This window comes from Ciconia boyciana, chromosome 6 (assembly GCF_034638445.1).
Source record: "Ciconia boyciana chromosome 6, ASM3463844v1, whole genome shotgun sequence".
In the NCBI taxonomy this organism is placed as follows: domain Eukaryota; kingdom Metazoa; phylum Chordata; class Aves; order Ciconiiformes; family Ciconiidae; genus Ciconia; species Ciconia boyciana.
Window position 1 is genome coordinate 65,878,930 of NC_132939.1, and position 141,180 is coordinate 66,020,109.

At 50.9% G+C, this 141,180-nt stretch overlaps 3 protein-coding genes and 12 pseudogenes across 3 annotated transcripts; 9 read left to right on the forward strand and 6 right to left on the reverse strand.

Moving 5' to 3' along the window:
• Positions 1 to 2,018: 2,018 nt before the first annotated feature.
• On the reverse strand, positions 2,019 to 3,773 carry LOC140653373 (inositol 1,4,5-trisphosphate receptor-interacting protein-like 1). Its single transcript, XM_072865414.1, has one exon. It carries the CDS (start codon positions 3,567 to 3,569, stop codon positions 2,019 to 2,021), a length of 1,551 nt encoding a protein of 516 aa, XP_072721515.1. The 5' UTR covers positions 3,570 to 3,773.
• Positions 3,774 to 7,447: 3,674 nt separating this feature from the next.
• On the reverse strand, positions 7,448 to 13,660 carry LOC140653419 (inositol 1,4,5-trisphosphate receptor-interacting protein-like 1; annotated as a pseudogene).
• Positions 13,661 to 13,712: 52 nt separating this feature from the next.
• LOC140653369 (inositol 1,4,5-trisphosphate receptor-interacting protein-like 1) lies at positions 13,713 to 15,166 on the reverse strand (annotated as a pseudogene).
• Positions 15,167 to 19,150: 3,984 nt separating this feature from the next.
• On the reverse strand, positions 19,151 to 20,648 carry LOC140653420 (inositol 1,4,5-trisphosphate receptor-interacting protein-like 1; annotated as a pseudogene).
• Positions 20,649 to 25,415: 4,767 nt separating this feature from the next.
• Positions 25,416 to 27,171, reverse strand: LOC140653374 (inositol 1,4,5-trisphosphate receptor-interacting protein-like 1). The gene has a single exon (XM_072865415.1). It carries the CDS (start codon positions 26,964 to 26,966, stop codon positions 25,416 to 25,418), a length of 1,551 nt encoding a protein of 516 aa, XP_072721516.1. The 5' UTR covers positions 26,967 to 27,171.
• Positions 27,172 to 30,848: 3,677 nt separating this feature from the next.
• LOC140653421 (inositol 1,4,5-trisphosphate receptor-interacting protein-like 1) lies at positions 30,849 to 32,346 on the reverse strand (annotated as a pseudogene).
• A 2,098-nt stretch (positions 32,347 to 34,444) lies between these two features.
• Positions 34,445 to 35,854, forward strand: LOC140653422 (uncharacterized; annotated as a pseudogene).
• Positions 35,855 to 38,187: 2,333 nt separating this feature from the next.
• LOC140653423 (inositol 1,4,5-trisphosphate receptor-interacting protein-like 1) lies at positions 38,188 to 40,755 on the forward strand (annotated as a pseudogene).
• A 2,334-nt stretch (positions 40,756 to 43,089) lies between these two features.
• Positions 43,090 to 45,658, forward strand: LOC140653424 (inositol 1,4,5-trisphosphate receptor-interacting protein-like 1; annotated as a pseudogene).
• A 2,335-nt stretch (positions 45,659 to 47,993) lies between these two features.
• On the forward strand, positions 47,994 to 50,560 carry LOC140653425 (inositol 1,4,5-trisphosphate receptor-interacting protein-like 1; annotated as a pseudogene).
• A 2,332-nt stretch (positions 50,561 to 52,892) lies between these two features.
• Positions 52,893 to 55,459, forward strand: LOC140653426 (inositol 1,4,5-trisphosphate receptor-interacting protein-like 1; annotated as a pseudogene).
• Positions 55,460 to 57,788: 2,329 nt separating this feature from the next.
• LOC140653427 (inositol 1,4,5-trisphosphate receptor-interacting protein-like 1) lies at positions 57,789 to 60,356 on the forward strand (annotated as a pseudogene).
• Positions 60,357 to 62,686: 2,330 nt separating this feature from the next.
• On the forward strand, positions 62,687 to 65,254 carry LOC140653428 (inositol 1,4,5-trisphosphate receptor-interacting protein-like 1; annotated as a pseudogene).
• Positions 65,255 to 67,589: 2,335 nt separating this feature from the next.
• LOC140653429 (inositol 1,4,5-trisphosphate receptor-interacting protein-like 1) lies at positions 67,590 to 70,157 on the forward strand (annotated as a pseudogene).
• An 8,092-nt stretch (positions 70,158 to 78,249) lies between these two features.
• On the forward strand, positions 78,250 to 88,696 carry LOC140653626 (potassium channel, subfamily K, member 16-like). The gene is made up of 5 exons (XM_072865910.1): positions 78,250 to 78,600; positions 80,609 to 80,729; positions 82,804 to 82,970; positions 84,586 to 84,754; positions 88,338 to 88,696. Exons 1-5 carry the CDS (start codon positions 78,250 to 78,252, stop codon positions 88,694 to 88,696), a joined length of 1,167 nt encoding a protein of 388 aa, XP_072722011.1.
• Positions 88,697 to 141,180: the final 52,484 nt, after the last annotated feature.

Genomic DNA, 141,180 nt, shown 5'->3' on the forward strand with positions numbered 1-141,180 from the left:
AGGTGGCTACTTCTCTAGGAGGCACATTGGCAGTGTAACAGGGGCAGCGATGGCTTCGGCAGACACTCAGTGACTCACTGCATCTCTTGCCACACCCTCTAGCAGTGCTACTGATAGGCGTTGGCATTTTGCTCTCGCATTGGGGTTGGAGGAGGGGTTATCGGCAGCTCAGAGCCCAGTGCCAGGAGAGACAGGCAGCATGAGCTGGCCCCAACTAGGCCTGCTGCAAAAAGGCAAGAGTAGGTGTTGTAACAGCACGGCCCTCGAAGAGCCTGGAAAAGCCATGTCCCTTGGGCTGATGGGCACCGGCCACCCATTGGGCTTCTTTAGTGCTCGGACACAGACAATTCTTATGATGTGACAATTATCAAAGATCTTGCAAATCTTCGCCTATATTCCGTCATTGGATTTCCACTGGAGGCGTCCCAAATACGGGTATGAGTGCACCTCTTCTGCCACACAGCTGCCGTCAGGCCACTGCGTGTCTCATAAATGTGGCATGGACTGCACAAGGGCATGCTTTGAATTGGAGACATCGCAAAAGCTTTCTTTAACCTTGCTGCATGTGTTAAGTCCTGTGGATGCTGTGGTGGGTTGACATTGCGTCATTGCCGTTTATTGGCATCTTTGCACAGGGTAAAGCTCCCGGAGAGAATGGACTCTCTCAAAGAGGGAGGGCAGTCACCGTCCAGGCGGTCACGGGAGTCTCTGTCACAAGCCGCCTTGCAACCAGCCTCTTCAGCTGCATTGGGGCAGACTCCCCAGAGTGTGCTTTTGCTGAGGAGGAAACGTGTGGCAGCAATCCCAGTGTTCCCCAGTGGACAGGCGGAATCTTTATATCCACTGTGGTCATCACCAGCTCTTTTGCATGGGGAGACCATCAGGACGAGGACGCTGACACTCTTGGCAGAGTGCTGCTGTGCAAGGTTTTCCCTTTCTTCCTCCTCCTTATTCTCCGTGCTTCCTCACTGCTGCGGTCTGGCTGATTGCTCCTTGTCCTGAGCCACCAGCAGAGCACAAAGAGCAGGACAGAGGAGAATACTACCTGCGCTCCTGATCCCTTTAACAACCTCCCCGAGGCCCTGAAGTCTCTTTTGGCCACCCTTGGGCTTGTCATCACAGCTTAGTTGGTACCCACATGAAAAAGCAAGAAGGCTAATAATCTGAGGGCCGTACAAGGCTAGGAAGTTTCCCGGTAACGCCTTCAACCCGAGCCCCAGGGAGGCGGAATGCTTCCCAAAAAGGCAGGTCTGCTCAGCAGACCAGGGAGTAGCGAATGAATTCTTTATTTTGCTTTGCCTGGGCATGTAGCTTTTGCTTTACCTACTAAACTGTCCTCTCCCAGCCCACCAGTCTTCCCGCTTTTACCCTTCAGACTCTCTGCCCCCATTCCACTGGGGGGAAAGTGATTGAGCAGCTGTGTGATGCCAAGCTGCCTACTGGGATTGGTTCACAACCCCTGGGAAGCCAAAGCCCAGTGAAGCATGATACCAGAGCCCACTGCACCAGCTCTTCTGCAAAATGCTCCCTGACTCTGTGGCAGCTGAGCAGTCAGCACCCCATGCCCCCATTCCCCGACAAAGTGATGCACGGACACTCACAGACGCAGCGTTTGTGTGTTAAACAAGAGATTTGTTGACATCTTTGCACACGGTAAAGCTCCCAGAGGGAACGGACTCTCCCGAAGAGGGAGGGCGGTCACTGTCCAGGTGGTACCGGGAGTCGCTGGTGCGAGGCTCCTTGCAATGGCTCCTTCAGCTGCATTGGGTCCCACTCCCCAGAGTGGGCTTTTGCTGTGGAGGAAAGGTGTGGCAGCACTGCCCACTGCATATAGAGCAGCATGTTCTCCGTGTCCAGCGTGCTCAGTTCAGTGGCACCAGCTCCCGCGGAGTGTCTAGGATGGGCAGATTCCGTGTGAAATGTTCCGCAGTCTCCCCTCTTTTTCCCTACGGTATGAGGTCATCATCTGCCGTCAGCTGTGAGACCCACAAACATAGCTCTGCGCATGAAGACCTCTTTCAGCGGCCGTAGATCAGCAGTCTTGTGAGCCGATCTCGCAACTCCACGAACTCACACAGTGCCTTGGCATGGGTGGCCGGGTGCTGCGCCAGGCGCTGGAAGAGGTTGAGCAGTTCGACTGTTCGGAAGTCTGGGGGCAAGCTGATCTCTTCAGGCACCCTCTCGTTGCCAAAGAAGAAGTGGTCAAGGCGTTTCTCCTCCAGGCAGCAGCGCAGGTATCGCATGATATCCTGCAGCCGCAGCAGGAAATCCCTCCCGCGCCAGCCTGACAGGGGTATGGTGGTCAGGAGGTGCATCACAACTGTCTTCAAGGTATAGGTGGAAAAGCCTGTGCCCACCAGGATGCGGGCGCAGACCTGCAGGCATTTGAGGTGGAAGCTGTCGTGCGGGGCCTGCCTGGCCATGTGCCTGAAGAACTTCACCTCTGCCACAGCACAGCTCTCGGTCCAAATCGTGCTTGGGGTGAAGATGGCCTCTGTACTCTGGCTGCTCAGGAAGATGTCCGAGTCACCTTGCTGCACCCCAAACATCATCTCAATGCAGAGGCTTTTGTTGTTGCCTTTTGTCACCCAGAATTTGCAGGAGCGGCTAGAAGGCAGCAACATTAGACGGCACTTGGCCGACTCAGGCAAAACCACCCAGGCAGCTTTCACCAATTGATGGAACCAGCGGGCAGTTTTCTGCACATCAAGGTAGGAGCCGGTGCAGAGGGTGCGTAGGAGGCTGGGGTCCTGATTCCTCCTCAGCTCCTCCTCGGGGTGGTGGAGGAAGCACAGCATCTCTCCTGCCGGCTGCTCCCTCGTGCAGGTGCACTGCAGCTCCACGCGGATACAGAAGTTCCTCGCCAGCATCTCCTTTGCAGTGCCCAGCTCCAGGTGGAAGGCGTGCCCACGGGGGGGCTGCAGGGGCACGAGCAGGCGGTAGATGATGTCTTCCTCACGGGGACTCCAACCTTCGAAGGCACTGCCCACCCCAATGGCTGGTTGCAGCACTGGGAAGAAACTATTCAACAAGAGCACTTGGCAGACACGGATGAGGTCGGCCACCAATTCCTTCACCAACTGGCACTCTGTGGCCAGGTCCTGAACTGGCCACTGTATGTGCTCCTCAAAAAACCTTCCCAGGTCATCTGCATCATCACTGTCGTCTTCCACCTCCTCCTCCTCCACCTGCTCCCTGTCGCTGCTGGAGCTCTCCTCGTCACTGCTGCTGTCTGGCTCAGGGCTCCTTTTCCTGAGCCACCAACAGAGCCCAAAGAGCAGGACCAGGACCAGGACTGCAGCAATGGCCCAGAACTGCCACTGCTGCAAGGCAGTGATGATCAGGGCTCCCCAGGCAAAGCCGCTCTGCTCCTGGCCCCTCTGCTCCTGGCTCCTCTGCTCCTGGCTCCTCTCCTCCAGCTCCTGCAGCAGCCGAGTCATCTCCTGCCTCAGGTACTCCGCACGCTGCTCCATGCGCTCACGCGTGGCCTCATCCAGCTCATCACCGACCATCTGCGGGTACTGGATGATGCTTAGCACAACCAGGGAGAGGAATTTTGCAGCAGCCATGGCCTGCAGGAGGAGGGAGAGAAGGGGTTCAGTAGGGCTGGGAGGGAGGGAGCTGGCAGGGGGGGGAGCGGGGAGGGGAGCTGCAGGCAGCTGGGGGCGGGTAGGAGAGGGAGTGAGGCAGCTGGGAGGCAGCAAGGCCTGTGTCCAGCCCTGGCAGAGGCGGCACCGTGCCCTTCCCAAGGCGCTCCCACGAGCGGCTGGGCCCTCGATGCAGGGTGAGAACCCACCCCGCCAGGGGCCCGCGTTTCTGCCCCGGCCCTCGTCCGGCCCAGCCTCCCCACGCGTGCGCACTCACCGCTGGCCCAGGCCGTACTGAGGCAGCGCTGCCTGCTGGCGCCCCTGATCACCGCCCCGTTGTGACTCGTCCCTTGTGCTGTCACAGGCGCCAGAGCGCATCACAGGCACGCCCGCCAGCCAGCCCCGGTCTCTGGCCCCACCCCGGCTCAGCGACTCGCAGCTGCCCTGGTGTACTGGTTAAGGCTGGGCTAGAGTTCACTTTCTTCACAGCAGCTTGCGTGGTGCCTTATTTTGGATTTATTATCATCTGCCTGCCCATGCCAATCTGACAATCACAGAATATTCTGAGTTGGAACGGACCCAGGAGGATCGTTGAGTCCAACCCCTGAGTCCAGACCGGGCAACCTTAAAGATAAATCATAGAATCACAGAATCATTCCGGTTGGAAAAGACCCTTAAGATCATCGAGTCCAACCACGAACCTAACACTGCCAACTCCACCACTAAACCACGTCCCTAAGCACCACATCTACGCATCTTTTAAAGACCTCCAGCCATGGTGCCGCAACCGCTTCCCTGGGCAGCCTGTTCCAATGCTTGATAAGCCTTTCAGTGAAGAAAGTTTTCCTAATATGCAATCTAAACCTCCCCTGGCGCAACTTGAGGCCATTTCCTCTTGTCCCATCACTTGTTCCCTGGCAAAAGAGACCGACCCCCACCTCGCTACAACCTCCTTTCAGGTAGTTGTAGAGAGCGATAAGGTCTGCCCTCAGCCTCCTTTTCTCCAGACTAAACAACCCCAGCTCCCTTAGCCGCTCCTCATAAGGCTTGTGCTCCAGACCCTTTGCCAGCTTCACTGCTCTTATTTGGATGTGCTCCAGCACCTCAATGTCTTTCTTGTAGTGAGGGGCCCAAAAGTGAAGACACTATCCGAGGTGTGGCCTCACCAGTGCCGAGTACAGGGGACAATCACTTCCCTAGTGCTGCTGGCCACGCTGTTTCTGAAACAAGCAAGGATGCTATTGGCCTTCTTGGCCACCTGGGTACACTGCCAGCCGTTGACCAACACCTCCAGGTCCCTTTTGGCCAGGCAGCTTTCCAGCCACTCTTCCCCAAGCCTTTGATGTTACATGGGGTTGTTGTGACACAAATGCAGGACCCGGCACTTAGCCTTGTTGAATCTCACATGCTTGGCCTCAGCCCATCAACCCAGCCTGTCCAGATCCCTCCGTAGAGCCTTCCTACCCTCCAGCAGATCAACACTCACTCCCAACGTCGTGTCGTCCGCAGACTTACTGAGGGTGCACTCCATCCCCTCGTCCAGATCATTGATAAAGCTATTAAACAGAACTGCCCAATACTGAGCCCTGGGGAGCACCGCTTGTGACCGGCCACCAACTGGATTTAACTCCATTCACCGCAACTCTATCTTATTCCTCTAAAAGCATTGTCCAATTGCTTCTCGAATACCAACAGGCGTGGGGCCATGACCGTTTCCTGGGGGGAGCTTGTTCCACTGCTTCACCAGCCTCTCACTGAAGAGCTTTTTCCTAATATCCAATCTGAACTTCGCTTGACGCAGCTTTAAGACATTCCTTCACGTCCTATCACTGCACCCCAGAAAGAAGAGATCAGCACCTCCCTCTCTGCTCCCCATCCTGAGGAAGTTGTAGACAGCAATGAGGTCACCCCTCAGTCTCCTCTCCTCTAAGCTGAACAAACCCAGTGTCCTCAGCCGCGCCTCACAAGGACATGCCCGCTAGTCCTTTCACCATCTTTCTTGCCCTCCTTTGGACACATTCTAATATTGTTGTATCCTTCCTACATTGTGGAGCCCAAAACTGCACACGGTACTCGAGGCGAGGCCGCACCAGTTCTGAGTGTAGTGGGTCAATGCCTTCTTTCGACCGGCTAGCTATACTGTGCCTAACGCACCCCAGGAGATGGCTGGCCCTTTTGGCCGCCAGGGCACGTTGTTGACGCCTCTTGAGCTTCCCATCAACCAAAACCCCCCGATCCCTTTGCAAAGCCCATACACTTCCGTTTGCTGCCTAAGTTCCCAAAGGAGATTCCTGCTCAGCCAAGCCAGCCTTCTGCCCCTCTTGCTTGACTTGCGACACATTGGTATTGTCTGCTCCTGTGCTCTTAAGAAATGGCTCTTAAAAAGCGACCGACATTTATGGGCACCAATACCCTCGAAATCAGATTCCCAGGGGACTTTACTAACTAGTTCCTTGAGCAGCCTCAGGTCTGCTCTCCCAGAATCCACGGTGCTAGCGCTGCGGACAGTTTTTCCCATATCACCAAGGACTTTAAACTCAACCATTTCTTGATCACTATGGCCACGACTGCCACCAATCATCACTGCACCCATGAGACCATCTCTATGTACAAACAAGAGGTCTCGGAGGGCACCTTTCCTACTCGGCTCCCTTAGTACCCATATCAAAAGTTATCTTCTAGGGGGGCTTCAGGAATTTCCTGGGCCTGTTCACGTCTGCTCTTTGATAGTCCCAGTTAGCAGCTGGGAAGTTCAAGTCGCCTGTAAGGATGGCATAGGGCGACCGCTGTAGAGATTTCCCTTGATTCCGTACAGAATCATGCATCAGTGTCATCATCCTGGCTGGGTGATCCATAGCAGACTCCTGCAAGAACATCCGCTTTCTTAGCTTTTCCCCTAATCTTTAAGCAGAGGCTCTCAACCATGTTGTCCTCAGCAGCAAGCGCTGTACAGTCCAAGCCCTCCTTTACACGCAGCACTACCCCACAGCGTCGCCTGCCCCGCCTCTCTCTCCTGGAGAGCCTAGCACCGTCCATCACAGCACTCCACTCACAGGGCTTTTCCCAACAGGTCTCACTTCTGCCAACGATGTCGTAGCTCTGGGACTGAGCCAAGGCCTCTAGTTCCTCCTGTCTGCTCCTCACACTGTCTACGTTGGTGTACAAACATTTCAAATGTGCTCCAGTGTACTCAGTACATCGTGGAGCAGAGTGAAAGCTGTCCCTAGCACACCGTTCCTCAAACACTGTCATGCCGTCCCATAGCTTATCACTAGTAAGCCTGGTTTTATCTCTTCCCCCGTTCAGAGCAGGTTTAAAGCTCTTTCAGTCAGCCCCGCTAATTTGTGAGCAAAAATACTTTTCCCCCGTTGCCCCACCAGCTCTTCTGCAAAATGCTCCCTGACTCTGTGGCAGCGGAGCTGTCAGCACCCTGTGCCCGCGTTCCCCGACAAAGTGAGGCACAGGCGCTCACGGACGCAGCGTTTGTGTGTTAAACAAGTGATTTATTGACATCTTTGCACACGGTAAAGCTCCCAGAGGGAATGGACTGTCCCGAAGAGGGAGGGCGGTCGCTGTCCAGGTGGTAGCGGCAGTCTCTGGTGCGAGGCTCCTTGCAATGGCCCCTCCCTTCAGCTGCATCGGGTCCCACTCCCCAGAGTGGGCTTTTGCTGTGGAGGAGAGGTGCGGCAGCACTGCCCACTGCCGACTGAGCAGCGTGCTCTCCATGTCCAGTGTGTGCGGTTCTGCAGCAGCAGCTCCCGGGAAACGTCTTCAGGCCTGGCCCTGTGCCTGAAGAGCTGCACCTCTGCCGTAGCACAGCTCTCTGACCACGTGCTGCTGCTGGTAACGCTGGCCTCTGCCTACTCAATGCTCAGGAAGGTGTCCGGGTCATCTTGCTGCACCCCTAATATCATCTCAATCAGGAGGGTACTGTCGGAAGCGTTCATCAGCCGGAGCTTGCAGGAGTGCCTGGAGGGCAGCACTGTTAGACGGCAGTGTCTCGACCAAGGCAAAAACATCCAGGCTGCTTTTACCAATATCTGGAACCAGCGGGTGGTTTTCTCCATGTCGAGGTAGGGGCCGGTGCAGAGGGTGCCTAGGAGGCTGGCACCCTGATTTTTCCCCAGCTCCTCCTCGGAGTGGTGGAGGAAGCACAGCATGTCCCCCACCAGCCGCTCCCTCAGGCAGGTGCACTCCAGCTCGACACGGAGGCTGCAGTTCCTTGCCGGCATCTCCTCTGCGGTGCCCAGCTCCAGGTGGAAGGCGTGCCCACGGGGGGGCTGCAGGGGCACGAGCAGGCGGTAGACAGCATCACCCTCATGGGGACTCCAACCTTTGAAGGCGCCGCCCGCCCCAATGGCTGGCCTCAGTCGCGGCATGAAAGTATTCCTGGAAAGTTTTCGGCAGATACGAAGAAGTTCATCTACCATGTCCTCCACCATCAGGAACGGTTCTAGCTGGTCCAGGAGGGGCTTGGCCAAAATTCCGCCCATATCCAGTGCAATACTGGGTTTTTCTTCTTGCTGCTCCTTATCCGCCTTGTTTCTGAAACTGCCCTCATTGCTGCTGCTGGCTGGCTCACGGCTCCTGTTCCTGAACCACCACCAGAGCCCAAAGAGCAGGACCAGGGCTCCAGCAACGGCCCAGAACTGCCACTGCTGCAAGGTAGCGAAGATCAGGGCTCCCCAGTCCATGCCACTCTGCTCCTGGCTCCTCTCCTCCAGCTCCTGCAGCAGCCGAGTCATCTCCTGCCTCAGGTACTCCGCACGCTGCTCCATGCGCTCACGCGTGGCCTCATCCAGCTCATCACCGACCATCTGCGGGTACTGGATGATGCTTTGCACAAACAGGGCGAGGAATTTTGCAGCAGCCATGGCCTGCAGGAGGAGGGAGAGAAGGGGTTCAGTAGGGCTGGGAGGGAGGGAGCTGGCAGTGGCGGGGAACGAGGATGGGAGCTGCAGGGAGCTGGGGGCGGGTAGGAGAGGGAGTGAGGCAGCTGGGAGGCAGCAAGGCTGCGCTCAGCCCCGGCGGCTGTGGCACCGTGCCCTGCCCGAGGCGCTCCCACGAGCGGCTGGGCCCTCGATGCAGGGTGAGAACCCACCCCGCCAGGGGCCTGCGTTTCTGCCCCGGCCCTCGTCCGGCTCAGCCTCCCCACGCGTGCGCACTCACCGCTGGCCCAGGCCGTACTGGGGCAGCGCTGCCTGCTGGCGCCCCTGATCACCGCCCCCGTTGTGACTTGTCCCTTGTGCTGTCACAGGCGCCAGAGCGCATCACAGGCACGCCCGCCAGCCAGCCCCGGTCTCTGGCCCCACCCCGGCTCAGCGACTCACAGCTGTCCCGGGCAGTATTGCACTGCATATGGGCGAAATTTTGGCCAAGCCCCCCTTGGATCAGCTAGAACCGTTCCTGATGGTGGAGGAGATGGTGGATGAACTTCTTTGTATCTGCCGAATCTGCCTGGCACCCACAAAATAGACACCCACTCGTCAGGACAGGGCTCCCAATGGCTGCCTTTAACAAGGAGACAGAAGCCCCCCAGACCCTTACCAAACATAAAATCAGGTGACGTGACCCATGGATGCTGTGCTTCTTGAGATCCCATCCCGTGAGATGGGATTGGCTCCCTTGGTGCTGACCTCTGTGCTTGTGGACATGGCTGTGCTCTTGGTGCCTTTGTGACACCGGGGTGGGTGTGGTGTATATCCTGGTGGTGGGATAGGGCCTCTCCATGGCAGGATCTCTATTCCTGGTGTGCCACTGCGAGATGACGTTGATTCCAAAGAGACATGATGAGGGGGTGCAGGTAGAGATTGCCCATTGGGCAAGTCCCACTGCCAATAGACCACTGTCTTGTCCATGTCCAGCATGTTCTGTTCTGCGGTACCAGCTCCCTGGGGAGTGTCTGGGACTTGCAGATTCTCCACCCGCACCCCAGTGAATACACGGAGGCACATCAGTGGTGCCTCTCGCTTGGTCCCTGCCCAGCCAGAGCTGCCAGGGAGTTTCTCGGCCCATGTGAAATCGCCACCATGGCCACGGCAGTGCTGTCCTGGTTTCGGCTGGGACAGAGTTAATTTTCTTCCTAGTAGCTGGTATAGTGCTGTGTTTTGGATTTTAGTATGAGAATAATAGTGATAACACGCTGATGTTTTGGCTGTTGCTAAGCAGTGTTTACACTGGTCAAGGACTTTTTCAGCTCCCCATGCTCTGCCAGGTGCCCAAGAAATGGGAGGGGGCACAGCCAGGATAGTTGATCCAAGCTGACCAAAGGGCTATTCCATACCATATGATGTCATGCCCAGGATATAAGCTGGGGGAGTTGGCCGGGGGGTAGCGATTGCTGCTCGGGGACTGGCTGGGCATCGGTCGGTGGGTGTTGAGCGGTTGTATCATATGTTTTAATTATTTTTTTTTTCCCCTTTTTCCCTCCCTTGGGTTTTGTTCCTCTCTCTCTCTTGTGGTTTTCCTTCTCATTACAATTCATTATTATTATTACTATTATTTTGTTCCAATTATTAAGCTGTTCTTATCTCAACCCACGAGTTTTCTTACTTTTGCTCTTCCGATTCTCTCCCCCATCCCACCGGGGGGGAGCGAGTGAGCGGCTGCGTGGTGCTTAGCTGCCGGCTGGGGCTAAACCACGACAAGTGCAAAGGGAAAGCAGGGCAAAAATCATCTTTGTAGCCACTGTGGTTTTCACCGGCTGCAGCGCTGGGGAGACCACTGAGAGGAGGACGCTGCTGCTCTTGGCAGAGGGCTGCTGCCCAGGGATTTCCCTTCCCTTTCTGTGTCCCGCGTTCTCCCATCTTTTTCCCTGTGGTATGAGGTCAGGTGAATGCCATTGGCTCCCAACAGACCCGGCTTCTCAAAGGTAGATCCGTGATCACAGAAGCCAAAACCTTGAGTACCAGCTACGCAGCCAGGCATTCACCTGTTCAATTTGTCTCCTCCTTCCTGAACCCCTTCCTCTGGGAGGATAGAGGAGAACGCCACCTGTGCTCCTGATCCTTTTAGCGTTGCTCCGAGGGAAATACAGTCTTTTGGATGGTTCTAAGTTGCCTCGTCACAGTATTGTTAGACCCTACTTTGCATAGGAGGAGTGCACGATATCCTGTATGGTTCAGCAGGCTTGGCAGCCTCTCAGTGACGTCACAAACGTGAAGTCCTGGTGGGCAGCAGACTTCTCTAGAGAAATTGTCTGGGTGGCAAAGAGGTGCTTCGGTGCCTCTCAGTAAGGAACCTCCAATTGCTGATACCTTACGTGCTTTCCTGGTGGCACTGGTTCTAATGCAGGTGGGCGGGTGGCTCCGCTTTGCCTGCTTGACTTTTCCTGGATCCTGTCCATTAGTCACGTGCTCTGAATTCTCCAGACTATCGTGTCTGCATCCTAGCCCCTCTAACACCTCTGTGAAACCCTCCCATTATCTGGCATCATAGGTAAGTAACTGTAGCAAGACCAACGCCAGGGTCGTTTAGCTCAAGAAAGAAGCAGATGGATGGTGACGCCACAGAATTATGGCTGCTTTGCAGAATAGTAGTACGTGTGTGTTAAGTAGTGATTGGTGAAATCATGTTGTACCTGAACGCTAGAGAAAGGTATAAGAACCTGGCGTAAAAACACGTCCGGGGTGCCCCGATTTGAATGGGGCACCTCATGCGCACGAATAAAGAACTACTCTTGTCATGCTATACTTTGCATCCTAGCCTCTCTCCTGGGTCGGCACGGGTCGGTTGCGAAAGTTTCCTAACACCTCCCATGGTTGGAAGTGGCCGCGGGGACCGCCGGCACCGCCCCACTCTCCCAAGACCTGCCGCCTGCTGGCCAGTCCCTCCCACACACAGCCCAAGGGTGTCAGGGGCACAGAAACCCCCTCAGACAGCCCCCGGCTATCTGGCAAGCCTGATACCTCCTGGTGGTGGAGGGAACCACGTGCACTGCTCAGAGACGTTTGCAAAGCAGTCTCTCAAATGCTGTGGCAGGATTTCAGTGGCCAAACCCCATCTGCAGGATGAGTTGCACCCAACGTGACTGAGTTCCAGCATGAAGCTTCACAGCGACAGTCAGACTGCTAGTTTGGGCGGCTCGTTGATCCAAGCCAGTTGTGAAGGTGGCTACTTCTCTAGGAGGCACATTGGCAGTGTAACAGGGGCAGCGATGGCTTCGGCAGACACTCAGTGACTCACTGCATCTCTTGCCACACCCTCTAGCAGTGCTACTGATAGGCGTTGGCATTTGCTCTCGCATTGGGGTTGGAGGAGGGGTTATCGGCAGCTCAGAGCCCAGTGCCAGGAGAGACAGGCAGCATGAGCTGGCCCCAACTAGGCCTGCTGCAAAAAAAGGCAAGAGTAGGTGTTGTAACAGCACGGCCCTCGAAGAGCCTGGAAAAGCCATGTCCCTTGGGCTGATGGGCACCGGCCACCCATTGGGCTTCTTTAGTGCTCGGACACAGACAATTCTTATGATGTGACAATTATCAAAGATCTTGCAAATCTTCGCCTATATTCCGTCATTGGATTTCCACTGGAGGCGTCCCAAATACGGGTATGAGTGCACCTCTTCTGCCACACAGCTGCCGTCAGGCCACTGCGTGTCTCATAAATGTGGCATGGACTGCACAAGGGCATGCTTTGAATTGGAGACATCGCAAAAGCTTTCTTTAACCTTGCTGCATGTGTTAAGTCCTGTGGATGCTGTGGTGGGTTGACATTGCGTCATTGCCGTTTATTGGCATCTTTGCACAGGGTAAAGCTCCCGGAGAGAATGGACTCTCTCAAAGAGGGAGGGCAGTCACCGTCCAGGCGGTCACGGGAGTCTCTGTCACAAGCCGCCTTGCAACCAGCCTCTTCAGCTGCATTGGGGCAGACTCCCCAGAGTGTGCTTTTGCTGAGGAGGAAACGTGTGGCAGCAATCCCAGTGTTCCCCAGTGGACAGGCGGAATCTTTATATCCACTGTGGTCATCACCAGCTCTTTTGCATGGGGAGACCATCAGGACGAGGACGCTGACACTCTTGGCAGAGTGCTGCTGTGCAAGGTTTTCCCTTTCTTCCTCCTCCTTATTCTCCGTGCTTCCTCACTGCTGCGGTCTGGCTGATTGCTCCTTGTCCTGAGCCACCAGCAGAGCACAAAGAGCAGGACAGAGGAGAATACTACCTGCGCTCCTGATCCCTTTAACAACCTCCCCGAGGCCCTGAAGTCTCTTTTGGCCACCCTTGGGCTTGTCATCACAGCTTAGTTGGTACCCACATGAAAAAGCAAGAAGGCTAATAATCTGAGGGCCGTACAAGGCTAGGAAGTTTCCCGGTAACGCCTTCAACCCGAGCCCCAGGGAGGCGGAATGCTTCCCAAAAAGGCAGGTCTGCTCAGCAGACCAGGGGAGTAGCGAATGAATTCTTTATTTTGCTTTGCCTGGGCATGTAGCTTTTGCTTTACCTACTAAACTGTCCTCTCCCAGCCCACCAGTCTTCCCGCTTTTACCCTTCAGACTCTCTGCCCCCATTCCACTGGGGGGAAAGTGATTGAGCAGCTGTGTGATGCCAAGCTGCCTACTGGGATTGGTTCACAACCCCTGGGAAGCCAAAGCCCAGTGAAGCATGATACCAGAGCCCACTGCACCAGCTCTTCTGCAAAATGCTCCCTGACTCTGTGGCAGCTGAGCAGTCAGCACCCCATGCCCCCATTCCCCGACAAAGTGATGCACGGACACTCACAGACGCAGCGTTTGTGTGTTAAACAAGAGATTTGTTGACATCTTTGCACACGGTAAAGCTCCCAGAGGGAACGGACTCTCCCGAAGAGGGAGGGCGGTCACTGTCCAGGTGGTACCGGGAGTCGCTGGTGCGAGGCTCCTTGCAATGGCTCCTTCAGCTGCATTGGGTCCCACTCCCCAGAGTGGGCTTTTGCTGTGGAGGAAAGGTGTGGCAGCACTGCCCACTGCATATAGAGCAGCATGTTCTCCGTGTCCAGCGTGCTCAGTTCAGTGGCACCAGCTCCCGCGGAGTGTCTAGGATGGGCAGATTCCGTGTGAAATGTTCCGCAGTCTCCCCTCTTTTCCCTACGGTATGAGGTCATCATCTGCCGTCAGCTGTGAGACCCACAAACATAGCTCTGCGCATGAAGACCTCTTTCAGCGGCCGTAGATCAGCAGTCTTGTGAGCCGATCTCGCAACTCCACGAACTCACACAGTGCCTTGGCATGGGTGGCCGGGTGCTGCGCCAGGCGCTGGAAGAGGTTGAGCAGTTCGACTGTTCGGAAGTCTGGGGGCAAGCTGATCTCTTCAGGCACCCTCTCGTTGCCAAAGAAGAAGTGGTCAAGGCGTTTCTCCTCCAGGCAGCAGCGCAGGTATCGCATGATATCCTGCAGCCGCAGCAGGAAATCCCTCCCGCGCCAGCCTGACAGGGGTATGGTGGTCAGGAGGTGCATCACAACTGTCTTCAAGGTATAGGTGGAAAAGCCTGTGCCCACCAGGATGCGGGCGCAGACCTGCAGGCATTTGAGGTGGAAGCTGTCGTGCGGGGCCTGCCTGGCCATGTGCCTGAAGAACTTCACCTCTGCCACAGCACAGCTCTCGGTCCAAATCGTGCTTGGGGTGAAGATGGCCTCTGTACTCTGGCTGCTCAGGAAGATGTCCGAGTCACCTTGCTGCACCCCAAACATCATCTCAATGCAGAGGCTTTTGTTGTTGCCTTTTGTCACCCAGAATTTGCAGGAGCGGCTAGAAGGCAGCAACATTAGACGGCACTTGGCCGACTCAGGCAAAACCACCCAGGCAGCTTTCACCAATTGATGGAACCAGCGGGCAGTTTTCTGCACATCAAGGTAGGAGCCGGTGCAGAGGGTGCGTAGGAGGCTGGGGTCCTGATTCCTCCTCAGCTCCTCCTCGGGGTGGTGGAGGAAGCACAGCATCTCTCCTGCCGGCTGCTCCCTCGTGCAGGTGCACTGCAGCTCCACGCGGATACAGAAGTTCCTCGCCAGCATCTCCTTTGCAGTGCCCAGCTCCAGGTGGAAGGCGTGCCCACGGGGGGGCTGCAGGGGCACGAGCAGGCGGTAGATGATGTCTTCCTCACGGGGACTCCAACCTTCGAAGGCACTGCCCACCCCAATGGCTGGTTGCAGCACTGGGAAGAAACTATTCAACAAGAGCACTTGGCAGACACGGATGAGGTCGGCCACCAATTCCTTCACCAACTGGCACTCTGTGGCCAGGTCCTGAACTGGCCACTGTATGTGCTCCTCAAAAACCTTCCCAGGTCATCTGCATCATCACTGTCGTCTTCCACCTCCTCCTCCTCCACCTGCTCCCTGTCGCTGCTGGAGCTCTCCTCGTCACTGCTGCTGTCTGGCTCAGGGCTCCTTTTCCTGAGCCACCAACAGAGCCCAAAGAGCAGGACCAGGACCAGGACTGCAGCAATGGCCCAGAACTGCCACTGCTGCAAGGCAGTGATGATCAGGGCTCCCCAGGCAAAGCCGCTCTGCTCCTGGCCCCTCTGCTCCTGGCTCCTCTGCTCCTGGCTCCTCTCCTCCAGCTCCTGCAGCAGCCGAGTCATCTCCTGCCTCAGGTACTCCGCACGCTGCTCCATGCGCTCACGCGTGGCCTCATCCAGCTCATCACCGACCATCTGCGGGTACTGGATGATGCTTAGCACAACCAGGGAGAGGAATTTTGCAGCAGCCATGGCCTGCAGGAGGAGGGAGAGAAGGGGTTCAGTAGGGCTGGGAGGGAGGGAGCTGGCAGTGGGGGGGAACGGGGATGGGAGCTGCAGGCAGCTGGGGGCGGGTAGGAGAGGGAGTGAGGCAGCTGGGAGGCAGCAAGGCCTGTGTCCAGCCCTGGCAGAGGCGGCACCGTGCCCTTCCCAAGGCGCTCCCACGAGCGGCTGGGCCCTCGATGCAGGGTGAGAACCCACCCCGCCAGGGGCCCGCGTTTCTGCCCCGGCCCTCGTCCGGCCCAGCCTCCCCACGCGTGCGCACTCACCGCTGGCCCAGGCCGTACTGAGGCAGCGCTGCCTGCTGGCGCCCCTGATCACCGCCCCCGTTGTGACTCGTCCCTTGTGCTGTCACAGGCGCCAGAGCGCATCACAGGCACGCCCGCCAGCCAGCCCCGGTCTCTGGCCCCACCCCGGCTCAGCGACTCACAGCTGCCCTGGTGTACTGGTTAAGGCTGGGCTAGAGTTCACTTTCTTCACAGCAGCTTGCGTGGTGCCTTATTTTGGATTTATTATCATCTGCCTGCCCATGCCAATCTGACAATCACAGAATATTCTGAGTTGGAACGGACCCAGGAGGATCGTTGAGTCCAACCCCTGAGTCCAGACCGGGCAACCTTAAAGATAAATCATAGAATCACAGAATCATTCCGGTTGGAAAAGACCCTTAAGATCATCGAGTCCAACCACGAACCTAACACTGCCAACTCCACCACTAAACCACGTCCCTAAGCACCACATCTACGCATCTTTTAAAGACCTCCAGCCATGGTGCCGCAACCGCTTCCCTGGGCAGCCTGTTCCAATGCTTGATAAGCCTTTCAGTGAAGAAAGTTTTCCTAATATGCAATCTAAACCTCCCCTGGCGCAACTTGAGGCCATTTCCTCTTGTCCCATCACTTGTTCCCTGGCAAAAGAGACCGACCCCCACCTCGCTACAACCTCCTTTCAGGTAGTTGTAGAGAGCGATAAGGTCTGCCCTCAGCCTCCTTTTCTCCAGACTAAACAACCCCAGCTCCCTTAGCCGCTCCTCATAAGGCTTGTGCTCCAGACCCTTTGCCAGCTTCACTGCTCTTATTTGGATGTGCTCCAGCACCTCAATGTCTTTCTTGTAGTGAGGGGCCCAAAAGTGAAGACACTATCCGAGGTGTGGCCTCACCAGTGCCGAGTACAGGGGGACAATCACTTCCCTAGTGCTGCTGGCCACGCTGTTTCTGAAACAAGCAAGGATGCTATTGGCCTTCTTGGCCACCTGGGTACACTGCCAGCCGTTGACCAACACCTCCAGGTCCCTTTTGGCCAGGCAGCTTTCCAGCCACTCTTCCCCAAGCCTTTGATGTTACATGGGGTTGTTGTGACACAAATGCAGGACCCGGCACTTAGCCTTGTTGAATCTCACATGCTTGGCCTCAGCCCATCAACCCAGCCTGTCCAGATCCCTCCGTAGAGCCTTCCTACCCTCCAGCAGATCAACACTCACTCCCAACGTCGTGTCGTCCGCAGACTTACTGAGGGTGCACTCCATCCCCTCGTCCAGATCATTGATAAAGCTATTAAACAGAACTGCCCAATACTGAGCCCTGGGGAGCACCGCTTGTGACCGGCCACCAACTGGATTTAACTCCATTCACCGCAACTCTATCTTATTCCTCTAAAAGCATTGTCCAATTGCTTCTCGAATACCAACAGGCGTGGGGCCATGACCGTTTCCTGGGGGGAGCTTGTTCCACTGCTTCACCAGCCTCTCACTGAAGAGCTTTTTCCTAATATCCAATCTGAACTTCGCTTGACGCAGCTTTAAGACATTCCTTCACGTCCTATCACTGCACCCCAGAAAGAAGAGATCAGCACCTCCCTCTCTGCTCCCCATCCTGAGGAAGTTGTAGACAGCAATGAGGTCACCCCTCAGTCTCCTCTCCTCTAAGCTGAACAAACCCAGTGTCCTCAGCCGCGCCTCACAAGGACATGCCCGCTAGTCCTTTCACCATCTTTCTTGCCCTCCTTTGGACACATTCTAATATTGTTGTATCCTTCCTACATTGTGGAGCCCAAAACTGCACACGGTACTCGAGTACCAGTGTACCGCACCAGTTCTGAGTGTAGTGGGTCAATGCCTTCTTTCGACCGGCTAGCTATACTGTGCCTAACGCACCCCAGGAGATGGCTGGCCCTTTTGGCCGCCAGGGCACGTTGTTGACGCCTCTTGAGCTTCCCATCAACCAAAACCCCCCGATCCCTTTGCAAAGCCCATACACTTCCGTTTGCTGCCTAAGTTCCCAAAGGAGATTCCTGCTCAGCCAAGCCAGCCTTCTGCCCCTCTTGCTTGACTTGCGACACATTGGTATTGTCTGCTCCTGTGCTCTTAAGAAATGGCTCTTAAAAAGCGACCGACATTTATGGGCACCAATACCCTCGAAATCAGATTCCCAGGGGACTTTACTAACTAGTTCCTTGAGCAGCCTCAGGTCTGCTCTCCCAGAATCCACGGTGCTAGCGCTGCGGACAGTTTTTCCCATATCACCAAGGACTTTAAACTCAACCATTTCTTGATCACTATGGCCACGACTGCCACCAATCATCACTGCACCCATGAGACCATCTCTATGTACAAACAAGAGGTCTCGGAGGGCACCTTTCCTACTCGGCTCCCTTAGTACCCATATCAAAAAGTTATCTTCTAGGGGGGCTTCAGGAATTTCCTGGGCCTGTTCACGTCTGCTCTTTGATAGTCCCAGTTAGCAGCTGGGAAGTTCAAGTCGCCTGTAAGGATGGCATAGGGCGACCGCTGTAGAGATTTCCCTTGATTCCGTACAGAATCATGCATCAGTGTCATCATCCTGGCTGGGTGATCCATAGCAGACTCCTGCAAGAACATCCGCTTTCTTAGCTTTTCCCCTAATCTTTAAGCAGAGGCTCTCAACCATGTTGTCCTCAGCAGCAAGCGCTGTACAGTCCAAGCCCTCCTTTACACGCAGCACTACCCCACAGCGTCGCCTGCCCCGCCTCTCTCTCCTGGAGAGCCTAGCACCGTCCATCACAGCACTCCACTCACAGGGCTTTTCCCAACAGGTCTCACTTCTGCCAACGATGTCGTAGCTCTGGGACTGAGCCAAGGCCTCTAGTTCCTCCTGTCTGCTCCTCACACTGTCTACGTTGGTGTACAAACATTTCAAATGTGCTCCAGTGTACTCAGTACATCGTGGAGCAGAGTGAAAGCTGTCCCTAGCACACCGTTCCTCAAACACTGTCATGCCGTCCCATAGCTTATCACTAGTAAGCCTGGTTTTATCTCTTCCCCCGTTCAGAGCAGGTTTAAAGCTCTTTCCAGTCAGCCCCGCTAATTTGTGAGCAAAAATACTTTTCCCCCGTTGCCCCACCAGCTCTTCTGCAAAATGCTCCCTGACTCTGTGGCAGCGGAGCTGTCAGCACCCTGTGCCCGCGTTCCCCGACAAAGTGAGGCACAGGCGCTCACGGACGCAGCGTTTGTGTGTTAAACAAGTGATTTATTGACATCTTTGCACACGGTAAAGCTCCCAGAGGGAATGGACTGTCCCGAAGAGGGAGGGCGGTCGCTGTCCAGGTGGTAGCGGCAGTCTCTGGTGCGAGGCTCCTTGCAATGGCCCCTCCCTTCAGCTGCATCGGGTCCCACTCCCCAGAGTGGGCTTTTGCTGTGGAGGAGAGGTGCGGCAGCACTGCCCACTGCCGACTGAGCAGCGTGCTCTCCATGTCCAGTGTGCGCGGTTCTGCAGCAGCAGCTCCCCGGGAAACGTCTTCAGGCCTGGCCCTGTGCCTGAAGAGCTGCACCTCTGCCGTAGCACAGCTCTCTGACCACGTGCTGCTGCTGGTAACGCTGGCCTCTGCCTACTCAATGCTCAGGAAGGTGTCCGGGTCATCTTGCTGCACCCCTAATATCATCTCAATCAGGAGGGTACTGTCGGAAGCGTTCATCAGCCGGAGCTTGCAGGAGTGCCTGGAGGGCAGCACTGTTAGACGGCAGTGTCTCGACCAAGGCAAAAACATCCAGGCTGCTTTTACCAATATCTGGAACCAGCGGGTGGTTTTCTCCATGTCGAGGTAGGGGCCGGTGCAGAGGGTGCCTAGGAGGCTGGCACCCTGATTTTTCCCCAGCTCCTCCTCGGAGTGGTGGAGGAAGCACAGCATGTCCCCCACCAGCCGCTCCCTCAGGCAGGTGCACTCCAGCTCGACACGGAGGCTGCAGTTCCTTGCCGGCATCTCCTCTGCGGTGCCCAGCTCCAGGTGGAAGGCGTGCCCACGGGGGGGCTGCAGGGGCACGAGCAGGCGGTAGACAGCATCACCCTCATGGGGACTCCAACCTTTGAAGGCGCCGCCCGCCCCAATGGCTGGCCTCAGTCGCGGCATGAAAGTATTCCTGGAAAGTTTTCGGCAGATACGAAGAAGTTCATCTACCATGTCCTCCACCATCAGGAACGGTTCTAGCTGGTCCAGGAGGGGCTTGGCCAAAATTCCGCCCATATCCAGTGCAATACTGGGTTTTTCTTCTTGCTGCTCCTTATCCGCCTTGTTTCTGAAACTGCCCTCATTGCTGCTGCTGGCTGGCTCACGGCTCCTGTTCCTGAACCACCACCAGAGCCCAAAGAGCAGGACCAGGGCTCCAGCAACGGCCCAGAACTGCCACTGCTGCAAGGTAGCGAAGATCAGGGCTCCCCAGTCCATGCCACTCTGCTCCTGGCTCCTCTGCTCCAGCTCCTGCAGCAGCCGAGTCATCTCCTGCCTCAGGTACTCCGCACGCTGCTCCATGCGCTCACGCGTGGCCTCATCCAGCTCATCACCGACCATCTGCGGGTACTGGATGATGCTTTGCACAAACAGGGCGAGGAATTTTGCAGCAGCCATGGCCTGCAGGAGGAGGGAGAGAAGGGGTTCAGTAGGGCTGGGAGGGAGGGAGCTGGCAGTGGCGGGGAACGAGGATGGGAGCTGCAGGGAGCTGGGGGCGGGTAGGAGAGGGAGTGAGGCAGCTGGGAGGCAGCAAGGCTGCGCTCAGCCCCGGCGGCTGTGGCACCGTGCCCTGCCCGAGGCGCTCCCACGAGCGGCTGGGCCCTCGATGCAGGGTGAGAACCCACCCCGCCAGGGGCCCGCGTTTCTGCCCCGGCCCTCGTCCGGCTCAGCCTCCCCACGCGTGCGCACTCACCGCTGGCCCAGGCCGTACTGGGGCAGCGCTGCCTGCTGGCGCCCCTGATCACCGCCCCCGTTGTGACTTGTCCCTTGTGCTGTCACAGGCGCCAGAGCGCATCACAGGCACGCCCGCCAGCCAGCCCCGGTCTCTGGCCCCACCCCGGCTCAGCGACTCACAGCTGTCCCGGGCAGTATTGCACTGCATATGGGCGAAATTTTGGCCAAGCCCCCCTTGGATCAGCTAGAACCGTTCCTGATGGTGGAGGAGATGGTGGATGAACTTCTTTGTATCTGCCGAATCTGCCTGGCACCCACAAAATAGACACCCACTCGTCAGGACAGGGCTCCCAATGGCTGCCTTTAACAAGGAGACAGAAGCCCCCCAGACCCTTACCAAACATAAAATCAGGTGACGTGACCCATGGATGCTGTGCTTCTTGAGATCCCATCCCGTGAGATGGGATTGGCTCCCTTGGTGCTGACCTCTGTGCTTGTGGACATGGCTGTGCTCTTGGTGCCTTTGTGACACCGGGGTGGGTGTGGTGTATATCCTGGTGGTGGGATAGGGCCTCTCCATGGCAGGATCTCTATTCCTGGTGTGCCACTGCGAGATGACGTTGATTCCAAAGAGACATGATGAGGGGGTGCAGGTAGAGATTGCCCATTGGGCAAGTCCCACTGCCAATAGACCACTGTCTTGTCCATGTCCAGCATGTTCTGTTCTGCGGTACCAGCTCCCTGGGGAGTGTCTGGGACTTGCAGATTCTCCACCCGCACCCCAGTGAATACACGGAGGCACATCAGTGGTGCCTCTCGCTTGGTCCCTGCCCAGCCAGAGCTGCCAGGGAGTTTCTCGGCCCATGTGAAATCGCCACCATGGCCACGGCAGTGCTGTCCTGGTTTCGGCTGGGACAGAGTTAATTTTCTTCCTAGTAGCTGGTATAGTGCTGTGTTTTGGATTTTAGTATGAGAATAATAGTGATAACACGCTGATGTTTTGGCTGTTGCTAAGCAGTGTTTACACTGGTCAAGGACTTTTTCAGCTCCCCATGCTCTGCCAGGTGCCCAAGAAATGGGAGGGGGCACAGCCAGGATAGTTGATCCAAGCTGACCAAAGGGCTATTCCATACCATATGATGTCATGCCCAGGATATAAGCTGGGGGAGTTGGCCGGGGGGTAGCGATTGCTGCTCGGGGACTGGCTGGGCATCGGTCGGTGGGTGTTGAGCGGTTGTATCATATGTTTTAATTATTTTTTTTTCCCCTTTTTCCCTCCCTTGGGTTTTGTTCCTCTCTCTCTCTTGTGGTTTTCCTTCTCATTACAATTCATTATTATTATTACTATTATTTTGTTCCAATTATTAAGCTGTTCTTATCTCAACCCACGAGTTTTCTTACTTTTGCTCTTCCGATTCTCTCCCCCATCCCACCGGGGGGGAGCGAGTGAGCGGCTGCGTGGTGCTTAGCTGCCGGCTGGGGCTAAACCACGACAAGTGCAAAGGGAAAGCAGGGCAAAAATCATCTTTGTAGCCACTGTGGTTTTCACCGGCTGCAGCGCTGGGGAGACCACTGAGAGGAGGACGCTGCTGCTCTTGGCAGAGGGCTGCTGCCCAGGGATTTCCCTTCCCTTTCTGTGTCCCGCGTTCTCCCATCTTTTTCCCTGTGGTATGAGGTCAGGTGAATGCCATTGGCTCCCAACAGACCCGGCTTCTCAAAGGTAGATCCGTGATCACAGAAGCCAAAACCTTGAGTACCAGCTACGCAGCCAGGCATTCACCTGTTCAATTTGTCTCCTCCTTCCTGAACCCCTTCCTCTGGGAGGATAGAGGAGAACGCCACCTGTGCTCCTGATCCTTTTAGCGTTGCTCCGAGGGAAATACAGTCTTTTGGATGGTTCTAAGTTGCCTCGTCACAGTATTGTTAGACCCTACTTTGCATAGGAGGAGTGCACGATATCCTGTATGGTTCAGCAGGCTTGGCAGCCTCTCAGTGACGTCACAAACGTGAAGTCCTGGTGGGCAGCAGACTTCTCTAGAGAAATTGTCTGGGTGGCAAAGAGGTGCTTCGGTGCCTCTCAGTAAGGAACCTCCAATTGCTGATACCTTACGTGCTTTCCTGGTGGCACTGGTTCTAATGCAGGTGGGCGGGTGGCTCCGCTTTGCCTGCTTGACTTTTCCTGGATCCTGTCCATTAGTCACGTGCTCTGAATTCTCCAGACTATCGTGTCTGCATCCTAGCCCCTCTAACACCTCTGTGAAACCCTCCCATTATCTGGCATCATAGGTAAGTAACTGTAGCAAGACCAACGCCAGGGTCGTTTAGCTCAAGAAAGAAGCAGATGGATGGTGACGCCACAGAATTATGGCTGCTTTGCAGAATAGTAGTACGTGTGTGTTAAGTAGTGATTGGTGAAATCATGTTGTACCTGAACGCTAGAGAAAGGTATAAGAACCTGGCGTAAAAACACGTCCGGGGTGCCCCGATTTGAATGGGGCACCTCATGCGCACGAATAAAGAACTACTCTTGTCATGCTATACTTTGCATCCTAGCCTCTCTCCTGGGTCGGCACGGGTCGGTTGCGAAAGTTTCCTAACACCTCCCATGGTTGGAAGTGGCCGCGGGGACCGCCGGCACCGCCCCACTCTCCCAAGACCTGCCGCCTGCTGGCCAGTCCCTCCCACACACAGCCCAAGGGTGTCAGGGGCACAGAAACCCCCTCAGACAGCCCCCGGCTATCTGGCAAGCCTGATACCTCCTGGTGGTGGAGGGAACCACGTGCACTGCTCAGAGACGTTTGCAAAGCAGTCTCTCAAATGCTGTGGCAGGATTTCAGTGGCCAAACCCCATCTGCAGGATGAGTTGCACCCAGCGTGACTGAGTTCCAGCATGAAGCTTCACAGCGACAGTCAGACTGCTAGTTTGGGCGGCTCGTTGATCCAAGCCAGTTGTGAAGGTGGCTACTTCTCTAGGAGGCACATTGGCAGTGTAACAGGGGCAGCGATGGCTTCGGCAGACACTCAGTGACTCACTGCATCTCTTGCCACACCCTCTAGCAGTGCTACTGATAGGCGTTGGCATTTTGCTCTCGCATTGGGGTTGGAGGAGGGGTTATCGGCAGCTCAGAGCCCAGTGCCAGGAGAGACAGGCAGCATGAGCTGGCCCCAACTAGGCCTGCTGCAAAAAAAGGCAAGAGTAGGTGTTGTAACAGCACGGCCCTCGAAGAGCCTGGAAAAGCCATGTCCCTTGGGCTGATGGGCACCGGCCACCCATTGGGCTTCTTTAGTGCTCGGACACAGACAATTCTTATGATGTGACAATTATCAAAGATCTTGCAAATCTTCGCCTATATTCCGTCATTGGATTTCCACTGGAGGCGTCCCAAATACGGGTATGAGTGCACCTCTTCTGCCACACAGCTGCCGTCAGGCCACTGCGTGTCTCATAAATGTGGCATGGACTGCACAAGGGCATGCTTTGAATTGGAGACATCGCAAAAGCTTTCTTTAACCTTGCTGCATGTGTTAAGTCCTGTGGATGCTGTGGTGGGTTGACATTGCGTCATTGCCGTTTATTGGCATCTTTGCACAGGGTAAAGCTCCCGGAGAGAATGGACTCTCTCAAAGAGGGAGGGCAGTCACCGTCCAGGCGGTCACGGGAGTCTCTGTCACAAGCCGCCTTGCAACCAGCCTCTTCAGCTGCATTGGGGCAGACTCCCCAGAGTGTGCTTTTGCTGAGGAGGAAACGTGTGGCAGCAATCCCAGTGTTCCCCAGTGGACAGGCGGAATCTTTATATCCACTGTGGTCATCACCAGCTCTTTTGCATGGGGAGACCATCAGGACGAGGACGCTGACACTCTTGGCAGAGTGCTGCTGTGCAAGGTTTTCCCTTTCTTCCTCCTCCTTATTCTCCGTGCTTCCTCACTGCTGCGGTCTGGCTGATTGCTCCTTGTCCTGAGCCACCAGCAGAGCACAAAGAGCAGGACAGAGGAGAATACTACCTGCGCTCCTGATCCCTTTAACAACCTCCCCGAGGCCCTGAAGTCTCTTTTGGCCACCCTTGGGCTTGTCATCACAGCTTAGTTGGTACCCACATGAAAAAGCAAGAAGGCTAATAATCTGAGGGCCGTACAAGGCTAGGAAGTTTCCCGGTAACGCCTTCAACCCGAGCCCCAGGGAGGCGGAATGCTTCCCAAAAAGGCAGGTCTGCTCAGCAGACCAGGGAGTAGCGAATGAATTCTTTATTTTGCTTTGCCTGGGCATGTAGCTTTTGCTTTACCTACTAAACTGTCCTCTCCCAGCCCACCAGTCTTCCCGCTTTTACCCTTCAGACTCTCTGCCCCCATTCCACTGGGGGGAAAGTGATTGAGCAGCTGTGTGATGCCAAGCTGCCTACTGGGATTGGTTCACAACCCCTGGGAAGCCAAAGCCCAGTGAAGCATGATACCAGAGCCCACTGCACCAGCTCTTCTGCAAAATGCTCCCTGACTCTGTGGCAGCTGAGCAGTCAGCACCCCATGCCCCCATTCCCCGACAAAGTGATGCACGGACACTCACAGACGCAGCGTTTGTGTGTTAAACAAGAGATTTGTTGACATCTTTGCACACGGTAAAGCTCCCAGAGGGAACGGACTCTCCCGAAGAGGGAGGGCGGTCACTGTCCAGGTGGTACCGGGAGTCGCTGGTGCGAGGCTCCTTGCAATGGCTCCTTCAGCTGCATTGGGTCCCACTCCCCAGAGTGGGCTTTTGCTGTGGAGGAAAGGTGTGGCAGCACTGCCCACTGCATATAGAGCAGCATGTTCTCCGTGTCCAGCGTGCTCAGTTCAGTGGCACCAGCTCCCGCGGAGTGTCTAGGATGGGCAGATTCCGTGTGAAATGTTCCGCAGTCTCCCCTCTTTTTCCCTACGGTATGAGGTCATCATCTGCCGTCAGCTGTGAGACCCACAAACATAGCTCTGCGCATGAAGACCTCTTTCAGCGGCCGTAGATCAGCAGTCTTGTGAGCCGATCTCGCAACTCCACGAACTCACACAGTGCCTTGGCATGGGTGGCCGGGTGCTGCGCCAGGCGCTGGAAGAGGTTGAGCAGTTCGACTGTTCGGAAGTCTGGGGGCAAGCTGATCTCTTCAGGCACCCTCTCGTTGCCAAAGAAGAAGTGGTCAAGGCGTTTCTCCTCCAGGCAGCAGCGCAGGTATCGCATGATATCCTGCAGCCGCAGCAGGAAATCCCTCCCGCGCCAGCCTGACAGGGGTATGGTGGTCAGGAGGTGCATCACAACTGTCTTCAAGGTATAGGTGGAAAAGCCTGTGCCCACCAGGATGCGGGCGCAGACCTGCAGGCATTTGAGGTGGAAGCTGTCGTGCGGGGCCTGCCTGGCCATGTGCCTGAAGAACTTCACCTCTGCCACAGCACAGCTCTCGGTCCAAATCGTGCTTGGGGTGAAGATGGCCTCTGTACTCTGGCTGCTCAGGAAGATGTCCGAGTCACCTTGCTGCACCCCAAACATCATCTCAATGCAGAGGCTTTTGTTGTTGCCTTTTGTCACCCAGAATTTGCAGGAGCGGCTAGAAGGCAGCAACATTAGACGGCACTTGGCCGACTCAGGCAAAACCACCCAGGCAGCTTTCACCAATTGATGGAACCAGCGGGCAGTTTTCTGCACATCAAGGTAGGAGCCGGTGCAGAGGGTGCGTAGGAGGCTGGGGTCCTGATTCCTCCTCAGCTCCTCCTCGGGGTGGTGGAGGAAGCACAGCATCTCTCCTGCCGGCTGCTCCCTCGTGCAGGTGCACTGCAGCTCCACGCGGATACAGAAGTTCCTTGCCAGCATCTCCTTTGCAGTGCCCAGCTCCAGGTGGAAGGCGTGCCCACGGGGGGGCTGCAGGGGCACGAGCAGGCGGTAGATGATGTCTTCCTCACGGGGACTCCAACCTTCGAAGGCACTGCCCACCCCAATGGCTGGTTGCAGCACTGGGAAGAAACTATTCAACAAGAGCACTTGGCAGACACGGATGAGGTCGGCCACCAATTCCTTCACCAACTGGCACTCTGTGGCCAGGTCCTGAACTGGCCACTGTATGTGCTCCTCAAAAAACCTTCCCAGGTCATCTGCATCATCACTGTCGTCTTCCACCTCCTCCTCCTCCACCTGCTCCCTGTCGCTGCTGGAGCTCTCCTCGTCACTGCTGCTGTCTGGCTCAGGGCTCCTTTTCCTGAGCCACCAACAGAGCCCAAAGAGCAGGACCAGGACCAGGACTGCAGCAATGGCCCAGAACTGCCACTGCTGCAAGGCAGTGATGATCAGGGCTCCCCAGGCAAAGCCGCTCTGCTCCTGGCCCCTCTGCTCCTGGCTCCTCTGCTCCTGGCTCCTCTCCTCCAGCTCCTGCAGCAGCCGAGTCATCTCCTGCCTCAGGTACTCTGCACGCTGCTCCATGCGCTCACGCGTGGCCTCATCCAGCTCATCACCGACCATCTGCGGGTACTGGATGATGCTTAGCACAACCAGGGAGAGGAATTTTGCAGCAGCCATGGCCTGCAGGAGGAGGGAGAGAAGGGGTTCAGTAGGGCTGGGAGGGAGGGAGCTGGCAGTGGGGGGGAACGGGGATGGGAGCTGCAGGCAGCTGGGGGCGGGTAGGAGAGGGAGTGAGGCAGCTGGGAGGCAGCAAGGCCTGTGTCCAGCCCTGGCAGAGGCGGCACCGTGCCCTTCCCAAGGCGCTCCCACGAGCGGCTGGGCCCTCGATGCAGGGTGAGAACCCACCCCGCCAGGGGCCCGCGTTTCTGCCCCGGCCCTCGTCCGGCCCAGCCTCCCCACGCGTGCGCACTCACCGCTGGCCCAGGCCGTACTGAGGCAGCGCTGCCTGCTGGCGCCCCTGATCACCGCCCCCGTTGTGACTCGTCCCTTGTGCTGTCACAGGCGCCAGAGCGCATCACAGGCACGCCCGCCAGCCAGCCCCGGTCTCTGGCCCCACCCCGGCTCAGCGACTCACAGCTGCCCTGGTGTACTGGTTAAGGCTGGGCTAGAGTTCACTTTCTTCACAGCAGCTTGCGTGGTGCCTTATTTTGGATTTATTATCATCTGCCTGCCCATGCCAATCTGACAATCACAGAATATTCTGAGTTGGAACGGACCCAGGAGGATCGTTGAGTCCAACCCCTGAGTCCAGACCGGGCAACCTTAAAGATAAATCATAGAATCACAGAATCATTCCGGTTGGAAAAGACCCTTAAGATCATCGAGTCCAACCACGAACCTAACACTGCCAACTCCACCACTAAACCACGTCCCTAAGCACCACATCTACGCATCTTTTAAAGACCTCCAGCCATGGTGCCGCAACCGCTTCCCTGGGCAGCCTGTTCCAATGCTTGATAAGCCTTTCAGTGAAGAAAGTTTTCCTAATATGCAATCTAAACCTCCCCTGGCGCAACTTGAGGCCATTTCCTCTTGTCCCATCACTTGTTCCCTGGCAAAAGAGACCGACCCCCACCTCGCTACAACCTCCTTTCAGGTAGTTGTAGAGAGCGATAAGGTCTGCCCTCAGCCTCCTTTTCTCCAGACTAAACAACCCCAGCTCCCTTAGCCGCTCCTCATAAGGCTTGTGCTCCAGACCCTTTGCCAGCTTCACTGCTCTTATTTGGATGTGCTCCAGCACCTCAATGTCTTTCTTGTAGTGAGGGGCCCAAAAGTGAAGACACTATCCGAGGTGTGGCCTCACCAGTGCCGAGTACAGGGGGACAATCACTTCCCTAGTGCTGCTGGCCACGCTGTTTCTGAAACAAGCAAGGATGCTATTGGCCTTCTTGGCCACCTGGGTACACTGCCAGCCGTTGACCAACACCTCCAGGTCCCTTTTGGCCAGGCAGCTTTCCAGCCACTCTTCCCCAAGCCTTTGATGTTACATGGGGTTGTTGTGACACAAATGCAGGACCCGGCACTTAGCCTTGTTGAATCTCACACGCTTGGCCTCAGCCCATCAACCCAGCCTGTCCAGATCCCTCCGTAGAGCCTTCCTACCCTCCAGCAGATCAACACTCACTCCCAACGTCGTGTCGTCCGCAGACTTACTGAGGGTGCACTCCATCCCCTCGTCCAGATCATTGATAAAGCTATTAAACAGAACTGCCCAATACTGAGCCCTGGGGAGCACCGCTTGTGACCGGCCACCAACTGGATTTAACTCCATTCACCGCAACTCTATCTTATTCCTCTAAAAGCATTGTCCAATTGCTTCTCGAATACCAACAGGCGTGGGGCCATGACCGTTTCCTGGGGGGAGCTTGTTCCACTGCTTCACCAGCCTCTCACTGAAGAGCTTTTTCCTAATATCCAATCTGAACTTCGCTTGACGCAGCTTTAAGACATTCCTTCACGTCCTATCACTGCACCCCAGAAAGAAGAGATCAGCACCTCCCTCTCTGCTCCCCATCCTGAGGAAGTTGTAGACAGCAATGAGGTCACCCCTCAGTCTCCTCTCCTCTAAGCTGAACAAACCCAGTGTCCTCAGCCGCGCCTCACAAGGACATGCCCGCTAGTCCTTTCACCATCTTTCTTGCCCTCCTTTGGACACATTCTAATATTGTTGTATCCTTCCTACATTGTGGAGCCCAAAACTGCACACGGTACTCGAGGCGAGGCCGCACCAGTTCTGAGTGTAGTGGGTCAATGCCTTCTTTCGACCGGCTAGCTATACTGTGCCTAACGCACCCCAGGAGATGGCTGGCCCTTTTGGCCGCCAGGGCACGTTGTTGACGCCTCTTGAGCTTCCCATCAACCAAAACCCCCCGATCCCTTTGCAAAGCCCATACACTTCCGTTTGCTGCCTAAGTTCCCAAAGGAGATTCCTGCTCAGCCAAGCCAGCCTTCTGCCCCTCTTGCTTGACTTGCGACACATTGGTATTGTCTGCTCCTGTGCTCTTAAGAAATGGCTCTTAAAAGCGACCGACATTTATGGGCACCAATACCCTCGAAATCAGATTCCCAGGGGACTTTACTAACTAGTTCCTTGAGCAGCCTCAGGTCTGCTCTCCCAGAATCCACGGTGCTAGCGCTGCGGACAGTTTTTCCCATATCACCAAGGACTTTAAACTCAACCATTTCTTGATCACTATGGCCACGACTGCCACCAATCATCACTGCACCCATGAGACCATCTCTATGTACAAACAAGAGGTCTCGGAGGGCACCTTTCCTACTCGGCTCCCTTAGTACCCATATCAAAAAGTTATCTTCTAGGGGGGCTTCAGGAATTTCCTGGGCCTGTTCACGTCTGCTCTTTGATAGTCCCAGTTAGCAGCTGGGAAGTTCAAGTCGCCTGTAAGGATGGCATAGGGCGACCGCTGTAGAGATTTCCCTTGATTCCGTACAGAATCATGCATCAGTGTCATCATCCTGGCTGGGTGATCCATAGCAGACTCCTGCAAGAACATCCGCTTTCTTAGCTTTTCCCCTAATCTTTAAGCAGAGGCTCTCAACCATGTTGTCCTCAGCAGCAAGCGCTGTACAGTCCAAGCCCTCCTTTACACGCAGCACTACCCCACAGCGTCGCCTGCCCCGCCTCTCTCTCCTGGAGAGCCTAGCACCGTCCATCACAGCACTCCACTCACAGGGCTTTTCCCAACAGGTCTCACTTCTGCCAACGATGTCGTAGCTCTGGGACTGAGCCAAGGCCTCTAGTTCCTCCTGTCTGCTCCTCACACTGTCTACGTTGGTGTACAAACATTTCAAATGTGCTCCAGTGTACTCAGTACATCGTGGAGCAGAGTGAAAGCTGTCCCTAGCACACCGTTCCTCAAACACTGTCATGCCGTCCCATAGCTTATCACTAGTAAGCCTGGTTTTATCTCTTCCCCCGTTCAGAGCAGGTTTAAAGCTCTTTCAGTCAGCCCCGCTAATTTGTGAGCAAAAATACTTTTCCCCCGTTGCCCCACCAGCTCTTCTGCAAAATGCTCCCTGACTCTGTGGCAGCGGAGCTGTCAGCACCCTGTGCCCGCGTTCCCCGACAAAGTGAGGCACAGGCGCTCACGGACGCAGCGTTTGTGTGTTAAACAAGTGATTTATTGACATCTTTGCACACGGTAAAGCTCCCAGAGGGAATGGACTGTCCCGAAGAGGGAGGGCGGTCGCTGTCCAGGTGGTAGCGGCAGTCTCTGGTGCGAGGCTCCTTGCAATGGCCCCTCCCTTCAGCTGCATCGGGTCCCACTCCCCAGAGTGGGCTTTTGCTGTGGAGGAGAGGTGCGGCAGCACTGCCCACTGCCGACTGAGCAGCGTGCTCTCCATGTCCAGTGTGCGCGGTTCTGCAGCAGCAGCTCCCCGGGAAACGTCTTCAGGCCTGGCCCTGTGCCTGAAGAGCTGCACCTCTGCCGTAGCACAGCTCTCTGACCACGTGCTGCTGCTGGTAACGCTGGCCTCTGCCTACTCAATGCTCAGGAAGGTGTCCGGGTCATCTTGCTGCACCCCTAATATCATCTCAATCAGGAGGGTACTGTCGGAAGCGTTCATCAGCCGGAGCTTGCAGGAGTGCCTGGAGGGCAGCACTGTTAGACGGCAGTGTCTCGACCAAGGCAAAAACATCCAGGCTGCTTTTACCAATATCTGGAACCAGCGGGTGGTTTTCTCCATGTCGAGGTAGGGGCCGGTGCAGAGGGTGCCTAGGAGGCTGGCACCCTGATTTTTCCCCAGCTCCTCCTCGGAGTGGTGGAGGAAGCACAGCATGTCCCCCACCAGCCGCTCCCTCAGGCAGGTGCACTCCAGCTCGACACGGAGGCTGCAGTTCCTTGCCGGCATCTCCTCTGCGGTGCCCAGCTCCAGGTGGAAGGCGTGCCCACGGGGGGGCTGCAGGGGCACGAGCAGGCGGTAGACAGCATCACCCTCATGGGGACTCCAACCTTTGAAGGCGCCGCCCGCCCCAATGGCTGGCCTCAGTCGCGGCATGAAAGTATTCCTGGAAAGTTTTCGGCAGATACGAAGAAGTTCATCTACCATGTCCTCCACCATCAGGAACGGTTCTAGCTGGTCCAGGAGGGGCTTGGCCAAAATTCCGCCCATATCCAGTGCAATACTGGGTTTTTCTTCTTGCTGCTCCTTATCCGCCTTGTTTCTGAAACTGCCCTCATTGCTGCTGCTGGCTGGCTCACGGCTCCTGTTCCTGAACCACCACCAGAGCCCAAAGAGCAGGACCAGGGCTCCAGCAACGGCCCAGAACTGCCACTGCTGCAAGGTAGCGAAGATCAGGGCTCCCCAGTCCATGCCACTCTGCTCCTGGCTCCTCTCCTCCAGCTCCTGCAGCAGCCGAGTCATCTCCTGCCTCAGGTACTCCGCACGCTGCTCCATGCGCTCACGCGTGGCCTCATCCAGCTCATCACCGACCATCTGCGGGTACTGGATGATGCTTTGCACAAACAGGGCGAGGAATTTTGCAGCAGCCATGGCCTGCAGGAGGAGGGAGAGAAGGGGTTCAGTAGGGCTGGGAGGGAGGGAGCTGGCAGTGGCGGGGAACGAGGATGGGAGCTGCAGGGAGCTGGGGGCGGGTAGGAGAGGGAGTGAGGCAGCTGGGAGGCAGCAAGGCTGCGCTCAGCCCCGGCGGCTGTGGCACCGTGCCCTGCCCGAGGCGCTCCCACGAGCGGCTGGGCCCTCGATGCAGGGTGAGAACCCACCCCGCCAGGGGCCCGCGTTTCTGCCCCGGCCCTCGTCCGGCTCAGCCTCCCCACGCGTGCGCACTCACCGCTGGCCCAGGCCGTACTGGGGCAGCGCTGCCTGCTGGCGCCCCTGATCACCGCCCCCGTTGTGACTTGTCCCTTGTGCTGTCACAGGCGCCAGAGCGCATCACAGGCACGCCCGCCAGCCAGCCCCGGTCTCTGGCCCCACCCCGGCTCAGCGACTCACAGCTGTCCCGGGCAGTATTGCACTGCATATGGGCGAAATTTTGGCCAAGCCCCCCTTGGATCAGCTAGAACCGTTCCTGATGGTGGAGGAGATGGTGGATGAACTTCTTTGTATCTGCCGAATCTGCCTGGCACCCACAAAATAGACACCCACTCGTCAGGACAGGGCTCCCAATGGCTGCCTTTAACAAGGAGACAGAAGCCCCCCAGACCCTTACCAAACATAAAATCAGGTGACGTGACCCATGGATGCTGTGCTTCTTGAGATCCCATCCCGTGAGATGGGATTGGCTCCCTTGGTGCTGACCTCTGTGCTTGTGGACATGGCTGTGCTCTTGGTGCCTTTGTGACACCGGGGTGGGTGTGGTGTATATCCTGGTGGTGGGATAGGGCCTCTCCATGGCAGGATCTCTATTCCTGGTGTGCCACTGCGAGATGACGTTGATTCCAAAGAGACATGATGAGGGGGTGCAGGAGCAGAGGTGACTGGTGCCTGCAGGACGCTCATTTGTCTTGCACCAGCCGGTAGCTGCTCCTCCACTTCTTGGAGCCACTGCTCTGTATTGGCTCAGGCCAAGTCTTGGGAGAGGATCTGCACCTGCTTTTGTTCTCAGTTCTCTATATATCCACACTGGCCCTTCAAGGGTACTGCTCCTTGGTTAATATAGCCTAGGTAGACAAGCCTGTGGGGATTCGTGACGAGACCCTGAGGCACCTGCGTTGTAACTTGTGACTATGGCTATAAGCCCAACGAAGAGGTTTGCATTGTTGTGACCACTTCTATGTACTCCGTCTTAAGGAGGACACCTGCCTACACATCCAGCCCTCCTCATTTCACCCTTCACAGTGGAGTGCCAGGGTCTTCACTTCTAGCAGCTTCACAGAGAAACACCCCTGAATCACCTGACAGTGAGCCAGAAGCAGCAAGGAATGCAATTCGAGAAACAAGGTAGATAAGGAGGAGCAAGAAGAAAAATCCCAGCGTTGCACTGGATGTGAGCAGAATTTAGGCCAAGCACCTCATGGACCAGCTAGAATTATTCCCGATGGTAGGGGAGATGGTGGATGAAGTTCTGCCAGAGTGCTAGGCACTCCAGGACAGAGAGGCGGGGCAGGCGACGCTGTGGTCCTGCATTAGTGTCACAACAACCCCATGTAATGTCAAAGGCTTGGGGAAAAGTGGCTGGAAAGGTGCCTGGCCAAAAAGGACCTGGAGGTGTTGGTCGACGGCCAGCAGTGTGCCCAGGTGGCCAAGAAGGCCAATAGCATCCTTGCTTGTGTCAGAAACAGCGTGGCCAGCAGCACTAGGGAAGTGATTGTCCCCCTGTACTCGGCACTGATGAGCCCACACCTCGGATAGTGTCTTCACTTTTGGGCCCCTCACTACAAGAAAGACATTGAGGTGCTGGAGCACATCCAAATAAGAGCAGTGAAGCTGGCAAAGGGTCTGGAGCACAAGCCTTATGAGGAGCAGCTGAGGGAGCTGGGGTTGTTTAGTCTGGAGAAAAGGAGGCTGAGGGCAGACCTTATCGCTCTCTACAACTACCTGAAAGGAGGTTGTAGCGAGGTGGGTGTCGGTCTCTTTTGCCAGGGAACAAGTGATGGGACAAGAGGAAATGGCCTCAAGTTGCGCCAGGGGAGGTTTAGATTGCATATTAGGAAAAATTTCTTCACTGAAGGGCTTATCAAGCATTGGAACAGGCTGCCCAGGGAAGCGGTTGCGGCACCATGGCTGGAGGTCTTTAAAAGATGCGTAGATGTGGTGCTTAGGGACATGGTTTAGTGGTGGAGTTGGCAGTGTTAGGTTCGCGGTTGGACTCGATGATCTTAAGGGTCTTTTCCAACCGGAATGATTCTGTGATTCTATGATTTATCTTTAAGGTTGCCCGGTCTGGACTCAGGGGTTGGACTCAACGATCCTCCTGGGTCCGTTCCAACTCAGAATATTCTGTGATTGTCAGATTGGCATGGGCAGGCAGATGATAAGAAATTCAAAATAAAGCACCATGCAAGCTGCTGTGAAGAAAGTGAACTCTAGCCCAGCCTTAACCAGTACACCAGGGCAGCTGTGAGTCGCTGAGCCGGGGTGGGGCCGAAGGCCGGGGCTGGCTGGCGGCCGTGCCTGTGATGCGCTCTGGCGCCTGTGACAGCACAAGGGACAAGTCACAACGGGGGCGGGGATCAGGGGCGCCAGCAGGCAGCGCTGCCCCAGTACGGCCTGGGCCAGCGGTGAGTGCGCACGCGTGGGGAGGCTGGGCCGGACGAGGGCCGGGGCAGAAACGCGGGCCCCCGGCAGGGTGGGTTCTCACCCTGCATCGAGGCCCAGCCGCTCGTGGGAGCGCCTCGGGCAGGGCACGGTGCCACAGCCGCCGGGGCTGAGCGCAGCCTTGCTGCCTCCCAGCTGCCTCACCCCCTCTCCTACCCGCCCCCAGCTGCCTGCGGCTCCCATCCCCGTTCCCCCCCACTGCCAGCTCCCTCCCTCCCAGCCCTACTGAACCCCTTCTCTCCCTCCTCCTGCAGGCCATGGCTGCCGCAGAATTCATCATCCGGGCTGTGCTAAGCATCATCCAGTACCCACAGATGGTTGGTGATGAGCTGGATGGGGCCACGCATGAGCGCATGGAGCAGCGTGCGGAGTACCTGAGGCAGGCAATGACTCGGCTGCTGCAGGAGTTGGAGCCAAAGAGCCAGGAGCAGAGTGGCATGGACTGGGGAGCCCTGATCGTCACTGTCTTGCAGCAGTGGCCGTTCTGGGTCGTTGCTGGAGTCCTGGTCATGCTCTTCGGGTTCTGGTGGTGGCTTAGGAAAAGGAGCTGTGAGCCAGACAGCTGCAGCGATGAGGGCAGTTCCAGCAACGAGGCGGATAAGGAGGAGCAAGAAGAAAAACCTAGTGTTGCACTGGATACGAGCAGCATTTCGGCTAAGCACCTCATGGACGGGCCAGAATCATTCCTGATGGTGGAGGAGGTGGTGAATGAAGGTCACCGTATCTGCCAGGAACTTTCCAGGAATACTTTCATGCCGCCATGGAGGCCAGCCATTGGGGCGGGCGGCATTTTCAAAGGTTGGAGTCCCCATGCGGGTGATGCTGTCTACCACCTGCTCGTGCCCCTGCAGCCCCCCCGTGGGCATGTCTTCCACCTGGAGCTGGGCACCGCGGAGGTGATGGCGGCAAGGAACTGCAGCCTCCGCGTGTAGCTGGAGTGCACCTGCCTGAGGGAGCAGCTGGTGGGGGACATGCTGTGCTTCCTCCACCACCCCGAGGAGGAGCTGGGGAAAAATCAGGGTCCCAGCCTCCTAGGCACCCTCTGCACCGGCCCCTACCTCAACATGGAGAAAACCACCCGCTGGTTCCAGATATTGGTAAAATCAGCCTGGGTATATTTGCCTTGGTCAAGACACTGCCGTCTAACAGTGCTGCCCTCCAGGCACTCCTGCAAGCTCCGGCTGACGAATGCTTCCCATAGTACCCTCCTGATGGAGATCATCTTTGGGGTGGAGCAAGATGACTCGAACGTCTTCCTGAACATCGAGTAGGCAGAGGCCAGCCTTACCAGCAGCAGGACGTGGTCAGAGAGCTGTGCTACGGCAGAGGTGCAGCTCTTCAGGCACAGGGCCAGGCCTGAAGACGTTTCCCGGGGAGCTGCTGCTGCAGAACCGCGCACACTGGACATGGAGAGCACGCTGCTCAGTCGGCAGTGGGCAGTGCTGCCGCACCTCTCCTCCACAGCAAAAGCCCACTCTGGGGAGTGGGACCCGATGCAGCTGAAGGGAGGGGCCATTGCAAGGAGCCTCGCACCAGAGACTGCCGCTACCACCTGGACAGCGACCGCCCTCCCTCTTCGGGACAGTCCATTCCCTCTGGGAGCTTTACCGTGTGCAAAGATGTCAATAAATCACTTGTTTAACACACAAACGCTGCGTCCGTGAGCGCCTGTGCCTCACTTTGTCGGGGAACGCGGGCACAGGGTGCTGACAGCTCCGCTGCCACAGAGTCAGGGAGCATTTTGCAGAAGAGCTGGTGGGGCAACGGGGGAAAAGTATTTTTGCTCACAAATTAGCGGGGCTGACTGAAAGAGCTTTAAACCTGCTCTGAACGGGGAAGAGATAAAACCAGGCTTACTAGTGATAAGCTATGGGACGGCATGACAGTGTTTGAGGAACGGTGTGCTAGGGACAGCTTTCACTCTGCTCCACGATGTACTGAGTACACTGGAGCACATTTGAAATGTTTGTACACCAACGTAGACAGTGTGAGGAGCAGACAGGAGGAACTAGAGGCCTTGGCTCAGTCCCAGAGCTACGACATCGTTGGCAGAAGTGAGACCTGTTGGGAAAAGCCCTGTGAGTGGAGTGCTGTGATGGACGGTGCTAGGCTCTCCAGGAGAGAGAGGCGGGGCAGGCGACGCTGTGGGGTAGTGCTGCGTGTAAAGGAGGGCTTGGACTGTACAGCGCTTGCTGCTGAGGACAACATGGTTGAGAGCCTCTGCTTAAAGATTAGGGGAAAAGCTAAGAAAGCGGATGTTCTTGCAGGAGTCTGCTATGGATCACCCAGCCAGGATGATGACACTGATGCATGATTCTGTACGGAATCAAGGGAAATCTCTACAGCGGTCGCCCTATGCCATCCTTACAGGCGACTTGAACTTCCCAGCTGCTAACTGGGACTATCAAAGAGCAGACGTGAACAGGCCCAGGAAATTCCTGAAGCCCCCCTAGAAGATAACTTTTGATATGGGTACTAAGGGAGCCGAGTAGGAAAGGTGCCCTCCGAGACCTCTTGTTTGTACATAGAGATGGTCTCATGGGTGCAGTGATGATTGGTGGCAGTCGTGGCCATAGTGATCAAGAAATGGTTGAGTTTAAAGTCCTTGGTGATATGGGAAAAACTGTCCGCAGCGCTAGCACCGTGGATTCTGGGAGAGCAGACCTGAGGCTGCTCAAGGAACTAGTTAGTAAAGTCCCCTGGGAATCTGATTTCGAGGGTATTGGTGCCCATAAATGTTGGTCGCTTTTTAAGAGCCATTTCTTAAGAGCACAGGAGCAGACAATACCAATGTGTCGCAAGTCAAGCAAGAGGGGCAGAAGGCTGGCTTGGCTGAGCAGGAATCTCCTTTGGGAACTTAGGCAGCAAACGGAAGTGTATGGGCTTTGCAAAGGGATCGACGGGTTTTGGTTGATGGGAAGCTCAAGAGGCGTCAACAACGTGCCCTGGCGGCCAAAAGGGCCAGCCATCTCCTGGGGTGCGTTAGGCACAGTATAGCTAGCCGGTCGAAAGAAGGCATTGACCCACTACACTCAGAACTGGTGCGGTACACTGGTACTCGAGTACCGTGTGCAGTTTTGGGCTCCACAATGTAGGAAGGATACAACAATATTAGAATGTGTCCAAAGGAGGGCAAGAAAGATGGTGAAAGGACTAGCGGGCATGTCCTTGTGAGGCGCGGCTGAGGACACTGGGTTTGTTCAGCTTAGAGGAGAGGAGACTGAGGGGTGACCTCATTGCTGTCTACAACTTCCTCAGGATGGGGAGCAGAGAGGGAGGTGCTGGTCTCTTCTTTCTGGGGTGCAGTGATAGGACGTGAAGGAATGTCTTAAAGCTGCGTCAAGCGAAGTTCAGATTGGATATTAGGAAAAAGCTCTTCAGTGAGAGGCTGGTGAAGCAGTGGAACAAGCTCCCCCCAGGAAACGGTCATGGCCCCACGCCTGTTGGTATTCGAGAAGCAATTGGACAATGCTTTTAGAGGAATAAGATAGAGTTGCGGTGAATGGAGTTAAATCCAGTTGGTGGCCGGTCACAAGCGGTGCTCCCCAGGGCTCAGTATTGGGCAGTTCTGTTTAATAGCTTTATCAATGATCTGGACGAGGGGATGGAGTGCACCCTCAGTAAGTTTGCGGACGACACGACGTTGGGAATGAGTGTTGATCTGCTGGAGGGTAGGAGGGCTCTACGGAGGGATCTGGACAGGCTGGGTTGATGGGCTGAGGCCAAGCGTGTGAGATTCAACCCAAGTGTGACCTAAGTGCCGGGTCCCGCACTTGTGTCACAACAACCCCATGTAACGTCAAAGGCTTGGGGAAGAGTGGCTGGAACGCTGCCTGGCCAAAAGGGACCTGGGGGTGTTGGTCGACGGCCGGCAGTGTGCTCAGGTGGCTAAGGCGGCCAATAGCATCCTGGCTCTTATCAGAAATAGTGTGGCCAGCAGGACTAGGGAAGTGATTGTCCCCCTGTACTCGGCACTGATGAGCCCACACCTCGGATAGTGTCTTCACTTTTGGGCCCCTCACTACAAGAAAGACATTGAGGTGCTGGAGCACATCCAAATAAGAGCAGTGAAGCTGGCAAAGGGTCTGGAGCACAAGTCTTACGAGGAGCAGCTGAGGGAGCTGGGGTTGTTTAGTCTGGAGAAAAGGAGGCTGAGGGCAGACCTTATCGCTCTCTACAACTACCTGAAAGGAGGTTGTAGCGAGGTGGGGGTCGGTCTCTTTTGCCAGGGAACAAGTGATGGGACAAGAGGAAATGGCCTCAAGTTGCGCCAGGGGAGGTTTAGATTGCATATTAGGAAAACTTTCTTCACTGAAAGGCTTATCAAGCATTGGAACAGGCTGCCCAGGGAAGCGGTTGCGGCACCATGGCTGGAGGTCTTTAAAGATGCGTAGATGTGGTGCTTAGGGACGTGGTTTAGTGGTGGAGTTGGCAGTGTTAGGTTCGCGGTTGGACTCGATGATCTTAAGGGTCTTTTCCAACCGGAATGATTCTGTGATTCTATGATTTATCTTTAAGGTTGCCCGGTCTGGACTCAGGGGTTGGACTCAACGATCCTCCTGGGTCCGTTCCAACTCAGAATATTCTGTGATTGTCAGATTGGCATGGGCAGGCAGATGATAAGAAACTCAAAATAAAGCACCACACAAGCTGCTGTGAAGAAAGTGAACTCGAGCCCAGCCTTAACCAGTACACCAGGGCAGCTGCGAGTCGCTGAGCCGGGGTGGGGCCGAAGGCCGGGGCTGGCTGGCGGGCGTGCCTGTGATGCGCTCTGGCGCCTGTGACAGCACAAGGGACGAGTCACAACGGGGGCGGTGATCAGGGGCGCCAGCAGGCAGCGCTGCCCCAGTACGGCCTGGGCCAGCGGTGAGTGCGCACGCGTGGGGAGGCTGGGCCGGACGAGGGCCGGGGCAGAAACGCGGGCCCCCGGCAGGGTGGGTTCTCACCCTGCATCGAGGCCCAGCCGCTCGTGGGAGCGCCTCGGGCAGGGCACGGTGCCACAGCCGCCGGGGCTGAGCGCAGCCTTGCTGCCTCCCAGCTGCCTCACCCCTCTCCTACCCGCCCCAGCTGCCTGCGGCTCCCATCCCCGTTCCCCCCCACTGCCAGCTCCCTCCCTCCCAGCCCTACTGAACCCCTTCTCTCCCTCCTCCTGCAGGCCATGGCTGCCGCAGAATTCATCATCTGGGCTGTGCTAAGCATCATCCAGTACCCACAGATGGTCGGTGATGAGCTGGATGGGGCCACGCATGAGCGCATGGAGCAGCGTGCGGAGTACCTGAGGCAGGCAATGACTCGGCTGCTGCAGGAGTTGGAGCCAAAGAGCCAGGAGCAGAGTGGCATGGACTGGGGAGCCCTGATCTTCGCTACCTTGCAGCAGTGGCAGTTCTGGGCCGTTGCTGGAGCCCTGGTCCTGCTCTTCAGGCTCTGGTGGTGGCTCATGAAAAGGAGCTGTGAGCCAGCCAGCAGCAGCAAGGAGGGCAGTTTCAGAAACAAGGCGGATAAGGAGGAGCAAGAAGAAAAACCCAGTGTTGCACTGGATGTGGGCAGAATTTCAGCCAAGCACCTCATGGACGGGCCAGAATTATTCCCAATGGTGGAGGAGCTGGTGGATGAACTTCTCTATATCTGCCGAAGTCTTTCCAGGAATAGTTTCATGCCGCGACTGAAGCCAGCTATTGGGCTGGGCAGCACCATTGAAAGTTGGAGTCCCCGTGAGGATGATGCTGTCAACTGCCTGCTCGTGCCCCTGCAGCCCCCCCGTGGGCACATCTTCCACCTGGAGCTGGGCACCGCAGAGGAGATGTCGGCAAGGAACTGCAGCCTCCGTGTCGAGCTGGAGTGCACCTGCCTGAGGGAGCGGCTGGTGGGGGACATGCTGTGCTTCCTCCACCACTCCGAGGAGGAGCTGAGGAAAAATCAGGGTCCCAGCCTCCTAGGCACCCTCTGCACTGGCCCCTACCTCAACATGGAGAAAACCACCCGCTGGTTCCAGATATTGGTAAAAACAGCCTGGGTATATTTGCCTTGCTCCAGACACTGCCATCTAACAGTGCTGCCCTCCAGGCACTCCTGCAAGCTCCGGCTGACGAATGCTTCCCATAGTACCCTCCTGATGGAGATCATCTTTGGGGTGGAGCAAGATGACTCGAACGTCTTCCTGAACATCGAGTAGGCAGAGGCCAGCGTTACCAGCAGCAGGACGTGGTCAGAGAGCTGTGCTACGGCAGAGGTGCAGCTCTTCAGGCACAGGGCCAGGCCTGAAGACGTTTCCCGGGGAGCTGCTGCTGCAGAACCGCGCACACTGGACATGGAGAGCACGCTGCTCAGTCGGCAGTGGGCAGTGCTGCCGCACCTCTCCTCCACAGCAAAAGCCCACTCTGGGGAGTGGGACCCGATGCAGCTGAAGGGAGGGGCCATTGCAAGGAGCCTCGCACCAGAGACTGCCGCTACCACCTGGACAGCGACCGCCCTCCCTCTTCGGGACAGTCCATTCCCTCTGGGAGCTTTACCGTGTGCAAAGATGTCAATAAATCACTTGTTTAACACACAAACGCTGCGTCCGTGAGCGCCTGTGCCTCACTTTGTCGGGGAACGCGGGCACAGGGTGCTGACAGCTCCGCTGCCACAGAGTCAGGGAGCATTTTGCAGAAGAGCTGGTGGGGCAACGGGGGAAAAGTATTTTTGCTCACAAATTAGCGGGGCTGACTGAAAGAGCTTTAAACCTGCTCTGAACGGGGAAGAGATAAAACCAGGCTTACTAGTGATAAGCTATGGGACGGCATGACAGTGTTTGAGGAACGGTGTGCTAGGGACAGCTTTCACTCTGCTCCACGATGTACTGAGTACACTGGAGCACATTTGAAATGTTTGTACACCAACGTAGACAGTGTGAGGAACAGACAGGAGGAACTAGAGGCCTTGGCTCAGTCCCAGAGCTACGACATCGTTGGCAGAAGTGAGACCTGTTGGGAAAAGCCCTGTGAGTGGAGTGCTGTGATGGACGGTGCTAGGCTCTCCAGGAGAGAGAGGCGGGGCAGGCGACGCTGTGGGGTAGTGCTGCGTGTAAAGGAGGGCTTGGACTGTACAGCGCTTGCTGCTGAGGACAACATGGTTGAGAGCCTCTGCTTAAAGATTAGGGGAAAAGCTAAGAAAGCGGATGTTCTTGCAGGAGTCTGCTATGGATCACCCAGCCAGGATGATGACACTGATGCATGATTCTGTACGGAATCAAGGGAAATCTCTACAGCGGTCGCCCTATGCCATCCTTACAGGCGACTTGAACTTCCCAGCTGCTAACTGGGACTATCAAAGAGCAGACGTGAACAGGCCCAGGAAATTCCTGAAGCCCCCCTAGAAGATAACTTTTTGATATGGGTACTAAGGGAGCCGAGTAGGAAAGGTGCCCTCCGAGACCTCTTGTTTGTACATAGAGATGGTCTCATGGGTGCAGTGATGATTGGTGGCAGTCGTGGCCATAGTGATCAAGAAATGGTTGAGTTTAAAGTCCTTGGTGATATGGGAAAAACTGTCCGCAGCGCTAGCACCGTGGATTCTGGGAGAGCAGACCTGAGGCTGCTCAAGGAACTAGTTAGTAAAGTCCCCTGGGAATCTGATTTCGAGGGTATTGGTGCCCATAAATGTTGGTCGCTTTTTAAGAGCCATTTCTTAAGAGCACAGGAGCAGACAATACCAATGTGTCGCAAGTCAAGCAAGAGGGGCAGAAGGCTGGCTTGGCTGAGCAGGAATCTCCTTTGGGAACTTAGGCAGCAAACGGAAGTGTATGGGCTTTGCAAAGGGATCGGGGGGTTTTGGTTGATGGGAAGCTCAAGAGGCGTCAACAACGTGCCCTGGCGGCCAAAAGGGCCAGCCATCTCCTGGGGTGCGTTAGGCACAGTATAGCTAGCCGGTCGAAAGAAGGCATTGACCCACTACACTCAGAACTGGTGCGGTACACTGGTACTCGAGTACCGTGTGCAGTTTTGGGCTCCACAATGTAGGAAGGATACAACAATATTAGAATGTGTCCAAAGGAGGGCAAGAAAGATGGTGAAAGGACTAGCGGGCATGTCCTTGTGAGGCGCGGCTGAGGACACTGGGTTTGTTCAGCTTAGAGGAGAGGAGACTGAGGGGTGACCTCATTGCTGTCTACAACTTCCTCAGGATGGGGAGCAGAGAGGGAGGTGCTGGTCTCTTCTTTCTGGGGTGCAGTGATAGGACGTGAAGGAATGTCTTAAAGCTGCGTCAAGCGAAGTTCAGATTGATTATTAGGAAAAAGCTCTTCAGTGAGAGGCTGGTGAAGCAGTGGAACAAGCTCCCCCCAGGAAACGGTCATGGCCCCACGCCTGTTGGTATTCGAGAAGCAATTGGACAATGCTTTTAGAGGAATAAGATAGAGTTGCGGTGAATGGAGTTAAATCCAGTTGGTGGCCGGTCACAAGCGGTGCTCCCCAGGGCTCAGTATTGGGCAGTTCTGTTTAATAGCTTTATCAATGATCTGGACGAGGGGATGGAGTGCACCCTCAGTAAGTTTGCGGACGACACGACGTTGGGAATGAGTGTTGATCTGCTGGAGGGTAGGAGGGCTCTACGGAGGGATCTGGACAGGCTGGGTTGATGGGCTGAGGCCAAGCGTGTGAGATTCAACCCAAGTGTGACCTAAGTGCCGGGTCCCGCACTTGTGTCACAACAACCCCATGTAACGTCAAAGGCTTGGGGAAGAGTGGCTGGAACGCTGCCTGGCCAAAAGGGACCTGGAGGTGTTGGTCGACGGCCGGCAGTGTGCTCAGGTGGCTAAGGCGGCCAATAGCATCCTGGCTCTTATCAGAAATAGTGTGGCCAGCAGGACTAGGGAAGTGATTGTCCCCCTGTACTCGGCACTGATGAGCCCACACCTCGGATAGTGTCTTCACTTTTGGGCCCCTCACTACAAGAAAGACATTGAGGTGCTGGAGCACATCCAAATAAGAGCAGTGAAGCTGGCAAAGGGTCTGGAGCACAAGTCTTACGAGGAGCAGCTGAGGGAGCTGGGGTTGTTTAGTCTGGAGAAAAGGAGGCTGAGGGCAGACCTTATCGCTCTCTACAACTACCTGAAAGGAGGTTGTAGCGAGGTGGGGGTCGGTCTCTTTTGCCAGGGAACAAGTGATGGGACAAGAGGAAATGGCCTCAAGTTGCGCCAGGAGGTTTAGATTGCATATTAGGAAAACTTTCTTCACTGAAAGGCTTATCAAGCATTGGAACAGGCTGCCCAGGGAAGCGGTTGCGGCACCATGGCTGGAGGTCTTTAAAAGATGCGTAGATGTGGTGCTTAGGGACGTGGTTTAGTGGTGGAGTTGGCAGTGTTAGGTTCGCGGTTGGACTCGATGATCTTAAGGGTCTTTTCCAACCGGAATGATTCTGTGATTCTATGATTTATCTTTAAGGTTGCCCGGTCTGGACTCAGGGGTTGGACTCAACGATCCTCCTGGGTCCGTTCCAACTCAGAATATTCTGTGATTGTCAGATTGGCATGGGCAGGCAGATGATAAGAAACTCAAAATAAAGCACCACACAAGCTGCTGTGAAGAAAGTGAACTCGAGCCCAGCCTTAACCAGTACACCAGGGCAGCTGCGAGTCGCTGAGCCGGGGTGGGGCCGAAGGCCGGGGCTGGCTGGCGGGCGTGCCTGTGATGCGCTCTGGCGCCTGTGACAGCACAAGGGACGAGTCACAACGGGGGCGGTGATCAGGGGCGCCAGCAGGCAGCGCTGCCCCAGTACGGCCTGGGCCAGCGGTGAGTGCGCACGCGTGGGGAGGCTGGGCCGGACGAGGGCCGGGGCAGAAACGCGGGCCCCCGGCAGGGTGGGTTCTCACCCTGCATCGAGGCCCAGCCGCTCGTGGGAGCGCCTCGGGCAGGGCACGGTGCCACAGCCGCCGGGGCTGAGCGCAGCCTTGCTGCCTCCCAGCTGCCTCACCCCCTCTCCTACCCGCCCCCAGCTGCCTGCGGCTCCCATCCCCGTTCCCCCCCACTGCCAGCTCCCTCCCTCCCAGCCCTACTGAACCCCTTCTCTCCCTCCTCCTGCAGGCCATGGCTGCCGCAGAATTCATCATCTGGGCTGTGCTAAGCATCATCCAGTACCCACAGATGGTCGGTGATGAGCTGGATGGGGCCACGCATGAGCGCATGGAGCAGCGTGCGGAGTACCTGAGGCAGGCAATGACTCGGCTGCTGCAGGAGTTGGAGCCAAAGAGCCAGGAGCAGAGTGGCATGGACTGGGGAGCCCTGATCTTCGCTACCTTGCAGCAGTGGCAGTTCTGGGCCGTTGCTGGAGCCCTGGTCCTGCTCTTCAGGCTCTGGTGGTGGCTCATGAAAAGGAGCTGTGAGCCAGCCAGCAGCAGCAAGGAGGGCAGTTTCAGAAACAAGGCGGATAAGGAGGAGCAAGAAGAAAAACCCAGTGTTGCACTGGATGTGGGCAGAATTTCAGCCAAGCACCTCATGGACGGGCCAGAATTATTCCCAATGGTGGAGGAGCTGGTGGATGAACTTCTCTATATCTGCCGAAGTCTTTCCAGGAATAGTTTCATGCCGCGACTGAAGCCAGCTATTGGGCTGGGCAGCACCATTGAAAGTTGGAGTCCCCGTGAGGATGATGCTGTCAACTGCCTGCTCGTGCCCCTGCAGCCCCCCCGTGGGCACATCTTCCACCTGGAGCTGGGCACCGCAGAGGAGATGTCGGCAAGGAACTGCAGCCTCCGTGTCGAGCTGGAGTGCACCTGCCTGAGGGAGCGGCTGGTGGGGGACATGCTGTGCTTCCTCCACCACTCCGAGGAGGAGCTGAGGAAAAATCAGGGTCCCAGCCTCCTAGGCACCCTCTGCACCGGCCCCTACCTCGACATGGAGAAAACCACCCGCTGGTTCCAGATATTGGTAAAAACAGCCTGGGTATATTTGCCTTGCTCCAGACACTGCCATCTAACAGTGCTGCCCTCCAGGCACTCCTGCAAGCTCCGGCTGACGAATGCTTCCCATAGTACCCTCCTGATGGAGATCATCTTTGGGGTGGAGCAAGATGACTCGAACGTCTTCCTGAACATCGAGTAGGCAGAGGCCAGCGTTACCAGCAGCAGGACGTGGTCAGAGAGCTGTGCTACGGCAGAGGTGCAGCTCTTCAGGCACAGGGCCAGGCCTGAAGACGTTTCCCGGGGAGCTGCTGCTGCAGAACCGCGCACACTGGACATGGAGAGCACGCTGCTCAGTCGGCAGTGGGCAGTGCTGCCGCACCTCTCCTCCACAGCAAAAGCCCACTCTGGGGAGTGGGACCCGATGCAGCTGAAGGGAGGGGCCATTGCAAGGAGCCTCGCACCAGAGACTGCCGCTACCACCTGGACAGCGACCGCCCTCCCTCTTCGGGACAGTCCATTCCCTCTGGGAGCTTTACCGTGTGCAAAGATGTCAATAAATCACTTGTTTAACACACAAACGCTGCGTCCGTGAGCGCCTGTGCCTCACTTTGTCGGGGAACGCGGGCACAGGGTGCTGACAGCTCCGCTGCCACAGAGTCAGGGAGCATTTTGCAGAAGAGCTGGTGGGGCAACGGGGGAAAAGTATTTTTGCTCACAAATTAGCGGGGCTGACTGAAAGAGCTTTAAACCTGCTCTGAACGGGGGAAGAGATAAAACCAGGCTTACTAGTGATAAGCTATGGGACGGCATGACAGTGTTTGAGGAACGGTGTGCTAGGGACAGCTTTCACTCTGCTCCACGATGTACTGAGTACACTGGAGCACATTTGAAATGTTTGTACACCAACGTAGACAGTGTGAGGAGCAGACAGGAGGAACTAGAGGCCTTGGCTCAGTCCCAGAGCTATGACATCGTTGGCAGAAGTGAGACCTGTTGGGAAAAGCCCTGTGAGTGGAGTGCTGTGATGGACGGTGCTAGGCTCTCCAGGAGAGAGAGGCGGGGCAGGCGACGCTGTGGGGTAGTGCTGCGTGTAAAGGAGGGCTTGGACTGTACAGCGCTTGCTGCTGAGGACAACATGGTTGAGAGCCTCTGCTTAAAGATTAGGGGAAAAGCTAAGAAAGCGGATGTTCTTGCAGGAGTCTGCTATGGATCACCCAGCCAGGATGATGACACTGATGCATGATTCTGTACGGAATCAAGGGAAATCTCTACAGCGGTCGCCCTATGCCATCCTTACAGGCGACTTGAACTTCCCAGCTGCTAACTGGGACTATCAAAGAGCAGACGTGAACAGGCCCAGGAAATTCCTGAAGCCCCCCTAGAAGATAACTTTTTGATATGGGTACTAAGGGAGCCGAGTAGGAAAGGTGCCCTCCGAGACCTCTTGTTTGTACATAGAGATGGTCTCATGGGTGCAGTGATGATTGGTGGCAGTCGTGGCCATAGTGATCAAGAAATGGTTGAGTTTAAAGTCCTTGGTGATATGGGAAAAACTGTCCGCAGCGCTAGCACCGTGGATTCTGGGAGAGCAGACCTGAGGCTGCTCAAGGAACTAGTTAGTAAAGTCCCCTGGGAATCTGATTTCGAGGGTATTGGTGCCCATAAATGTTGGTCGCTTTTTAAGAGCCATTTCTTAAGAGCACAGGAGCAGACAATACCAATGTGTCGCAAGTCAAGCAAGAGGGGCAGAAGGCTGGCTTGGCTGAGCAGGAATCTCCTTTGGGAACTTAGGCAGCAAACGGAAGTGTATGGGCTTTGCAAAGGGATCGGGGGGTTTTGGTTGATGGGAAGCTCAAGAGGCGTCAACAACGTGCCCTGGCGGCCAAAAGGGCCAGCCATCTCCTGGGGTGCGTTAGGCACAGTATAGCTAGCCGGTCGAAAGAAGGCATTGACCCACTACACTCAGAACTGGTGCGGTACACTGGTACTCGAGTACCGTGTGCAGTTTTGGGCTCCACAATGTAGGAAGGATACAACAATATTAGAATGTGTCCAAAGGAGGGCAAGAAAGATGGTGAAAGGACTAGCGGGCATGTCCTTGTGAGGCGCGGCTGAGGACACTGGGTTTGTTCAGCTTAGAGGAGAGGAGACTGAGGGGTGACCTCATTGCTGTCTACAACTTCCTCAGGATGGGGAGCAGAGAGGGAGGTGCTGGTCTCTTCTTTCTGGGGTGCAGTGATAGGACGTGAAGGAATGTCTTAAAGCTGCGTCAAGCGAAGTTCAGATTGGATATTAGGAAAAAGCTCTTCAGTGAGAGGCTGGTGAAGCAGTGGAACAAGCTCCCCCCAGGAAACGGTCATGGCCCCACGCCTGTTGGTATTCGAGAAGCAATTGGACAATGCTTTTAGAGGAATAAGATAGAGTTGCGGTGAATGGAGTTAAATCCAGTTGGTGGCCGGTCACAAGCGGTGCTCCCCAGGGCTCAGTATTGGGCAGTTCTGTTTAATAGCTTTATCAATGATCTGGACGAGGGGATGGAGTGCACCCTCAGTAAGTTTGCGGACGACACGACGTTGGGAATGAGTGTTGATCTGCTGGAGGGTAGGAGGGCTCTACGGAGGGATCTGGACAGGCTGGGTTGATGGGCTGAGGCCAAGCGTGTGAGATTCAACCCAAGTGTGACCTAAGTGCCGGGTCCCGCACTTGTGTCACAACAACCCCATGTAACGTCAAAGGCTTGGGGAAGAGTGGCTGGAACGCTGCCTGGCCAAAAGGGACCTGGGGGTGTTGGTCGACGGCTGGCAGTGTGCTCAGGTGGCTAAGGCGGCCAATAGCATCCTGGCTCTTATCAGAAATAGTGTGGCCAGCAGGACTAGGGAAGTGATTGTCCCCCTGTACTCGGCACTGATGAGCCCACACCTCGGATAGTGTCTTCACTTTTGGGCCCCTCACTACAAGAAAGACATTGAGGTGCTGGAGCACATCCAAATAAGAGCAGTGAAGCTGGCAAAGGGTCTGGAGCACAAGTCTTACGAGGAGCAGCTGAGGGAGCTGGGGTTGTTTAGTCTGGAGAAAAGGAGGCTGAGGGCAGACCTTATCGCTCTCTACAACTACCTGAAAGGAGGTTGTAGCGAGGTGGGGGTCGGTCTCTTTTGCCAGGGAACAAGTGATGGGACAAGAGGAAATGGCCTCAAGTTGCGCCAGGGGAGGTTTAGATTGCATATTAGGAAAACTTTCTTCACTGAAAGGCTTATCAAGCATTGGAACAGGCTGCCCAGGGAAGCGGTTGCGGCACCATGGCTGGAGGTCTTTAAAAGATGCGTAGATGTGGTGCTTAGGGACGTGGTTTAGTGGTGGAGTTGGCAGTGTTAGGTTCGCGGTTGGACTCGATGATCTTAAGGGTCTTTTCCAACCGGAATGATTCTGTGATTCTATGATTTATCTTTAAGGTTGCCCGGTCTGGACTCAGGGGTTGGACTCAACGATCCTCCTGGGTCCGTTCCAACTCAGAATATTCTGTGATTGTCAGATTGGCATGGGCAGGCAGATGATAAGAAACTCAAAATAAGGCACCACGCAAGCTGCTGTGAAGAAAGTGAACTCTAGCCCAGCCTTAACCAGTACACCAGGGCAGCTGTGAGTCGCTGAGCCGGGGTGGGGCCGAAGGCCGGGGCTGGCTGGCGGGCGTGCCTGTGATGCGCTCTGGCGCCTGTGACAGCACAAGGGACGAGTCACAACGGGGCGGTGATCAGGGCGCCACCAGGCAGCGCTGCCCCAGTACGGCCTGGGCCAGCGGTGAGTGCGCACGCGTGGGGAGGCTGGGCCGGACGAGGGCCGGGGCAGAAACGCGGGCCCCCGGCAGGGTGGGTTCTCACCCTGCATCGAGGCCCAGCCGCTCGTGGGAGCGCCTCGGGCAGGGCACGGTGCCACAGCCGCCGGGGCTGAGCGCAGCCTTGCTGCCTCCCAGCTGCCTCACCCCCTCTCCTACCCGCCCCCAGCTGCCTGCGGCTCCCATCCCCGTTCCCCCACTGCCAGCTCCCTCCCTCCCAGCCCTACTGAACCCCTTCTCTCCCTCCTCCTGCAGGCCATGGCTGCCGCAGAATTCATCATCTGGGCTGTGCTAAGCATCATCCAGTACCCACAGATGGTCGGTGATGAGCTGGATGGGGCCACGCATGAGCGCATGGAGCAGCGTGCGGAGTACCTGAGGCAGGCAATGACTCGGCTGCTGCAGGAGTTGGAGCCAAAGAGCCAGGAGCAGAGTGGCATGGACTGGGGAGCCCTGATCTTCGCTACCTTGCAGCAGTGGCAGTTCTGGGCCGTTGCTGGAGCCCTGGTCCTGCTCTTCAGGCTCTGGTGGTGGCTCATGAAAAGGAGCTGTGAGCCAGCCAGCAGCAGCAAGGAGGGCAGTTTCAGAAACAAGGCGGATAAGGAGGAGCAAGAAGAAAAACCCAGTGTTGCACTGGATGTGGGCAGAATTTCAGCCAAGCACCTCATGGACGGGCCAGAATTATTCCCAATGGTGGAGGAGCTGGTGGATGAACTTCTCTATATCTGCCGAAGTCTTTCCAGGAATAGTTTCATGCCGCGACTGAAGCCAGCTATTGGGCTGGGCAGCACCATTGAAAGTTGGAGTCCCCGTGAGGATGATGCTGTCAACTGCCTGCTCGTGCCCCTGCAGCCCCCCCGTGGGCACATCTTCCACCTGGAGCTGGGCACCGCAGAGGAGATGTCGGCAAGGAACTGCAGCCTCCGTGTCGAGCTGGAGTGCACCTGCCTGAGGGAGCGGCTGGTGGGGGACATGCTGTGCTTCCTCCACCACTCCGAGGAGGAGCTGAGGAAAAATCAGGGTGCCAGCCTCCTAGGCACCCTCTGCACCGGCCCCTACCTCGACATGGAGAAAACCACCCGCTGGTTCCAGATATTGGTAAAAACAGCCTGGGTATATTTGCCTTGCTCCAGACACTGCCATCTAACAGTGCTGCCCTCCAGGCACTCCTGCAAGCTCCGGCTGACGAATGCTTCCCATAGTACCCTCCTGATGGAGATCATCTTTGGGGTGGAGCAAGATGACTCGAACGTCTTCCTGAACATCGAGTAGGCAGAGGCCAGCGTTACCAGCAGCAGGACGTGGTCAGAGAGCTGTGCTACGGCAGAGGTGCAGCTCTTCAGGCACAGGGCCAGGCCTGAAGACGTTTCCCGGGGAGCTGCTGCTGCAGAACCGCACACACTGGACATGGAGAGCACGCTGCTCAGTCGGCAGTGGGCAGTGCTGCCGCACCTCTCCTCCACAGCAAAAGCCCACTCTGGGGAGTGGGACCCGATGCAGCTGAAGGGAGGGGCCATTGCAAGGAGCCTCGCACCAGAGACTGCCGCTACCACCTGGACAGCGACCGCCCTCCCTCTTCGGGACAGTCCATTCCCTCTGGGAGCTTTACCGTGTGCAAAGATGTCAATAAATCACTTGTTTAACACACAAACGCTGCGTCCGTGAGCGCCTGTGCCTCACTTTGTCGGGGAACGCGGGCACAGGGTGCTGACAGCTCCGCTGCCACAGAGTCAGGGAGCATTTTGCAGAAGAGCTGGTGGGGCAACGGGGGAAAAGTATTTTTGCTCACAAATTAGCGGGGCTGACTGAAAGAGCTTTAAACCTGCTCTGAACGGGGAAGAGATAAAACCAGGCTTACTAGTGATAAGCTATGGGACGGCATGACAGTGTTTGAGGAACGGTGTGCTAGGGACAGCTTTCACTCTGCTCCACGATGTACTGAGTACACTGGAGCACATTTGAAATGTTTGTACACCAACGTAGACAGTGTGAGGAACAGACAGGAGGAACTAGAGGCCTTGGCTCAGTCCCAGAGCTACGACATCGTTGGCAGAAGTGAGACCTGTTGGGAAAAGCCCTGTGAGTGGAGTGCTGTGATGGACGGTGCTAGGCTCTCCAGGAGAGAGAGGCGGGGCAGGCGACGCTGTGGGGTAGTGCTGCGTGTAAAGGAGGGCTTGGACTGTACAGCGCTTGCTGCTGAGGACAACATGGTTGAGAGCCTCTGCTTAAAGATTAGGGAAAAGCTAAGAAAGCGGATGTTCTTGCAGGAGTCTGCTATGGATCACCCAGCCAGGATGATGACACTGATGCATGATTCTGTACGGAATCAAGGGAAATCTCTACAGCGGTCGCCCTATGCCATCCTTACAGGCGACTTGAACTTCCCAGCTGCTAACTGGGACTATCAAAGAGCAGACGTGAACAGGCCCAGGAAATTCCTGAAGCCCCCCTAGAAGATAACTTTTTGATATGGGTACTAAGGGAGCCGAGTAGGAAAGGTGCCCTCCGAGACCTCTTGTTTGTACATAGAGATGGTCTCATGGGTGCAGTGATGATTGGTGGCAGTCGTGGCCATAGTGATCAAGAAATGGTTGAGTTTAAAGTCCTTGGTGATATGGGAAAAACTGTCCGCAGCGCTAGCACCGTGGATTCTGGGAGAGCAGACCTGAGGCTGCTCAAGGAACTAGTTAGTAAAGTCCCCTGGGAATCTGATTTCGAGGGTATTGGTGCCCATAAATGTTGGTCGCTTTTTAAGAGCCATTTCTTAAGAGCACAGGAGCAGACAATACCAATGTGTCGCAAGTCAAGCAAGAGGGGCAGAAGGCTGGCTTGGCTGAGCAGGAATCTCCTTTGGGAACTTAGGCAGCAAACGGAAGTGTATGGGCTTTGCAAAGGGATCGGGGGGTTTTGGTTGATGGGAAGCTCAAGAGGCGTCAACAACGTGCCCTGGCGGCCAAAAGGGCCAGCCATCTCCTGGGGTGCATTAGGCACAGTATAGCTCGCCGGTCGAAAGAAGGCATTGACCCACTACACTCAGAACTGGTGCGGTACCTGGTACTCGAGTACCGTGTGCAGTTTTGGGCTCCACAATGTAGGAAGGATACAACAATATTAGAATGTGTCCAAAGGAGGGCAAGAAAGATGGTGAAAGGACTAGCGGGCATGTCCTTGTGAGGCGCGGCTGAGGACACTGGGTTTGTTCAGCTTAGAGGAGAGGAGACTGAGGGGTGACCTCATTGCTGTCTACAACTTCCTCAGGATGGGGAGCAGAGAGGGAGGTGCTGGTCTCTTCTTTCTGGGGTGCAGTGATAGGACGTGAAGGAATGTCTTAAAGCTGCGTCAAGCGAAGTTCAGATTGGATATTAGGAAAAAGCTCTTCAGTGAGAGGCTGGTGAAGCAGTGGAACAAGCTCCCCCCAGGAAACGGTCATGGCCCCACGCCTGTTGGTATTCGAGAAGCAATTGGACAATGCTTTTAGAGGAATAAGATAGAGTTGCGGTGAATGGAGTTAAATCCAGTTGGTGGCCGGTCACAAGCGGTGCTCCCCAGGGCTCAGTATTGGGCAGTTCTGTTTAATAGCTTTATCAATGATCTGGACGAGGGGATGGAGTGCACCCTCAGTAAGTTTGCGGACGACACGACGTTGGGAATGAGTGTTGATCTGCTGGAGGGTAGGAGGGCTCTACGGAGGGATCTGGACAGGCTGGGTTGATGGGCTGAGGCCAAGCGTGTGAGATTCAACCCAAGTGTGACCTAAGTGCCGGGTCCCGCACTTGTGTCACAACAACCCCATGTAACGTCAAAGGCTTGGGGAAGAGTGGCTGGAACGCTGCCTGGCCAAAAGGGACCTGGGGGTGTTGGTCGACGGCCGGCAGTGTGCTCAGGTGGCTAAGGCGGCCAATAGCATCCTGGCTCTTATCAGAAATAGTGTGGCCAGCAGGACTAGGGAAGTGATTGTCCCCCTGTACTCGGCACTGATGAGCCCACACCTCGGATAGTGTCTTCACTTTTGGGCCCCTCACTACAAGAAAGACATTGAGGTGCTGGAGCACATCCAAATAAGAGCAGTGAAGCTGGCAAAGGGTCTGGAGCACAAGTCTTACGAGGAGCAGCTGAGGGAGCTGGGGTTGTTTAGTCTGGAGAAAAGGAGGCTGAGGGCAGACCTTATCGCTCTCTACAACTACCTGAAAGGAGGTTGTAGCGAGGTGGGGTCGGTCTCTTTTGCCAGGGAACAAGTGATGGGACAAGAGGAAATGGCCTCAAGTTGCGCCAGGAGGTTTAGATTGCATATTAGGAAAACTTTCTTCACTGAAAGGCTTATCAAGCATTGGAACAGGCTGCCCAGGGAAGCGGTTGCGGCACCATGGCTGGAGGTCTTTAAAAGATGCGTAGATGTGGTGCTTAGGGACGTGGTTTAGTGGTGGAGTTGGCAGTGTTAGGTTCGCGGTTGGACTCGATGATCTTAAGGGTCTTTTCCAACCGGAATGATTCTGTGATTCTATGATTTATCTTTAAGGTTGCCCGGTCTGGACTCAGGGGTTGGACTCAACGATCCTCCTGGGTCCGTTCCAACTCAGAATATTCTGTGATTGTCAGATTGGCATGGGCAGGCAGATGATAAGAAACTCAAAATAAAGCACCACACAAGCTGCTGTGAAGAAAGTGAACTCGAGCCCAGCCTTAACCAGTACACCAGGGCAGCTGCGAGTCGCTGAGCCGGGGTGGGGCCGAAGGCCGGGGCTGGCTGGCGGGCGTGCCTGTGATGCGCTCTGGCGCCTGTGACAGCACAAGGGACGAGTCACAACGGGGGCGGTGATCAGGGGCGCCAGCAGGCAGCGCTGCCCCAGTACGGCCTGGGCCAGCGGTGAGTGCGCACGCGTGGGGAGGCTGGGCCGGACGAGGGCCGGGGCAGAAACGCGGGCCCCCGGCAGGGTGGGTTCTCACCCTGCATCGAGGCCCAGCCGCTCGTGGGAGCGCCTCGGGCAGGGCACGGTGCCACAGCCGCCGGGGCTGAGCGCAGCCTTGCTGCCTCCCAGCTGCCTCACCCCCTCTCCTACCTGCCCCCAGCTCCCTGCAGCTCCCATCCCCGTTCCCCCCCACTGCCAGCTACCTCCCTCCCAGCCCTACTGAACCCCTTCTCTCCCTCCTCCTGCAGGCCATGGCTGCCGCAGAATTCATCATCTGGGCTGTGCTAAGCATCATCCAGTACCCACAGATGGTCGGTGATGAGCTGGATGGGGCCACGCATGAGCGCATGGAGCAGCGTGCGGAGTACCTGAGGCAGGCAATGACTCGGCTGCTGCAGGAGTTGGAGCCAAAGAGCCAGGAGCAGAGTGGCATGGACTGGGGAGCCCTGATCTTCGCTGCCTTGCAGCAGTGGCAGTTCTGGGCCGTTGCTGGAGCCCTGGTCCTGCTCTTTGGGCTCTGGTGGTGGTTCAGGAAAAGGAGCTGTGAGCCAGCCAGCAGCAGCGATGAGGGCAGTTTCAGAAACAAGGCGGATAAGGAGGAGCAAGAAGAAAAACCCAGTGTTGCACTGGATGTGGGCAGCATTTCAGCCAAGCACCTCATGGACGGGCCAGAATCATTCCCAATGGTGGAGGAGGTGGTGGATGAACTTCGCCGTATCTGCCAGGAACTTTCCAGGAATACTTTCATGCCGCCATGGAGGCCAGCTATTGGGCTGGGCAGCACCATTGAAAGTTGGAGTCCCCGTGAGGATGATGCTGTCAACTGCCTGCTCGTGCCCCTGCAGCCCCCCGTGGGCACATCTTCCACCTGGAGCTGGGCACCGCAGAGGTGATGTCGGCAAGGAACTGCAGCCTCCGTGTCGAGCTGGAGTGCACCTGCCTGAGGGAGCAGCTGGTGGGGGACATGCTGTGCTTCCTCCACCACTCCGAGGAGGAGCTGGGGAAAAATCAGGGTCCCAGCCTCCTAGGCACCCTCTGCACTGGCCCCTACCTCAACATGGAGAAAACCACCCGCTGGTTCCAGATATTGGTAAAATCAGCCTGGGTATATTTGCCTTGCTCCAGACACTGCCATCTAACAGTGCTGCCCTCCAGGCACTCCTGCAAGCTCCGGCTGACGAATGCTTCCCATAGTACCCTCCTGATGGAGATCATCTTTGGGGTGGAGCAAGATGACTCGAACGTCTTCCTGAACATCGAGTAGGCAGAGGCCAGCGTTACCAGCAGCAGGACGTGGTCAGAGAGCTGTGCTACGGCAGAGGTGCAGCTCTTCAGGCACAGGGCCAGGCCTGAAGACGTTTCCCGGGAGCTGCTGCTGCAGAACCGCACACACTGGACATGGAGAGCACGCTGCTCAGTCGGCAGTGGGCAGTGCTGCCGCACCTCTCCTCCACAGCAAAAGCCCACTCTGGGGAGTGGGACCCGATGCAGCTGAAGGGAGGGGCCATTGCAAGGAGCCTCGCACCAGAGACTGCCGCTACCACCTGGACAGCGACCGCCCTCCCTCTTCGGGACAGTCCATTCCCTCTGGGAGCTTTACCGTGTGCAAAGATGTCAATAAATCACTTGTTTAACACACAAACGCTGCGTCCGTGAGCGCCTGTGCCTCACTTTGTCGGGGAACGCGGGCACAGGGTGCTGACAGCTCCGCTGCCACAGAGTCAGGGAGCATTTTGCAGAAGAGCTGGTGGGGCAACGGGGGAAAAGTATTTTTGCTCACAAATTAGCGGGGCTGACTGAAAGAGCTTTAAACCTGCTCTGAACGGGGGAAGAGATAAAACCAGGCTTACTAGTGATAAGCTATGGGACGGCATGACAGTGTTTGAGGAACGGTGTGCTAGGGACAGCTTTCACTCTGCTCCACGATGTACTGAGTACACTGGAGCACATTTGAAATGTTTGTACACCAACGTAGACAGTGTGAGGAACAGACAGGAGGAACTAGAGGCCTTGGCTCAGTCCCAGAGCTACGACATCGTTGGCAGAAGTGAGACCTGTTGGGAAAAGCCCTGTGAGTGGAGTGCTGTGATGGACGGTGCTAGGCTCTCCAGGAGAGAGAGGCGGGGCAGGCGACGCTGTGGGGTAGTGCTGCGTGTAAAGGAGGGCTTGGACTGTACAGCGCTTGCTGCTGAGGACAACATGGTTGAGAGCCTCTGCTTAAAGATTAGGGGAAAAGCTAAGAAAGCGGATGTTCTTGCAGGAGTCTGCTATGGATCACCCAGCCAGGATGATGACACTGATGCATGATTCTGTACGGAATCAAGGGAAATCTCTACAGCGGTCGCCCTATGCCATCCTTACAGGCGACTTGAACTTCCCAGCTGCTAACTGGGACTATCAAAGAGCAGACGTGAACAGGCCCAGGAAATTCCTGAAGCCCCCCTAGAAGATAACTTTTGATATGGGTACTAAGGGAGCCGAGTAGGAAAGGTGCCCTCCGAGACCTCTTGTTTGTACATAGAGATGGTCTCATGGGTGCAGTGATGATTGGTGGCAGTCGTGGCCATAGTGATCAAGAAATGGTTGAGTTTAAAGTCCTTGGTGATATGGGAAAAACTGTCCGCAGCGCTAGCACCGTGGATTCTGGGAGAGCAGACCTGAGGCTGCTCAAGGAACTAGTTAGTAAAGTCCCCTGGGAATCTGATTTCGAGGGTATTGGTGCCCATAAATGTCGGTCGCTTTTTAAGAGCCATTTCTTAAGAGCACAGGAGCAGACAATACCAATGTGTCGCAAGTCAAGCAAGAGGGGCAGAAGGCTGGCTTGGCTGAGCAGGAATCTCCTTTGGGAACTTAGGCAGCAAACGGAAGTGTATGGGCTTTGCAAAGGGATCGGGGGGTTTTGGTTGATGGGAAGCTCAAGAGGCGTCAACAACGTGCCCTGGCGGCCAAAAGGGCCAGCCATCTCCTGGGGTGCATTAGGCACAGTATAGCTCGCCGGTCGAAAGAAGGCATTGACCCACTACACTCAGAACTGGTGCGGCCTCGCCTCGAGTACCGTGTGCAGTTTTGGGCTCCACAATGTAGGAAGGATACAACAATATTAGAATGTGTCCAAAGGAGGGCAAGAAAGATGGTGAAAGGACTAGCGGGCATGTCCTTGTGAGGCGCGGCTGAGGACACTGGGTTTGTTCAGCTTAGAGGAGAGGAGACTGAGGGGTGACCTCATTGCTGTCTACAACTTCCTCAGGATGGGGAGCAGAGAGGGAGGTGCTGGTCTCTTCTTTCTGGGGTGCAGTGATAGGACGTGAAGGAATGTCTTAAAGCTGCGTCAAGCGAAGTTCAGATTGGATATTAGGAAAAAGCTCTTCAGTGAGAGGCTGGTGAAGCAGTGGAACAAGCTCCCCCCAGGAAACGGTCATGGCCCCACGCCTGTTGGTATTCGAGAAGCAATTGGACAATGCTTTTAGAGGAATAAGATAGAGTTGCGGTGAATGGAGTTAAATCCAGTTGGTGGCCGGTCACAAGCGGTGCTCCCCAGGGCTCAGTATTGGGCAGTTCTGTTTAATAGCTTTATCAATGATCTGGACGAGGGGATGGAGTGCACCCTCAGTAAGTTTGCGGACGACACGACGTTGGGAATGAGTGTTGATCTGCTGGAGGGTAGGAGGGCTCTACGGAGGGATCTGGACAGGCTGGGTTGATGGGCTGAGGCCAAGCGTGTGAGATTCAACCCAAGTGTGACCTAAGTGCCGGGTCCCGCACTTGTGTCACAACAACCCCATGTAACGTCAAAGGCTTGGGGAAGAGTGGCTGGAACGCTGCCTGGCCAAAAGGGACCTGGGGTGTTGGTCGACGGCCGGCAGTGTGCTCAGGTGGCTAAGGCGGCCAATAGCATCCTGGCTCTTATCAGAAATAGTGTGGCCAGCAGGACTAGGGAAGTGATTGTCCCCCTGTACTCGGCACTGATGAGCCCACACCTCGGATAGTGTCTTCACTTTTGGGCCCCTCACTACAAGAAAGACATTGAGGTGCTGGAGCACATCCAAATAAGAGCAGTGAAGCTGGCAAAGGGTCTGGAGCACAAGTCTTACGAGGAGCAGCTGAGGGAGCTGGGGTTGTTTAGTCTGGAGAAAAGGAGGCTGAGGGCAGACCTTATCGCTCTCTACAACTACCTGAAAGGAGGTTGTAGCGAGGTGGGGGTCGGTCTCTTTTGCCAGGGAACAAGTGATGGGACAAGAGGAAATGGCCTCAAGTTGCACCAGGGGAGGTTTAGATTGCATATTAGGAAAACTTTCTTCACTGAAAGGCTTATCAAGCATTGGAACAGGCTGCCCAGGGAAGCGGTTGCGGCACCATGGCTGGAGGTCTTTAAAAGATGCGTAGATGTGGTGCTTAGGGACGTGGTTTAGTGGTGGAGTTGGCAGTGTTAGGTTCGCGGTTGGACTCGATGATCTTAAGGGTCTTTTCCAACCGGAATGATTCTGTGATTCTATGATTTATCTTTAAGGTTGCCCGGTCTGGACTCAGGGGTTGGACTCAACGATCCTCCTGGGTCCGTTCCAACTCAGAATATTCTGTGATTGTCAGATTGGCATGGGCAGGCAGATGATAAGAAACTCAAAATAAAGCACCACACAAGCTGCTGTGAAGAAAGTGAACTCGAGCCCAGCCTTAACCAGTACACCAGGGCAGCTGCGAGTCGCTGAGCCGGGGTGGGGCCGAAGGCCGGGGCTGGCTGGCGGGCGTGCCTGTGATGCGCTCTGGCGCCTGTGACAGCACAAGGGACGAGTCACAACGGGGGCGGTGATCAGGGGCGCCAGCAGGCAGCGCTGCCCCAGTACGGCCTGGGCCAGCGGTGAGTGCGCACGCGTGGGGAGGCTGGGCCGGACGAGGGCCGGGGCAGAAACGCGGGCCCCCGGCAGGGTGGGTTCTCACCCTGCATCGAGGCCCAGCCGCTCGTGGGAGCGCCTCGGGCAGGGCACGGTGCCACAGCCGCCGGGGCTGAGCGCAGCCTTGCTGCCTCCCAGCTGCCTCACCCCCTCTCCTACCCGCCCCCAGCTGCCTGCGGCTCCCATCCCCGTTCCCCCACTGCCAGCTCCCTCCCTCCCAGCCCTACTGAACCCCTTCTCTCCCTCCTCCTGCAGGCCATGGCTGCCGCAGAATTCATCATCCGGGCTGTGCTAAGCATCATCCAGTACCCACAGATGGTCGGTGATGAGCTGGATGGGGCCACGCATGAGCGCATGGAGCAGCGTGCGGAGTACCTGAGGCAGGCAATGACTCGGCTGCTGCAGGAGTTGGAGCCAAAGAGCCAGGAGCAGAGTGGCATGGACTGGGGAGCCCTGATCGTCACTGCCTTGCAGCAGTGGCCGTTCTGGGTCGTTGCTGGAGTCCTGGTCCTGCTCTTCGGGTTCTGGTGGTGGCTTAGGAAAAGGAGCTGTGAGCCAGACAGCTGCAGCGATGAGGGCAGTTCCAGCAACGAGGCGGATAAGGAGGAGCAAGAAGAAAAACCTAGTGTTGCACTGGATACGAGCAGCATTTCGGCTAAGCACCTCATGGACGGGCCAGAATCATTCCTGATGGTGGAGGAGGTGGTGAATGAAGGTCGCCGTATCTGCCAGGAACTTTCCAGGAATACTTTCATGCCGCCATGGAGGCCAGCCATTGGGGCGGGCGGCATTTTCAAAGGTTGGAGTCCCCATGCGGGTGATGCTGTCTACCACCTGCTCGTGCCCCTGCAGCCCCCCCGTGGGCACGTCTTCCACCTGGAGCTGGGCACCGCGGAGGTGATGGCGGCAAGGAACTGCAGCCTCCGCGTGTAGCTGGAGTGCACCTGCCTGAGGGAGCAGCTGGTGGGGGACATGCTGTGCTTCCTCCACCACTCCGAGGAGGAGCTGGGGAAAAATCAGGGTCCCAGCCTCCTAGGCACCCTCTGCACTGGCCCCTACCTCAACATGGAGAAAACCACCCGCTGGTTCCAGATATTGGTAAAATCAGCCTGGGTATATTTGCCTTGGTCGAGACACTGCCGTCTAACAGTGCTGCCCTCCAGGCACTCCTGCAAGCTCCGGCTGACGAATGCTTCCCATAGTACCCTCCTGATGGAGATCATCTTTGGGGTGGAGCAAGATGACTCGAACGTCTTCCTGAACATCGAGTAGGCAGAGGCCAGCCTTACCAGCAGCAGGACGTGGTCAGAGAGCTGTGCTACGGCAGAGGTGCAGCTCTTCAGGCACAGGGCCAGGCCTGAAGACGTTTCCCGGGAGCTGCTGCTGCAGAACCGCACACACTGGACATGGAGAGCACGCTGCTCAGTCGGCAGTGGGCAGTGCTGCCGCACCTCTCCTCCACAGCAAAAGCCCACTCTGGGGAGTGGGACCCGATGCAGCTGAAGGGAGGGGCCATTGCAAGGAGCCTCGCACCAGAGACTGCCGCTACCACCTGGACAGCGACCGCCCTCCCTCTTCGGGACAGTCCATTCCCTCTGGGAGCTTTACCGTGTGCAAAGATGTCAATAAATCACTTGTTTAACACACAAACGCTGCGTCCGTGAGCGCCTGTGCCTCACTTTGTCGGGGAACGCGGGCACAGGGTGCTGACAGCTCCGCTGCCACAGAGTCAGGGAGCATTTTGCAGAAGAGCTGGTGGGGCAACGGGGGAAAAGTATTTTTGCTCACAAATTAGCGGGGCTGACTGAAAGAGCTTTAAACCTGCTCTGAACGGGGGAAGAGATAAAACCAGGCTTACTAGTGATAAGCTATGGGACGGCATGACAGTGTTTGAGGAACGGTGTGCTAGGGACAGCTTTCACTCTGCTCCACGATGTACTGAGTACACTGGAGCACATTTGAAATGTTTGTACACCAACGTAGACAGTGTGAGGAACAGACAGGAGGAACTAGAGGCCTTGGCTCAGTCCCAGAGCTACGACATCGTTGGCAGAAGTGAGACCTGTTGGGAAAAGCCCTGTGAGTGGAGTGCTGTGATGGACGGTGCTAGGCTCTCCAGGAGAGAGAGGCGGGGCAGGCGACGCTGTGGGGTAGTGCTGCGTGTAAAGGAGGGCTTGGACTGTACAGCGCTTGCTGCTGAGGACAACATGGTTGAGAGCCTCTGCTTAAAGATTAGGGGAAAAGCTAAGAAAGCGGATGTTCTTGCAGGAGTCTGCTATGGATCACCCAGCCAGGATGATGACACTGATGCATGATTCTGTACGGAATCAAGGGAAATCTCTACAGCGGTCGCCCTATGCCATCCTTACAGGCGACTTGAACTTCCCAGCTGCTAACTGGGACTATCAAAGAGCAGACGTGAACAGGCCCAGGAAATTCCTGAAGCCCCCCTAGAAGATAACTTTTTGATATGGGTACTAAGGGAGCCGAGTAGGAAAGGTGCCCTCCGAGACCTCTTGTTTGTACATAGAGATGGTCTCATGGGTGCAGTGATGATTGGTGGCAGTCGTGGCCATAGTGATCAAGAAATGGTTGAGTTTAAAGTCCTTGGTGATATGGGAAAAACTGTCCGCAGCGCTAGCACCGTGGATTCTGGGAGAGCAGACCTGAGGCTGCTCAAGGAACTAGTTAGTAAAGTCCCCTGGGAATCTGATTTCGAGGGTATTGGTGCCCATAAATGTTGGTCGCTTTTTAAGAGCCATTTCTTAAGAGCACAGGAGCAGACAATACCAATGTGTCGCAAGTCAAGCAAGAGGGGCAGAAGGCTGGCTTGGCTGAGCAGGAATCTCCTTTGGGAACTTAGGCAGCAAACGGAAGTGTATGGGCTTTGCAAAGGGATCGGGGGGTTTTGGTTGATGGGAAGCTCAAGAGGCGTCAACAACGTGCCCTGGCGGCCAAAAGGGCCAGCCATCTCCTGGGGTGCGTTAGGCACAGTATAGCTAGCCGGTCGAAAGAAGGCATTGACCCACTACACTCAGAACTGGTGCGGCCTCGCCTCGAGTACCGTGTGCAGTTTTGGGCTCCACAATGTAGGAAGGATACAACAATATTAGAATGTGTCCAAAGGAGGGCAAGAAAGATGGTGAAAGGACTAGCGGGCATGTCCTTGTGAGGCGCGGCTGAGGACACTGGGTTTGTTCAGCTTAGAGGAGAGGAGACTGAGGGGTGACCTCATTGCTGTCTACAACTTCCTCAGGATGGGGAGCAGAGAGGGAGGTGCTGGTCTCTTCTTTCTGGGGTGCAGTGATAGGACGTGAAGGAATGTCTTAAAGCTGCGTCAAGCGAAGTTCAGATTGGATATTAGGAAAAAGCTCTTCAGTGAGAGGCTGGTGAAGCAGTGGAACAAGCTCCCCCCAGGAAACGGTCATGGCCCCACGCCTGTTGGTATTCGAGAAGCAATTGGACAATGCTTTTAGAGGAATAAGATAGAGTTGCGGTGAATGGAGTTAAATCCAGTTGGTGGCCGGTCACAAGCGGTGCTCCCCAGGGCTCAGTATTGGGCAGTTCTGTTTAATAGCTTTATCAATGATCTGGACGAGGGGATGGAGTGCACCCTCAGTAAGTTTGCGGACGACACGACGTTGGGAATGAGTGTTGATCTGCTGGAGGGTAGGAGGGCTCTACGGAGGGATCTGGACAGGCTGGGTTGATGGGCTGAGGCCAAGCGTGTGAGATTCAACCCAAGTGTGACCTAAGTGCCGGGTCCCGCACTTGTGTCACAACAACCCCATGTAACGTCAAAGGCTTGGGGAAGAGTGGCTGGAACGCTGCCTGGCCAAAAGGGACCTGGGGGTGTTGGTCGACGGCCGGCAGTGTGCTCAGGTGGCTAAGGCGGCCAATAGCATCCTGGCTCTTATCAGAAATAGTGTGGCCAGCAGGACTAGGGAAGTGATTGTCCCCCTGTACTCGGCACTGATGAGCCCACACCTCGGATAGTGTCTTCACTTTTGGGCCCCTCACTACAAGAAAGACATTGAGGTGCTGGAGCACATCCAAATAAGAGCAGTGAAGCTGGCAAAGGGTCTGGAGCACAAGTCTTACGAGGAGCAGCTGAGGGAGCTGGGGTTGTTTAGTCTGGAGAAAAGGAGGCTGAGGGCAGACCTTATCGCTCTCTACAACTACCTGAAAGGAGGTTGTAGCGAGGTGGGTGTCGGTCTCTTTTGCCAGGGAACAAGTGATGGGACAAGAGGAAATGGCCTCAAGTTGCGCCAGGAGGTTTAGATTGCATATTAGGAAAACTTTCTTCACTGAAAGGCTTATCAAGCATTGGAACAGGCTGCCCAGGGAAGCGGTTGCGGCACCATGGCTGGAGGTCTTTAAAAGATGCGTAGATGTGGTGCTTAGGGACGTGGTTTAGTGGTGGAGTTGGCAGTGTTAGGTTCGCGGTTGGACTCGATGATCTTAAGGGTCTTTTCCAACCGGAATGATTCTGTGATTCTATGATTTATCTTTAAGGTTGCCCGGTCTGGACTCAGGGGTTGGACTCAACGATCCTCCTGGGTCCGTTCCAACTCAGAATATTCTGTGATTGTCAGATTGGCATGGGCAGGCAGATGATAAGAAACTCAAAATAAAGCACCACACAAGCTGCTGTGAAGAAAGTGAACTCGAGCCCAGCCTTAACCAGTACACCAGGGCAGCTGCGAGTCGCTGAGCCGGGGTGGGGCCGAAGGCCGGGGCTGGCTGGCGGGCGTGCCTGTGATGCGCTCTGGCGCCTGTGACAGCACAAGGGACGAGTCACAACGGGGGCGGTGATCAGGGGCGCCAGCAGGCAGCGCTGCCCCAGTACGGCCTGGGCCAGCGGTGAGTGCGCACGCGTGGGGAGGCTGGGCCGGACGAGGGCCGGGGCAGAAACGCGGGCCCCCGGCAGGGTGGGTTCTCACCCTGCATCGAGGCCCAGCCGCTCGTGGGAGCGCCTCGGGCAGGGCACGGTGCCACAGCCGCCGGGGCTGAGCGCAGCCTTGCTGCCTCCCAGCTGCCTCACCCCTCTCCTACCCGCCCCCAGCTGCCTGCGGCTCCCATCCCCGTTCCCCCCCACTGCCAGCTCCCTCCCTCCCAGCCCTACTGAACCCCTTCTCTCCCTCCTCCTGCAGGCCATGGCTGCCGCAGAATTCATCATCCGGGCTGTGCTAAGCATCATCCAGTACCCACAGATGGTCGGTGATGAGCTGGATGGGGCCACGCATGAGCGCATGGAGCAGCGTGCGGAGTACCTGAGGCAGGCAATGACTCGGCTGCTGCAGGAGTTGGAGCCAAAGAGCCAGGAGCAGAGTGGCATGGACTGGGGAGCCCTGATCGTCACTGCCTTGCAGCAGTGGCCGTTCTGGGTCGTTGCTGGAGTCCTGGTCCTGCTCTTCGGGTTCTGGTGGTGGCTTAGGAAAAGGAGCTGTGAGCCAGACAGCTGCAGCGATGAGGGCAGTTCCAGCAACGAGGCGGATAAGGAGGAGCAAGAAGAAAAACCTAGTGTTGCACTGGATACGAGCAGCATTTCGGCTAAGCACCTCATGGACGGGCCAGAATCATTCCTGATGGTGGAGGAGGTGGTGAATGAAGGTCGCCGTATCTGCCAGGAACTTTCCAGGAATACTTTCATGCCGCCATGGAGGCCAGCCATTGGGGCGGGCGGCATTTTCAAAGGTTGGAGTCCCCATGCGGGTGATGCTGTCTACCACCTGCTCGTGCCCCTGCAGCCCCCCCGTGGGCACGTCTTCCACCTGGAGCTGGGCACCGCGGAGGTGATGGCGGCAAGGAACTGCAGCCTCCGCGTGTAGCTGGAGTGCACCTGCCTGAGGGAGCAGCTGGTGGGGGACATGCTGTGCTTCCTCCACCACTCCGAGGAGGAGCTGGGGAAAAATCAGGGTCCCAGCCTCCTAGGCACCCTCTGCACTGGCCCCTACCTCAACATGGAGAAAACCACCCGCTGGTTCCAGATATTGGTAAAATCAGCCTGGGTATATTTGCCTTGGTCGAGACACTGCCGTCTAACAGTGCTGCCCTCCAGGCACTCCTGCAAGCTCCGGCTGACGAATGCTTCCCATAGTACCCTCCTGATGGAGATCATCTTTGGGGTGGAGCAAGATGACTCGAACGTCTTCCTGAACATCGAGTAGGCAGAGGCCAGCCTTACCAGCAGCAGGACGTGGTCAGAGAGCTGTGCTACGGCAGAGGTGCAGCTCTTCAGGCACAGGGCCAGGCCTGAAGACGTTTCCCGGGGAGCTGCTGCTGCAGAACCGCACACACTGGACATGGAGAGCACGCTGCTCAGTCGGCAGTGGGCAGTGCTGCCGCACCTCTCCTCCACAGCAAAAGCCCACTCTGGGGAGTGGGACCCGATGCAGCTGAAGGGAGGGGCCATTGCAAGGAGCCTCGCACCAGAGACTGCCGCTACCACCTGGACAGCGACCGCCCTCCCTCTTCGGGACAGTCCATTCCCTCTGGGAGCTTTACCGTGTGCAAAGATGTCAATAAATCACTTGTTTAACACACAAACGCTGCGTCCGTGAGCGCCTGTGCCTCACTTTGTCGGGGAACGCGGGCACAGGGTGCTGACAGCTCCGCTGCCACAGAGTCAGGGAGCATTTTGCAGAAGAGCTGGTGGGGCAACGGGGGAAAAGTATTTTTGCTCACAAATTAGCGGGGCTGACTGAAAGAGCTTTAAACCTGCTCTGAACGGGGGAAGAGATAAAACCAGGCTTACTAGTGATAAGCTATGGGACGGCATGACAGTGTTTGAGGAACGGTGTGCTAGGGACAGCTTTCACTCTGCTCCACGATGTACTGAGTACACTGGAGCACATTTGAAATGTTTGTACACCAACGTAGACAGTGTGAGGAACAGACAGGAGGAACTAGAGGCCTTGGCTCAGTCCCAGAGCTACGACATCGTTGGCAGAAGTGAGACCTGTTGGGAAAAGCCCTGTGAGTGGAGTGCTGTGATGGACGGTGCTAGGCTCTCCAGGAGAGAGAGGCGGGGCAGGCGACGCTGTGGGGTAGTGCTGCGTGTAAAGGAGGGCTTGGACTGTACAGCGCTTGCTGCTGAGGACAACATGGTTGAGAGCCTCTGCTTAAAGATTAGGGGAAAAGCTAAGAAAGCGGATGTTCTTGCAGGAGTCTGCTATGGATCACCCAGCCAGGATGATGACACTGATGCATGATTCTGTACGGAATCAAGGGAAATCTCTACAGCGGTCGCCCTATGCCATCCTTACAGGCGACTTGAACTTCCCAGCTGCTAACTGGGACTATCAAAGAGCAGACGTGAACAGGCCCAGGAAATTCCTGAAGCCCCCCTAGAAGATAACTTTTTGATATGGGTACTAAGGGAGCCGAGTAGGAAAGGTGCCCTCCGAGACCTCTTGTTTGTACATAGAGATGGTCTCATGGGTGCAGTGATGATTGGTGGCAGTCGTGGCCATAGTGATCAAGAAATGGTTGAGTTTAAAGTCCTTGGTGATATGGGAAAAACTGTCCGCAGCGCTAGCACCGTGGATTCTGGGAGAGCAGACCTGAGGCTGCTCAAGGAACTAGTTAGTAAAGTCCCCTGGGAATCTGATTTCGAGGGTATTGGTGCCCATAAATGTCGGTCGCTTTTTAAGAGCCATTTCTTAAGAGCACAGGAGCAGACAATACCAATGTGTCGCAAGTCAAGCAAGAGGGGCAGAAGGCTGGCTTGGCTGAGCAGGAATCTCCTTTGGGAACTTAGGCAGCAAACGGAAGTGTATGGGCTTTGCAAAGGGATCGGGGGGTTTTGGTTGATGGGAAGCTCAAGAGGCGTCAACAACGTGCCCTGGCGGCCAAAAGGGCCAGCCATCTCCTGGGGTGCGTTAGGCACAGTATAGCTAGCCGGTCGAAAGAAGGCATTGACCCACTACACTCAGAACTGGTGCGGTACACTGGTACTCGAGTACCGTGTGCAGTTTTGGGCTCCACAATGTAGGAAGGATACAACAATATTAGAATGTGTCCAAAGGAGGGCAAGAAAGATGGTGAAAGGACTAGCGGGCATGTCCTTGTGAGGCGCGGCTGAGGACACTGGGTTTGTTCAGCTTAGAGGAGAGGAGACTGAGGGGTGACCTCATTGCTGTCTACAACTTCCTCAGGATGGGGAGCAGAGAGGGAGGTGCTGGTCTCTTCTTTCTGGGGTGCAGTGATAGGACGTGAAGGAATGTCTTAAAGCTGCGTCAAGCGAAGTTCAGATTGGATATTAGGAAAAAGCTCTTCAGTGAGAGGCTGGTGAAGCAGTGGAACAAGCTCCCCCCAGGAAACGGTCATGGCCCCACGCCTGTTGGTATTCGAGAAGCAATTGGACAATGCTTTTAGAGGAATAAGATAGAGTTGCGGTGAATGGAGTTAAATCCAGTTGGTGGCCGGTCACAAGCGGTGCTCCCCAGGGCTCAGTATTGGGCAGTTCTGTTTAATAGCTTTATCAATGATCTGGACGAGGGGATGGAGTGCACCCTCAGTAAGTTTGCGGACGACACGACGTTGGGAATGAGTGTTGATCTGCTGGAGGGTAGGAGGGCTCTACGGAGGGATCTGGACAGGCTGGGTTGATGGGCTGAGGCCAAGCGTGTGAGATTCAACCCAAGTGTGACCTAAGTGCCGGGTCCCGCACTTGTGTCACAACAACCCCATGTAACGTCAAAGGCTTGGGGAAGAGTGGCTGGAACGCTGCCTGGCCAAAAGGGACCTGGGGGTGTTGGTCGACGGCCGGCAGTGTGCTCAGGTGGCTAAGGCGGCCAATAGCATCCTGGCTCTTATCAGAAATAGTGTGGCCAGCAGGACTAGGGAAGTGATTGTCCCCCTGTACTCGGCACTGATGAGCCCACACCTCGGATAGTGTCTTCACTTTTGGGCCCCTCACTACAAGAAAGACATTGAGGTGCTGGAGCACATCCAAATAAGAGCAGTGAAGCTGGCAAAGGGTCTGGAGCACAAGTCTTACGAGGAGCAGCTGAGGGAGCTGGGGTTGTTTAGTCTGGAGAAAAGGAGGCTGAGGGCAGACCTTATCGCTCTCTACAACTACCTGAAAGGAGGTTGTAGCGAGGTGGGGGTCGGTCTCTTTTGCCAGGGAACAAGTGATGGGACAAGAGGAAATGGCCTCAAGTTGCGCCAGGGGAGGTTTAGATTGCATATTAGGAAAACTTTCTTCACTGAAAGGCTTATCAAGCATTGGAACAGGCTGCCCAGGGAAGCGGTTGCGGCACCATGGCTGGAGGTCTTTAAAAGATGCGTAGATGTGGTGCTTAGGGACGTGGTTTAGTGGTGGAGTTGGCAGTGTTAGGTTCGCGGTTGGACTCGATGATCTTAAGGGTCTTTTCCAACCGGAATGATTCTGTGATTCTATGATTTATCTTTAAGGTTGCCCGGTCTGGACTCAGGGGTTGGACTCAACGATCCTCCTGGGTCCGTTCCAACTCAGAATATTCTGTGATTGTCAGATTGGCATGGGCAGGCAGATGATAAGAAACTCAAAATAAAGCACCACACAAGCTGCTGTGAAGAAAGTGAACTCGAGCCCAGCCTTAACCAGTACACCAGGGCAGCTGCGAGTCGCTGAGCCGGGGTGGGGCCGAAGGCCGGGGCTGGCTGGCGGGCGTGCCTGTGATGCGCTCTGGCGCCTGTGACAGCACAAGGGACGAGTCACAACGGGGCGGTGATCAGGGCGCCAGCAGGCAGCGCTGCCCCAGTACGGCCTGGGCCAGCGGTGAGTGCGCACGCGTGGGGAGGCTGGGCCGGACGAGGGCCGGGGCAGAAACGCGGGCCCCCGGCAGGGTGGGTTCTCACCCTGCATCGAGGCCCAGCCGCTCGTGGGAGCGCCTCGGGCAGGGCACGGTGCCACAGCCGCCGGGGCTGAGCGCAGCCTTGCTGCCTCCCAGCTGCCTCACCCCCTCTCCTACCCGCCCCAGCTGCCTGCGGCTCCCATCCCCGTTCCCCCCCACTGCCAGCTCCCTCCCTCCCAGCCCTACTGAACCCCTTCTCTCCCTCCTCCTGCAGGCCATGGCTGCCGCAGAATTCATCATCCGGGCTGTGCTAAGCATCATCCAGTACCCACAGATGGTCGGTGATGAGCTGGATGGGGCCACGCATGAGCGCATGGAGCAGCGTGCGGAGTACCTGAGGCAGGCAATGACTCGGCTGCTGCAGGAGTTGGAGCCAAAGAGCCAGGAGCAGAGTGGCATGGACTGGGGAGCCCTGATCGTCACTGCCTTGCAGCAGTGGCCGTTCTGGGTCGTTGCTGGAGTCCTGGTCCTGCTCTTCGGGTTCTGGTGGTGGCTTAGGAAAAGGAGCTGTGAGCCAGACAGCTGCAGCGATGAGGGCAGTTCCAGCAACGAGGCGGATAAGGAGGAGCAAGAAGAAAAACCTAGTGTTGCACTGGATACGAGCAGCATTTCGGCTAAGCACCTCATGGACGGGCCAGAATCATTCCTGATGGTGGAGGAGGTGGTGAATGAAGGTCGCCGTATCTGCCAGGAACTTTCCAGGAATACTTTCATGCCGCCATGGAGGCCAGCCATTGGGGCGGGCGGCATTTTCAAAGGTTGGAGTCCCCATGCGGGTGATGCTGTCTACCACCTGCTCGTGCCCCTGCAGCCCCCCCGTGGGCACGTCTTCCACCTGGAGCTGGGCACCGCGGAGGTGATGGCGGCAAGGAACTGCAGCCTCCGCGTGTAGCTGGAGTGCACCTGCCTGAGGGAGCAGCTGGTGGGGGACATGCTGTGCTTCCTCCACCACTCCGAGGAGGAGCTGGGGAAAAATCAGGGTCCCAGCCTCCTAGGCACCCTCTGCACTGGCCCCTACCTCAACATGGAGAAAACCACCCGCTGGTTCCAGATATTGGTAAAATCAGCCTGGGTATATTTGCCTTGGTCGAGACACTGCCGTCTAACAGTGCTGCCCTCCAGGCACTCCTGCAAGCTCCGGCTGACGAATGCTTCCCATAGTACCCTCCTGATGGAGATCATCTTTGGGGTGGAGCAAGATGACTCGAACGTCTTCCTGAACATCAAGTAGGCAGAGGCCAGCGTTACCAGCAGCAGGACGTGGTCAGAGAGCTGTGCTACGGCAGAGGTGCAGCTCTTCAGGCACAGGGCCAGGCCTGAAGACGTTTCCCGGGGAGCTGCTGCTGCAGAACCGCGCACACTGGACATGGAGAGCACGCTGCTCAGTCGGCAGTGGGCAGTGCTGCCGCACCTCTCCTCCACAGCAAAAGCCCACTCTGGGGAGTGGGACCCGATGCAGCTGAAGGGAGGGGCCATTGCAAGGAGCCTCGCACCAGAGACTGCCGCTACCACCTGGACAGCGACCGCCCTCCCTCTTCGGGACAGTCCATTCCCTCTGGGAGCTTTACCGTGTGCAAAGATGTCAATAAATCACTTGTTTAACACACAAACGCTGCGTCCGTGAGCGCCTGTGCCTCACTTTGTCGGGGAACGCGGGCACAGGGTGCTGACAGCTCCGCTGCCACAGAGTCAGGGAGCATTTTGTGGAAGATCCGTTGCAGTTGTCTCTTCTTTCCCTTGTACTGTAAGTAAAGCTCCTCCACCTGTCCATGCTCCTTTGCTGGGGTAATCAGAATAATCTTTCACCCTATACAGCTGTGCACATTCCCTGTTTGCTGTATAGAGCCTTAAGTGGCTTCCTTGGCAGCCACACTTAAACCAAACCCTGGGAGCCCGTCAGCATTGGATACCCACCCGTCAGCATTGGATACCCACCAAACTCTGGGAGCCCACCCCCCAGTGAGGTGGGTATCACAGTGTCTGAGTGGGGACTCCTTTGCACAGGGGACAAGTGCCACAACTGCAGGACAGGCTCTGGCTGCTCTGGCTCCTGTACAAGCACGAGACTCATTCACCATACCCTCTCATGACCTGCAAGCTCAGGTTCCCACTGCCTTAATAACAGAGACTTAACACATGCAGCAAGGTTAAAGAAAGCTTTTGCCATGTCTCCAGTTCAAAGCATGCACTTGTACAGTCCATGCCACATTTATGAGACACGCAGTGGCCTGACAGCAGCTGTGTGGCAGAAGAGGTGCACTCATACCCGTATTTGGGACACCTCCAGTGGAAATCCAATGACGGTATATGAGTGAAGATTTACAAGATCTTCTATAATTTTCACTCAAAAGAACTGTCTATGACCGAGTTCTAGAGAAGCCCAGGCTTCTCCCCTTTGTCAGTTAAATGGTGCAGAACATGGCCAGTTCTTCCATGATGCATAAAGCTACCAGAACCTTCCTCGCCTAATGACGAATCTTTGGAAAATTAAGTTAAAACTGAGATGAGATGCTATCTCTGCATCTTTCACACCAGTGGTTTTCACTCTGTGGCCCGACCTTTCCCCCAGAAAAGTTTGTTTTGCTGCAAAATGGCCATAATAACACTTGCATTTGCCATGCATCTTTGCTGGTTCAAAGAGGTAAAGCACATTACGGTTTTGGTATATGAAGGCAAGAAGGGAAGCATGTTATTTGATTAAGATCTCCCATGTGAACTTTTTCATTTGAATACATCCATGATATTCTTGTTTAGTGCTTTGCACCCCTCCAGCTTCAAAGAGTGAGCTCTGAGCTACAATTAATGACAGTGCTGATCTCTCCTCTTGAACCTGTTGCTTGTTTCTTGGGTCTTTGTTTCCCTCTTGTGTACCTCTGAGCTTTTGAACCAATGAAAATGCTTACCTAGCAGGTTCATCTCACCAAGTGCTTTTGATCAAGGACAAGGCTGAGAATCTGTGGGACAATGAAGAATGGCAAGCACTGATTGAGACCATGAAGACAATGCAATCTGCTTAGGCCTCTGCATCCCAACAGGTTGTTACCACAAAGTCAGGCTTGCCAGTGGCCCAGGCCAAAGCACTTTCATCACATTAACAGGTTCCTATTCCAAGAGGGACGGGTTCCTATTCCCAGAGGCTCCAGGTTTTCCAGGCTCTTTGGCAATTTCCTGTCACTTCCTCAGAGTTGCTTACCGTTCTGCAGTCTCTTCTCAGAGGGGGGTACCCTGGATGCATTTTCTTTTTTGTATTCTGTAAAAACCCTGAGCCACTGACAACTCTGGTCACAGCTGCATTATTAAAAACTTTTATTGATCAGTCTGAGGATAACTGGCACAGATAGCCAGATGCTGCAGGATGTCTGTCCCAGCTGTGTTCAGGCACAACTAATCACCCACTCTGCAGCCCCTGGGTCCCAGCAGTGCCCCAGCCAGCAGCTGTCTCTTGCCCGAGAGCATGCTGCAGGACCTGCCTGGAAGCACTGGCAGCTTGCTGCCACTTGTCACCTTTCCCTGAGTCCCTTGGCTGTCATGCTACAGAGACATGATTCCTCTCAAGAAGGGAATTAGTACAGTCTGGGGCTAGTTCCTGGGAGTCCCAAGATGCCAAGGAAGGAGGGCTGTCAGGACCAGGCTGCATAAGAAGGAAAGTTGTCTGGTTTTCTGTGCAACTGTGAGGACCTTTAAATGCCAAGAGTCTGTAGGCACAAGGGATGCTCATGTTGCAAGCTTACAATTGTAAGAAAAGCTCGTAATGAAAGACGTGCTTCAGACAGTACATAGATTCATCCATGCCTGGCACTATTCACTGAATAATAACCAGGCTGCAGTTGCATGTGAGCCTGCAGGCCGTGCCAGTGGCCCTGAGTAAGCATGACAAGAGGTCTGCCTAGGTGCAGGGGTGGTTAAGGACAGCACGATGTCTAGAGAGGATCCCATAGGTTATACTGTCCCTGTCTGTGTGCAGGAGCTGCTCTGGGGGCAGTTGGTTTCAAGAGGTGGGTGCCCTAGTTTGGCGACAGGCTGATGCTGCAGCTCTCTCGACAGGTAGCAGGATGACACCCATAAACTGCACCACACCACAGCTGTCCAGCACCACATCTCTCCAAGAAGGAAGGCTGAGGGAGATGTAATTGCTGTGTTCCACTACCCAGAGCCTGTCTTTTCTCAGAGGTACACAATGAAAGAATGTAAGGCAATGGTCACACCTTGCACCAAGGGAAGTATGCCAGGAGAGCAGATAAGCCCTGGAAGAGGTAGTCAGAGAGCGTGGGGAATCTCCTTCTTTGGCAACATTAAAAGTTCAGCTGGGCAAGACCCTGAGCGACATGTCCTAACTTTGGTGTTAGCCCTGCTTTGAGTAGGGGCCTAGACTAAAGACCTCCAGAGGTCTCTTCCAATCCAAATTCTCTGTGTTACTCTGATTGTGACAGTGAGAATCAAATGGCCTTGGTGAGCTTGTTGTGTGGGTGAAAGACCTTATAGTGCAGGTGTTTCCATTGCTCTGGAGGCCTTCAGGTGGGGCTACCAGTAACGAAAGCATTGTCCAAAGATTGTTGGAGGGGACACTGCTGATGGTGGGGGGAATCTTTTCTTTGATGATGACAACAGCATAGATGAGCTTCTACCAAACTGCGTTACTTGAATCCCTAATGTATACGATGAACAAAGAAAGAGCCAGCACAGATCCCCAGATGAGCTGTTAGTGATGGTAGTTACAGCGCTGAGCAAAAGGAGGTGCTGTTTACCATTGCCAACACTGTGGCGAGGAGTCACCCAGCACTTGGAGTTTTCCATGCTGGTTTGCCTGGCACAGCAGCCCTTACCTCCTGCATACTAGAGCTTCCCTCCCAGTATCACCCAGTTAGCAAAGGCAAGTGACCAGCTTCAGCATTTTCTTCACTCATGGAAATCAGCCCATTTCCTTGACAGCTGATACTTATCTGCAGGAATTTGGCTTTGCAGATCTTAAATAACAAACCAGGAAGTCTGAGGATATCTGTTGCAGAAAACTTTAGCGTGTTTAATAGCCTGGCATAAGATCACAGAATAAAACCAAAATGACCCATATTAGAAGACTGAATGTTCTGACCACAGTTATGAGTAACAGATATTTATAGGAGAACTGTAAGAAAGTGTAAAAATGAGGGTCATCTAATGGTTTTATCCCTAAGCACAACAGGAAGTACAACCACAATCACATGGTAAGGCATTTCCATGGCAACTGGTAACATTTTCCATTAAGCTGGAATTAATTTCAGGCTATAATCTGGCCAAGGATACAGAATGCATAAGAATGCAGCAAGATAGCTAACACCATATGCAGAAAAAGGAAATGGCTGAACCATGGGTATGACGGGAGTGGGAAGAGCAGGGCTTGGCATAAGAAAACCCTGTCCCAGCACATCATGTCATGGGCAGGAAATGCTCCCTGTCCTCCATTACCACCGGATCTCACTACATGGGTTTCCTTGCAATGGACTGGGTAAGTAATGCAGGTGCGAGAAGTCTGCATCGCTTCTCTTTCCCTGGGCCCATAACTGCATTGTGGGCCTCTCCTAGCTTAGGAACAAAAAGTATTAATTAACTGCCTTAGCAGACACGCTGCCTCCATGATTTCCAGGGCCCTGATCGGCCCCCCAGGGCTTCCCTCCACCCTGTCCACGGCCCAGGATCCCCCTCCAGCCCAAACCAGGGCTGTCAGTCCCTGTCCCAGCAACACTGAAGGTTGTCGGTTTCCAGCTTCCCTCAGCCTTGCCCGACCTGGCCATGGGCCCTGAGGAGCCAGGACCACCAGTGGGCCAACATCCCAGCCTATCCTCAGCCTGGCCCTGTCCCCACAGCCCTGCCTGGACATCCTTGGACATGACTCTGAGCTGCAGATTGATGTCCTGGCTTGAACTCATCACCTGTCTCATCACCGTAAACATGCTTGATGATCTGCAGGCATGACTGAACCTGCCAAGGGTCTCCAGGCCTGCCCTGCTCCCTGGATGGGGGCAGTGGGACAGGCCTTGGTGTCAGCACACTCAGCTTCCAACTCCCAGGCCCTGAGGGAGCTGCTGGCCCTCGCTGCACCCTGGCACAAGTGTCCCCAGTGCCACGATACCTAGGCTCTGCTGCAAGTCCTTGCCAGGAAACTACACCCCAACCCACCCACAGCCTCCTGCACCTTAATAGATCCTGCTGTTGCTGTGACTGCAAGCTACAGATAAGTGGCAGTGGGGCAGTCCCAAGGGAAGGCTGAACTGGGCCACAGAAGTCCTCCTGTCAATTTATGAGTCATGGAGAAGTGTTACTCCCTGATAGCTGGATCTGTTGGTTTCCCACAACTGAAAACTACAGTGATGAGGCCTTACGTCCGCTTCTTCAGCTCCTTCTTGGGGAATGAGCGGCATTGAATAGGTCTGTCAGTCCAGCTGGTCCAAGGTCTTGGGGAACATGAGAAGAGCTGCCCTCACCAGAGATTTGTTTTGATTAACTAGACTAGCATCTAGGAGGGTTGTATTAACTTGCATCTAGGCAGGATGTATGCATGATCTCCCAGTGTACAGGGATAATAGTGGCTGGTTCATCAGATAGAATGTCCCCATTTACCTTCCCAGCTATCTAGACAGGTTATCACTCTGGTTGTGAAGCAAGTGTGAGGTGACAGCATCAGCCCTTGGACGAGGATGTTGTACCTACAGCAGCTCCCAGCACTTAGGAAGTGCTCAGTTTTCATGACTGGGGTGAGTGGTGTCAGGCTAGCCCAGTGTCCAGACACCTGGGGTGGGAAAGAGTCAAAGACAGTGCTTTGGCTCAGCCCAGATCCCCCTTCTCTCAGTGATTCTCACTCAGTAGCTACAAGTGAAAGACCCCCAGCAGCCTCCACCAAGAGCGTGTTTTAAAGCTTTTAATCTATGCAAAATAAGGAGAGGAGCACAGTCACAGCTAATGGACATTATTCTTACCTTTATGAGGAATGGCTTCAAGTAGAGCACTCCACTGAGTGAATATGGGTTCCCCCTTCCTTTCTTCCCCAAAGCAACTTATTTGTGAAGATCCCAGTAGTGAACAAATACTGTGCTTTCTCTCCCTCTTTCCCTGTTCAAGTGTTAACCCAAGTATGAACAAGATGCTGTGTGATGGGACACTCCTCTCATGTCAGAACAATCTGTAGTGGTTATTAAAGATTCGCAGGCCGATAGGAAGAAACAGACTGAGAAAAGATGATGTATATTCCTTGTTCCAGAACTAGAGGAAAACAAAGGTCACCAATCTTCTGAATGCTTCCTTGCAGTCAGGGGCTTCTGGAGAAGCATGCACAAATAGCAAACCTGCTATCTTGGAGATGGGGCTGGAGGGAAACCCAGCTTAGTATATATACACTTCAGAGGAGACAGCATGAGAAAGGTGAGATTTCCTGGAACCTTACCCACCCTGATCAAACCACTGCAACTGAAGTCAATATCAAAATTCTCACCGCTTTCCATGAGTTTCATGTTTTTTCCATCCATTTTCCCCTGAGATGTACTGAGGAAAGAATCCACCTGTATTATCTTAATGTCTGCTGTGCAGACGAGGAAATGCTGCATTTATACATGTAAAGGGATTTCTCTTGTTTCACAGGGCTGGGAGTCTGAGAGACAAAAAAGGGTGAAGCCATAGGTGCCATTATTTGTATAGAAATAGTTTAAAACTGAGAAAGAAACACACCTTCAACACCCCATAGCTTCAAAAGAAGTGAAAGGAAACATGACACATCCTGTTTCTACAAACCCTTTTCCAGTAACGCTAAAGAAAATCTTTAAACTTTTAAGGGTTTGCAAAGCTACTTACCTTCATTCATAGTTTTCCTGTTTTCCTCTGAAGTCAAACAGATTTATGTGTGAAAGGACAACCTGCACTTGACAGAGTGAAGCCATCTGCCACTTCTTGTTTACACCAGTTCTGCAAAGCTAATCCCAGAGTCTCTGCCTTTTCTTATATTTTCAAACTCAATAAAAACACAAAGGCTTAAACACTAGAATAGGTGGCACATTTTAAATGCTTCTTCAAAGGCTGATTTGCTTCAGTGTTTTCTCATTATTAAAGTAGGGCATCTGCTCAAATAACAAAGACATTGTGCACAAAGAAAATGAAAATGCTGGAAAATCTAAGGTCAAGCAAGTTAATTTGAGTGTTAAGACTGTCCATGGTACAGCCAAGCTCAAATCTGTCTGGTATCTGTTCCAAAGTCAGTATCTTCATTCAAGGACTTTGCTCTCCCACCCTACAAATTCTTCTCAATGGCAGCCAAATTCTCATTGAAGCTGATGGGAACAAGCTCTGACACTTACATAAGTGAGTTCCCAATTCATGGGAACCATCCTTCTGAAATCAGTAGAGGCTACATTACTGTAGGTAACATAGAATTATAGAATCATTTAGGTTGGAAAAGACCTTTACAATCATCAAGTCCAACTGTTAACCTAACACTTGAGTTGCACCAGGGGAGGTTTAGATTGGATATTAGGAAAAATTTCTTCACTGAAAGGGTCGTCAAGCATTGGAACAGGCTGCCCAGGGAAGTGGTGGAGTCCCCATCCCTGGAGGTATTTAAAAGATGTGTAGATGTGGTGCTTAGGGACATGGTTTAGTGGTGGGCTCAGCAGTGTTAGGTTAACAGTTGGACTCAATGATCGTAAAGGTCTTTTCCAACCTAAATGATTCCAGGATTCTATGAATCTATTAATCTGATGGCATAACTGTTTTTTTATCCATCTAATTGTGCACCCAGTGACACTGTAATGTCCTCTCTTGGATACACTGCATAAGAAATGTTTGCAGAAGGACCTGTCCAGGTCTGGCACATATGCAATCTGCAGCCATTTGCCTCTATGTCCAAGGCTTTGCTGCGAGCTGTTGAGGCCATGCAGGGCTGCATGACCCTGCCCTGCGCTGCAAGTGGGCAAGTGAAGCCCAGGAGGGCAGCCCAGGTGCATTTCCCTGAAGCTGCCTCTGAACACAGGGTAAGAAGGGGCTTCTGGAGTCATCGGGGCTTGCCCTGGAGTCCAGTTCTCAGAGTTAGCAGGAGGCAGAGGAGGGAAAATAATGTTTTTCTAAGCAAGCTTCCCTGTGGGCCCTTTGCAGGCTATCCTCACCTGTCCCCAGAGCCTCTTGAGCAGGAGATGGCCACCTGCCAGCTCCTCACATCCTGACCCACTTTTCCTGAGAACTCAGCAAGGCAGAGTTTCACAGACAAGAGGAAATCCCTAAACAGCATGCAGCCCAGAGAGTGGAAAGGATTTTTTTGGGGGGGGTTGGGTTTGTTGTTTGTTGTTTTTTTTCCCAGCTTCCCCATAATGTATTTGGTAGCTTGCTGTCCCTGTCAGAGCGGGATCACAGCAGAAACCGGAGCTGGGAGGGCTCTTCCTACATGGGGGAGGCTTCCCAGCAGCACAAGGGATTTACTAATTGCGACCTTTCACTCCCTGCCCTTGCTGTGTCCCACCAAAGCCATGTGCAGTGGCAAGCTGCAGACAGGTTTGCTGGTGGCTGGCTACTTCGTCTACCTGCTGGTGGGTGCAGCTGTGTTCCAGGCTCTGGAGAGGACCGCTGAGAAGCAGGAGAAAATAGCAGCTGCCCGGATGAAGGAGGCTTTTCTGCAGAACTTTACCCACCTCACAGTGACAGAGATGGAGCAGTTTATGAAGGTAAGTGCCAGCCCTGCAGAAGCCCTTTCTCCCTCCTATTTCCCTATCAGATGTTGTTTCCTACTCAGCCTTGCTACACAGGTAACTTTCACTGCGTTCCTACTGATGTCGTAATTTGGATGATTTTAGAAAACCCCAAGCCCCTTCTCTGGTCTGAGCAGACAGGTCACACTGATGGTAAATACAGCTTGTTTAGCTTGACAAAACCATGTGTGTTAGCTATTAACAGTTCCCATGCCGTGATGTCCTGATTCTTTGGGGTCTTGCCTCCTGTTCATTTGGGTTTCGGTGGGGCTGTGCTTATCTACAATGGGTGGCATGGCAGGAAAAATGAGGCTGGCTGAAATGAATGGGTGGGGTTGCCACTTACAACAGTGTCACAGATAGCACAAAGGAACAATACGGCAAGGTCTGAACTAATCTGTTGGGCGAAAAAAAGAAGCCCAAATCACTACAAGGAGGGTGGCATAGTTAGGGTTTACTTTCTGAAGATGATGCAGAAGTGAAACAGGTAGCCTGGCCAAGGGAAAGGTGTTTCTGGTCACGGCACACAAAGCTGAGAATGAGTACAGTTGTCTCTTCATCTTTGGTATTTCCTAGCTGTATCTGCTACAATGCAGAAGAAAATGGGGAGTGCAGATAGCCTTGCTGCAAGCATTTCCGCATGAGAAACTAATGGAGCTCTTAATGGGCCAGTTCACAGGATAAGGAAAGGAGGGGAAGAACTGGTATTTCTAATAACGCAACCAGTGATCCAGCCCCCAGTTCACATATGCATGCACCTTCTTCACCTTTGATTTTTTTTTGCGAGTAGGAGAGGAAAACCAAAAAGAGGAACTTTTCAAGACAATGAAATCTTTGTGCAAGGGCTGTGGAATGATTTCTGTTAGCCTTGAATTTCTGGGACCCCAGAAAAAAAGATAGTGAGGGAGGAAATGGGGGGAAGACTTTTCTGGTGCAGTTTATTTCAGCTTGTGTCTTGCCTCTGGCAGGGCTCAGCCCTGGATTTTACCTAGGCTGTTTCTGTACAAACCAGCCTGCCTTCCAGATGTCTGGTCCAATACTCTCTGTTTGCTAAAGGCAGGGACAGCTGGATACTGTTTGGTTTTTTTAAATTATTATTTTTTTAACTTAAAAAAAAATTAACAGAACTTAGAATTAAAACCAAGGAAGAAGGGAAGAGTCTGAAAATGCATAACATGATAGATGATAGGGCTGGAGGCTCTTGGGAGAAACATCTAGTCAAACCCCCTGTGGCAGGGCAGTCTCAACTCAACCCAAACCATCTCTGACAGATGTTCATCTAACCTCATCTCAAAGGCCACATTGTAAGTATTGTGCATGTATGTTCAAACATGCAGTTTGGAGAAGAGGTTATATGTCAGGCTGAATTCTGATTGTGGTTGCACCAAGAGTAATGCTTTGCAAATCAATGGACTTTCTCTGAATTTAAATCTGTGACACTAATCAGAATACAGCCTTAAAATGAAATTCTCTGTGTATGTCGTGTACCCTGCTATAACTCACTGATGTCCTCCTGGGAGGGATCAGAGTCACTGCTCAGTGCGCCTGCATACAAGTGGATGATTAGGTCCTGGATCCACCACTGCTGTCTCAAGGGCAAACTCAAAACCAGCAACCAGCCACCCCATCACTTAAGCCAGTGGGCTGTCTTGTTCTGCCACGCCCTAGTCATCTTTAGGATCATTTTTTCCAAAGTACTTAGCCTAAAAGCATCAAGGTCCTTGACCATGCTAAAAGAAACAAGTTCTCCTAACACTCACTAGAGCAGTCAGCATAAACAGAGCAAAAGACCAACACTCAAAAACACTGCCTGGCTGCTTCCCAACCTTGGAGGTAAAGGTGTGAATAGTGTCAGAGTATTGCTGAGGACAGGTGAATGGTATTCACAGGAAAGGAGCAGTAGTTGGCTAAATCTGTAGTATTCTTGCAGCAAGAACTTGGGAAAAGCAGCCATGTTGATACCAAACTTTGCTTTCCCTCCCAGAACCTGACTGAAGCCATTCAGAATGGAGTATACCCTGTTGGAAATGAATCACAGATTGAAGACAGCAACTGGGATTTCAGTAACTCCTTCTTCTTTGCAGGCACGGTTGTCTCTACAATAGGTAGGTCTAATGCTTTCCATGTGAGTGTGTTTGTGTGTGTGTGATGTTTATTATGTCTTATTATCAGGACCTGAATGGATAATACTTGCAAGGATAAAAACTCCAGCCCTTCATGGTCATGGATGGTAAGCAGCAATGGACTTGGTCCTGAGACCTCACCACTGCATAGCTCTTCTTGCATTATTTTGGCTTGTGAAATACCAGTGGTTTTTCATATTCTTTCCCATTTGTTTCTTCTTTTCAAGCCATCTGTTAAAATATTCGCTCTGCTGCCATTTGTGGGTGGGAGATAAACTTCACTTTCCTGGTCCTTATTCTAGGGTCAAATAGACTTTAAATCCGAGAGTGCTGTAAAGCGTAAAAGAAAGGTAGGAAAGGTAGGAAAGAAGTGAATTCTGTTGGGACATGGACACTGCCTCGATAGCCTGTGCTGAGCTGTTAGTGCACATATTGAATTAGTAATATGCCAGGAGGAAAAGAATGGGAAGGAAGCAAGGCAAATGCTGAGACTTTTACACTGCTGCTTCAAGCTAGTCTGACCTTTTCAGGGGCTGCCTGCACCTGCCTGCCTCTCTCTTTCTCTCAAATATGCATCCTAAAAAGTGTAGGCCTGCCAAATTTAAACATAAAATCCACACTGTTGGCTCCTGCTTCACACTCTCACGCAGTGAAAGTCAAATCTATGTTTTAGCAGAGTGAAGCTGAGGCCTCACTCCCACTACACCCTAGGCACAGCTGCTCCACTGATCTGTGAGTGTGACATGTCACAAGGGCCCCAGTGGTGTCCCAGCATCATGGCAGGTGTGTAGGTGTTGCACAAACCCATGTGGAGACCTCCTGCTGTAGAAGAAAGAAAGGCTTCTGACCCATCACATCAATGACAAATGTTCCATGGTTATAACGTCACATATCAATAAAGCTTCCCTAGTTTGTCAGCACCCTGCTACTAGCCAATCCATTCCTTGCCACCACCTGTATTATTGTATTTTTTCATTACAGCATTTCTCTGCCAAACAAATCAGTCGCTTCCCGTCAAATTTGTTTCCCTAGTGAGGCAGACAGGCTGCCCCAGGAAAAGTGCAACTTTGCCTGTTTCTCTGCACCTTTGCCTCAGAGATCTGTTGTGAAAGTACATCAGGTACTTCCACTCATCTTCACCAGGTTTTGTCATGAAAATGGAGTATTTCTGCAACAGGGAGCACAAGACAGCTCAAGCATTTGGGGCCTTAGTAGCCAATAAATCAGTTGTTTTATTTGTCTTTCCCCCCAAATAAAACATTGCATTTTCCAAGTAATGGATGCCCTGAGATGAACTGTGCTCAGGAAAGTGCCTTTTCTCAGGGTCACTGACAGAGTAAGGACACACACAAAATACAGGACTCTTGCACTCAGCGATGTACCTCATGGGGTCTAAGAGGAACAAAGTCTCCAGTCCATTAAAGGACATGTTTGGAGTTCTGCAGCCGTTGTTCCACTACTTAGATAAATCCTCTTTTAGTAGGACTTTAAGACAAATATCTCTCTGACATGAATAAATCAGCCACCAGTAAGGTCTGGACTAATTAGCACCGTCTATTCTAACACACACTGTACTGCCTCCAGGACTGAAGCCAGTATCTGGACGTGCCAACTTACTGGCATTTAGTCAGGAAGGTCACTAACACACAAGCAGATCAAGAAGAAACTAGAGATGACTATATGTGATTCTGACATGGCAAACAGCCTGGGACTCCAGCCTTGATGTCTTCCAGGTCCACAGACGTCTGGTTTCTGTCTTTCCATGTATTTGTCACAGGACAGAGCACGTTTTCCATAACTGCTTTTAGATTGTGCTTTCATTCCCACTAAGGCTGGGTTGGGAGCACACAGTGCTTTCTGCATCCCCCAAAACATGTACAGTGAATCACTTCATCTGCTTACTTCCTTTTTCAGAGAAAAAAGAGTGCATGTGACCTGAGAACTGCTAGCCACATCTTTTGGGGTCAAAGGCAGGCCAGGTTGGGGTAGGTGTGAATGTGACTGTGAGCTGCTCCATTTCTCTGGAGTATCTCTTCTGACCCATGTTTTTTCATAGGCTATGGCACACTACGTCCTAAAACTGCTGGGGGCCAGATCTTCTGTGTCTTTTTTGCTCTGTTTGGAATCCCTCTGAATATTGTTTTTCTGCACCGTGTGGGTAAGATGCTCTCACTGCTGTGTAAAAAGCTGGGGAAATTCCTGTACGAGAAAGGAATGAGAAAGGTAATTCGCTTTACTTACTCAGTCACAGTTATATGCTCATTTCTAGTTTTTTTCTCAAGATATATGCTGGCATTATCCTCTATTATATTTGTTCTCATGCTGTGTTAGACATTGTGCTAGGAGAGGGAAAGAGACATTCTTCACTTGCAGAGCTAAACAGACAAGGCAACCATAGAGGAGATATTCAGAGAAAGGGATGGATTTTGTCTACCCATCTAAATGGCAGACATCCAGCCCCCTTCAGCAATCAATGGAGAGAGTGGGCACCTCATCCCACTCTCTAGACACTTATCTCAGGAACTAACACTCTAGGGAAGTACCTGTCTCCCTTTATAACCAGTACAGAGAGAGATGATTAAGCATTTCGTCTTGAGGCAGCAAAAAGGAGGTGAGCTGTAAAAAGAAGGTGAACTGTAAAAAGCTGTAAAAAGCTGTAAAAAGCAGGTGAGCTGTAAGGGTTTCAATGGATATTGACTCAATGCCTAGTGTGTCACCCCTCCTTATTCATTATGCAGTCCTTTAATCCCTCTCCTCCCTTGACTTTGACAGAAAGGAAGCATCAGGCTGAAGTTGTCCATTTGAGCCCAGTTGCTGAAAGGTGAAGAGGCACCTGCAAAGGGCTAGAGACGGGATGTGTCTTGCCTGGTTATGCCCCAAGTTATTTGCAGCTCCTCCCCTTCTCTCACCACTACTGAGGAAGTGAGAATAGCTTTTCTGTGTCTCCTACTGTAATTCTCTTTCAGGACAAGGTATGAATGCTACAGACGACCCTGTTTAAATTGCTAAATTTCTCCTCATGTCTGGCAAACTTAAATAGAACATAAGGCTTGATCAGATATAGACTCAAGCACATGCACAATGCATGAAGGCATGAAAAATTATCCAACAGTTGCCATTAATTTTCAGACAAACTGGACTTATAAAATTCTATACATAAACTATATGTGCATCTGGCTGATAAATCTTAATATATAACAAGTCTTTTTCTCCAGTCAAGGCTTCTTCATGACTGCTGGGAAATAGGATAGTTCAAAAGCCACTGTCCAGGCACTTCTTCATCAGGAGCTCATTTGTTAAAGGTCTTCTTGTAGTAAGGTATCCACTGGGTAGGAGCCAAGTTGTGGCACTGATGCAATGAGAAATAAAGTCAACAATCAAGCCTCTTGGAGATAGTACTGTCAGAAATGGTGTAAATATTTTTTTAAAAGTCATTTTCCCAGGCAAATTTGAATGCTCTTTAGGTGCCACACCTGAATACCTGAAAACTAAAAGTGAAGTTGTCTGGTGAAAAGTGGAAATAGTCTGACTCCAGTAAAAGTCATTGGATAGGAATTCCTCCTATCCTCATGGTCATTGGAGGTTGATACAATCAAATAAAAGGCTACATCTCCCAAGGCTACTGTGGACATGCAACACCCATAACACATGGCTTCCCCCTGCTTCAGAGCAAGGCTAGGGTACTTTTAGAGGAAGAGCACTCAATACAAATCCTTCAGTTCCTGTGGTCCTAGTAGGTATTCCTAGATAGCCACCCATTTTGAATAGCCACCATTATATATGGCCTGCCAGTGTGTCAAATCATGATCATAATTAAATTGGTTTCTTTCTTTTTCAGAAGAAGATCAAATTTCTGACCCTTTTGTTCTTCCTGGCAATGGGGATTCTAGTTTTTCTGTGCTTGCCATCACTCTTCTTCCAGATGACAGAGGGCTGGTCCTACAGTGAAGGAATTTACTTTGCATTTATCACCCTGAGCACCATTGGCTTTGGAGATTATGTAGTAGGTAAGGTTGATTTCAGAGAGGAGACACTGCAAAGCGCCAGGGTTATGACTGTCATTACCATGGGTTGACTGCACAGGCCACCAATGTACTGTAGAGACAAATCTTCAGTCTGAGTCTTTGACTAGTCTTAGCCTTGTACAGTTCTGGGGGAAATACTCATTTCTCTGGGATTGCATGTGCTGACAAAAGCACAGAATTGTCTAAATATAATGAAATGTGGTGCTTTGGGGTGCAAAGAAGCCAAATATTTTGGGGAGGGAAGGGGAAGTGTAGGGGGAGAATTCAAGGAGCCTAGGAATTTGCATATACCAAAAGGGAACAGTTTGTGACAGTCATACAAAATAAGGCATGTATCCCTGCTTTAGCCATCTAAGACTTTAAAAGTGTAGTTTCAAAGTGTAGATTAAAGAAATAAGTGGTCATGTTTCAGAAGACATGATTTTACACAACAGACTGAGAGGTGGAAATCCCAGTCATAGGAAAATGGGGAAATCTACTCACTTTATGAGAAGTGGGGCTTAAAAATATATATCACTGCGAAAGTGGCCTTCTTTAGTCTCCTGTGCATCACTGGAGGCTCTCTGTCTTCACAAGCCAGAGCTTAGGATTTCCCCTAAAGAAAAACTGTGTAAGTTACACTCCAGCATGCTGGACTGCTTCTCGAAACACTTCCGTGGATCTGCTGACCAAAATACACTCTCCATGGAATAAGCTTCCAGAGGAACTCCAAAATGATCACCAGGAGCCAAATCAGTGTCCACAGAAGAAGCAAGCAAACACCTGGACTCCACGGAGCATCAAAGATTTCTCTACAACAACCTGTCCTGCCAGCATCTTGCCAGCCTGAACTTCTCTTCAGTGGGGTTATGAGAAGGAAGCTCTGAAGCTAATACTTGAGCACCAATGCTGTCCCTACACAGAATCTGGAAGCCTCACGTCCCTTTCCAATGGACAGACATCTACCACACAACAAACCCTAGGCTCTTAAGTCTTGCAGAGGTGCAAGAGGGGCCTTGGAGACTGGCTGGCAGCCTTGCTGTGTGTTTTAAAGATTTCTTACATCAGGCTGAGGACTTTGGCAGAGGGAGCCCACAACCTTTTCCAGACACTGTCTGATGTTCCCTGCTGACCTTAATTTCTCTGAGTCTGCTAAAGAGGCTGGATAGTGCTTTGACGATCCAGTTGACATCTTGCTTGTTTGCATGAGTTCAGTGATCATAATGATCTTGCAGCCTAGCTGATGGTTAATTCATGCAGTGGCAATGAGTTGATTAGGCCACATTTCGCCAAGTGATCCCAGCCAGCTAACTGCTCCCCGTTGCTACAAAACACAGGAAACCAGTGTCCTCTGAAATTCCCCTTTTCACATAATCCAGAGGAAGATTGCTTGTCTCCAGCAGTGGTTAGGCAGTATTGACATGAACACGACACAGAACTCAGGCATCAGGAAGGAATCTGTATCACACAACAGTGGCCTCTTCGCTCACTGTTTTCTCCAGCCGAGGCCAATCTTTGTCACTACAGTGGAGGACAATAGGGCACAGGCATTTCTTTCTCAACCATCTGTAGGACTGATAACCCTGGCCTGTGTGATACTGAGCACCTCAAACTTCAGTGACATGGAATACAGGAAGGTGGAGAATGGCTGGTGCTGTGCAAAAAGTGGACATCAAACTGGTGCGTTCTCTTGCCTTGTCCAAATTACAAGTGTGTTTTACAATAATGACAGCAAGTCACAGCCTGAAAACCACTACCTGCATAGTGCTTTCCTCCTCTGCAGCCATCTTATTTTACAAATACAGTTTAAAAGTAACTATTAGATAGGCCTCCTGGCTCTGTAATTTCTTCTTCATTAGGATGACTTAACTGGAGCCGAAATATTTTTTCCTGCAGTATTTATCTCAATTGGCCTTAAACAATGGTGATAAAATGATGATAAGTTTAATGCCTCACACCTTCACAATGAAACAAGCAGAAACAATGACTGCTCTGAGGATTATGTATTTAGAATTGATTACAGACGACAAATGGATTTGTGCTGGCCAAGTGGAACACAACAGGTTTGAGTTTATTTGCATTTTAGTAATTCAAAACTGGTTTGTAGCTGTTGTACTTCAAGCATGAGATAAAGCCTGTGGTGGTAAGGAGACATCCTTGTAAGATGGCAGAGTCTGGATTTAACTGTTTGTAATACATGTACACATAGGTGATCCTTCTAGGGTGAAACTCCCCTTGGGCTGTAAACCAAATTTATGCCCTGCTGAAGTCCGGTTTTGAGTTAACATTACAGAGATATTACTAGTTGCTTTGCTAACCCAACATCATGAACTTTAAGATAAGAGCACAAAAGGAGATGCTTTGTAGCAAGGCTGGCATCCCCTCTGCCAACTCAACCCCAGCAGAAGAAAAAGAAACAGCTGTTGGATATCTATTCATGAGGACAAACCAGCCTAGTCCTGCCCCATTTCCAGAGCTCTTGCGTGACGAAGTATAAAAATCCTGCACATTGATCTATGCAGTACAGAGCACTGCAGGACTTGAAAAGAGTTGCCAGCATCCTGGCTCCTTCTGGGCAGCTTCGCAATGGAAAATGATCCACCAGGTTTGTGGTGATCTCCCTGTCCACGCACACTGCTGTGTTATCTGCTATGTGGAGTCACCCTTGACAGTGACTTATAGCACTCAATAAGCAGTATCACCAAGTTTTCCTGCAGATGCCAGGGCCATACCAGCTGTATCATGATGATAATGTTGTGTGGGACTAAGTGCAGTAGGAGCAAATGCTCTCTGTATGTTGGTGGTGGATTGCTGATGTCTGAAGAAACAAACAAAATGACCCATGCAGAAAAGCGGGTGTGCGATACTGGCTGATGCTAAGAGGTCTGGAGTGCATGAAATAAGCTTCAGTCCACTGGTTTCCAACACAGAAAGCGTTCTGACACGTGTTCTTCGCATGTGTCAGTGAGTTCTCATCAGTCACCTAGTTTTTTAATGGAAGAAGCTCCTAAAGCCATTCAAAAGTAAAGAAGGAATTGCAACTACTCTCTTTGTATGATCAGCGGTACCTATAATTTAAAGCAAATATTTATTAGGTTATAATCACACTTTATAGGAATACACAGAATTACAATAACTTAGGTAGTAATAGTTGTGTGGTTATAGTGGCCCACTGTGTTCTGCTTTTTGTGCTTTGGGAATTTGGAAATATTTTCAAGATAATACAATACAATTTTACACTACTTGCCACATCATTGCATTTACCTGTAGATGCAGAGGTTGAATTGGGATTGGTATGCTGTAAGGGGAAAAAAATATCCTGCTCTGCTGGTAATTCACCTCAATCCCATTATATCTTTTTGACAGGCTAGCATGATTGTGCTAGCATATACCAGTTTATTGCAACAACAAGAGACTTGCCCAGCCTTAACCTAATGCTGGGGAGGTGAGAGACTCCACTACAATGAAAAAGTCACCTGAAAGTACTCAACGTAAAATACATTGATTAATTCATTAATTCACTTTACTCAGGCAAAGCAATTTCAACTTGTTAATTTTTTTCTTCTTTCTCTCCCCTTATCTGCAGGTAAACAGCCTGACAGGAATTACTTTTCCTACTACCGAACTCTGGTGGCTATTTGGATTCTTTTTGGCCTTGCCTGGATTGCTCTCCTATTTAATTTGTTGACAACGGTACTAGAAGATACTGAGAAAATAATTGTCAAGGATCTCCATCAAATTGGAAAGGTGAGTAAGGACAATGAAGCAAGCCAACAAAGAAGATGCTGGCCTGCTCAATTTATTCCAGAAGAAGAACTACTACCACCACATGCTGGAGGGGATGCACAGAAAATGGTGTCATTAACAGCAGGTTCTGAACACACAGAAAATGAAAAAAATGCTTTTCCTTATAGCAAAACTATTGCCATAACATATGAGAACTGAATTCTTCATTGGAGAGTTGCTAGTGGATTATTCTAAAGAAATTCCCATTGAAATAAAATTTCTCCTACCTTTTGCTGAGATACAGCCTTTCAGAACTCAAGACTTACAGTTACACAAAGCCAGAATATTAATGGTAAGAAATTTGCTCCTCAATTTGCAGCTAGGTTGTGCTAACAACCTGAGAAGTGCACTTGTTTTGCAAGGCGTTTTTAAGGTGCTTCCACAAAAATGCAGAGGAGGGACATGGTAGAGCTTGCTGGTTCTATTTGGATTTTGCTGTATGCAAGAAATCATGTCTCTTCCAGGAACTGACATGCACAAGCTTTTCTGAGACATTGCATAGCACCTCTGGAAGAAGAAATAAGGGTATATAACTTAACAGATGCCTGATTTGAGCCATCATATTGGATAAGCTGTTATGATCTGAAAGACATGTTTAAATGACAAGACCTGGGCTCAGTTCAGAGACACTAGAAGCATCTAATGGACAGGGTTAGAAAAAGGTCAGCATGTTAAACATTAGTTCTACCTCTTCCTGGTTTATACTAAGATGAATAAAGGCAATTTCACCTTCTATCCCTGTGGCTTTGAAAAACCTTTCTGATGGTGTTTATAAAGAACATATAAACCCATGTCTTTAATTCATATTTTATAACAATTTTATTCTGTAAGCATTTTATAAGAACAGAGACTGGTTTGAATGGAGGAGTCCTCACTTCATCGGAGCTATGCTGCTATGTTTGCATTCCGTAGGAGCTATAAAGTAATTTAAAAACTATTGTGCTGTGCTAAGGTAGCTTCCCAAGTGCAAGTGTTGTCTAAACAGTGCAGCCTTACCTTCAACCAGGTAAAAAAAGGATGTCAAATCTGGGCATGGTGCTTCAGATGTACCACCTGGCATGTAGGCCATCCCTGGGTGAAGACCCTGGCCTTTAAAGGCTCGATCTATGTGTCAGGTGTCGCCTATGTGTCAAGAGTGCACGAAAACCCTACCCTGAAGTGCTGGCAAAGCAGCTGTGGTAGACACAGTCATAGAGGTGAAAAGTCCCATGGGTGTATATGGTTACACTAAAAGTCAGTCTAGTCCAATATCCTGTCTCTGATCATGCCTACTAGCATATGACTCTAAATAGCATAAGAATGAGGCAGCTCTGCCATGCTCCCACACTGGGGTGCAATTGCTCTTCCAGTAGGTGGTGGCTCAAAGGCTGCCCAAACAAGAGGTGGGGTCTTTGTACTTCAAAGTCCATGAACTTGCCCAAATGCTGAACTCACATTAGCACCCACAGGACCCACCCAAGGCAGTCCATAGGTTCAGTACATGAAGTGCCTCCCTTTGATGATGCTGAACGTGTTGCTTGACAGGTTTTTGTGAGATCCTCAAGTTTCTATTTTGTCAGTCAGTGAATAATTGTTCTCAACTCACCCTCCGGGTGTTAGTTACAGCAAGACCAGCCCTTGCCAGAGCTATTCCTGTATGAAAGGGAGAATAAATTACAGCTATAAAGTAATTTTAGGCCATAAAGATGCAATCAGCCTTGAAGTTGAATTCATAACTATTTCAGTCAAACAAAACCACACTTCTTACCAAAACAGCTCTGCTGGTTCAAGACCTGGCACGTAGACCTGACCACATATGTACTTTCTTTCCCCCCCCAAATTGTTTTCCAGTGTTGCCCTCAAGGCTGACTTCTCGCCTAATATGTCTCATTCTTAGTAAACCTTTCTGAGGCAGCAGGAACAAGAACTGACCGAAATCAGGGCAAGGTGGCAGGGGTATCATAGGACACCGTGGTCCTTGTGCAAGCCATGAATGTGTTGCTATCACAAGGCAACACCATAGCCAGGCAGAGAAAGCAGCTGGATGCTCCCGGGCAAGGATCTCTTCATGTCTCTATGTTCCCCTCTCACCAAGAATTGACTCACATCATTATTTTCCAGGCATCATTTTTTCTCTTCTGTCTTTTCCCAGCCCTTCCTACAAGGACCATTAACCCCATTCCCAACCTAACAGAGGTACTGTCAGGGCTGGTTTAGGGAGAGGTGGTCCTGCCTTGGGCTGTGATGGCCATTTTGCACAGTCTCTGTGCCAACTGTGCCATTTTGCACAGTTCCTTCCAGGTCAGTTCCTGGTGTTTGATGCCCCCCAGCCCCAAGGTGGCAGGCAGGGCCTGTGGGCCAGCACAACGCATGTCTATTTGCTGTCTCTATTGCTGGGGAGAAAGAAGAGTCTCAGAGGAACATCTTGAAGTCAACACACCTCTGAAGGGTTTTCTTCAACTTGTTCCCACTGTCCCGCTTGCTCCCTGTCATGACAAATAACACAACTGGCCCTGAAACAAACTGGTAATGTCCCATTGCAACACAGAGCAATCGAGGATGCTTGTTTAGACATTTCAGGAAGGGGAAGAGAGATGGCCCATGGACTCTGACTGTAAAGAGCAAGCACAGAGTAGCTCTTTGAGGAGAATAGGACAAATTGTCTGTCCTTCACATTGGTGGGTGTCTAACAACGAGCCATGAAAACCAAACACTTCCCGTTTCCAAAAGTCAGTCTGCCCTGTGCAGCTATTGTCATAAGGTGCAGGCAATTCACGTTTTAACTCATCCCACCTCGCCACACTCCCCGGGTAAGGATGTGTCCCCCCAGACAAGGCACAGAGGGACTGAACAACTCACCCAGGGCCAGGGGATGTGGGAAACATGAGCCAGGAACGGCCGTCATGGGGCTGTCCTCCTTCAGGCACCAAGAACTGAGGTGTCCCTTCAGCTGTAGATGCCAGCCTAGGAACAGAGAAAACACATCCACAAGCATAAAAAACATAAAAGCTCTCAGGAGTATTTCAGATAACTGCCCTAAGAAAGAAGACTAGCCATTCATAACTCCTCATACCCACAGGGAGAACGTTCAAAGAAGGGTCTCAGCTTTGCTTCTTGTGCCCTCTCGTGGCTGTGTGCAGCAGACCCCCTCCCTTTGCATTTCTGCTAAGTTCGGGCAGTTTTACTCTATCTCCTACTGTGCAGTTCAGCTGATGTAGCTGGTACAGCCCTGGCCAGTGCAAGTCCCAGGACTGCAGCTTTGTCAGTGTGAACCAGAGGAAGACACCCTGTATTTTTATGCGATTCTTACGAGCTTCCTAAGGGCTAAAACACACCTCATTCTCAAGAAAGAGATGGGGATGGGCACCCCGAACTGGTCCAGCCAGGGATCCTGCCTTGTACCCATATTGAAACAGCTTTGTGGAGGTCAGCTGGGGATGCAATGGCTTTCTGTCAGCAAAGCATCGTGCGAAGGACCCTCAGTGGCAGCATGCACAGTGCTGACAACGGGATATGCTCCGACCACATGCTCCATGCACCAGCTTCCCCTGCATAATGTCTGCTACAGGACCAAGGCACACATTCACACCCTCTGTCCCACAGGGAAAGGGATTGGTCCAGAAAAAAATCTGAAAAATGGCAGGTTTGGGTGCAGGCTTTGGGGCCAGGCTTTGGGGCCAGGATGAGCTGGCCTGCTCTGTGACAGCCTCGAGGGCGGGCAGTGCCTCATGTGGCAGAAGGGGTGGAGATAGAAGCTGTAGACACGTGGAAGAAAGAGCCAGCACCAAAGGGTGTGTGGTCCTCTGCACTGGGAAAGGCAGGGGAAAAACCCGGGAAAGCTGCAAGCCAGGGTGGGAGAGGAACTTTCTTGGATATGATATTGTTTCTCATGCTTACATTGAACAATAAAGCTGTCTCCAGAAGGGCTTAGGCACAGCAACAAATCTCTCCAGGGCTAGAGCAAGCAGTCTCTTATAGCCTTATCATCCCCTGAGCACCGCACAACTGCAGCAGATCTTGTCCTCACATCACCCCTGAAAGGGGGAGCTGTTGTGCAGATAGGAGGGGCCCCAGAGAAAATTAAGTGTATCACCTGAGCTCATGCATGAAACTTTTAGCAAACACCTGGGCTGGTGCTCTCTCAACCAGGACCAGGTGTCCTGGTATGGCTTACTAATAAATTAGACCCAGCTAGTGGTTCTATAGTTGCTGAGGTTAAGAAAAATAATCTTGAATCGAGAGCAAAGTTAGAACAGAGCATCTCCTCCACAGCTGGAGATTTAAAATGGTCCCAAGACTTTTAATTCATGAGTGTAAGCCAGGCTCTGGCTCTTCTTCTGCACGTTCTCCTTGCCCAAGGGACAGAAAACAGGAATAAAATCCATTCCGAAATCCCTGTTCTGCCAAGCGGCGAGGCAGCAGCAATTCTCCAGAGACCAGAGAGAGGTTCTCCATCAGCAGATCTGCACAGCCTGGAGCCTTTCCCGGGAGCTGTTCAAAAGTCTTCGCTGTGACCCAGCCCCACTGCACTGCTCAGGGAAATCCAATTTTCATGGAGCAGCCTCTTGTGCAACTGCCAGCTCTCCCACTGCAGCTTGTTTTCAAATGGGAAACATTTCCAAGGCAAGCCAAATACTTTCCCATACATTAAATCAGTTGCTGAAAAACTCCAGGAGTATGATCATGAAATACATTATCTTGGATTAAATGGCAGCAGCATGTTCCTGCATTCAGTCTGGGCTGCTCCTCAAACATCACCCGCATTTTTGCTGCCAGCTAGAAAATAGTGTGCATTTCTGCACTTGAAACCAAGGAAATGCCATGAGGAATTATCCTTCCCTCAGAAAGAAGCCCCTCAGAAATTCAGTTGCCTCCAGAGAGAATAGGAGAAACTGAACTTTGATCTGTCTCTAATTAGTATATGGGATTGTTTAGGGATCTTTTGAGGTCTCCTTCAATTAATAGCCAGTTCATTTGGAGAGATTAGTTTTTTTCTGGAAGCAGAGAGACTACTCAAAGCAGTGGAACAGCCTGGCTAATGTAACATCATATAGCCAGTGGGATAGTTTTTTTACAAAAATTACTAAACGTGGGCCACACACATGCTGTTTTCCACTCTGTCACACTTGGACATGTACTTTCTCGCCTGACTCGTGACCAAAAGGCACTGGATCCAGCTCTGAACTGTTTTAACAAACATAACTAATCACTGTCCAAAGGCCTGTTCTCCATCCCTCACGATCGTACCCAAAGAAACAAAAAAATCAGATTTTTGGTGTCAGCCAAATCCCCTTGTACCATTCCAGCAGGATTCAAAGTGGTCTTGAAGATTTCCTGTGAGGTTTTATACCAGGTCTCACACTATAAGGAAAGGCATCCCTGGGATCCCTGGCACGTGCAGCTGAGGACCAGCCTGGGGCAACATTGCTGATTCCATGCTAGCAAAGGCAATATTTAGCTGTTCTGGGGCTAAAAAGTTGGGGGGAAGCAAAAATGCTGCCCTCCAGAAAACCTTGTCCATGCTCTTGCATCTCTGCAGCCAGCCTCACCTCCACCTCAGGACAGGAATTCAAACAGCTCCAAATCTGCTTGGAAAATTCAGCATTTTCTATCACAAGGGGTTCTGGACTTGATTAGGGTAATTCTCTACCAGAGGTTTGGAAAGGCTCATTTTGCTGAGTTAAAGTTAGGGCAATTATTGAATCCATTTAATTACCGGTTCAACATGATTTAGGAGATATGTCTCCTGAATAAAAACTTTCCAAATTTCTCTTCCAATTATTCTCACATATGTGGTTGGAAACCATAGCTGTACTTTTGTGGTGAGATGTCAAAGCATGAAATAATACATCCCCAGAAAGAGAGATATACTGATAAGCAGAACGATAATAATAATAAGCATGCGTCATTGAAAAATGAAGGGAGGTACAACTTACAATTTAAGTTAATGGCTTCCTTGAGAGGGATTAGTCAGAAAGATGCTGATATTCTCAAAGAATAAACGTGGCTTGAGGTGAATCCAGCTTCTCAAAGTAAAAGATGATTGTTCATCATAGAAAAGCATGGTGAAAATCATGCATCAAGACCAGAAAAGAACATGTCAGAATTTTTGCTGAAAATCCCCCAGAATTCACAGTTTCATTCATTTAAATGACTCACTGAGTGCTTTAAAAACAAGGTTAAGGTCTTAAATTTAAAATAGCTTTAGACATTTACTAGAAACCAAGGATGAAACCCGAGCAGAGATCTGTCTATTCTCAACTTCAAAAGTCCAGGCATTCATCTCAAAATATAATACACACTGTCTCAGAATGAGAAAGATGCAAGAAGCCCAGTATAGGCACCTTCCAATTGCTAGACACCAATTCTCCCTATTCAAGCAGTCTGCCTCTTCACAAAACATGCTGGAGCTATTCAGCATCTCTATTGTGCAAGTCTGTTGCAACAGAAACGCTGGGGTCAGGGCATGTATATTGCCCAAAAGTAGATATAAATCAATTAGAGATTAAATGCCCACCTCTGCAGAACTTTGGCCAGTTTCCCAATTGCCAGGATAAAATTCCAGTACATAAATTTTTTTTAATAGATTTTTTTTCCTTCCTTCCTTATTTCTTTCTTCCTTACAGCCCTCAAGTTGGTGATGGGATGAAGAATGGATGCAGCAGAGCTCACTACAGTCCCAGAAATGCTTGGGCAGCTCCTAGAGAAACATGGCCCAGCAGCAAGGTCTACAAAGTGCTTAGAAGTTGAGTGTAATAGCAGCAGTGGTAGCACAATTTGGTGATGCCAAATAGCCAAAAATTGCCAGGAGGAAACCAAAAAGAGGAATTCTCGGCAGTGTTGTAAAAGTCTATTCCTTGCTTGCACTAAGTCTCTGAGCAAAAGCTAGAATACAAGCTGCCCAGGCTCTTTGCTCAAACATTGCTCATTTGTAGGGCTGGGGTTTGGTAATGACACTTCCCAGTCATCATCCTACAGCCCTCTGTAGGGGCTCAGCCTGCCTTGGCAAACCAACCAGAAAAGGTGGAAAACATCATCTTAGGATGCAAATGTTAAGGGAGAAGCACGATTTCTGGTGCATGACAATTTGCATACTGGTATTTGTAGTAATAAACAGTAATAAACCAAAGTGGGTAGGGCTTTGGTGTAGCAGTCAGGGTACCTTTCAGCTACACTTCTGGGAAGTTAAAAGCATGACTGGAAATTTCCATAGAAAGAGCTTTGCTTTGGCACACAGTTTTCTCAGTTAATATAGTTCATGGGCAAAAGCAAAGAGTGGCAACCTCATGCTAAAAACCCCAAAGCTCTTACTTCACAGATGCCAAAAAGCAGAGAAATGAGTTACAGAAACGTTGCCACTCCACCACCAGGACCATCCATCATACGTGGTGACAGCATAGCAAGGAGAGGTGGCACAGAGAATTACAGGCAGAGCCCTCTTCCTTATGGGATTATGGATAGTGGCTCATTTTTGGGGTCAGCAGTGTAAGACAGCCTGCATTGTAGGTGAACCCCCCTTATGAACATCAGCGATGCTCCAGATGTCATCAGCTGAGAAAATAAGTCAATTTTCCATCATCTGAAAGCCTAATTCATTTTCCCTGACTTTTAAACTTGGTCAGATCACGGCTTGTCTTGTATCCAGACCTGCCTTATTTGATTTGGAGCTCATGTCTACTGACCACATCATGAGCAGATGTCACTAACAGAGGGAACCAGAGCAAACATGCTAAATGCTACCCAAATCAGCAATAGGATTTCAGCAAATATATCCAGACAGTTAGGCATGCCCCAGGGTCAAATCACCCTGGCACAGCCGGATAGCCAAAAAAAATGTTTCTTACAAAATGCAACCATGAAGATGAGCAAAAAAAGCCATGTAGAAATAACTGTGCACACACTGCCACAGCATGGCCTCCAGATGTCAGCATCAACCCAAGCAAGAGAGACGCACAGCACAAATGGTGCAGAAAAACCCCACTTGCAGGCTATGCCTTCCAGAAACACTCCCCTGCAGCCCCTGCTCTCCTGCCTGGGACAGACAGACAGACAGATAGGAGGGTTTCCAATTCACCTGGAAAAAGTACTCGGTTCACAGACAAAACCAAGGGATGTAGTTTGTAGCCATGCATGCAAGTGGTTTACATGCATGTTATACTGACGTAGACCACATACGTGCTTCTGTACATGTAGGTGCTCATCACCTATCACCTATGTGAGATATAGATAGATAGACAGATAGATAGCTAGAACTTTTGGTGTTAAGAATAAAAGGCTCTTTGCCAACAGCTTTACATGAAGGCAAAAGCAAGGTATGTCCTCCAGTACCTTTTCTAACCATATGCATATTCATCTCTCCCAGTACACATCCCTGTGTGCCATGCAGCTGATGAGCTGAGAAACACAGCAATCAGCCCTGGATAAAGGAACTGAGAACATAAGCACGGGTCAGATCCCCCAGTGGTGTAAGGCAGCATGCCTTCAAGTCTATGTAGTAAGGTCAATGTTAACTGATCAAGAAGTTGATTGTCTCCTGTATTCCCCTTGGTTTGCTAAGTTCATTTTGTGACACTTTTAGCAATACAAATTTGCCTATTAGAAAGAAAAAAGGCTTTAAAACATCCCATCTCTGCCTCCTCTTCCCCTTAACTCTGCCCTCTCCTTACAGCCCACAAGATTTAAATGCATCCAAAATTTATCGGGAAGGAAAAGGCCCCAAATTCTGCTCAAAGCAGACATTTACATTGTCCCCGTCACAGTGTGGAGCTGTGATGCAGAATAAAGTCACGAATACAGCAGCACGGCCCCTGACACCAAGCATTGAGGCAGCAGAGGTGTGAGACCCAACAGAGACTGCTGATCACCCTTCCACAGACTGCGGAGGGATGCGCAGGGTGCCAGGGAGCATCCTCCAGCCTAACCTTGCACCTGCAGATAACTGGTGGGAGATTCAGGGGCTGTTTATTTAAACACATACTCCCCCTTAACACCAGATCAAAAAAAAATTAATGAAGGAGATGCCAGATTCCTCAACTCTTGTAGGGCACAGAGGTGTTGTTTTTACATGAAAAGGCCCTCAAGATCCTCCTGCACCAAAATGTTCATCCTGAGAGCAGAGCTGCACATAGCAAAGTTTGAGCGGGCCGGGGGTGCCTGGAGGGGTTGTGACACAGAAGATTAATGGATGTCTTCCAGCCATAGGTTGTCAGTTAAGTCAAGCACTGCTAATGCGGGATGTTGTCCCGAGACCTCTGTTAGCACAATGACGAAGCTTTTTTTAAGTCCTCTGTGTAAAAGGCATAATCCTCCTATGCCAATGGATCATATCCTTGAGATCCCCAGAGAGCAGGACAAATGTGGAAAGAAAGGGAAAGGAAATCCTTTATTTCATAATGGTGCAAACAGACATGTCAGGAGAATTACATCAACATGCAGCACATGTGAAATTTAATACTCCTCCTAATGCATTTAGATGAGGCAAAATGCAAAGTCTATACTGCCTCTGGGAATAATTCTGGTAGGAAGCTTTCACCACTAGGAACCAAGGACTTTCTACTTACTCTGGAATTTGAGCCTTTGTTTTCAAAGCCTTCCTGAGAGACTTAAAAATCAAGTTTGTTAAGTGTACATTACTCTTTGAAGATCTGTCTTCCAGAATGAAACACCAGTGCTCTTCCCAGCAATGCTGGTGTAAATCAAGAGTAGCATGCTTGAAAATCAGTAAACATTCAATGGGGCCGCAGACAATCTGCAAAAGAGAAAAGCCTAATCCTTTGCCTTGCAGAAAGTCAAGATACGCAAACACATGCAGCCCCTATCCTTTGCCTAGTGTCAGCTGGCATTGCTGCAAGGGTGCATCAGACTTGCATGGATTTCCACCAGCTTTGACTGTGGCCCATAAGGCTCTCAAAGGCTTATAAATGCAAGCAATATTTGCTTTGGAGTCCTTGCAGACAGGAGGAGCCTGAGATCTTCTGGCTGGTTTCCCTCCCCACCTATATCAGACTATAGATACGGGATTCAGCAAAGGATACAGCTCAGATGTGGCTTGAATTCAGACAAGTGACTTGAAGTGATGATTTCCCCCCCACCAGGCTGCAGATGATCGATATATTATGCATGAAAAGAGTGCCAGGCACAGATGGGGTGGGAGTAGAAGGTGTGAGCTGATAATGACAGCAGCCAAGCTCTGCTAGAAAAGACTCTACAACACACTTGCATATTGGGCAGAAAAAGGATGCAACATGCATGAGAGACTAGCCACGGTTTAAAGGGCCAAACAGTTTAATTATCACCAAAACTGAATTTTATGCAAGGATTTGAGTGGCATGGTTGCCAGAGGGAGCAGGGGATTAGCCTTGATGATTCAGGGAAGTGTCTTCCCATCTTGTGTTCTTGAATAACCATAGGGAGATGAGTGAAATACTTATTCTGTGTTTTAAAAGCTGAAGACAGGGAATCCAAAGTGGTGACATGGTGCTGCATCAGATATTGTCTCCAGAAGGAGCCTGGCTCATTCTCAGCACAATGCTGAGAACTTGGCACCAGGTCCAAAGCTGAAACAAACAGGAATTTCTCCATGGACACTTCTAGGTTTGGATCCAAGCCCTTGAAGACCAGGATGCATGGCCTGATCCTGAAGAAACAGTGGCAGTTTGGATGGGCAACATGTCACTGACTTGGAGCCAGGTGGGTACAGACTTCAGTGGGAGGATGAGTCAAGAGAGCTCCAGCACCATCTGCAAAAGGAGCTGGCGCTGTGCGAAAGAGCTTAGCAAGTCTGCTGTCCGTAAAGACCCACAAGGAAGCAGTGATGGTTCAAAGAAAAGCCCATGACTTCCCTGGTCAGCCTTGGAGCACTCTGGAGATCATTGCAAGACCAGATGCTTAAAATAAGCTGTTTCCCTTCTACAATCAAACCATGAGAAGGGCATGCTCTGTTCCTTACACAGCTTCTTTGAAGAAGCTCCAGCCTTGGACTACACATGTGACAGCTGGCAAGATGTCATTGGCTTTGCCAAATCTGACCACAGCTGATCCTTGATGCAATAAAATGTTGGCCTTGAATCACCAGAGGCTGAGAACGTGCTCGTCTGGAGGATCATCAGGCAAAGGCAGCAAAGACTTGCTGGCAACTTGCAATGCATTTGCCCGTTCCAGGCTCTGTGGAAGCCTGACCCTACACAAAAAGATCCTTGCATGAGTCCACTCTTTGCTACCAGCCCTGCTCATGGTGCCAGTGACATAACAGCTATAGGAAATGTGTGTCTGAGGGATCTAAGCTGTGCATTCAGAGACATGCAATAATCCTTGCAATGCTGAGACATAGCAATGTTTTGAGAAGTCAGGTCAGCAAGCATTGCACAGAGGAGATGAATATTTTACATTGCTTAGGGGCTAGGGCCCTATGAAATATAACTGTTTCACTGCTCAGAAAGCAGGTCAAATTTCCTCCAAACAGGGCTCAGATGCTCAAATCTGTCCATGGGAATAAGCATTTCTGATAACACTGCCCAACTTAAGCTTGCAAAGAAACCTCCCATAGAGGGACCATCACAAGGGATAAGGTTTCAACTCACATTATTTCCCATAGCCCAAGGGGTTACAACCCACTTATGGGTGTGATAACTCACCTAAAACCAAGAGCAAATGTGTGATAGAAAGACTGGAGGAGCCCAGCACTCGTGATGGTTCATGATGGGATATGTTGCATTGTGCTCTGCTAGCCACCAGTCTGGGTTGTCTCTGCTTCCCCTCCACCTCCTAGCTCAGCAAGCCATCTCCACAGGGCTTACTTCACACACATCCTGAGACACCTTCAAACAGGCTTCCCTGTCACTGCGGCCCAACACAGTCTCCCTAAGCTGTAGGAGGACCTGAAGGGCTTGAGTAGGGCCAGTTTCATTAGGTTTATACCCAGCCAAGACCCACCACAGACTAGTAAAAACCCCTTCATTCTCACTCAAGTTGGCTTTAAGGTCACATTTTGTGGTGCTAGCACCACCGAGACCTGTGCATCAGTTGGACCTGGCCCCAGTCTATCCTGCATGGCTGTCCATATCTCATGCATTTTCCAGGAGCTCAGCAGCAATTTATGGATCAAAGCTAATCGATAATACCAGAGCCCTTTCACCATATTGCTTTCACTAAATTACTACATCCTTTAAAAAAAGAAATCTTAGCAGACCGCAGTACAATGCCAGACAGACTGTCACTACCAAATTATGTTTATTTATTCTCTCTCTGGCTCTTGGCTGGCCCCATTACCAGCATATCTTAGTGTCTCTCAGTCATCAACATATCTGCCTTCCCTCCCTTCCCCCTACCCCAAGGTACAAGTCTTCTCTCAAGTACAAAGCAGACTGACACGGCAAGTTTTTGAGCCTATTTAACACCGGCTTTATCTGAGGAGAACTAGATTCAGTGACAGAGCCTCAGAATTAATTACATGAAGGTGAATTCCCGTCACAGAGCCTGGCACAGTGTCACCGCAAACGTTTTAACAGCCAGTCTCTGGCCCTCGGCTGCCTTTGTGCAGCATAAAGCAATTATTTGTACCTGCTTGGTGAAATGTGTCAGCACCCTCAGAGGTGCTGCGATATAGCAAACACGGTTCACCCTTGTTATTTGTGAGCAGGGCAAAGAAAACGGCGTATGGTGGATCTCGGCTGTGCACACAGTCCCTGGTGCTGCTGTGCTCAAGCCCTTGGGGGCTATGAATGCAGTTATTTCTGTACAATCCATTCAGTGAACACTTTCTTGCAGATGAGATGCAGCCAGGCTCAATGATTTGGCCAAAAGCAGGCATGGGACTCAAGGCCAAGAAAGCAAAGTTTTAAGTGCTAATCTCAAACTCCAGCTTGTCCTTACTGAGCCCCACCAGCAGGGAGCAAATGGACTGAATCCCCTCTCCCATCTCCCTTTCGTCAAGTGCCCTCAGCCCTTTCCTCTCCCTTTTCACCTTCCCTGCATCTCAGGGTATCCCTGGTGGAAACTCTTTTCATCCTTCACACCCCAGCTCCAACTGCTTCCCCTTCCCCTTGTTGCAGCTGTTGCAGCTGACACATTCCTACTAGTCTTTTTTCTTTTTTTTACAAAAAGGGGCATGTTTTGGGTTTTTCTTTACATACCTGTAGTACAAATTTGGACAGAGCTGCGCTGCTACTGGGGTTAGCCTGTAAAGTTCACTGGAGATGATCATAGGAGAGCAGAGGATAAGAATGAGCAAAGTTGCATTTCAGCACGGAGCAAGGAAGGGAAACCGTGTTTATCCCTTCTGTTGCAACACGCAGTTTTCCTTCATCTTCCTCAACAGCTACCAGCTCCAGGGCAAGGAAGGAGGGATGGAGGGACGAGAGGAGGTTGGGTACAGTGGAGAGCAAAGGGAATTGACTGTATGAAGAGCGGACTGGGGCACAGGGCAAGGAACAAGCAGTGGAGGAGACATCTCTGCCTTTCCTGGAGGAAAAGAGCTCTCTGCACATCTCAAAACTCTCCCTCCACTGGGACTAGCTGGGGCTGTGAGGCTCTTTTAAGAAATATAAGAGGTAGATCATATTTACCCAGGGGCTTTGGGGTTTAGTCAGAGCTCCTGGACCTCCCCAAATTGACTGCCGGCTCCAGAGGACCTTGGGGTCACCTGGGGAAGAAGTGCTGAAGAGACCAAGCTGCTCCGGGGCAGAAAGTCCCATAGGCTGGCATGTGGTGGGCTCGTTGCACACAGGGGGACAGGATGAGCCGTCAGCCAGAGGAGCCCACGTGAGCCCCAAGAGAGGAAGTTTTCCAGCTGATCAGCAGGAAAATGTGGCTATTCTTGGTGAACTTGGCCGCAGTGCAAAAACAAAGTTCTTCCTCATTAGGGAGGAATTCGACAGGCCTCACTGGGAGCTGGTGCTGCAGCACACAAAAGGTCAGGTCTCATTCTGGAAGCATTTATTCCCCTTCTGCCAGCAGGAAAAATCATTTAAAACAGCCCTAAAGAACTCTGCCCCACACACACCCCCCCTTCCAAATATGAAAAGGAGGAAATTGCCTCAATCTGGGGAACGGTGCTGTGGTGGGGATGGCCAATCTCCCTGGCCAGCCCATGGGACCCAGATCCCTTTGCCTCTGACAGCCTTGTTATTAGAAGGCCATGTCTAATTAAGAGGGGAAGGAACAACGGGTACATCCTATTCCCACAACACGGCACGTTGCAGAGATCGCCACGTCTGTGGAGACCCACGCCAATGTTAACTGTTGCGGTGTGGCCGGTTGCATATGAGACTTTCTTAGGGGAAATTCAGTCTGTTTAGGCGTCTCAGTTACACCTTTGGTTGCTGCGGGTGGCCTGGGTCTGCCTGCACCAGACAGTGTAAAGTCTCCCAGCGCTCCACGTGCCTACAGAAACGTGCCTCACAGTCTTGCCTTGGGGTGAAGACAAAAGGAGTCAACTCTGGAATCACAGCCATGTCAACATGAAGGTTTCACACCTTCATGACCAGCCACCATCACCTGCTTCTGCTTCCTGTAGCTTCAGAAGAATCAGATTCGTCCAGACCCATGGAGAACCATCTTCATATCCCATAGCACAGCGCATCCAAACCTTTGCTGGAACCATTTTGTGTCCACGTTACATGGGAAGACTGACAACTGTCTTGTTGCCTATTGTAATCTCTCTGTACCAGCTCCATTTGCTTCTCAAATAATTCGTTAATGTGAAATTCCGCTTCTGCGATTGAGGCTAATTATTTGGTTAAGATAATTTATTGTTACTCTGAACTCAGCATCTTGACTCCCTAGTTATATGGATTTTCAAATGGACTTGTAGAGAGTAGCAGTCACACATTGTCCAAAACCTAGGATCTAAACTGAAGAAGTTCTGTTTCAGCTCTCATCAGCTGCAGAGGTCACAGTTAAGTAAAATCGGCTTAAACTGGGATTGGAAAACTGTGTCTGCTACATTAGCAGAGAGATCAGATGACAGATTTGGTCTGGCCTAATTATCTAGCCATAAAAATGCAAGGGCCTGAAGTATTTGGGGAATGGGAATGCAGAGAGCAGGAGGGATTTCTGGAGGATCTTTATGCAGTATTTGCTGTCTGAGAAAATGAGACCAAAGGACCCCCCACCCAAACTGTCTGATGTGAGCTCTTATCTCCAACGGCAAACTGAAACCAGAAGAATCAGTCTCTTCCTTTTGCAAACAGTTGGGGAAACAGGGGCTCCTGTGTGTCTACAACATCTCACATTTATTTTTAGCTTCATCTATTTGGTTAGTGAGGTCACTGGAGCCCAGGCTTAAACATGTTTTAAGCAAATGTTACCCTGACCTGCCAAAGCTCTGAATTGCCTGTAGCTATACATACCCCAAAGAAACAGAGCTAATGGTGCAAAAGAATATTATGTTAGCATTTTATGCTAGAGTTCAAATAACTATGTATCCTCATTTATTGCAACACTTTTTTTTGGATATGAAAAGTGTAAAATACGCTTCAAGCAGTTTTGGTCCAAAAAACATTTGACGAAGCTATTTCCTGGCTGAAGTAGCCCCTGTGCCTTTTCCAGTAATTCTGCATTTAGGATTTTATTTACACAGTTCAAGGATTAAATCACAATTTCCCGTCCTCAGTATAAAAAAAAAATCCATCCCTCCTTCCCCCAGAGTTGGGAAGTATTATCCTAATCACTGCAAGGAAACAAATGTCAGGGTACCCAGAGCCACCAGCTCCCACCATTTCCAGCCCCATCCAAACTAGAAAATGAGTTTGTGGGGGAAAACCTTCTCATGGAGCTGCAGAGATACTAGCAAATAATGCTTTTTGTAATGATAGCTTGTTCTGCAAATGCAACAAGCTCCTGGTGGAATCCGCAAGCCCAGTGTTGGAAGCATGCCAGGACAGAGGTGCAAGGGAGCAGGCAATATTCATCACTGTTCCAGATGTGAGGTGAAGCTATGGAGCCTGCAGGAAGTTTGGCAGGTGATAGGTAGCATGGTCCTGGATCTTGCAGGGTGAATGCTTGTCCTAACAGGCTTTTTGACTGCTCCGCTGGTAATCATAAGCACACTGGTGTAAACCTGGCCTCTGCTCATGCTACAGCTCCTGCTCAAAGAAAATATGTCCCCCAAGGAGAAAAAAACACCTTCAGAAGGATGCATGTATCCTTATTTTTAGTCTTTAAGATGAGTCATTCTGGAAAAAGCCCTTTTCTAAATGCTGATATAACCATCTCTTCCCTAGGGATATATTCATGTAGCTGCAGGTGACCAAATTAGGGAAGCTCAGCAAAAGTTACTGCTAACAAAGTAAGCTATGGTGACTACCCACATGCAGACTTTTAGCCTCCTGCAAAGGCAAAACAAATGTCCCTGCAGGGTGACTGGAGCTAATATGCTTTACTTTACATTTGCATTGGCTAAGCGTTGCACATGGCTTCTTGCTGGGGCAAAAGTGATGAAGAATTAAGCTCCTGTAACTCAATTGCTTGCAAGTACTTGCTATATCTCTGGTGGAAAAATGTTGCAGAAAAAGCACACCTCTTGCTCATATGGAACCAGAAAATGTTAAAGATTTGGTTCAGCTGTTGTCCTGGCTGGTCAGTGTGTCTGAAGTTCACACACCAAGACCAAATTCCCATTTTTCTATTACCAGAATACCAAACATTTCTGCAAGCAATTTTATTCATCTAGAGAAGCCACGGTCACTGCAATAGGAGACTATATAAATCAAGATACTTAATTCTAGAAAGCCAGCATTTGTGGACTTTCATTCAGACCTTCTGTTGTTCTTTCATTATTTGTTTGTCTCCTTTCCTAAATTGACAAGGAAGATCTTCTCCTTCCCAGAATGCCGAGAGCATGGCTGCTTATGCCTTCTTCAGGGTGCAGATATGGATATCCCCATGGATCTGCTACCAATTTGCTAATCACTGGCCAAAACTGCAAATAATTTGTGATTTATTTAATTACTGAAAAGTTTTGATAATCAAATTAGCGACTGGATGACACCATAAATGGCACATACATGATGAGCAGTCACTTAGGAAAACTCACTGTAAACTGTTTAGAGACCTGTGCTATGGAAAAGGAGTCATTTAAGCTATCCGGGCACACACAGCTATGTACTTGGGCTCATTCTGAGTAGTTTGAGAATGGGCAGAAAAAAATAGAAGACAATCCCCTGATAATTCATCTGTGGAGGGTAATTTACTGGGTCTAATCACAGCAAACATCTCTATGGCTGGAATGTTGAAATAAATTAAATATAAAGCCTTCAAGGTCATAGCTGCCCAAGCTAATAATGCAGCACTGCTGAAGTCAGGTGGATACACTCCGGGTGAATGCACTGTGCTCCACTGTGAAAAATCTTGATCGGTTGGATGTAATGGGAATATTTCAAGCAGTGATCAGGCCTGCCTGAAAGAAAATGGAGTAAATAGAGGATATAGAGGATTCAATCTTCAAACGAGGAAACTTGAGTAGGATATTCGAAGAAGTTTAGATGGTCAGATTGGAAACAAAATACATATAAGGAGACATTTGTATCTGGGGGGGCGGAAAGTGAGGAGAGTTTGGAGACTGTTGCTAGCAAGACATAAGCTATGAGAAGCAGATCTTGCTGTTCCAACTCCGAAGTCTGATGCAGAAGCAATTACATATTGCAGGAGCAGCCACGTTACACATCCCAACTCCTGCAGTGACCATTCCCCCTGATCAAAGGTTTATAACTCTCTCTCAGCCCCAGCTGCCCCATCCAGCTGGCCAGAGGCTACCATCCCACCAGCTGCGCAGCACAGCCATTTCTTTGCCTTTCAAATCCCAGCGCTGAAGGATCTGGCTGCAGAAACAACAAATACCACCTTAACATTGAGCAGGTCCCGGCTAAAGGGCAGCCGGGCGGCTGTTGAACAGGCAGGGGCAGATGCAAGCAGGAAGTGGTGGAGACCCCAGACACAGGCAGACAGCAGTGCACAGCCAGGGCAGGAGGGTCTCCTGGTCCAGACAAGCGGGTGGACACTGTGGAAGGATCTTGGTGTCTAGTAAAGTCCTGAGCCTTTGAGGTCTGCCTTAGCAGCCCTGGTTATTGTCATCCTGAAATGCCTGGGAGCCTGCCCTGTGCCACAATGTGATGCCCTAAGATTTTGTTGCTACCATGGGTTATTTTTTTCCTGTTCTGATGGCTTTCATGGCAGCAGAGGATCTTTCCATAGCAGGATTAGAAAATTCCCTTATTTTATTTAATTTTATTTATTTATTGATAAATATACATTTCACAGTCTCCCTCAACTTCACACTCATTCCTGTGAATCTCACCATTAAAAATGACTGCCTCACCCTAGCTGTTAATTTAAGATTAGATCCTGTATGTGTATATGTGTGCGTGCACACATGCACACATACACTAACAGTGCCATCCACTTTGATTTAGTCTCCTCTGCATATGTTATAATGTGGTCTAGAAAGACATGATCATAGACCTGTTCCTCTGCCCTCCATCAGACCCTGCTTTGCTCTGTACGTAATGATCCACATCCCCAAAGAAGGTGGCTGTTGTGCATTTCTCTCCCTGTTCATCACACAGCCTCTTGTCCTCATTCACTTGCATATATTTCAAATCCTGGGCTGAGCTTTCCTATGAAGTGCTCTCTCTTTGAGACTGAAAACCTCACCAGGACTAATGGATGTATCTTCAGCAGAGCCCTGTGCCACAAAATGATACTATTATCCCCATTTTCAGAGACGGGGAATGGATATTGCACAGGTCAACATTGTTAAAAGCATCTGCTAATTTGAGAAAGCACAAGGCTTGATTTTTCAGAGTACTTATTTCCATAGCACTTTACTTGGTCACAGTACAGTTCCCCTTTGACTGCATCTGCAATCATGAGAGCTTCACCTTTCTGTCTGGCGGAAGGGGGTCACAAGCTGGGGACCGAAGCGACCAGCAGTATGTAATTAGTGCCCATCTCTGAGGAGTCTGACCTGACCAGAAACACACAGCAAAATTCCCATCTGAAGCAGGTTGGGCTGGAAAAGCTCTAAAAAAACGAATGCTGTGTCTTCTGATGGAAAATACCACCTCTAGCTATCAGCTGCGGTCTAATAGTTTTCAACCTGTGGCCTGTTCTCTATGAATTCAAGCCTACTGGGAAGGTGCTTAGATTGCTGTAAAGGCGTTCATGCCCCTACCAGAAAAACTTGAGTATGAAAATCAAAGCTGTGAAAAACATCAAATTTTGCACAGATGCCATGATAATAATAAATAAAGAGCAGGCAAGAGGCTTTTCAATGAGCCGATAGACTCACCAGCTGAGTTGTCAGCTGGAAAGGAGACAGTTAGCTTCCCTCTTTTCCAAAACAGGAGCTTCTTTTGCCAATACCTATCTGGATTGAGGTCCTACATGTTGGGGACACAGTTTCTTCTTCTCTGCTCTTTATCCCAGCACTCAGCCAGAAAATCAGTTAGTTTAAGCACAGTTGTGGTTATCTTCAGTATCTAGACACCCTGTCAGAAAAGCCTGAGTATGTTCAGAGAAAGAATTAAGAACAAATTGATTGAAAATCCAGGGGACGGGAGGGGGACCTTCTCCCTCTGCTTCCTGTGGTCCCAAAAATCCACGACTTTTAAAGAAGGATGTAATTCCACATTTTCTGCCAAACTTCCCATTGTTTCTTTAAGCTAAGGTAAGATTGCAGCTTTTTTGTGTGCTTTTCTTTTTTGTTTATATGTAGCAATAATTCTACCAGTACAGGTTTCAGCTGGTGCTAGCACGAACTGCCATCTGATCAAATTTATGATCCAGATTTGCTAAAATTAAACTAGTCTAATCAGGATCAGTACTAGATAAGGGCACATGCTTCCACAAATCTGAAATGCTGTTGGAGAATTTGGGTTTCAGGCTTTCCAGCCTGTTGCCATCCTGCCTGAATTTGGTGGGGAAGGAAGATAAACCATAGCAAGCCAACTACTTTTAATATTTCCTAAGATTCACACTTTTCACTTAGAAAAGGTGGGTTTTTTTCCCCAAAACCAAAACAAGAAGAATAAATTGCAATGAAACAATTACGGAGTGTCTGTTTCTGGACCTTGTGTTTCCCGCAGAGGTTTCCCTTTGGGGCAGTGGTTTGCCCCCATGCGATGCTGAGCTTCTCAGGACACGTTCCTGCACCTCAGGCACTTTTGCAAGGTGTCACCGTCGCTTCTCATCTTTATTTGGCTGTGCGTCCATTTGGTTGGAGGCCCCGAGGCCTTTTTCAAAGCCCAGCAGAGCCAACAGGGGAATTTCTTATTAATCCAAGGAGCCTTAGATGTGGATGCCAGTTTATAAAGCTGTGGTAGAAGAGAGAGGCACTACGGGAGATGGGGGACAAACATGGTCCAGCGCTCCAAGGCAGCTCTCCGGTACAAAGTAAAGTGCAGGAAATTATGACAAGTAGCAGTTTGGCTCCAAAAGCACCCACTTAGGTTAAAACAGACTGCTGACATAGCTGCACCCACTGGGAGCCACCCTACTGCTGCAGACCTTGGAAAGGCAGGCTCTGAGAGATCCCCTGGGCAGAAAATAAAGCTGATGTCAAAGATAAACCTCTCTTTCAGGGAGATGTGGTCCCCACCTGTGTTTCATCAACCCTGCCCAACAAAATCTAGCAAATGCAGCAGAATGACCAGGTTTTGCCCAGTCTGCTCGTTCCAGCCACCAGTGCTAGCCTGTTCCCAGTGATGGTGATCTGGTAAGGCAGTGAGCCTGAGCCGACAACGAAAGACTTGTATTTAAGCAGCTAATGAGAAAACCACCTCTTTGACTTTGGCACACATATTGCTCAAGTCACCAGAAAAGAGTAAGGACTTTGTTCCACCCTCATCGTCATTCATATCTAGTAAATTGGCAAGGAGTTAGGACATTGCCATTATTTCCACATATGCAAAACCCCCCCCACTCCCCCCCAAAAAACCCATAGCCCATTACTCACATCCCCAGAGAAATAATAATAAGAGACACGGCGTTTACCACCTTCAAGCAGGAAATAGCTGCCTTTCTAATGCTTGCTAATTGCTTCACTTAAAACTAGTTTGATTACTTGGCACCAAGACTGTATTTTAAACCTGAATTATTGCTTGGAACTTTCCTTTCACCTACAAAGAGCCCAGGCCATTAAAAATGTGTAGCAAAGGTCTCCCTGTGAGGTGCAGGATTGCTTGTTAACTCTTTTATGAATCATAAGAGATGTTTGGGTTCTGGGACAATGTCTTGCCGACTTGGCATACGCGCTATGAAAACTAAGGTGTTATTTATTAATACCACAGCAGGCAGAGATAAGTGTGCATGCGGAGAAACGCGGGTTGCTGAAGCAAGTCACACCATGGAGCTATCAGGCATATTCCTAAAAGCTGTCACCTGGGGTAGGATCACATTTTCACTTTCTGAAACCAACAGGCCAAATCCATCACCCTAAGATTCAGGTGAAAACAAATTTTTTCTTAACTTGGCTTAACTTTTTCCAATCGAGTGGGAATTACAGTGCCACTTTTAGGGGGTGAAGGACATCAGGGCAGCAGTTACAGAAGCATGAGTTGTACGTACTGACCTGCAGGAGCAGACCGATTTGGGGCTTGGCTGTACCAAACACTGTACCAAACTGCCTTTGTCACAGCACTTCTTTAGGATCAGAAATTAACTTGCATTTTGTACTTGACAGGAAGTTATTAAGAAATCTCCACAGCTACAAAAAAAAGATGCTTAAATTGCAATCTTTCAAAAATAATTTGAATCTCAATATGGAGCATCAATAAGGTAAGCAGCAGCTATGTAGTTGGCACATCTCTGAAGTGTCTGTTCCTGAAAGTCTCCCTTCAGGTGAGACTCAGGTCCGGGGAAAATCCAGGCTTCATGGCCAGGGATGTGCGGGACAGCACCCAACATTGATCCGCCTCTCCAAACCCTGTACGAAAAGCTTTAGGGGTGGATTTTCAACCACCTCCCACACCAATCAATTATGTTTCCCATCCAATTCAGTATGAAGTTTCTTTTTCCTCTTGGCAAATGAAGTTTTTCACAGCTATGCAGGAGCTGTCCTGTAGGATGGGGAACATGGAAAAAGTTGGGGCTTTCTCCTTGCCCATGCCACTTGGGACCAGCAATGTAAACTCTGACCTCTAACTGATCTCTGAGGAGTATGGTAGCTCACAGCCTTCCTTCAGAAAGCCAGTGAAATAAAAAGTACAAGAAAATGGTGATGACGTGGGTGTAAAACACAGCCTGAATCTAACACAGGATGTTTTGAGGCAATTAGTCAAAATATGTGGAAGAGAGTGGGCTTTGCTATCGTGCTATCGCTTTTTTAAGCAGCAGGCATCCAGAATAAAATTTGCACATTAAAAAGTCTTAAGTGCAACTCAGCCACAGAGAAAAAGCTTCCACTTTGGGGGCCTGCACATAGGTCTATACCCAGCACAGCTTTACCCAGATGTAAGTGTGGAGTTATAGCCTGTGCATCTGCACTGCACGTGGCTGGGACCATACTGCCTATTTCTGCTCTTACCAGGGCAATTGTTAGAGTAAATTAGAGAATCTCTAGTGGCTGGGAGAACATTTTGGAAAGGGTCACTAGCTAAAATGTTGGCCTATTGATCAAGAGGCAGTGAATAAGGTCAAAAGGAACAGAAGTATCTGGGTCTATGTGCAATGGGAGGAAAATAACACTTTTTTTTAATCTTAGGAAGACGCTTGCAAAGCTTTCCATGGGAAGCAGACAGATGAAATATGCAGATCTAAGTGGAAGAAATACTTAGTGCTATCAGCCAAGTGATGGCTCTGAAAATGTCTTTGCAGCTGATGTTTTTAAGCCACTGTGTCAGTCAGGAAAAAATGAAGCCATGGGCCAGTTTCTCAGCTGGTGCTGGTGACTAAATATTGGTGATAACAGAGACTCCCAGATGGGTTCTTGTGCTTTCCTGTCACTGAAATTGAGGGTAGGAATTGAAGATTAGCACCAAATAATCCATTTTCTGAGGTTATGCCCCCACAAACCCCTGGAAAATGTTTTTGGCAAGACTGCCCTTGGTTCAGACCACAGGATGGCAGAAAGAGGGACACAAGACACTGGCCACTGGTGTCTCACCAGCCCGTTCTTGCTTTGACCCCAACAATGGGCACAGAGATGGAGGAGCTGCCACGGTGGTACCCCAAATACATCTTCTTGCATGCCCTGAACCCCAAGAAATGCAGTTTGCTTCAGAAAGGTATACTGGGGCAGGTATGGGGAAAAGCAAGCTTTAGAAGGGTAATATCACAGAAAAAGAAGCAAGGTAGCATTTAGGAAAACACCAAAGATGGGCTGTTTTATTTGAGCAAATGAAATCCAAGCAGAAAGCACAGACCCAAAGAAATCTCTGTCACCAGACATGCCCCAGGCTGGGAGATGTCTGGTCTAATCTCCAGAGTCAACACTAAGTTTTAGTGAGAAAAGACACTGCCAGGGCTGAAGATGACGCAAGTGCCACCTCTGACATGGTAAACACCAGTTCCAGCTTCCTCAACACTGATTTTGGCACCCAGCATGACCGTAACGGGTGCAGGATTGATTGAGTACACCGTGTTATAAGAGGAGCCCCTTAGCTTGCTACGTATAAAAAGCCACCCCATGCCTCCAGCATAAATATTTGTGTTTTTATGATCTTTTCTCCTCTTCAGCCCACTTCCTGCATCCTTTACCAGTCCCCTAAACACTTGATGAAAGACTTATAAAGATCATGGCAGGAACTGAAACTTAACGTTTTTGTTTTCAGGCTTCAAAAATATTTCCCAAACATCTCTTATTCCTCTACAGGAAATCCCTTTAAAAACATTCTCCAGTGAGCAGTTAAGTAGTTGAACCAACACACATCCCATCTCAAGTTTCTGCTGGTAATTAATAAACCAACTGAATATCTTTTATCTAGATAAACGTTAATGCGTCTGGTTATTTCCAGACCTTCACTGATGCGATCGGAAAAGCAAATTAGACAGTGTTGTAGCAGTCTGCTTAACATTCCCTCTTTTGTGCTATTACTGTTAATTTATTCCTTTAAGACAATTTTTGCACTGTCACTACTGTGAAGGTTTTCTCAACAATTTAATTACAAAAAAGAACCCTCCAACATGAAATTGCTACAGGATAAAAATCAATATTTAAGGTGTCAGCTTAAAAGCAGCTCGTATCTTCTGTGTGTGTAAGGGGGAACATGTGCACACACCCATCAAGCCTATTTGAATGTGTAAATTTATAAACTCTCCTTTTTTTGTAAGGAAAACATTTGCCTTGATGTTCTATCGTCCTTAGAACTAAATGTTTCTTGGTTAATTGAATAAACATTTTTGCATTGCAGAAAATAAAAAGAAGTTATTATCCCTTAAAAATCCCATACATGTGCACACACCCATCAAGCCTATTTGAATGTGTAAATTTATAAACTCTCCTTTTTTTGTAAGGAAAACATTTGCCTTGATGTTCTATCGTCCTTAGAACTAAATGTTTCTTGGTTAATTGAATAAACATTTTTGCATTGCAGAAAATAAAAAGAAGTTATTATCCCTTAAAAATCCCATACATCTGAGGAGGTCCAAGACTTTCTGAGAACCCAACATTTTATAAAGATTTTTGAGCATGCATAATTTTTTGCCTATAAATGCCACCCACTCAGAAACAAAGGAACTAAAGTAGGCTGTAATTATTTCCCTACACAATAGCTTCCACTTGCTCCTATCAAGAAATATTACATAATTATTATAACTTAGGGCTGTGATTATATATTTGCTCAAAGGAGAATCACACATAATAGAAAGCAGTGGGACTTATGGCTCTTCATCTATTGTGTCAACTCATACATTTAAATTATTTGATTAGAAAACCAAATAAAGACCTTGAGTCCTAAACAACACTTTCTCATCAGCTGTCAGGACTGAAGGAAGTGATAAATGACGGGGCATGCATATTTGTATAGAAAAATTGGAGAAGCGGGAGAATAGAGAGGAGAGGATATGTTGTGTGTCTACTTGTGTCCATCCATCCATCCCTCCATCCATCCATCGGAGTCTTGGGCATCCTCTCTGCGTACATCTCGCAAGGAATTTGCAAGGAGCTGATAAATAAGATAATATCTCCATAGAAGATGGAGACAAAGGTCAGCCTGTGGAAGACGTCAAGAAAAATCAACTCCTCCTCATTTTCTTCTTCATGTTCTTGCAGACTCACCCTCTCCCATCCCTCACACTGGCTGGGTTCCTGGCGATTTGTACAATTTTCCAACAGAGTCAGGGCCCGCACGCTCTGGATGTGGGATAATGAGGAGGAGGCAAGGCATCACAGTGGCTTACCACATATCTCAACAGTTTTGCATGTCTGATTTAAATCGACCGTTTCTCATGCTTGCAACTCATGCCTCAGATAACTCACGTGTCTTTGATGCTACCAGCACTTAGGGTAAGTCCTCCTGCTTCATATCCTTGGGTAAGCTGCACAAAACAACAGGCCGATGGCCGATCAAAACCAGGACAAACTATTAGCTAGAGAGAGCAGGCTCGGAGGACAAGATATAGGATTGCTGCTGGAGAAGATGCTAGAAGGTGACTTTCCCCTCACAGACACACAATATCCCTTGGTGCTGAACTGCAGCCCTCTCAATGCAGTCACCTGTTGCACTTAAGACAGCAACAATTTGCATTTTCTGAAAATCAAGAAATAGAATTAAAAAAAAAAAAGAAGAAAATCCTTTTGGGCCTGAAAAATGCCATAGTAGCATCATAGTAGCACAAGAGAGAGGAGAACAGTGATCCAAATTTTTGGCATTGAGTCCAGCCGTCTCTGTTAGCAGACGGGGTCCAGCAATGCCGCAAGCGTGTACGGCGGCTGCAGATCGGTCTGTGACTGCTCACTGGCGCGGAGCCAGAGCAACTTCAAAGAAAAATGCCACAAGAAGCTGATTTTTCATGTGTGTGTGTTCTTTTAGTAGGAATTTTTATATTTCTGCGTAGTAATAGCAGAAGTAATATCACAATTTCCCAAAGTGTAACAAATCTAATGTGTCATACATATTGGATGGAAGTAATTTAACACGAGCGCTCTTTAATTTCATAGATCTCTATTGCAAATGGTTCCTGGTTAATGATCGGGGTTTGCTGTTTTGCCTTTTTAAAGTCAAATCTTTTAAAGTCCAGATGGAGAGGGTTTTTTACAGCTGCGCAGGAACAGTGACACTGATACATGCTGAACTCTGTGGGTGGTATTAAAATTCTGCCATCTACTTTAAAAGGATTTTGGAAAGTCATTTTAAAGGGACATAATCAATTTGAAGATCACTTTGGATCTCATATTATTACAAGTAATATTTCAGACTACCACACGAAGCCAGGTGTGGGGAGAGAAATCGATGCTCCATGCCAAATAATCCTCTTTGCTTTGTATTTTTACAATATTTTACACTGGATTTTTAAAAGCTTCCAGGGGGAAGTTGCAACCCTGTGAACAGCCATCACTGCTACTGGATGGCCAGGTAAGCCCCAGAATTGGTCACAGGGTCTTACACCGCACCCAGCACTTCTAGCAGCAACTAAGGGCTGGGACTGGCCTCGCTCCTGTGCTTACAGGGATCTTCTTGACAGCAACCAGAAGTAGAGAAATGCCAGTGTTGATTTCCAAAAAAGAGCGTCATCTTTTGCAACACTCCTCAGCATTAAGAGAGCATTTAGAGATGCAAGGCAGCCTTCTGGTTCCAGCTGATTTTGCTTCCACTGTGACCTCTTTTAGTTTTTATTAAAACTCGGTTAGGAGTGTTCATTGTTCAATGTGCAGACCTCTAATTTACAGGGGGCTGGGACTGCGCTTAATCAGCAGAGAGCAAAAATGCTTCAGAAAGGGAAAGTTCTCCCCACCAGAGAAACTTCTGGAGTGGAAGCAATGACCGAATCACTTGGAAAGGAAAGACCCAGTGCAGGGAAACGTGAGCCAGGTTGTCGCCTAGAAAGGGGTTGAGGAAACTGAACACTTTGCAACAGAAAGTATATTTTAAAGCAGGGACAGGGAATATATTTTGAACTCCTTTTCACAATCAACTCACCTGCTGGGCTTCATTTCAGAGCCCAGCGGTTTTATGAGATGAATCCATCTCATCCCTCTCCGTTTAATTCACATATCAGCTTGCAGAAGGAATGAAGCACATCTGGGCACAGTGGTCTCGAGTGGGACCAGGATGGTCCAGGACAAGGCTGGATCCATCCTTCCTTGGCATCCTTCCTGCAACCCAGCCCTCGAAGGTCTGAACCTTGTGACATTTTCTCTTTACAATATACACTCTGAGATAGATATGTATATTCTATACATACCTAGGATGGGCTCAAACTAATCTGGCACAGTTCCCTTTTACATTCATTTTCTCAGGCAGGTATTTGTACGGCAGCACAGACAGGTCCTAGAGGAGCCCGCTTTGGGGAAGTGTCACTGTCTCAGGTTGGGGCAAATTTTGGTATGGTTTTTCCATTAAGAAAGTGCCAAACCAGCGTGACCCTGAACACAAGAAGTGCTGGCAGAAGAAATGAAGCACAGTCGCCTACACATGTTGGGCTGTTGAGGTTTCTCACATCTCCTGCTGCAAATTAATGTCAACAAAATCCCCAAAGTGCCTCATTTTCCTCTAATACAGATGCAGACAGAGACAAACAATGTCTCAGGGCTACAGTGTCCTCCTCAAACACTGGGGGTCAGATTTAAAGGGATGTAAGCCAAGGAAGAAGCTTCAAGCCTAAGACCAAAGTGGCATGTTGGGCTGTGCCTTTGGTCCCCTTCAGAGCACCTGGCACCTCAGGAGGTCATGAAGCTAAATTAATTAGGAAACTGGGAAGCCGTCAGGTACTACAGGAATTAGTATGATGGTGAAAATCCCTGTTCATCATGTTCTGCCCTGTTCTGGTCTGTCATGAGGATTGATATCTATTGATCAGCTGGATCCCAGCAGCTGATAGCTAGTCCTCAGTATCTGCTTTTTCTGTAGTATCCCTTTATGACATGCATTTTAAAAATACTCTTATATGCATTGCAGTCTTTTTACATTAATTTAAATAACCGGATTTCATTTATTTAGTCAAAAGCATTCTGTCAGACACATCTTGTTCAGCGTTACAGATGCAAGTGTTAAAAACTTCCATCAAGAACAACTGCTTATGAAAAGCTTCCCCGGTATAGCATAAACACGGAGGGGGCCACAGGGACTGATGGTTTGTGCTGTGACAGGGAAAGGAACCCCCTACCAGGCACCAAACCCACTCTCTGCGCTGTATCCTGGGGAATGCTGAAAGTGCCATAGCGGGGGATCTCATTTCCCTGACTGGATGGTAGTGATGCAGAGATCTTTACTGCAGGTATATAGAGCACTGTGAGACGAGGATGGACGCTAATGCACAAGCCAATACAGACCGAGGGGAACTGAAGATGTGGGCAGAAATCTGGGAGCAAGCGGGGAAGGCTCACAGCTGGGTTGCGTGGTCAGAGCTCCCCCTCGTGATAGCTCAGCACCAGCCCTTCGGGATGTGACCACTGCTTTTACCCTCTCTGCAGGGATGGAAATAGTGCCAGGACTTTTGCCGGTGTCTCTCAGCCCTCTAGTAAGCACCTGACTTTACATCCAAACTCCTTTCTGGTCAAACAGCTAGAAAAAATATAAAGCAATTACACGTATCTTTAATTACATTCAAGGTAGCACTGGTGATGCTTAGTTTTCAGAAAATAGCCTAACGTTGCTATTTCCCTGACAAGCAGGAATTTCCTTCCAGTCTGACAAGGCAATACACTACAGCCCTTTATTTGTGGAATGGTAGATTTTCTTTTTCTTTTCCTTGTGCTTGTGATCCCTGTGTAATTTCATTTAGCAACGCCACTGTGCTAGGCTGGCTGGAAGGGAAAATCCTCACACTTAAAGAATTGATCTGGAGAACCAGTTCCGGAGGAACAGCCAAACATCTCCTGCAGCATCTTGGCATATTAAGACTTTTCTAATTTGGCTTTACATTTCCTAGAAGTTTTTGAACAAAATGGGTGTGTCAGTGGGGCCGCAGACCCAGAGGGAGCACCCAGCTTGTCACCATTTATTTTATCCTCTGATTTCATTTGGATTTCAATTAGACTCATCATGGGGGTAGAGAAACAAACCAAAAAGACCCTGCTAAATAACAAAAGCCATAGATACATTCTACAGCCATTGCATTTTGCAATCTAATTACTTTAACATGTAGGAACGGGGGAGGGGGATTATTACTCATAATACCGGAAAGCTTTCACGGAATAACACAGAATTATTAAACTTTTCAGAAAGAATCCAGTTTGCAGTTCCCACTGCGCATTTACCTGGGCGATTTTCCCTTTTCCTGTGGCTGAGAATCACTTTGTATTACACTTTCCCGCCTATAAAAGAAGCCCTTGTTCACAGCTGCCCTGAGGTGCTCATAATGTTATTGGTTCTGTGCTAAGAAGTTGGGATTGCTGTGAATTCCTGCCTTGTGGCTCTCCGGTTCACAAAAGTAAATACATTTGCTGAGTTAGCTAGGCTTCACGGTGCCCAAAATCCCACAGGGAATGAAAAGTCCTATCGGAGGAAGCTTTGAAAGTCTAGTTGCTCTACAACACTTTCCTTGGGCAGGAGAGCACACAAAGCATGCTTCTGTGCTGTATTTACTGCTTTTTTCTGGATCCAGTGCATAAGAGCTGCATTGAACCTTGGCAGAGGGGAGAGGTCTCCCCTTGGAAATGTGCAGGATGCAATGGAAAGAAAAATCAGTGCTTTTCGCTCCTTACTGTGTCCCTTGTGCCCTGCACACAGGTGGCTGCCTGGAGATGAAAAAAAAACACTCACCAGTGAAGGGAGAAGCAGCCAAAACAGTAACTTTCCTGGCTCAGATGCACTTACTGAAAAATAAATAGGTAAAGCCAAGGCTGGTTGGCACACAGGATGCCTATGGCACACATGTCCTTGCCGCCGCCACAGCTCAACCGCTGAGTGCTATAGGAACCACTTGCCACAATGCTTAGAGCGGGGACACGCTGCAGATGGGTCCCCTGACACACAGCCGGCTCTTCCAGCGTGGCGGCTTTCTTCCTTGAACACTCGTAGGCAAAAGAGCCTTTGAAAAATGCCTGTTTCTGACACAGCTTCTCACATGTATTTTCTTCATTTTTTTCCAGTGCTAATTAGATCCAGGTGAGACCCGGTGGACCCTACTCTGGGGTTTGGGGTGGGGGAGTGTTCAGGCAGGATGAACCAGCCAAGTACCAGTTAATTTAGGTGAGAAGGTGCTGCCCAATTAAAAACCATCAGCAGTAGTTTGAGATTTTTTTTTGGAGGGAGGGTGTATTTTGTTGAGCCCAGCTTTGTCCAGCACAGCTCCTGCAAGAGGTGAGGGCACCTGAGAGATGGTTCCTGGAGAAAGTCCCTCTCTAGAAGGACATCTCCCTGCCCTGAAGCCCTCCCCCTGTGCAAAACACATGGGACAATCTCCTGCGGTGGAGAGGACCAGAGGGGATGCTGATCACCAGAGACATGGCCAAAAGTGACAGCATCATAAAATGCAGGCTGGCACCCCAAAGGCTGGAGTGTCCTCTCCTTCCTTGCACGGCATGCTGTGGCAGTAGCTGCAGGGGGTGGTGTGGACAGCTGGCATGGGACTATCCTGAGGAGAAGGGCGTTACCAATGCCGTTTCCGTGCCATCCCTGCTGTGGGAAAGCAGTAACATGTCTGACAGCTCACCCTCACTCCAGGAGTCGTGCATGTGCTCAGGACACGTCGCAGCTGCTCATCACTTCCAATCGTGGTGGATAGCCGGTTATGCTTGTGTGCTCACACACACAAAGAACATGTAAGCAGGCAGCATAACTGGCATGCTATTTCCTCACTTATAATGAAAAGTCCTTGCTGCCTTAGGCTCCTTAATCTGAAATTAAATTCTACATCAGCTGCAGCTGATCGCAGAGCAGGGCATGGGGTGGCTGTGGAGCAAATCACACTCAGCACTCCAGACATTTGCACTCACCCCTAACGCCCATGTCGTGTTGCCATCAGACACATTCCAGAAGTCCTCATTTTCTAGGCATGAAAACATTTTAACAATAAACAGAAATTCTTCCGATTACATGGTTATATTCGGCTGCTGAAAGCAGACTCTTATTAAGCTAGGCAGAGAGCAATTAATGTCATGTAGAGAGCAGTCTTCCACATGGCAAAAAGCTGGACTAATATATCTTTCCCACCTCCAGCAGCTGGGACCATGAGTTAAGGCTCCAAGTTTGCAAAAGCTTATTAAGATGCTTGCTGTAAGCATGTGAGCAGCTCCACTAAAATTGGAGTCTGGTGAAAATCTGGCTGTAATGAGATCTGTGAACGTTTTAGCATTGAATTTAGTGGGGATGGTGTTTTCTCTGTAAGTTTCAAAGGGTTTTACCTTCGTTTCACTCCTTCCCACCACTAGCAACCTGGATGGATATTTCTTCACTGGTGCGCCAGACATTGAAATAATACAGAATTGGATTTCAAACCTGATTGAGCTGGAAGATCTTCACCAACCAAAATCTTCGAAGTTCTTTATTTCTACTCTTTTTCCAAAGGAGCCGTGATGCTATTCTCATGTGTCTGTAGCACACTGCAGCTCCTAAAGAAAGAAAAACAACATAATGAAACTGAGCCACAAATTGCTTCACAATTATTTTTACCACCTAATTTGGTGCACGAGGCTGGAGGCTTGCTCTTTGCATACTGTAATCCTGCCACAAACTCAGGAACAGCCCGAAAGGCCACAGAACAGATGAGATATTCATTATCATCTATCTCATTTTGCAGCTGTGACAGAGGCCCTGGAGAATTTGCCCAGCATGGTATTTGCAAATGCCTGCTCGCCTCTATATTAGCTCAACTAGAGAACTGCTGCTGAGGATGACGTTCTTCTTACCGCCCTACTCCCATCCAGCAAGTGCAGCCGTACCACCTGGAAAGTGCAATCTGGACCAACTTTCATGGAACTCTCCGTCCAGGCTTGCTATCTGCCTGCTGATGGTATGCTTGGGATGTGGAGCAATGATCCCACCACAGCTCAGGCTGGAGTCACTCACACCCGGCAAGCCAAAGGCTCAAGATGTTCCAGGATTTACAGATTTTTACAGTGAATTATGGTGCTCATTGATGAGACAGGGAAGTTACAGTAAAACCACTAACTCCACAATGAAAGGGCTTTTATACGCTCTGTTGCAGTGGTGGTTATGGCTGCCAATTTCACACAATTCACTTTCAAGCACAAGAGCAGCACAAACTGGTTTAAGACGATTTCTGAATGATGAATGCTGACTTGAAAGGTTTCCAGTACGACATAATTACTCTGCATTAATGTGCAATACACAATGGTCTATATGTATCTCAATGGGAATCTCAGTGGGGCTTTGTGGGCTCCATTCCAAGTAACCTCCACTGGGAGTCACGCTTAGAGTCCCACAGGCTGACATACAAATAGATCCCATATTCATTCCTGAATTATTTCTGTGCCGAATCAGATGTAAGGGATCCAGGGCCATATTCATTGGTGTGTGGCAGCACACAATTGTACTCAGCTGTAGTGAATACAGCCAGTTTTATTTTCTCTCCTTGGCCTCCTGTATTTTGCTTTGGCTAATGTATGCACACCTTAATCTTTGGTCGCCCAGAGAGAGACAACTCTAATGAACTCCCTACGGCTTTAAACAAAGATATGTTTTCAATAAGTGAGGTCAGGGAGGGGAGACTCAACCACTTGTCCTGAGCAAAGGCCAAACTGAATGAAGAATTAATTTACTTATTCCCAGCTAAACACCACTCTGAGATTTCACCTAGCCCTTAAAATGAACTGTAATCCCCTATGATGATTGTCCTTCTGCAAAGACCATCCCGGTACTGTTGTTGGGTGGATAATGAAATACTCAGGTTCAACATTCACGTCATCCTGATCAGCTTTTGAATACCTCCATGTTTGGCAGGTATTGGGTTTTTTTTATCACTGCTAGAGGCCCAGGTACCCTGGCGATGAGCGGAGGATAAATGCATTCAGGAAGAAAAACCCCTCTTACTAATCAGTTCTTGGTCCGGATTTAAAACTTCTCTCCAAAGCTCAGAGCTATTTGAAGCAGGCATTTTCACCTGGGCTCATTTCCAACCAGCACGATAGCTGCACTGGTTTTGTACTACCATGCTGCTCTTAGCCCTGGGGTCATGGCAGACTGCTGCAATTTGCCTTATGGGAAAAAGCCGGTGGGACGCTGAGCAAATGAAGGCAGCCTTCGTCAGAGCCAGCAAGTCCTCCTCCTGGAGCCAGTGTCTCCAGCCCATGGGATGGAGAGGGAATATTTTATTAATATTATGGGCGACTCCGCTTCCCTGTTTGGTTTTGTGCTGCCAAATGCCTGGGGTGGAGGCAAAGGCAGCTGTGAAAGGGCTGTTAAAAGGAATTGGAGGAATAAAAACAACAGTACAGAGAAATGCACTGCAGATAGGCAGCTTCAAAGGCATGAAGGTAACAATAGCTGGACATATCCCAGGTGGAGCAAGTTATTCTTCCCAGAGCTAAGCCTTGGATCAAAGGAGGCCTCAAACCTCCAAGACCATGGAAGGCAGAGCAGGTTTGGGTGGGCAGTGGTGAGGGTGGTGGGTGGTGGCAAAAAGAGATGGAGAGCGAAGGAGGATTGCCTTGGACATAGTCAGGGCAGGCCATGAACAGATGAGTTCATTACTCCCTGAAAGCAATTAGCTGCCTGATACACAGCAAGAGAAGGTTAAGTTTGTGTAGAAGGTGGTGGACCCATTTTTACCTCAGGAAGCAAGGTTTATATGAGGATACAGCCTGTTGGTTCCTCTCCACCCTCAAACTTTTGAACCAGCTTGCCAATTTTAACCACATTCAAAAGAGGGGTAGATGCCTCCAAGATAATGCTCCTACTGATTTGTTTCTCACTGAACTGAAATAAAAATTCATCACCCGCACAAAAAGGAGGGAAACCCAACAAAGCACCTCTGAAGAGGGAAAGAGAGGAGGAATGTCTCTCTCTGTTCCCGTTAGCCCCTGGCTGGCTGGCAGATCAACTCGCCCTTATCTCCCACCCAGCCAGGACATGTAGGGTAGAAGAATGATGAGCCATAGCAGTTTCTGAGTCACTTTTCACCAGCTTATTCCCTAGGCTTCAATGCAAAACCTTTTCACAAGCTCAAAACCCACCAAATTCACAGCAGGTGTAACACAAGGGGGTTACTACCCTGGGCTTGTGACTAGGTGAGGAATGGTGCCTGGGAGGGGAAAGGTCTGAATCAAAATTCCAGGGGACAGCACTTAGAGAGACCTCAGGGATGGTTCACCCCATAATGAGATAGCAAACCATGTAAAATAAATAAATAAAATGTAATAAGGAATGGATGAAGCTGAATTGTTTGGCTCCTGCAGCAGTCCTAGTACAGAAGGAACAGGGACTCGAGACCTCTTGTCAGAGCAAAAGGATGTTCTAGCAATTAGGACATTCACTTGGAGTTTAAGACATCCATGAGCAGCCTTTCTGCCACAGATTTCCTAGGTGGCCTTGTGCACATTGCCTGCCCTCTGCCAACTTCCCATGTGTCAAACCTCCCCACCTCAAAATCATCAATAAATCACTACAGCCCTTTCTGATCTGATCATATTTGAGGTCTTTGTGTTGTTTCTGTTAAGACAACAAAACTGGCAATCCAGGTAGGTATATTGATATAATTGTACTTTTACCAAAAACACGCAGTTGTAATCCCAGGACTGACTCAAACATATCTTTGCCCAGAAGTACTAGCCTCTTCCAGCCATCTTGCAGCCCACAGGACTCTCTCCCCTGGGTTTTTTTAGGAGCTGTGGGGCCAATGCTCTTTCATCTACATCCCTGGCTTCCTGATGGGTCTCCATATCTGCTTTCAGGGTTTTGTTTTAATTGCTCTTTCCTTATCAACCCTGTCCCCAAAGGTCATATGTAACCGTGATGTCACCAGAAATCTATTTAAACAAACAACACCTGGTGAAAGCCCTTCTTACATGCACATTACACGTGGGGAGAGGTCAGGGGGGTCTCAAATACTCAGCTCCCTTGGGGAACAGTTACTCTTTCCAGTTGAGGTTTATAGGAAGCAACTGGTATAATTTGAAAAAGCTCATTCTTTCAAAAGTTCATTTTTGAAAAGTTCATTTTTTTCAGGAACAAACCCTTCCTTGGGCTTGAAATATTAGCATTGCAAACCACAACAGCTGAGCACTTCTTGATTTTTACACTGGTGGGGCGACTGGCCGGGAAGGAGAGAGCTCTTCCATGGCTAAGAGCCTGTCTTCCTATCATGCTTAATGTCAGAGACAAATACCTTGGGGTTCAGCCCAGTTTCTAATTCCTGGGAGTGGTGCTGAGAGCTGCAGCCCCACTGGGGATTTGCAAAAAGAGCAGCCGGGACTGGTGTAAACCCCTGTTTGCAGAGGACAGGTCTCCTTTCTAGACCCGCTCATGACCACAGCATGACCAGTGCCAAATCCCACTTCTCCTCAGATGCCTGAGGACCCCGTTAATGCAGCAGGGTTGTTTGCACAGACCAGCAGGAAGTAGCCTTTGGCCAGTAAGAGGAATTATTACCACTCCCCAAGGACCTTTGCAGTGTGGTTTCTGGCCTGTCTCCATTCTGCTTTTTGTTTAAAGTAATCTCCATTGGCACTTGCTTTCCATCCTCCCTCTGAGCACCGCAGCCAGCGCTCGCAGACGTGCTAATGGCCCCATCAGCGACTCAGCGCCGGTCCCACCAACCCCATCCCGTCCCACTGAATTCAAAGGAAAGCAGCAAAACACCATGCACACATGCTTTAAAATGAAGCTGCTCAGAATAATGCAAAACCATTGGCAGTGCCACTTTTACCAATTCCAGGGCCAGAAAAAAAAACCTAATGCAGCTATTCTCTTCTTTGTTTGCAGAAGAACCAGTCTAAGTTTGACCCAGGTGAAGCCTGGCTAAGTCTTGCAGCTCTTCTCCCAAGCCCAAAGGACCATCACCTTTGGGTTTCTAAATGCCCTATCTAGCTGCTCTGTAATTCTCATCCTACTAGCAAAACAACACCCTCCAGACTCACTCATTTTAGCAGATATGTCCTTCTGGATGCATGATATGCATGCAGGATTCAATAGTCTGGCAGTGGACTTAAAGACCTCCAGCTCCAGGTTCAGGTCCTGTGAACTTGCCCAAGGCAGAGTGGTGAAGCGGGGCAGGGAAGCAGCAGATTTGTCCAGGGAGGGCTTACTCAGCCAGCACATGCTCTCCCAAGTACATTTCTGCTGAAGCTGCTCTCAGGAGTTAAAGGCAGCAGAATCTCCACTTCATTTTAAATTCTGACAATATACCCAAATGCTGAGGTTTTGTCAGATCTCCAAAGACTTGTCTTCACTACTGAAAAACAGTTATATTTCTTTTTACTGGAAGGTAACTAATGGCCAGCAGCTCTCTTGAGGTAAACAACACAGCCGAGACGGAGGACTTGAGTTTTACTGTGGGTAAACTCACCAAGGTCAGTGCTGTGTTCCTGCTTGAAGTTGACCTCTGCAAATTTATCTCACAGGGTGCTTTATTTTTACTGCCTTGTTTGTGTTTTTACCTCAGGATATTGGATGAGCACTGCTTCCCCTGGGGTTGAAAAAAAGATTTAAAAAATTTAGCAGTAAAGACAAGACCAAACATTCCTTTTCAAGGGGAAAATATCTCTACAGGGGCTAAAACAGCTGTTCTTTGTGTAAGTCGACCGACACAGATGTATATGCTTTTCCCCACTGGCAGAAAACAGTGTAAACCAAAGAGACAAGCATGCACCCTCTAGGAAATACTATCACCAGAAAAACTGTATCACTAGGAAGGTGTGTTCAGCTCATATAAATCTACCAGCTCTTTCACAGAAAAACTATGGAGGAGGAAACACAATGCCGACAAGTTAAGAACACTTTTACAGGAGATATTCTACTCCTGGTAAAAGCCCAAATACAAAAACACAGCCCTGGATTTTGGGCCAATAGAATTAATGTGAAATTGGAAAAAAACAACGTGCTTGCTGTTTTGCAAAATTACATTATGCTTTGTTATGAGTAATTACACAAGGAGAGTCATTTTTTGAAGAAGCCTGTCTCCAACACAAGACTGCTTAAAATCGTTTAAGCATTATATCTTAAAAGCATACAGACGGTTGAAAAGCAAATTAAATCACATTTTGCCCTCTGCCAAACACATGTAAATACCAAATGATACAGCTGAAATCAGGGAGTTGTTGGTTGCTTTCCAAAGCAGTTGTGGAGACTTTGGCCCACCAATATTTTAAGACTGACCCAGAAAGGGATGGGAATGTCCAGTCTGTGCCCCGGGTTTTTGAAACACAAGTGGTGAGTTTTGGAAGAGCTTTTAGGGATTTTCTCTACCACCATTGATTACACCTCTCCTTCCAAGGAAACAAACAAAAAGTTTAGATATTACTGCCTTTAGCCTACTGGCTGTTGAATTTTCACCAAGAGATTTCCAACTTTAAATAATGTATTAATTTGACTTGAGCAAAAGAAGTAAGAGTTAAGGAGAGCACAGAACTTCCAGCAAAGTTTTCCCTTTCCTTGCCCTTTCTTGTATGATAAAACTATCCTTTTTCACAGAGATTTTCGATCAACAGAGTGCTACAAACACAACATGAATCTCTGATGTAGGTGGGGCAGGAAGATATATTATCTTCAGCTAATATAAATGAGCATAAAATAACACCAGGCTTTGTGGATTTACATAGCTGCATATCTACCCTCTGACCATCCATGCCCTCCCCTCTTTCTGGAAAATCCCCTTGGGCTTAGAATATATATCATCAAGAAACAAAGACGGCACAAGCCCATTATTTTAGCTTGTGTGTCATTTAAGGAATGAAGATACTTTCTTTAATAGAGTGTTTGCTGGCTGTTTACTGAAGAAATTTTCTCTTGCTGGAGGTCATTTTCAACGGCACTGTGAGATCTGCTTTTAGGAGGCTGCTTAGTGCAACCAGACCAACGTCAGGAAGGTCTGAAGAAATAGACTTTCCGAAGAGTTTTTTTACAGAGGAAGTTGCTTTAACCTAGATACCTACTCAGAAAATATATTTTCTGTTCCTAGGTTGTTTGACTTTAGGAGAACAATAAATTTCCAAGAGTTCTTACAAAGATCAGTCATGCCTCTTTGTTTTAATGGCATATTTTGAAGTTTTGCCTCCAGAATATTGATAAGAATCAAAGTAACTTTTGATATATGGCATTAGATATGCTCCAGGAATAAGATCCCTCTCAAGTTAGACTGTCTGCAGACAACTCAGACCACCCACTTTCAGCTTCAACACAGCCTGTTCAAAGTCTGCAGTGATTCAGATCAGAGCAGTAGCTGTCTGCTCAGACTGTGAGATCTTGGCATTAATCAGACATGTCCAGTGCACATCTGATAACACAGCTTAAAGTGCCCAGGGCCATTGGAAGGCAGGTGAGGGAGAGCTAGGAAATATCAAAGTTGGAAACAGCCTAATCTTCAACTCAGCACACTACACATTTTGAATTTCACATGCATTCCACAAAATTCCCCAAGTCCCAAAAGCTTTAATCCAGTCACTTTGCAACATATGTGTGTTTTATTTAAAAATAAATTATTCAGTATTACTTTTCCTTTCTTGTATCCAGCTGGCAACACTTTCAGTTAGTTCTACAGGAGCCAACATAACCTCCTATTAGTCACAGTATTGTCCATTTGTCTACATCTTCAACTAATTTTCTGCAAAGCCTTTGGGCAATGCACGCAGTTGACTTTGCAGGAAGTTAACCCAGTGCTCTATGGACTTCACATTGACACTACTGAGACTTTGGCCATGCATCTCCTAGACTCTTTGCCAATGATGCTTGGAGATGGGCACATCACCTAAACTGATCCAGTTGCCTACTCCAGCAAAGAGCTACCAGCAACCGATTTCAGGGAAATGACTGTGGGGGAAAGCTCTGCTGCAAAGATAAAGCATTAAAGTAATGTGTAAGAGACACCACAAAGGGAAACAGGCAACTACAGCAGACAGCACGATGGAAACATCAGCACCGAGGTTGCTAGCTGTCAGAAAACCCCTGGCAAGGAGAACTGAGAAATGTTTGATCAGGAATAGAGAATAACCCAGAAATCCTCACTAGAAAGCTACGTAAGACTATGACACGCCTCCACCTTGAATATTGTATTTGTTTGCCTTTCACCATCTCAGCAAGATGACAGTGAACCAGATATGACACAGGAGAGGGTGACCAACAGGTTTGAGGGTACAAAAGCTGCTCAGTACCAGGAGACAGAGACACAGCCTTCTTAACCCCAGAAAAGGAGAAAAGGGAGAAACCAAAGCTCATGAATGACCCAAGGGAGGTGAATGGGTAGGTTTTACTCACTACCCCACATATTGCAAAAGCTGGGGGTCAGCCCATTAAATTATCAGTTGCAGTTAAAAACAGCAGCAACAAATAGCCACAAAAAAAAAAGAGTTGCTTCATCACGCATTACGGGCTTAACCGTGGTGTTCCTCACCCTGGGGCACAGCGATGGCTGGAAGTTTCCTTTGCTTAAGCAATGTTTGAGCCATATTCATAGCAGAAAAGCCCCTCAAGGTCTGTTAAAGACAAAGATACCAACTTTGACCTGTGAACTCTCCACATTGCAGAGAGTGGAAGAGTTTATCGGAGAGTTATCACTACATGCAAGTTTTGTTCTGCTACTTTTCCCCGGGCATCTGCTGCTGGCTACAGTTGGAGGTAAATCAAGGTGTACTTTTTTACAGCTGTGTGCTTTTCACCCAACCTAATACAGCTGCTACACCTGCCTGCAACCAGGGTCCATACCTCCCCAAATAAGAGATCGTTTCTGCACCCACTGCGCTCAATAGCTTTTACTTCTTCAGCTGATGGAGAAGTCTTTCCTGTCCTGCAGAAGATCACCGATGAGCTGTAAAGAGCTTTACCACGCAGGTTTGCCTTCTTGCTGAGTGGGGATTTTCTGCAGGGAAGTGAAACAGGAAGCTGGAGGTGGTTTTGCCACTTGCACATTTGTCATGTTTGAGAAGGGCAGGGAGAGATCTCAGAGGATTTAGGCATGACTGACATAATGTGAGCGTTTCAATTGGCACAGACACATGCAGATGAGGCTGGTGGTGTGTCACTGAGAGGAGAGGGACTCCTGGGGCATGCTGTGGGACTGAACAGAGACAGTGATGTGCAAGACAGGGTACAGCAGCAGGGACAGGTGATGGGCTTTGTATTGCCATTTCAGGAGATGCCAAAAATCCTTATGAAGTCATGAGGAGTTATGCGTGGTCTTGGGTAAGAGAATGCCTCCTCCAAGGAAAGTGCCTCCAATTGAGGTGCCTCCAGACCTGGACCTTGTGTCCTGAACCAGACAGGGCCAGAAAGGCCAATCTGCCCACTTTATGCTCCTGCCTCTGCCCATCCTCCAAGAGTTTAGGACATTGCTTGGGAGTCTGGGGAAGAGCGGAGGCAAATGGCTATTCCCCAGTTCCCTACTCATGCCCCGCCACATGGCCTTTTCCAGTTTTCCAGGCAATGACTCTCCAGCTCTGTTGCCTCCCTGCTGATTGCCATTGCTCTGTAGGATCAATAACCACCACGGGTCAATCTCATGGGATGGACCCAGGACAACACATACTGTCAGACAAGATTATTTTGCACTATCCAGCAGGAGACATCATTATTGTGGGAAAAGCGGCGCCTTCCCACAGTCCGAATTGTGATCCATCACAATGTTTGCCTTGCAGTGCTTAACATGGTGAAGTGCAGGCTGGCTGGCAGCCCAGTGCCTGCTCAGCATCTGCCCCCTTCAAAGCCTCCCAAGCAGGGAGGACACAGGCTGGAGGATTCATCACATCTTTGTTTGAAGGTCACCATGCATGATGGGAAGCATCAGCTCGCATGATGGGAAGCTGTTGTGCCTATGGGCCAAGCTGAGCTGAGACCCTGGAGATGAATGTGTGGAAACCCTGCAGAGTGCAAAAGGGAGGTGAGGAGGGAAGCAGGCAGGAAAGATCTGAATTTCCTAACTCCTAATGGGGAAAGCAAGAGGTTTGAGGTGCTACTGTGGGGCCAGGTAAAGAAAAGTTGCCAGGGCTCAAACTGCATAGAGCTGGAAGGAGAGAAGACATCACCTTCCAAAGTCAGTGCAGAGAGAAGAGGACAAGTGGACAGATTGGACATTAGGAAAAGGTTCTTCACTGAGAGGATGGTCAGTCACCGGAACCGGCTCACCAGGGAAGCGGTCACAGCACCAAGCCTGTCAGAGTTCAAGGAGCATCTGGACGATGCTCTTAGTCATATGGTTTAGTTTTAGGTAGTCCTGTGAGGAGCAGGGAGTTGGACTTGGTGATCTCCTTATGGGTCCCTTCCAACTTGAGACATTCTATGATTCTATGAAATGGGTTACCAATAAGAGGAGAAAAACCCCACCCCAAGCCCACTACACAGTAGAAAAAGCCTGTAAGAGAGAAAGCAAAAATGTGTTAAGTAGAGACATTTCCCCTTTCTTGAAGGCTCCTTCTAATGGCCATCTCATGAAGAGGCAGCTGGGAGCTCCTGGGCACACACAGAGGCTGCTCAGCCTCAGAGCTGCTCTCCTGGAGCAGCAGTCAACAGCAGCAAGGCGACAGTGCTGAGAGAGATTCGTTTCAGCCAATTAGGGTAGGACTGCAAAGACACAGTGCAGGGCTGTGCACAGGTACTTGTCCAAGTGCGGTGAAGACGTGTCTTTCCCCTTTCCTTCTTGTTACCCAGTTCTTTGTCTATCTGTCTGGCAAGACCAGCAAGCCAAGCAAGCACAAACTCATCAAAGTATAGGGATGCATTTATGCATCGCATGAATATAGGGACGCATTTATGCATCGCACCCAGCCATGTGGAGGGGGATGCCACAGAGACCCATGAGAGGGGCCAGGACCGCGGTGGGCACAGGACTAGCTCTCCCTGCTGCCATAACCTGCGTAAATGCCCTGCCCACGCTTGGAAGTTGAGGTTTGTTTGAGAAACAATTTCTCCCCCCATTTCACATACTTCACCTTCATTGCAAGCCGTGTGCATTTCACATCCTGGCCTCCCAGCACTTCTTTTTCACCCCAACCGCTCCCCGCGTGCCTGCATACTGTGTATGAAAAGCTGTGTACTGCATATGTAAACGTAAGGAGACACACAGTGGTGTGTGGTGATGAAATGGCTGTTTCAAGAGGCCAGCAGCAGCACTGAGAGTTATTGCAGATCTAGCCCATTTATTTTCTACAGCTTTACATATTTTCAATAGCTGCTCAGCCACATCCTTACCTATAACACAGGGCTGCTTTGAGCAGTGCTCAGGGGACAGAGAGGTTGCAAATCAAATGTTGTTTCTGAAGGAGTTCCCTTTGCTCCAGCGTAGCCTGGCTTTCACTTACTTTTAACAAGTTTTCTAAGAGAGTTTCCAGCTGTGCATGGAGGGAGCTGCAGAGCATGGCTGCAAGGGGTTAATGCCTCTGATGGCTGGCACATGCCACCAGCACTGAAGACGTCCGTCCGTCCGTCCATCCATCCATCCATCCACCCATCCCATACCAAACCCAGCAGAGCATGATAAGCCCCAGCCATGGGATACTGGGGACTGATCGGGGCTGGAGGGCTCCAGGCTGCCACCAGGAGCTGAGGACATCACCCAGCAAAGTATGGGCTGTGGGACCATGACAGCACCTGGAGACTGGAGGGGAAAGGCCTCTGCAGGGTCCTGCCCCAGATTTCCTCGGTCTGCCCCATAAGACCATCCAAGAGGCTCCCTACCTGTTTTATCTCAGGTCTTACGGATGTTCGCGAGCATGGGCAGGAGTCTCAGCCACTGGAGCACAGTGAACATCACTTTTTTCCAGGGGAGAAATGTTTCTGACCCTCTGCACTCTGGAGAAAAAAAAACCAACAAAACATAAAACCACTAAAAACACCTGTAGAAATAGGGTCTGGCTGCACCCAAGAGTGTAGAGAAGGAGGCCAGAAATAAAAAAAAAACTTCTGCAATATATTATACTAAGCTTTTGACCATTTGGGCCCAGCAAACCATGTTTTGGGAGTTATTTTTCATATGCAGCAAGGTTGCTAGGCTGAATATTGGCTTGAATTAAAAGGTGACCGGCAACAAGGTGGAGGGACCTCAGGGTAAGCACAGGAGTCCCTTGAGCTGTGCCATCTGTAGCAGTGGCTGCAGATGTTGCACAGAGGGGTTTGCTGATGGCATGTGGAGAGAAATCCCCTTCCTGGCCCAGAGGTACCTGTCATTTTGCAGATGCTCACAGTCCACATACAAGTCAGACCCCATTGCATACCCCACCCTCCATCATGCCAGCATCTCCTCTGCTCTTCATCTTTTTGTTCTCTCCAGTATAGAGCAACGGTGATCATTGCTGGAAGATGTGATTGCTGTTTTTCCATAGGAGGCCACTGCAGAAAATATCCCTGCATTGGATTTTGGGGTCATGCTGGAATTGCAGAAAGATCCAGCACCAACATTAAGCACATGATTAAATATGAAAATGAGATTTTTAAAATGCTATTATTGATCTTATATAATGGAAAGCAGTTTCCATGTTCTAGTTAAAAAGAAAGAAATCCAAATTAGACAGCCCCTTATTAAAAATCCTCCATTCTATTTCTTGGTCTAGTGAAATTCCCAAGTGCGATTTTTATTCTGCTGTCTTAAATGATTGTCTCCTTTTAATCATCAGCGAGAAAATTAACCTGCTGAACAAAGACACTTTCAGCATTTTCACATTCAGTCGCATAATAAAAGAAAAACTTATGCTAAAACATTAAAATTGCTGCAAAACCAAAGGAGAGACAAAGACATTCCAGGCGTAAAAAAACCCCCACGTTTCTCTGAAGCGCAGCAATGCACTAAACTTCTCTGAATCCCCACCTGCACTTGTCATGTCCCATCCCCACCTTAAACAGAAGAGTAATTTATCACTGCATCACTTCATTACTTTATTAGCCATAAACACAGCAAAGGTCCACGCCTATAAAAAGCATGTTTAAAGGGGTAATTAAAGCAGAATAATTGACCAGCTTGAGGCTGCAGGAGGGAACAGAGTGCCAATCTGGTATTTTTATTAATGCGAGAGCTCACCCAACATACTGTGACAATGAAGGCAACGGTGGGGTTCGAAGGGGGTTGCAGGGAAAGGGAGGGCTTGGTGCAAAATTACTGCAGAGCGTGAGCTGAATTCAGGTGCTTGCTGGAAGCATAAGCTCTTTAATCTTGCCATGCTTGGCTATGAAGGTCCCCGGAGAGGTGAGGTGGCTGTAGTTTAATCAGAGTCATCTATTTGTTCTTGAGTGCAAGGACTCCCTTCTCTCGCACATTTGAGCAAGGTCATTGTTCAGTGCTGGTAATGCATGAACGCACAGTGGCTCTGTCAGATTGCTCATTAGTATTCTGTACGTTACACAGGCTAAATTTGCCATTTCATTTAGAAGGCTCCTGTTTGCATTTTTCTTCCGTATCATAGGCCTCATCAGAAGAAAGGTGCTACTGGGAAAGATCCAATAAGCATTTATACATATGTACAGCAAATACTGGACACAGCTTTTTGCTTAAAATTCTGAATATTCAATGAGCAGCTCATTCTATGTATTACAAAAGACCAAAAGGCTAATTTGGAATTAATGCTGTAAATATTTGCAGAAAATGAGGGGTAAAAATCATGGCAGAAAAAAATCCTGCTGTATGCCAGGGTTGGAGAGAACAGCCCAGAGACACAACGGGCCAGAGGCAGCCTGGACCTGGTGCAGGGTCCACTTCAGCAGGACGCTGGGCTGCACCTTGAGATGCAAAGCACCACTGTCCTGAGTGACAGGGCTGCATTAGTCCCCTGGGTAAATCCGATGCCCAATTCGCATCATCATTTATTCCAAATGCCTGATGAATCAGGGCACTAATGAGTTAATGCACTTAAGCATTAAGTCCAGTGCTGCCCAGAGCAGACCCTAAACAGGTACTTTCTTTCTCTCATGGCTTCTGTGGGAGCACCCATGGTTCCTTGAGGCCCCACTTCCATAAAACACCGTTTGCAGGTAATTCAGTGTTAGTGCAAGAACATCCTTTAAAGGACTGCTGAGTCCGAGTGGATCAGCCCTGGCCCTGCTCCAAATTACCCCAAAACTGGCAGCTTGGCCCATTCTCTGTCTTTTGTCTGCAATGAGTTGCTGCCAGGACAATCAGCCACCGGGCAGGAGGACTCATGCCCAGCCTGGCACGACCAGGGGAAACTCACTGAAACGTCTCCATTCCACAAACGCAAGGCACAGGCACAGTTACCGCAGTGGTTGAGAAAACCCACACTGATTTCTGCAATGCACGATCTAGCCGCAAGCTCTTCCTCTTTTTTTCAAAAATAATTAGGGAGGTCCTTTTGGCCGATATCTATTTCTAGGTCTAATTCATTACAAACCCCATCCTGTGCCATCGAGGGTGTCAGCCGTTTTTGCTTTTAATTGCCTATTCCGAGCACTGATGTGTGCCCATGTTCTTATGGAGGCTGTTAAAAGGTAAACTCTTAAAGTTCCCAGGCTCTCGTAATAACACAGAAAATATCTTTCTTCACACCAGCTAGACTGGTGCCACAATTACACATTGACTGGCTTGGCTTTAACATTATATCGCTTCCTGGTATTTGAAATATTCGGGGGGGGGGGGGGAAGTAAATAAATAAAAAATCTGGTCCCACCAGGAAACTGAAAGAGAGAAAGTCCCAGAGCCTCTGAGCACTCCTTACAAAGAACTCCCTTAAAATCCTTCCATGAAAAAAAAAGAAAATAAAGGAAACTCAGCTAATAACACTTTTCCACATAAATAATGTAGATTGTAACTGGCCTTTGGAGAAGCCTGAGCACAACAGAGGTCTCTTTGTAAGGCCGAGCACTGATTACATGCTGCTGAGCACTTTCATGATGATAGATTTTCATACTACAGCATCTCAAGCGCACTTAAAATTAATAAGCCAAGCAGCCTCCTCCTGGGCTGCACCATCCCGGCAGACGTGCCCTGAGATGGATGTAACCCCGGCAGATGTCAAGTAAAAGGACCGTGGGCCTTTCTCAGTGACATTTCCAGGGCTGACAGGCTGCATGAGCTCAGGTCCCTGCTGATATTCGCCTCTGCCCTTATACAATAATAAAGGGATTAGATGGCACATCTACCTCCAATGGCAGGATTCGGGATTTGGTGACCCCCAAGGTTGCCCCTGGTCCTATTTATTAATGAAGCAGTGAGATAAACCCTAATGTATACATATCTTTGGGAGAGGAGATTGCTATTAAAGCCTCTTGTGAGGGCTTTAACCCCAGAGGTGGCTCTGCCGGGGCTGTGAGCAGCCCCACTGTGCAGAGCTGCTGCCGGGCCAGCCCGGGCAGGCTGCTTTGCCAGGCAGCAGAGATGTTTTGACAAGATCCCCCCTCCAAAAAAATCACTATCCCCCTGTTCTCCCTCCCCCCCATATTACACATGCAAAAAATAACCATTTTTTCCCAGTTCTCAATGGGAAGATGTGGATACAAAGTGGCACCCCTCAGCCTTGGTGGGAGCTGACCTGTGCAAACCTCTCCTGCTGCACCATCCAATTTCATCACACAGTTTTTGGGGTGCTGGGCGCTCACCCTAGGCTCTTGTGTGAGTTATACACAGCTGGCATAGCTTAGAGGTGCAAGAAGGTCTGCACCTGCATCCTCTCCTAACAGGAGCTGTTTTCCTGGTCTTTAAACCTGTGATGCTCAGCTTTAGGTATCACCCTCTCTGAGGGATCTTGATCCTCTTGGCTGACTGCACAACAAGGTGGCAAAGACCATGCCTCCTTTTAAGCACATAAGAAATCCCAAGAAGACCAAGATTCATGTCCTAAATGGGAAGCGGAACACCTAAATCAGAAATCAGAGGCTGAAAGGCACCCAAGGGTCCAGGCTCAAGTGCTTGGCTTGCTTACAGCCACATTTGGAAGGGGAATAAAATGAAAATGCTCATGTTCTTTCTTAGCAAGAAATCACTGGCAGAAATCATCGTAGTTTGCAAGCAGAGACAAATCAGACCTGAGATGTGCATTGAATTGATATGTTATCGCTATGAAGAAACTCCAAACCTAAAAGCTGAGAATAGCTCACTTTTAAATGTGAGCACGAACCTTGAAATTAAGCACAATATTGCTTCACTGAGAAAACCGCCACAAAAGAGCTCTATTTTCTGACAGCCAACATCCCAAATTAAACAGCTTCCACATGTGTCAATAAAAGGCATTGGCTTCCTTATTTGCAGTCCCCCAGTGACAATTTCTAGTCCCCTTTGGTAAATGTCATTACAGTTCCAGACAGACATCTGCACCATAGGCAAATTGACTGATAAATGCTGCTTGCCGGGAAAGCAAGGGAGGGACAGGAGATTCCTGATGCTGGAAGGCAGCTTTGCAAGGACAAGAGGTCTGGGCAGCCTCTTCTGGAGCCGCATCATCTGTGCAGGTGGGGAGAGACCATTGGATCTGCACAGGGCGCTGAAATTGAACTCTGTCTGATGTGTAAACACGACCTGGTCCAAAGTCCACTGCACCATCAGGGAGAGGCTCCAGGTTTCCTGGTTCCAGTTCTCCATCCTGTTCACTCACCACTTTCTACCACTCTTCCCCAAGCGGTTTTCACGTCCTTTCCTCACTGTGTCCACAGCCTGCTTAGCTCTAGACGTAACTCTTCCTTTTTTGTTCTCCACCAAAGTGAAGGTTATCAATGGATAACTGTGGAAACTGCAGGTGAGTTGTTCCCAGCATGGTGCAGCTCTGAGCATGCATGGGGAACTCTGTGTTGATCCTAAATGGATCCTCTTGAGGAAACCAAAGGTCTCACCTACAGCTTGTGGCTCTTCTGGTGGGGCCCAGGACAGGACCTGCAGCACTGGTGAACACCAGCAGCAAGACCCAGACTATGCACAGCGGGACATGCTAGATTCAACCATCTCAGAAATGGCATGTCCCTTTTTCCTGCCCATCCCCTGGGACATGATCTTGTTCTTGCACAGCATTGTGCAGTATCTCCCAAATAAAAGGTGCTGGACAGGAGAGAAGGAGCATATAATTTTGGTCCAGGACAGTTGGCAAGCCTTTCGCCTTATATTATGAACTCATATTGCATTAAACAAACCCTCACTTGGGCCTCCCTCCCCTTCAAACCGGCCCGCACTCAGTAAATCTACCTGAACAGTGAGCAAGAAAGAGAATTTAGTTCATTCCCCAAGAGAAGAAATCTTGATTTAAAAAAACCTAATTGCTAAGCAGTTGATTGGGGTTGCTAATTGATCAGCAGAGCCATCGTTAACCAAGGTATTTGGCAGTGACAGCAGACTATTCCTGCCTGACATGCACTGTTGCTGTGGCATGAGAAAAGGCACAAGAACAGCAGCGGGGCTGACTGACCCCACTTTCTCCACTGGCCCAGGACTGCTTCCAAATTCCAGTTGCATAACTAACAGCAAAAGCAGGCCTGACATTTTCTGTAGCAAAACTGTCTTTGCATTGAAAAATTACCCGCTAAACTCTGCTTTCCAGTAAATGCCGGACTGCTTTTCGTTCACTTCACCACTACAGCTTTTCTTAGTTTATTATTTATGTCTCCTTTCAGTTTCCCACCTGCACCACCTCTATCAATGGGCATGAAATAAAAATCAATAGCAGCTGTTCTGCCAGTTGAACGGCATGGCAGCAGCTCTGGTGTTAGATCCCAGCCAGGAACCAGTGGATAATCCTGCTGAGAAAACAGGACCATTTTTGTGCATGCTTGGTGGTTAACTCCAGCTTACTCTTCTGCAGACCAGGAGCTTTTGGGGGCTGGATGTGTGGGGAAGGGGGAGCAACTGATGTTTAGGGACATGGGGAGCCAGTCACACACCTGGGAGGCTGCAAGGAGTGTCACAGCCAGCTGGTCCTGCCTGTCCCTTCACCCCAATGGGTGGTTCATCCCTTCCCAGCAGAGATCTCTTCTTCCAAACTGCCAGCAACAGGGATTTCTACAGGCAAAATACAGGTGTTTCACTGTCCCGCTTACAAGTTCTTCCTCAGCACCAGGGTTTGGAGCGAGCCAGTGCTGCATCCTACGGATCGGTCCCCTAATGGCTTGGGGAGGCTGTATCTCGAGGTACATGGCTAAGCCTGAAATTCCAGTTCAACTTTGCAGAAGTATTTATGCTGTCACTTGGTTCAAAAAAATTTATATACCACTTGGAGAGAGTGATCCTAAGTCTTTAAAAGCAATGATAATTGGGGGCGCATGCCTTGCAAAGAGTGAGAGAGAGCAGAAGATAAATTTGGCTCCTATTCCTAACAGAGACACCCGGAGAAGGTATTAGGTACCTCTGGTGTCTCCGATGCAGTATATCCAACTCATCATCTTCAGGAAAAAGGTAACATTTTGGCTCTCTGTGCATTTAAATTTTAGGTCAGTCTGCTCCCCACCAGCTTCACCTCTTCTCTATAGAGAAATTGAGTGCAGACCAGTTGGTCTGCAGGACAGTTAACTGTCCATGGAGACTGACTGCCCAAAGTGTTTAAGATAATTTGTACTGGTAAGGTATTTGCATGGGGTTATGCAGCAGTGTTTACCCCTGCATGCCTCTGCATGGCAGCTTTAAGATGTCTACACTGTTCTCCAGTGCACAGTGAAGCACATGTGTACATGCTCCTGGCAGAGGTGCTTGGGTCTGTGCCCAAAGGTTGAACAAGCTGCAGCATGCCCAGAAGTAGCCTGTTGGACTTACATGGGCACCAAGACACATCTCCCTGCTACAGTCCACATCCTTTCCATGTTATGGTGTCTAGAAAGGAGAACACATCTCTCAGCAGAAGCCAAATGGAAGTCCATTGGGTCCTACCACCTTGGCCACGTGGACATTGCCTGCTCATTTATCATCTCCTTCCAGGGACACAGGACACCGGCAGAGCCACATTCTGAGCGTACCTAAGGGACACACAGCCTGAGTCCCCTGTGGGACAGGAGCTCGCAACAGTCCCAAGAGACCCCCAAATGACTCAGGAGCCACAGTCAATGCCAAGCATGAGGATAAATTAATCACAGCAAAACACAAAGGAGGCCGTGGGACCATTAAGTAGGCCCAAACCACAACTGGCCCCCCTTTGCAGCTGCACTTTGCCCATTTTCCACCAGTTTCATGTCCCTGTGTGCTGTTTTGCCTCCCTCCCTGTGGCACCAGCCTTACGATTCAGCAGGAACGAGCACAGCCCAGCTCAGACAAGGAGCAGCTTGCTGAAACCTGGCACCTCCTGTATCAATTGCATTTATTGCTAAGCACCATCAGGTTGCTTTGAAAACATAGTGGAAATAGTGTGATTTCTGGTGGCTGCCAGGTTTTCCCCATCTTCACACCTCACCCCCAGCTGCTGAGGACTTGCTCCCAGGAGACAGCAGCTCGCTGTGTTTGTTGATGCTTGGTGGTGCAAATGGACTGGAAGGGCACCATACCTGGGCAGGCCCTAGTGAAAGAGCTATAGAGCTGGAAAGAGGGAAGAGTATGCAAGAGTGACCAGAAGCACCCCATGTTCAGCTGCGGGCAGGAGCCTTTACACCAGCCCAGCAGCACTGGGAGCCCCCTGGGACCGTGCACAGGCTCCACCCCAAACCTAGCATGGAAAAATGCAGGGGAAAATGGAGAACAGAAAGCACAGAAGACCTGAAATTGCGTTAAAATGTATCTGAATCTAAATAACTCCTCTATAACAGAGAGGATTATTGATAGCCAAGGTAGCCCATGGATCCTAAACTGCATCCTTCCCTCTGAAGGAGCTTGCACGTGTCCCCTGTCTCCTGCATATGGAAATCTTTACATGTCCTGCTCTGAGTTATAGGGCTGGAAGGAAATGGGGCAGCTCTAGGACTCTCTGCAAGGTCCTACCCTCAGGGCAGGAACCAAAGCTGCAAGTGTTGGGCCCAGGAGGGTTCATATGTGCAAATTCAAGAGCTCTGCAAACAGCCAAAGGGAAAAACTTCCCTCGTTATCAGAGAGAAGCACTGGCATACAGCTGGGCTCAAGCAGGAGAGATGTAGCCCACAGACACCTGATGCTGAAGGCACATCCTTCCCCTAGCAGTTATTTAGAGCACTAGTAATTGGTATACCAAACGTTATCATCCTCCTCCTCCTCCTCACACTTACTAGCAGGGAAACATAGGAGAGCCTGGACAAAACCTCAAATTCAAGCAGGATGTATTGGCCTGAAAACCATCCACCAGGGTTTGAAAGGCTGCATCCCTGCTGGGGGGGGAATTTCTCTGTGGGAGGAAAAGAAACCAACACCTCTGAAAAGGGCAAGGAAAGTATCCAGAAAGACACATGCACGAAATGTGAGACAGCAGCAGAGGTTTTCAGGACACACGTCCATCTGTGGGGGATTTCACCCCCACATGCTCCTGGTGCAGAAGGTGGGTGCGCAAGACTCCTGGGACGCCTGTAGAAGCAGCATCCCCTCTCTGTCTCTAACTCAGAGAGCTAATCTAGCAATGACAGGCTCAGGATTTTATAACTTGTAAGGCATAAGCATCCCCCCAAGAATCTTTAAAAATAATGTAAAAAGCCTCATGTCTTAAAAGGCAAAGTAATAGTACAGGTGGGATCTGTTTCTCATTCTTTGTACAACGTACTCCTGCACTTTGCTGTTCCAACCTTTAAAATAAACCGGTGCTATATTTGCAAGAATCCCTCTGCCATCACAAGGGAGGGAGAGAGGGAAGATGTAAAACAAAAACTCACAACTTCCACATAAATCACACCTTCCTAAACACTAGAGCTCAGTGTGACAGGTAGAAGTTCCGCAGTTTGCAGGAGCAGAGAGCAGAGACAGAAGCAGAAAACACTGAAAACACGGTGTGCCTTCTGCTCTGCTGGCCCCTGGCAAAGCGCAGCCCGAGTCCAGCTGCCACTGCACTCAGAGCTGCCGGGTCAGCAGTGCCCACTCATCCAGGTGCAAAGCTCACAAATTACCCAGGGGCTTTGGTTAGATATAGGGGAGCCCTGCAGTCCCTGCTGAGGTCCTGCCTTTAAGGGAAAAGCCACGCGTTCCAGTGGCAGTGCCTGGCTGATGCCTGAGTGCTCACAAGCTCCCCAAACCACACATCTGAAGTGGGGGAGTCCCACCTCCTCAGCAGTCCCCATCAGCGGATTACACCAGCCTGGCTCTGGGCACTGGCTCTTATCCCCGTCCCTGGGAGGATGGGGAAGGGCCTGCCCAGGAATGGGAGGGATGCTGCAAAATGCTGTGATAAATGTGCAGAGCTCCTGCAGAGGCTCACTGGTAACAGTAAAAGGAGCTTTGGCTTCAGGGCGAGCAGGACCAGGATTTCATCCCCCTGAGGAAATAATTCTGTTTAACTTCTGAACTCCGAGCTAAAGCAGCCCAGGCAGAGATCTGTGGCCTGTGCCGAGACGGGGGGAGGTTTGTGTGCAGACTCCAGCCAGTCTGCAGAGCAATTTTCTGGAAAAACAGTCCATTACAAGAAGGCACTTTGTCTCAAACTTCCAGGTTGCTGCAATCCAGTTTTGACA

Excerpts from the sequence above, each read along its gene's own strand:
- LOC140653373 (XM_072865414.1), bottom strand. The coding sequence starts at position 3,569 with ATGGCTGCTGCAAAATTCCTCTCCCTGGTTGTGCTAAGCATCATCCAG.
- LOC140653374 (XM_072865415.1), bottom strand. The coding sequence starts at position 26,966 with ATGGCTGCTGCAAAATTCCTCTCCCTGGTTGTGCTAAGCATCATCCAG.
- LOC140653626 (XM_072865910.1), top strand. The coding sequence starts at position 78,250 with ATGTATTTGGTAGCTTGCTGTCCCTGTCAGAGCGGGATCACAGCAGAA. Across the intron at positions 80,730-82,803 it reads CACGGTTGTCTCTACAATAG|GCTATGGCACACTACGTCCT; the intron begins GTAGGTCTAATG and ends GTTTTTTCATAG. Across the intron at positions 82,971-84,585 it reads ACGAGAAAGGAATGAGAAAG|AAGAAGATCAAATTTCTGAC; the intron begins GTAATTCGCTTT and ends TTTCTTTTTCAG.